The 144179-nt window shown below is 43.0% G+C and overlaps 1 protein-coding gene across 1 annotated transcript; it reads right to left on the bottom strand.

The window, feature by feature from the left end:
- Nucleotides 1-23758: 23758 nt before the first annotated feature.
- On the bottom strand, nucleotides 23759-104966 carry extl3 (exostosin-like glycosyltransferase 3). The gene is made up of 6 exons (XM_080191863.1): nucleotides 104798-104966; nucleotides 37771-40453; nucleotides 32413-32540; nucleotides 32101-32245; nucleotides 30140-30268; nucleotides 23759-25670 (listed from the first exon to the last, which is right to left on the bottom strand). Exons 2-6 carry the CDS (start codon nucleotides 39901-39903, stop codon nucleotides 25461-25463), a joined length of 2745 nt encoding a protein of 914 aa, XP_080047989.1. The 5' UTR covers nucleotides 39904-40453; nucleotides 104798-104966; the 3' UTR covers nucleotides 23759-25460.
- Between the last annotated feature and the right edge of the window lie 39213 nt (nucleotides 104967-144179).

Genomic DNA, 144179 nt, shown 5'->3' with positions numbered 1-144179 from the left:
CATTCTGACAGGTACGATGAAGACAGTGCTTTTCAACAAGTGGAGCCTGTATCTCCTCGTCATTCTTATCAAACCAGTCATGCTGCTTGTGGGTAGAGGGGCCGAGCATCTTCAGTGCAGATGTATGGACAGCATTCCTGAAGCGTTCCCAGTCATCCTCAGCGCTGCCTGCGAGGTGTAGGTCAGCAAGCTTGATTTCTAAGTCTTTGGCCAGTGCTGAAGCTATGCTGGAGTTCTTTAGCTTGACCACATTGATTCTTTTCATAACCTTGCTTCCATGTGGTCACCTCTTGGGTCTGATGTGGAGCCTCATTTTGGAGACAATGAGCCTATGATCTGTCCAGCAGTCAGCACCACACATGACCTTGGTCACTCTGACATCCTGCCTCTCTTTTCTCCTAACAATGACATAGTCGATAAGATGCCAATGCTTAGAGCGGGGATGCATCCAGGAGGTCTTGTTACGGGTCGGCAGACAGAAGGTTGTGTTGGTGAAGTGGAGGTCGTGTGCTGCACAGGTCTTCATTAAGTGTAGGCCGTTACTGTCACATTTGCCCACTCCATGCCTCCTAATGACTCACTGCCAGATTGCAGAGTCACACCCTACTCTTGCATTGAAATCGCCAAGCAAGATCAGCTTGTCGGTACTGCTCACTGCTGATAGTAGGGCATCTAGTTCTTTGTAGAACTTGTCTTTCATCTTGTCTGGGTTGTTCATTTGTTGGGGGGGGTAGTTCATAGATGCTGATCAGGGTGGCTTGACTTCTGTTCTGTAGCGGAAGCTGTAACATCATAAGCCGGTCGTTCACACCCTTGGGTAGACTAGTAAGTTTCCGAAGAAGGTGACTCCTGACGGTGAATCCAACTCCAACATCACGATGTTCATCACTACTGTGACCGCTCCAGAAAAAAGTGTATCCACCTCCAGTTTCAGTCAACTGAAGACGTTGGCAAGATGAGTTTCACTCAGGGTTGCAATGTCAATGTTGTATTTTGCAAGCTCTGTGGCAAATAAGGCTGTTCTTCTCTCTGGTCTGTCTGCTGTAGGGTTATCCAAAATCATGCACACGTTCCAAATGCTGGTGGTGAGCGGTGTCACCTTGTGTTTTATTTTGTTTGTTCGACCGCAAGATGGGATCCCCGCCAGCTGTGGTAAACTGGCCTGGGTGTAGTGAAGCAGGCAATGTTTGGGGCACCTTTTCTAGCCCCTTCCTCATTCTACAGAGGTGAGCAGTGTGTTCCTGAAGAGGACTGCTCAGTCACCCAAGTAGATGCCAAGTTTCACTGCTGCTTCGGTCAGCGGAAAACAAGCATTAGACCTGAGCTGCCTGTATGCAGGCCTGTGACGACAGCTCCCAGTGTATCCGCACCTGCTGCTTCGTTGCTTGCCCATCGCCACAGGACTTCAAAGATTGAACAGGACGATGATGATGATGTCAACATGACCGTTTGATTCGGATTAAAGTGAGGGAGAGTTGCGCAGCGCCAGCCTCACTCTCTCTTCCCAATTCCCATCTGGATCCAGTGGCAAAACAAGAGCCAAGATGGCTGGAGATGGGACTAGGCGCAGTGGATGACTAGGACGTCTTCTGTGTCTTGTCCTGCTCTTCGCATTCCATGACACTTGCAGAGACCGCCTTCTTGACCATTGGACCTTCCATTGTTCTCATCCGCTCAATTCGCTGGAGTCTGTCTTCACATACTGGGGTAGACATCTCCCTATCTCATCGAGTGTTGAGACCCGTCGGCTAACCTCATCTGGTTTAGCTGGCTTGTCGAAGCCGTTGCCCGGGTTGTGGGCACTGTCACATGCAAACAACTACGGGGAGCCATAGGTGAGAGCTAAGTGCCAGGTGGGGACCAAGGGTGAACAAACTGCCCTGAAAAGGATGCGACATATTCCCTCACCAGAGGTACTACCTATACACCCTCAACCCACCCTGACACCCCATACACCCTCAACCCAACCATGTATCTTATATGGTTGTGAGTTAGGGAGATTAGTGGAGTAAATAGGGTCTGCGACAACTCCCACCAACTTCTTCAGATGCGCCATAGAAAACATTCTTTCTGGTTGTATCACAGCTTGGTATGGCTTCTGCTCTGTCCAAGACCATAAGAAACTACAAAGGATCGCAAGTGAAGCCCAGTCCATCACTCAAAATAGCCTCCCATCCATTGACACAGTCTACACTTCCAACTGCCTCAGAAAAGCAGCCAACATAATCAAGGATGCTTCACACATCCTGGACATACTCTCTTCCACCTTTCCCGTCAGGAAGAAGATACAAAAGTTTGGATCACATACTAACTGACTCAAAAACAGCTTCTTCCCTGCTGCTGTCACACTTTTGAATATATTTACCTCACACTAAGTTGATCTTTCTTTACACCCTAGCTATGACTGTGGCACTATATTCTATACTCTCTCCTTTCCTTCCATATGTATGCTTGACTGTATAGTGCAAGAAATGATACTTTTCACTATATACCAATACATGTGACAATAATAAATCAAATCAAAACTTGGGGTTACAGGGATGGGGCCTGGGTAGGACGCTCCGTCAGAGGGTCAGTGCAGACTCAATGGCCTCCTTCTGCACTGTGGGGTCACGTGTAACCCAGTGAGCAGCACTTTTGTCTCTGAGTTAGAAGGTCATGACTTGAAATCCCACTCCAAAGACTTGGGCACAAAAATCTAGTCTGCCACTCCTGAGCAGTACGAAAGGTAATGCTACTCTCTCCAAGGTGCTGTCTTTCAGAAGAGACATTAAACCAAAGCTTCATCTGCTATCCAGGTGGCCATAAAAGATCCCACAGCAATATTTCAAAGAAAAGGTAAGTTCTTCTTTCTACTTCCAACCTCGATGTCCTGCAGAATATTTATCCTTTAATAAACAGCACACACACACATTATCTGGTCATCACATTTCCATTTGTGGGAGTTTGCTGTGCTCGCTTTAGTCATGGCATTTCCTACATTACAATAAGTGATTATACTTCAAAAATAGTTAATTAGCTGCAGACTGCTTTGTGACATCCTGAAGTTGTGAATGGCATTGATATAAATGCTAGACAATGCAAAACTTGCCTTTTCCTGCTTTGTACCAACATCACTTCTCATTGTTAGTTGAAGCAGTTCTCAAATGAACCTTGCCAATTCTGCTCATTATCTGATTGCCTTTATCGATATGCATTTTAGCTAGAGGATTGAACCCTTATTTGCCCTGGCTCCAGAGTTCTAGATGGTCCACCCAGGAAGGACATGGTGACAAATCCCTAAATCTTGATTCTCCTGCTAACTGAGTTTGAATGGCTGCAACAGCCACAAGATATAAGAGCAGAATTAGGCCATTCAGTCCATCGAGTCTTTTCCGCCATTCAATCATGGCTGATAAGTTTCTCAACCCCATTCTCCTGCCTTTTCCCTGTAACCTTTGATCCCCTTACCAATCAAGAACCTATCTATCTCTGTCTTAAATACACTCAATGACCTTGCCTCCATAGCCTTCTGTGACAATGAATTCCATAGATTCACCAACCAAGGTAGGAGATGCAAACCGCATGGGGGTTACCTCAGCACAAGTGCATCCCCCCCCCCAATCTGCCCCCACTGGTTGTTCAAAAGTTACAGACATACATGTAATATCACCGACAGGAAGCAACTGGAGGGGGCAGGTTGGTGGATATACCCCACGGAGAAAAACTGGTATATGTGCGTGCAGTTGCCATGTGTGTGCATGTACATGTTACATGTGTGCCTGTATACAAGTGTTTGATGTGGAGATGCTGGCGTTAGACTGGGGTAAACACAGTAAGAAGTCTCACAATACCAGGTTAAAGTCCAACAGGTTTATTTGATAGGAAACCGAAGAGACCAGAACTCTCCACTCACCTGACGAAGGGGCAAACCCTGAAAGCTTGTGGGTTTACTATCAAATAAACCTGTTGGACTTTAACCTGGTATTGTGAGACTTCTTACTGTACAAGTGTTTGCATATACACAATAGATTTTTACACAAGTGTGTGCTCGTACATGATATAACTGATGCTCACCTACATGATGTGTGTGTGTGTGTGCAAATATAATACATGGGTGTGTGTATTCTGACTGTTTCCAAAAATGACTTGAATAATACCGTTTTTGATCGTGGCCCTGTAACTTATTCTGAACCCAGGTTTTTAGTGATGATGAAGCATTATTCAGAACATGCAATGTAACTATATTTAACTGTTCATTTTCCCCACAAAAGTTGGTACTTTTAAGCTGCCACATTTCCTTGCTCACTTGCATCAACTGCTAGTCCACAATGTCTCCAATTTAAAACTCTGTTGTTCAAATTCCTCAATGAACTCACTCCTCCCCATATCTCCTCCAGCCTTGCAGCCCTCTCTCTCTCTCCAAACTCTTGATTCATCTGACTCTGGCCTCTTGTGTATCCCCAAGCCCCCTCACCTTCACTCCCACCTGAGTCCGAACTTCCCGGAATTTGCTTTTGTCCCTCTACCGTCCCACCACATCCCTCTCTTCCCTAACCTTCTTTAAATTTCTCCCTAAGAACAATTATGCCGTTCCATTCCCAATTTTGCTAAATTGTGCAAAAGATTTGGGAAGGACTCCAGATGTATAAAGGAGAATGTACTGGACTGAGGTGGATGACGGTGGAGCAAAGGGGAGGGTTGGGGGGGGATACACAAAAGGCCAGAGTCAGAGGAATCAAGAATTTGAAGAGGGGTGGGAGGGATGGAAGGGGTTACAGAGTGGCGAAGAAGGGTGAGGTAATGGAGAAATTTGAACACTGCTGATTAAATTAGAGGTGTGTTGGATCAGAAGTTGATGCGAGTGAGTAAAGGAATATCCGTGGCTGGTGTGACTCAGATTTCATGTTATGCAGACACACATTTTTCAGGTTAATTATTGATGTCTACTGTTGAAGATAAACAGAACGAGTCACCATCTCGCATAATATTTGTGGCAATTAGGGAACCAAATTACTGCATTGCAATTAAAGCGGGAATGGTATGAAGGAAGAGGTTGGTTCCTGAAGGATTCTGAGACGCAGGAGGGCAGCAGAATGGATCTGAGGGACCGACTGCTCGAGGAGAAAGAGTCTGGGGTGGAATGAAACTTGCATGTTGAAGCATTCTTGAGGCCCCCTATCCCAACCGGTCTGTTAACTCATCTTTATTGTTTAGTCTGGCTCCTGGGCTTTGAAAACTGTCAATAAAAACTAGATCCCACATCAAAGAAAATCCAGCGTGTGATATGCGTGGAATTCTAATCTTGAAATCTGCTGTTTACTGCTGGTGGAACACTTCCTTTTATTATTTTTGGAACACAGATAGTGCTAGGAGACTCAGATGTTCTGTCTTCATCTTGATCTGTCAGATGGGTGCAAAAGATCGCAGGATTCTATTACAAGGAAAAGCAGGAGTTATCCTTAGTGTCCTGCCCAGTATTTAGCCCTTAACAACATCACTAAAACATGATCAGATATCATAATCACATTCCTGTTTGTGGGAGCTTGCTGTGTGTACAAATTTCCTACATTACCACAGTGACTAGACATCAAAAATATCTAATTGGCCACAAAGTGTTTTCAGATGTCTTGGGAGTCATGTGAAGTACTAAATAAATCACAGAATCCCTGCAGTGCAGAAGGATACCAATTGGCCAATCGAGCCTCCACCCAGATCCTATCCCCATAACCATTCACATTTATCCTGCTAACTTCCCTGATACTAAGGGCAATTGAGGATGGCCAATTAACCTAATCTGCACATGTCTGGAGTGTGGGAAGAAACCAGAGCAGCCAGTAAAAACCCACGCAGACCACGACAGAACGTGCAAACTCCACACTGGCAGTAACCTAAAGCGAGAATTGAACTCAGGTCCCTGGCGCTGTGAGGCAGCAGTGCTAACCACTGTGCCACCATGCCGCTCCTTGTCAGTATAGAGGCTGAAAAGGGGAAGGGTACTGGGGAAACAGCAGGGGCGAGCAGCATTAGTTGGATAGAGCCAAAACAGACATAATGGACCTCTTCCTATTCTATCAACAATCTTTTCATATATTATTGCATGACATTCTATGCTATGAACCTCTATGACTCTATGACATTGTTGAGAGAGAAAGTGAGCAAAAATTGGTGAAAGGAATGTGGGCGGTTTGTTGCTAATAGCCGCCCACCTTGCAGACACCTGACCACTCAGAGATCTTATTTGCATGGCAGTGGGGATTGCCAGCAGACTTTGAACACCCATTGGTTCTGTGCCCTGTGCATTATCTAAAAAGTACAAATTGTTATTTAATCTTAGAAAAACGTGCTAAATGTTTTCTCAGCTGTATTCTGCCATTCCGTCTGCGGTGATTATCCTACCTCAGTCTGAGTGCTGGGAATTTTCAGTTGCTGTGGAGAAATTCCATCTGTGTACATATTAAATTGATAGTCAGGAGAAGAGCCCCAATCCATCAAACTTGCCCCACACTGATGACAGCTGGAGAAGCATAACTAAATACTCCCCACCACCTCAAAACTCTACCCTATCTTTCATGCTCTCCTCTCCCCCGACACCTGCAACCATATCATTCTCTGGGAGAGGCAAAAAAAAATGCAGGACCATTAACAGAGAAAAACAGGGACAATTTCTCACTGTACCTTGCAAACAATGGAAGCCAATCCAGGAGATCCAGTGTTATCTATAAAGACACGTAAGTTCTATGTGCCACAGTCAACTGTAACGTAAAAGTTTATTTATTAGTCACAAGTAGTCTTACATTAACACTGCAATGAAGTTACTGTGAAAATTCCCTAGTCACCACATTCTGATGCCTGTTCAGGTACGCTGAGGGAGAATTTAGCATGGCCAATTCATGTAACCAGCACATCTTTGGACTGAGAGGGGAAACCGGAGCACCTGGAGGAAACCCACGCAGGAGAATGTGCAGACTCCACACAGACAGTGACCCAAGCCGGGAATCAAACCCTGATCCCTGGTGCTATGAGGCAGCAGCGCTAACCACTGTGCCCCTGGTCAGTAGTAAAAGAAATTCTGGAATCTACAATTAGGGACTTTTTGACTGAGTTCATATAAAGTCAGAATTGGACAAAGTTAACACAGAATTATGAAAGGAAAATTATGTTTAATAAATGTTGAGATTGTAACTAGCAAGATGATAAGGAACCAAGCAGATGTTGTATTTTTGGATTTTCAAAAAAACAAATTTGGTAAGATGCCGCACAAGGTGATTACAGTTAAATTGTGGTTCATGGGATTGGAGGTAATAGATTAGCATGGATAGGGGTTTGGATAATGAAGAGAGGAAAAAAGACTAGGTATAAATATTCATTTCCATCCATGGGAAATGAGCATAAGAACATAAGAAATAGGAGCAGGAGTAGGCCATCTAACCCTTTGAGCCTGCCCCGCCATTCAATAAGATCATGGCTGATCTGTCGTGGCTCAGTTCTACATTCCTGCCCTCTCCCCATAACCCTTAATCCCCTCTCTTATCAAAAACCCATCAACCCGTGTCTTAAAAATGTTTAGCGAGGTAGCCTCCACCACTTCAACGGGCAGAGAATTCCAGAGATTCACCACCCTTTGAGTGAAGGAATTCTTCCTCAACTCCGTTCTAAACCACCCCCCCTTTATCTTGAGGCTGTGCCCCCTAGTCCTACTGTCCTTTCTGAGCGGGAAGAGTCTCTCCACCTCTATCCTATCCATCCCATTCATCATCTTATACGTCTTAATGAGATCCCCCCTCATTCTTCTAAACTCTAACGAGCCTAGTTTATTCAGCCTCTCCTCATAGCTCAACCCCCTCAACTCCGGCATCAGCCTAGTAAACCTCCTCTGCACTCCCTCCAAGGCCAAAATATCCTTGCGTAAGTACGGCGCCCAAAACTGCACACAGTACTCCAGCTGCGGCCTCACCAATGCCCTATACAGCCGCAGCAAGACCTCCCTACTTTTATATTCAATCCCCCTCGCTATGAAGGCCAGCATCCCATTCGCCTTCCTGACCACCTGCTGCACCTGCAAGCTGGGTTTTTGCGACTCGTGCACAAGGACCCCGAGGTCCCTCTGCACCGTCGCCTGCTGCAGTTTTTCGCCACGTAAGTAATAATCCTTCCTACCATTATTCCTACCAAAGTGGACCACCTCGTACTTGCCAACATTAAATTCCATTTGCCATTTCCTGGCCTATTCGCCCAGCCTATCTAGATCCTTCTGTAGACTCTCCACACCCTCCGCACAATCTGCCGTTCCACCAATCTTGGTGTCATCAGCAAATTTCAACACCATACACTCGGTTCCCTCCTCCAGATCATCTATATAAATGCTAAATAGCTGAGGCCCCAGCACCGACCCCTGGGGCACTCCATCTTTGACAAAGTCAGCATTTTGTTGCTCATCCCAAATCATCATTTTAGATTGACAATCTGTAATCAGTGAATTATCTCAAGAAACAATCCTTGGCCTCAGCTATTTACAATCTATATTAATGACTTAAGTGAGGGGACTGAGTGTAATTTGTCTAGATTTTCTTGCAATTCAAAGTTAATTTGGAAAGTAAGCTTTGAACAATATGTAAAGTAACTGCAAAAGAATATAAAAAGATTAAAATAATGGTCAAACCGATGACAGCTGAAATATAATGTGGAGAAGTGTGAAGTTATTCAAAATAGAAATTAGAATATTTTCCAAACAGGGAAAGTCTGGGAAATGTTGTTGTTAGGAACATTGAGAAACATGGTTCTGGTTGAATTTAGAATTTTTGTATGCTAGATGCTGTCAAGTCAAACTCCTCAGATCCGAAAGCATTCCAAGTGCATCAAAACCTGGGCAATATCCAGGTTTAGGTTGACAAGTGGTAAACAACATTTGTGCCACAAAAGTGCAAGGCAATGACCATATCCATAAAGAGAGAATCTGACCATCGCCCCTTGACTTTCAACAGCATCACTATGGTGGCACAATGTTAGCACTGCTGCCCCACAACACCAGGGACCCGGGTTCAATTCTGGCCTTGGGTCACTGTCTGTGTGGTATTTGCACATTCTCCCTGTGTCTGCGTGGGTTTCCTCCAGGTGTTCCAGCTTCCTCCCACAGTCCAAAGGTGTGTGGGTTAGGTTGGTCGCTCATGTTAAATTGTCACTTGATGATTCTCATCCCCATTCTCCTGCCTTCTCTCCCTAACCCTTAATCCCTTTATTGATCAAGAACCTATCCATCTCTGTCTTAAAGACACTCAATGGCCTGGCCTCCACACCCACTGTGGCAATGAATTCCACAGATTCACCACCCTGAAGAAATTCCTCACATCTCAGTATTAAAGGAGTGTCCCTTTACCCTGAGGTTGTGCCCTCGAGTCCTAGTCTCTATCTAGACCATCCCATAGACATTCCACAAATTCTTTATCTTAGGCTCCACGCCCATCTTGATTTTCCCAGTCCACCTGCATATTGAAATCCCCCATGATTACTGTAATATTGCCTTTCTTATATGCCTTTTCTACCTCCTAATTAATTTTCTATCCAACATTCTGACTACTGCTAGGGGGCCTGTACATAACTCCCAGCAGGGTCTTTTTTTTCCCTTTGCGATTCCTCAACTCTACCCACAAAGATTCTATGCCATCTGACCCTACATCACTTCTTGCTAATGATTTAATTTCTTACCAATAGGGCAACCTTGCCTCCTCTACCTACCTGCCTGTCCTTTCGATAGGACACATATCCTTGGATATTCAGATCTCACCGCTGATCCTCTTGAAGTCACGTCTCTGTGATGCCCCCATTGTACCCTCCAATTACAATGTGTGTTTCCAGCACATTTACCATGTTCCATATACTGTGTGCATTTAGGTGCAGCATCCTCAGTGCTGTGTTAACTGTCCCCCTTAATAAGAACATAAGAAATAGGAGCAGGAGTAGGCCATCCAGCCCTTCGAGCCTGCCCCGCCATTCAATAAGATCATGGCTGATCTGTCGCTGCTCAGTTCCACTTTCCCGCCCTCTCCCCATAACCCTTAATCCCCGCTCCTATCAAAAACCCATCAACCCGCGTCTTAAAAATATTTAGCGAGGCAGCCTCCACCACCTCAACGGGCAGAGAATTCCAGAGATTCACCACCCTTTGAGTGAAGAAGTTCCTCCTCAACTCCGTTCTAAACCACCCCCCTTTTATCTTGAGGCTGTGCCCCCGAGTCCTACTGTCTTTTTTGAGTGGGAAGAGTCTTTCCACCTCTATCCTATCCATCCCATTCATCATCTTATACGTCTCAATGAGATCTCCCCTCATTCTTCTAAACTCTAACGAGTACAAGCCCAGTTTATTCAGCCTCTCCTCATAGGTCAACCCCCTCAACTCCGGTATCAGCCTAGTAAACCTCCTCTGCACTCCCTCCAAGGCTAAAATATCTTTGCGCAGGTGCGGCGCCCAAAACTGCACACAGTACTCCAGCTGCGGCCTCACCAATGCCCTATACAGCTGCAGCAAGACCTCCCTACTTTTATATTCAATCCCCCTCGCTATGAAGGCCAGCATCCCATTCGCCTTCCTGACCACCTGCTGCACCTGCAGGCTGGGTTTTTGCGACTCATGCACAAGCACCCCGAGGTCCCTCTGCACCGTCACCTGCTGCAGTTTTTCGCCCCGTAAGTAATAGTCCTTCCTATCATTCTTCCTACCAAAGTGGACCACCTCACACTTGCCAACATTAAATTCCATTTGCCATTTCCTGGCCTATTCGCCCAGCCTATCTAGATCCTTCTGTAGACTCTCCACACCCTCCGCACAATTTGCCGTTCCACCAATCTTGGTGTCATCAGCAAATTTCGACACTCTACACTCGGTTCCCTCCTCCAGATCATCTATATAAATGGTAAAAAGCTGAGGCCCCAGCACCGACCCCTGGGGCACTCCACTAGTCACCATCCGCCAATCCGAATAGCACCCGTTGACCCCCACTCTCTGCCTCCTATTTGACAACCAATCCTCTATCCACGCTAACACCCTACCCCCAACTCCATGTCCCTTGACCTTCTGCAATAACCTCTTGTGAGGCACTTTGTCAAACACCTTCTGAAAATCTAGAAAGACCACATCCACCGGCTTTTCTCTATCCACCGCCCTAGACACATCCTCATAGAACTCCAGTAAATTTGTCAGACACGACTTCCCTTTAATGAAACCGTGCTGCGTCTGCTCTATCAAGCAATTCCCTTCAAGATGCCTCGCAATTTCCTCCTTAATGACAGATTCTAACATTTTACCTACCACAGACGTTAAATTAACCGGCCTATAATTCCCCGCCTTTTGCCTGGCACCCTTCTTAAACAACGGCGTAACATTAGCCGTTTTCCAATCATCCGGCACTTCCCCGGAATCCAGCGACGTTTGGAAAATAACCACCAAGGCATCCACTATCACCTCCGCCATTTCTTTCAGAACCCTCGGATGCATTCCATCCGGTCCTGGGGACTTGTCCACAATCAGCCCCTCCAGTCTGTCGAGCACCGCCTCTCTAGTAACAGTAATGTCATTAAGACCCTCCAGTCCTACCACCTTTCCATCGCTAACACCCGGCAAATTATTCACGTCCTCCTCCGTGAAGACAGAAACAAAAAAGTTATTCAATACCTTAGCCATATCCCCATCCCCTACCACTAGGTCCCCTTTCTCATCCCCTAAAGGACCAACATTCACCCTAGCCAGCCTCTTCCTTTTTATATATTTATAAAAATTCTTGCTATCCTTTTTTATATTAAGCGCTAGCCCAGCTTCATAGTTTCTCCTACCCTTCTTTATCAACTTCTTTGTCAATCTTTGTTGATATTTAAACCTCTCCCAATCCTCTTCTCGCCCACTACTCTTAGCTACTCTAAATTCCTCCCCTTTTAGTTTAACACTTTCCTTCACCTCCTTCGTTATCCACGGCTTATTACCTCTCCTCCTACTATCCTTTTTGACCATCGGAATAAATTTACGCTGAGCACCAAGAAAGATCTCCTTAAAGATCCTCCACTGCTCCTCAACAGACCCTCCCTCCAACGCGCTCCCCCAGTCAACATTCGCCAATTCTTCTCTCATCCTACCGTACTCCCCTCTATTCAAACAAAGGACGCGTGTCCGGGAACCCACTTTCTCCTCCTCCATCTGCACCAGAAACTCCACCATACAATGATCACACCCACATGTACCACAACGACTGGATTCTCACCCTCCCACTCCAGGTTCCTCTGCAGCCCAGCTGTGACATCCCGCACCCGAGCACCAGGCAGACAACACACCCTTCTGTGCACTTTGTCATTGTGACAAAGGACAGTGTCAATACCCTTCACCCCACTATCCCCAATCACTACTATGTTCCTTTTCCCCTTCTCTTTGCCTATGTCCTGCTGCAGCACTGTACCGTGTGCAGTTTGCTCACTAACCTCACCTGCCTCGTTCTCGCCCAGCCTGGAAGCAAGAACCTCAAACCTGTTATGCAGGTTAAGAGGCTGAGGCCTCCGCTCCTCACCCCCCCTTCCTCCTTCCAGCAGCCCCCTCTTGTCCCTGACCCTTAGAGTTAGCCAGTCTAGGGGGGGTGGATGTCACTTGCACCCCATTGACAATGGCACCCTCTCTCCCCCTGATGAGCCTCAGTGTCTGTAGCTCAGAGGCCAGCTCATTTACCCTGAGCTGGAGCTCCTCCAGCAACCTGCACTTACTGCAGACATGGTCACTGGGATGGACCCTGGGGTCCACCAGTTCCCACATCATACAGAAACACACATCACATGCCCCTCCATTATTCACTGTAGTAGTTTTGAAAAAAATTTTTTTTGTTTTTCAAACGAACTCACCTGGCCTTTTTTCCTTCCAGCCCTTTTTGATATTAAGCCCTAGTAGCTCACTCTGCTTCCCCCTCACTCCGCTGCCCGCTCAGACGCTGCCCGCTGTCTACACCAGGCCTCCTTTTAAACCTGGCGCTGATTTAAAGCTGATGTCCCACAACTGCCTGCTAACCACTCCCTCAGAATTCTTAAAGCAGTAAATACAATAAATAAATGCTTTAAACAGTTCTACAAAGAACAAAGTGCTTTAAACTTATTTTAAACAGGTTTTTTTTTTCTTCCCATAGTTGTCTCTTTATCTGCTATGCCTGAAGTTTTATTCCTGCCCATTTCCATACTCTCTACTCTCTGACTAGTTCTGGAAACTTTACTAACTTCTACTGAGTCCTGCCCCCCCACTGACTACTTTAAAGTCCTTGTGACTTCCCTATTTAGCCTTTCCTCTAGACTCCTGGTCCCAGATCGGTTCAGGTAGAGCCTGTCCCATCGGTACAGTTCTCTCCTGTTCCAATACAGATGCCAATGGCCCACGAAATGGAACCCCTCTTTCCCACACCACTCCTTTAGCCATGTGTTTACCTCCCTAATCTCCTTCTCTCTTTGCCATTTCGCAAGTAGCTCAGGTAATAACCCAGAAATTCTAACCCTTGAGGACCTGTTCTTTAATTTGGTTCCTAGTTCCTGATATTGCCCAAACAGGTCCTCCTGCCTATGTTGTTTGTCCCAATGTGGATTACAACAACTGGATCTTCCCCCTCCCATTCCAATATCCTGTCAAGCCAGTTAGAGATGTCCCTTAGCCTGGCACCGAGTAGGCAACTTACCATGCGGGACTCTATGCCCTGCTTACAAAGCGTGCTTGCCTAATTATGGTATCCCCTCCCCCACTAACACTCTTCGTTTTGCTCCCCTCTCTTGAATAGCCTCCTGTACCACAGTGCAGTGGTCAGTTAGCTCATCCTCCTTACAGTCCTTTTCCTCATCCACAGAGGAAGCAATACCTTGTACCTGTTAGACAAGGTCAAGAACGGAGTCTCCTCCATTTCTGAATTTCAGACCCCTCTACCTCATTTGCTGTCACACCCTGCTGTCCTTGACCAATGGCCAAATTAGAGACATTTAATTTAAGGACTATGACTGCCTCCTGAAATACAGTGTCCAGGTAACTCTCCCCCTGGATGTGCCACAGTGTCTGAAGCTCAGACTCCTGCTCAACAACTCTGAGCTGGAGTTCTTCGAGCTGCCAATACTTGCTGCAGATGTGGTCACGGCAGCTTGCAATGGGATCTACCAGCTCCCACATCAAACTCATCAAGATGGCCCATCACCATCTTTATTTAGTTAGGTTTTAAATTTAGTGCAGATTCGTGACCAACCAAATCAGATCACAGCTTTTCTGTGATGCTACTAGGGCGGCATAGTGGTTAGCACTGTTGTCTCACAGCACCAGAGACCTGGATTAGATTCCTGGCTTGGGGCACTGTCTGTGCTGAGTGTACACTTTCTCCCTGTGTCTGCACGGGTTTCCTCTAAGTGCTCTGGTTCCCTCCACATTCCGAAAGATGTGCTGGTTGGGTGCTACATTTTCTCTCAGTGTACCCAAACAGGGACCAGAGTGTGGCGACTATGGGATTTTCACAGTAACTTCATTGTAGTGTTAATGTGAGCCTATTTATTTATTCATCACAAACTTTTACACTACTTTATAGCTTTTCTTCAGCCTGATTTTGTTTTATACTCACAATTCAGTGCTCCTCCCTCTGCTCCTGGGCAACTCGCTAAAACATGATTTCAAATTCCACCATCTGCTGCGTGGGATTCAAACCTAAGGCCCCAGGTCATTACCAAAGAACAGCACCAAAGACTGCTATGTAAGATAAAGGTGCACAGTGTTACGGGTAATGTATTAGCATGGATAGAGGATCGGTTAACAGAAAGCAAAGAGTGGGGGTATATGGGTGTTTTTCTGATTGGCAATCAGTGACTAGTGGTGTGCCTCAGTGTTGGAACTGTAATTGTTCATGATTTATATGGGTGATTTGGAATTGGGGACCAAATGTAGTGTGTCAAAATTCGCATATGACACTAAGATAGGTCAGCGTTGCTGAAAGTCTGCAAAGGGATATAGCTAGTCTAAGTGAGTGGGTGAGGGTCTGGCAGATGGAGTGCAATGTTGGTAAATGTGAGGTCATCCATTTTGGTAGGAATAACAGCAAAATGGACTATTATTTAATTGGTTAAAAAATTGGAGCATGCTGCTGTGCACAGGGACCTGGGTGTCCTTGAGCAGGAATCTCAAGTTTACAGGTGCAGTAGGTAATCAAGAAGGCAAATGGAATTTTGTCCTTTATTGCTTGAGGAATGGAGATTAAAAACAGCGAGGTTATGTTGCAGCTGAATAAGGTGCTAATGAGGCCACACCTGAAGTACTGTGTACAGTTTTGGTCTCCTTACTTGAGAAAAGATATACTGGCACTGGAGGGGTGCAGAGGAGATTCACTAGGTTGATTCTGGTGTTGCGAGAATTGGCTTATGAGGAGAGCCTGAATTCCAATATACTCATTGGAATTCAGAAGAATGAGGGGATATCTTATAGAAACATATAAGATTATGAACAGATGAGATAGAAGCAGGGAAGTTGTTTCCATTGGCGGGTGAAACTAGAACTAGGGGGCATAGCCTCAAAATAAGAGGAAGCAGATTTGGGACTGAGTTGAGGAGAAACTTCTTCACACAAAGGATTGTGAATCTGTAGAATTCCCTGCCCAGTAAGCAGTTGAGGCTACCTTATTGAATGTTTTTAATGCAAGGGTAGATAAATTTTTGAACAGTAAAGGAATTAAGGATTATGGTGAGCAGGCGGGTAAGTGGAGCTCAGTCCACAAAAAGATCAGCCATGATCTTATGGAATGGTGGAGCAGGCTTGAGGGGCCATATGATCTAGTCCTGCTCCTTGTTCTTATGTTCTTATTAGCTGAGTTTCTGGATTAATAATCTAGTGATAATGCCACTAGACCGTCATCTCCCATAAAGAACAAAGCAGCCCTGAGTGGCACCCCCTCCACTACTGATGCGTAGTAGCATCCGTGTGTATCACGTGCAAGATGCACTGCAGGAACACATTAAGCCTCTTTTGGCAGCACCTTCCAAACCTGCAACCACTGCCATCTAGAAGGATAAGAATGATAAATGGGAACATCACCACCTAGACATTCCTATCCAGGACACTCTCCATCCTGATTTAGAAATAGATTGCTGTTCCTTCACTCTGGGTGAAATTTCTGGAATACCATCCTTAACAACAGTGTGGGTGTACCTACACCCTAAGGTCTGTAGTGGTTCAAGAAGGTACCTCACTGCCACCTTTTCAAGGGCAATTATGGAGGCAATAAATGCCGGCCAATGACTCCTACATTCCCTGAATTAATTTACAAAAGTGATCCTACCAAAGCATTTAAGATCCTGTGGACCCTTGACAGAATAGATGCAAAGAGGCTGTTTCTTCCTTGTGAGAAAAACCAGAACTAGGGTATACAATTTAAAAGATCTTAAAATAGCGATGAGGACTGTTTTTTTCCCTCGAGTTGTGAACTGTGGAACTCTTTTCCCCAGACACATTGAAAGCACTGTCATTGAATATTTTTCAGAGATAATAGATTCTTGAATAACAAAGGAGTCAAAGGGTACCAGGGTTAGGCAGGAAAGTGTTATTAAGGCCACAATCAAATGAGCAATGATCTTATTGAAAGGCAGAGAAGGGTCAAGGGGACAAAAGGCCTATTCTCATTTGTTTGCACAGAGAACAAAAGGAAGCTATTCAGCCCATCTCTGTTCTTACCCAGGCCTTTGAAAGTTATTCAGTTAGACTGGCTCCTTTGCTGTTCCTGCATAATTTTTTTCACTTTCAAGTAATTATCCAGTTCCTTTTTGAAAGTTACAATTGAATCTGCTATTGTATTGAAAGAAAAGCTATACAAATCTGCAAAGATTAGTGGTAGGTTAGAGCCAGCAAAGAATTACTAAAAAGATAGAAGCATATAAAAGAAAACTATAATATAAAAGCAAATAGTAAGAGTTTCTACATGTTTAAAGAGTAACTGAAGCTAGTGTTTGTCTCTACAGAGTCTAGGGAATTAATAGAAAACAAGGAAATGGCAGAGGCATTGAATAGGTATTTGTGTCAATCTTCACTGCAGAAGTCTTAGAAAACATTCAGAGATACTTGAAAATCAAGGTGTGAATGGGAGAGAGCTTAAAAAAAAAATCACCATCACTGGGGAAAAGATGTTAGGAAAACTATTAGACCTAAAGGCTGACAAGTCCCCAGGACCAAATGGCCTGCCTCCTAGAATCTACAGAAATCTTCAGATCTCCTAGGATCTGCAGGAATAATAAATACATTGATTATCAGCTTACATCATTTCTTGGATTCTGGAAGGTTCCTAGTGGATTGGAAAAATAGCAAATGTAACACCTTTGTTCAAAAAAGGAAAGACAGAAAGCAGGAAACACAACAATTGTCATTGAGATATTGCTTGAATGTATTATCAAGGAGGTTACACCAGGATACTTAGAAAATCATAATTAGATCAGGTAGAGTCAACATGACTCTTGAGAAAAGAAAATTGTGTTTAATGAATTTATTAGACTTTTGAAGGAATAACAAGCAAGATGGATAACAGGGAACCTTTAGATGTGGTGTACTTGGATTTCCAGAAGGCTTTTGATAAGGTGCCACATCAAACTGGAATTGAGACACAACCAGATCAGCTATGATCTTACTGAATGGTGGAGCAGGATCAGAAGGGCTGAATGAACTAATCCTGCTATGTCCCTAGCCCCCACCATCCTGTTAGGCAGTGCACTCCAGATTGTAACAAACGTGATCTTATTTCTGGTTCTTTTACTGTCATAAATCTGTGTCCTCTGCTAACTGACCCACTTGTCACTGGAAACAGTTTCTCCCCATCAATGCTTGATTAAAAAATCTCAACTTTTGAATACCTCCATAAAATTCCCCTGAACCTATCTTCTCTGCTGAATCTCCCGAGTAATCCAGCCCTTCTGCATAATGAAGGTTCCTCATCCCTGCTACCATTCTAGTGAATTGCTTCTGTAAAGTTTTTATATCCTTTCTCAATTATGAAGCCCAGAATTGGACACTACACATCAAATGGGGCTTAATATAACTTTCTTGCTTTTGTAATCAACTAATAAAGTGAAGGATCCTATATTTTTTAAAAACATTTTTCTCAGCTTCAAAGATTTGTGTACATATACCGGGTCTCTGTTCCTGCACCTCCTTTAAAATTGTATCGCTTTGTTTATATTGCAACTCCTTATTCTTCCTATTAAATGCAAAACTTCAAAAATACCAAATGTGTAAAACTTCATCACTATGTATCCACATATTTCACCGGTCAACGTCCTCTTCAAATCTTCTACCATCCTTAATGCTTTCAGTGTCATGTCATCAGAAAACCTTGAAATCTTACCCTGTATACTAAACCCACATTATTAACAAAAATCAAAAAAGGTGCAGTGGTCCCAATAACAGCTTAATCTTTTCACTATTTTGTACAGATTACTCAATCGATTATAAACTGTAAGCTAATTTTTTTTGGCAAGAGTTTTTTTTTTGGGGTCTTTCTAAACACAAGTTGGTGTTTGGAGGCAGTGGGGTTTGGATGTCGATCTCTTCAACCAGGCTCAGATCATATCAGCTCAGTGGCAAATCCATCTTCATACTATGAACATGGTTCAGCAGGAACAGACTTGCTGTGAGAAATAAGGGATTGAAAAGGAACATTCTTTAGAATCAAGCTTGCCTGATTTGGCAGCAACCCTCTTTTGACTCAGAACCATGTGAGTTTCATAGACCTCTTACAGTTCAGAAGCAGGCCAGCTGGTCCATTGAATCTACACTGACTTGCTCCAACAGCTTCTTACCCAGACCCTATCCATGTAATCCCACATATTTATTCCACTAATTCCCCTAACCCACACACCTTGAGACACTAAGGGGGCAATTTAGCATGGCCAATGAACCTACCTAGCACATCTTTGGACTGTGGCAGGAACCAAAGGAAACCCATGCAGACAGGGGAGAATGCGCAAATTCCACAATCATCCAAAGTTGGAAATAATCCCAACCACTGTGCCCCCTGTAAAGCTATTTAAGCCTCGTACTGTAAAGATTGATTCTGATTTCATAGAATCCCCACAGTTCAGAAAAAGCCATTCAGTCCATTGAGTATGTATCGACCACAGTCCCACCCAGGCCCTATTCCCATAACCTCATGTATTTTGCTAATATCACTAACACTAGGGTCAATTTAGCATGGTCAGTCAACCTAACCCACACATCTTTGAACTGTGAGAGGAAATCAGAACACCCAAAGGAAACCCATGCAGGCATGGAGAGAATGTGCAAACTCCACCCAATGACCTGAGGGTGAAATTGAACCCAGATCCCTGCCACTGTAAGGCAGCAGTGCTAACCAATTTGATCAATCTTTGTAAATAAAGATGATACTGGATGGTGTTTGTGTGGACTAGTTTTTTTTAAACTACGTTAGAAAGGACCAAGGGTGATACGAGTTATGTAAAGGCAGACCTAAGTTGAATATTTGGCAGTTTTTCTTTTCTCTCTGAAATTGACTGCTATAAACATCGACTCACTGAATTTCAAGAGAGAGCTGGATCTGTTCTGGCTGGAATGGGGATCACCTTGTACAAGAGGTTAGTACTTGTTCATGAAAATCAGAGTCACTGTGCTCCCTGAGACTAGTTTCTGTTGCCCAAAGGGGCTAGAGAGGAATTTTATGGTTTTTTTTTCCCTAACTGGCCACAGATTAAACTTTATTTTTTGCTTTGCCCAGGAGATGTCTCAGTTCCACAACCCTGTAGGACAGGCTGGATGGACAAGTAGGTATTTTCCTGTGTTGTTTGTATGAATCAAATTTTGGATTGTGTCGTAAATCAGATGAGCCAAATACTCAAATGACTGATTCGCTACTTCACACTGGTTCTTATATGTGGCTTAATACCCAAAAACCAAGTACTTTTTTGAAATGTACATGGCCTATCTGTAGTACAATCAACTGAAGAAATCTGGGTTTGCTTAGAATGCAGCATGCAGTCAAAAACATTCTTGGCAGTACACTTGTGTTAACATGTTCAAAACTCTGGTAAGAAAACTAAACAACTTGGAATCATCCTTTTAATCCCTTTTCACCAATGACATCAGAAGAAGCAGCTTTTTTTAAAATCTTCATTTTCAGCCTCTGCTTCTGTTTCAGAGACACGGCTTTGGGTTTCACTGCAGACGACTGATTGCGAGAGACCAGCTTGCTATTCACCCAAGTGTAAGTACAAAGTGGAATAAATACCCAGCAGAGTGGCATCAGGTTAGAATACAGTTTGATATAATTTTTTCTCTAAGGTTTTACAAGTCTATAACTTAAATCTTTTGACAGAGTGGGCAAGTGGCATTAGTTGTCAGTGCTGAATCTTGAGGTTCTGAAATCAAGATTTTAATTGAAGACAGCTATAATTAAGGGATTTCCCTTTAATTAATGGAATGTTCAGTGGCTCAACCTCAACATGACATGTCTGAAGTCATGGCTGCTTTATACTCTTGCATTCCATCCCAGATGCAAATAATTAACCCCAAAGGCTGACCCGGTGAAAAAAGTGCAACCAGAATCAATTCCAAGAGACATAGGAGGTCAGAAATCAAGGTGTGTGGAGATTTGGAAGGATTTAAAATCCTAAATATGGTCAAAACAATTTAAGAAAAAGAGGTAATTTGTTGTGCTAAAACAAATTTTCAGTCAGTAAGGATAGGCAAGAATACCTCTTCCACGATCATCTTCAACACTGGTGCCCCACAAGGCTGTGTCCTCAGCCCCCTACTATACTCCCTATACACCTATGATTGTATGGCCAAATTCCCCACCAACCTGATTTTTAAGTTTGTTAATGACACCACCATAGTGGGTTGGATTGCATACAATGATGAGATGGAGAAATGATGTGATGACAATCTCCCTCAATCTCAATAAAACAAATGGTGATCGTCATCTACTTCAGGGGTGTAGTGGAGGACAGGCTGTCTACATCAGAGGGGACGAAGTGTAAATGGTCACGAGCTTCAAGTTTCTAGGTATCCAGATCACCAACAACTTGTCCTGGTCCCTTCATGCTGACGCTACAGTTAAGAAGTCTCCACTTTCTAAGGAGGCTAAGGAATTTCAGCATGTCCGCTACTCTCTAATTTTTTACAGATGCACTTAGAAAGCATCCTTTCTGGGTGTCTCACAGCATGGAATGGCTCCTGCTCTGACCAAGGACACAAGAAACTACAAAGGGTTGTGAATGTAGCCCACTCCATCATGCAAACGAGCCTCCCATTCATTGACTCTGCCTTCCTGCTGCTCCTGAAAAAAGCAGCCAACATAATCAAGAATACCACACACCCCAGACATTCTTCTTCCATCTTCTTTCGTTGGAAAAAAGACAAAGTCGTAGGTCACATACCAACTGACTCAAGAACAGCTTCTTCCCTGCTGCCATCAGACTTTTGAATGGACCTACCTTAAATTAAGTTGATCTTCCTCTACACCCTAGCTATGACAGTAACAGGACATTTTGCACCCTCTCCTTCTCTCCCATGTACTCCTTGAATGGTATGCTTTATCTATATAGCACATAAGAAACAATATTCATAAAATAGTACAGCACAGTACAGGCCCTTCGGCCCTCGATGTTGTGCCAAGCTATGTCTGAACCCAAGATCAAGCTATCCCACTCCCCATCATTCCAGTGTGTTCCAATAACTGCTCAAAAGTTCCTAAAGTGTCTGACTCCACCAACACAGCAGGCAGTGCATTCCACACCCTAACCACACTCTGACTGAAGAATCTACCTCTTCTTCGCAGCTCTATCCACTTGAGTGGCAACCTTCAGAGATCTGTGGATGTGAGCCCCAAGATCTCTCTGTTCCTCCATTCCTCAGAACCTTGCCGTTGACCCTGTAATCGGCATTCAAGTTTGTCCTATCAAAATGAATCACCTTGCACTTATCAGCATTAAACTCCATCTGACATTCCTCCTATATCTCCCACCATGAACCTTATGGTTATGCTCCCTCATAACAGCTACATCCACCTGAGGAAACAGTCTCTGCACATCCACTCTATCAATCCCCCTCATCATCTTATAAACCTCTATTAAGTCGCCTCTCATCCCCCTCCGTTCTAAAGAGAAAAACCCCAGTTCCCTCACCCTTTCCTCATAAGACCTGCCCTCCAGACTAGGCAGCATCCTGGTAAATCTCCTCCGCACTTTCTCCAATGTTTCCACATCCTTCTTATAGTGAGGTGACCAGAACTGAACACAATATTCCAGAAGTGGTCTCACCAAGGTCCTGTACAGTTGCAGCATAACCCCACGGCTCTTAAACTCAAATAAACGCCAACACACTATAAGCCTTCTTCACAGCTCTATCCACTCGAATGGCAACTTTCAGAGATCTGGGGATATGAACCCCAAGATCTCTGTTCCTCCACATTCCTCAGAACCTTGCCGTTGACCCTGTAATCCGCATTCAAGCTCGTCCTACCGAAATGAATCACCTCGCATTTATCAGTGTTAAACTCCATCTGCCATTTTTCTGCCCAGCTCTGCATCCTATCAATGTCTCTTTGCAGCCTACAAGAGCCCTCCACCTCATCCACTACTCCGCCAATCTTGGTGTCATCAGCAAATTTACTAACCTACCCTTCAGCTCCCTCTTCCAAGTCATTGATAAAAATCACAAATAGCAGAGGATCCAGCACTGATCCCTGTGGTACACCTTTGGTAACTGGCCTCCAATCTGAAAACTTTCCTTCCACCACCACCCTCTGTCTTCTATGAGACAGCCTGTTACTTATCCAGTCGACCAAATTTCCTTCTATCCCACACCTCCTTACCTTCTTCATGAGCCTATCATGGGGAACCTTATCAAACGCCTTTCAAAATTCATATATACATCAACTGCTTTACCTTCGTCCACAGACTTAGTTACCACCTCAAAGAATTCAATCAAATTTGTGAGACAGGACTTACCCCTCACAAAACTGTTCTGACTATCCCGGATTAAGCTGCATCTTTCCAAATAGTCATAAATCCTATCTCTCAGGACCCTTTCCATTAACTTACCAACCATCGAAGAAAGATTAACTGGCCTATAATTACCAGGGTCATTCCTATTTCCTTTCTTGAAGAGACGAACAACATTCACCACTCTCCAGTCCTCTGGCACAATCCCCATGGACAGCGAGGACCCAAATATCAAAGCTAAAGGCTCCCATCTGGCCCAGGGGACTTATCCATCTTCAGGTCTTTCAGAATTGCTAATATATCTTCCCTCAAAACATCTGCCTCCTCCATCCTATCAGCTGGTATCTCACACTCATCCTCAAAAACATGGCCCCTCTCCTTAGTGAACACTGACGAAAAGTATTCATTCAGCGCCTCACCTACCTCTTCACTGTACACCAATATATGTGACAATAATAAATCAAATCAAAGTCTAAGGAGTTGAGAAGCAATCATACTGCGCAATAGATGTCTGTTTGTACAAATATTGAATCGTTGTGCTTCTATATGTAGTTTGCACCCCTACAAAAAGTTACACATGCAGGATGTCTATATTGTGATGCTCTTCATGACGATCTCCTGTTTTATAAAGGAGGTCACTAAACACAAACACCTTCCAGCATCCTGTGAGCCTCTAGCGTTCATGTTTCTATGAAACAAAGACCCTTGCTGTATAGTGCCCCAATGGAACTCCCTGGTGATATAGTGCAGTATAACTTGGGTAGGGGTTAATATACACAGAATCAAAGTAATTCAGATGTCATCCGACTAGAATTACATGATAGATACAAGGACTTTTATTATAAAGATATATACACAGGATGTTGGATATCCTGGAGTGTTTGCAATATTATAAATCCACCACAGAATTCCAATATCACGAGCTGAGCTCCATATTCTTGCAGCAGCTAAACTTGGGAAAAACGCTCTGACTGTATTTCAGGCAGCAAGATTACAAGACTGTCCATACTTCTCACCCTCTCCACAGCAAGGACCAAGAAGTAGCCAGAGCAGGAGTCCCCACTGATCAGATGTGCAGTGCATTTCATGGAATGTCAATCATCACATTTGCTGGAGGAGCCAATTTTTGTCAATCTCCCATTTGATTGTTTCTTCTCCCCATTTCGTTTCCACTCTGCAAGATGCCAACTGATGCTTTCAGAGGTTAAGGGCACCCGTAGCATCCTGTTGCTTTAATGACCAATGAGGCAGCAACAGCCCTTTCCAATCCTCCCAAATGAGATGGTCTATGTGGCACATCCCAGCCAGTCTCTGCCTTTTTGTGTACACTAAAACCCCCAAATGTTTTGTGCCATTTGTTGCAACTTAAAGCATTAGCTGATCATTTGTGAAAGTCCAATTACACAATACAAAGCAAGCAATTCCAAAAAAAACCCTGAGACAGCAAAAAAAACCAAAAAGAAAACAACTTTGTAAATAAAACCCAAAGTTTAATACTTTTAGGAGCAACAGTGTAATGCCTGTGTGGCAGTGAACTGACACAACTATCATACCACCAGTGAGCAGTACGGTGGCACAATGGTCAACACTGTCTCACAGCATCAAGGACCCGGGTTCGATTCCCAGTTTGGGTCACTGTCTGTGTAGAGTTTGCACGTTATCCCAAGTCTGTGTGGGTTTCCTCCGGGTGCTCCAGTTTCCTACCACAGTCCAAAGAAGTGCAGGTTAGGTGGATTGGCCATGCTCAACTGCCCCTTACAGTCCCAAAATGTGTAGGTTAAAGAGATTAGTGGGGTAAATACATGGATAATGGGGATAGGGCCTGGGTTAGATGCTCTGTCAGTGCAGACCTGATGGGCCAACTAACCTCTCTCTGCACTGTAGTGATTCTATATGGGCTAAACTTGTGATTGTTTGATGTCCAAGGAGCTGGATGGGATATGAGGGAGAACTGATGGACACAACAGTACAATTTACACATTTCCTTCTCACTCATGGTGCCTCAGTCTGTTCCTGATGAAGACTGTCCCAAATAACAAAGAATCCAAAGGAGAAAAATTGCATGATCACACTGAAATCTGACCAGTTTTGAGTTGAAGTTGGCAAATTTGACACATTGCTGTCCACCAAGCAATCTCCTCCAACTCAGTCCGTGATCCAATCTCACTCAGATTATAAATTAGTTCCCCCCCGCCCCGCCCCGTAATATTAGCAAACCAGATACAATGTCTTTCTGCAATTTGGAATAGTATCATTTATCACATTTTCCATGTGGCAAATCTTTGCTTGTTCTCATTCTCTCTTCAGCCTTTCATGAAATAGGTTATTTAAATACAAACCAGCCTTATGATTACTAGTTAATGAAAAAGTGGGGCAAGAATTTCATGATTGTTTTTGAAATAACTCTTCCACTTCTTCCCTGTGCATGTTGCTGATGAAATGCAGACTTAATGGGGTGGAATGACTGTCGGTGTCCCTTCCCACATAAGCGGGATGGGGTGGTGGAGTCCTCAGATAAATTTGAAACACTTGGTCTTGTCGTGTGGCAGCCGTGTTTTGAAGAGGACAGAGTCCACGCGGAACTGGGTGTAGAGCAATGGCATGTACCCGTAGACTTTCACAAAGAAGTTGATGCACTTGTGCCTCTCGTGGAAATGGGAATCATCGTGCGACAGTGCCTGGGGACATCCTGGGCAACGAAAGGTCCAGCGTGATGTGACCTGTTGGATGGAGAATGTGAAGAGGTTAAAGCAGTGCTTCCAAACTTGGTGTTTCTGGGGATGGTTGAAAGTGGAGGGGGGGGTGGAAGGGTGGTGGTGATGGTGGTTGTGGGTGAGAGGGACCAAGAAGTTCTAAGGCAAGAAGAAAATTATGCGCTTACATGGCAAGAGGCCTCAGAGCCGATCCCCAGAATTACTCCTTTTAAGTCCACTCCACAGTCACGAAAGTTGTTTTTCGAAACCCAAATATAATTTCCTCCTTTACACACTCAAATGGGGAGTGGGGTGGTGAAGGGGAAGTCAGCAGTGCTGCCACAATTGAAAGGAAGCTTGAGATCCCAAATACGTTTTCTGTAGCCCACAGTTTGGGAACCCCTGAGTTGCAGGCTGTGGCTCTCAGTGAGGCAGGGGAAAAATGGATTGGAATCCCTGGTTTCACTTGCAAAGAAAATAAACTTCAATCATGCAATTAATTTCATGATTCTCCCCCCCTCCACACCCCGTATTTATGCATTAGAGTTGGTAAAGGAGGAAATTGTATTTATGCTTCTAAGAGCAACTTTTACAACCTCAACAACTGCATTTATATTGTACACTTAAACAGAACACCCTAAGGCGTTTCAGAAATATGATGCAATACCAAGCCGCGCATGGTAGTATGAGGCTAGGTAATTGAAAGTTTAAAGAGGTAGATTTTAGGCAGTATCTTACTAGAAACTGAGCAGTTTAGGCAGGGAATTTCAGAGTTTATTACCTCGGCAGCTGAAGTCACAGCTATCAATGTAGAGTGACTAAAATCATGGATGCACTTGAGGCCAAAATTGAGATACCTCAGAGGGTGTAGGAGCAAACAGAGACTGCATGGGGTTAGGCCATGGATGAATTGAACACAAGGATGGAAACTTTTAAATTAAGATGCTGTCAGTCCAGGAATCTATGTAGGTCAGCACATATTGGGGATGAAGGAGACTCAGTACAAGTTAGGATATAGACAGCAACATTTTGGATGAACTCAAAGCTTACTGAGGATGTGAGACAGGTGGCTGATTTGAAGAAAACTGAAATATTCAGATCATAGTAGACAAGCTGAGGCAGGGATGGAAATAACATCAAGGTATCCCAAAGTACTTTACAGCCAATGAAAGACCTTTGAAGTGTCGTCATTGTTTTCACCTTAGTGATGGAAAGGGATAGGCATGAACCTCGGGCCAGTGGTTTTAGCTGGGGGAAGGGTAATTATGAGGCTATTAGGGGAGAATTAGGAAACATAGGTTGGACTAGGAGATTACAGGGATTGGGAACGTCCAAAATGTGGAGTTTTTTCAAGGAGCAGCTACTGCAAGTCTGTGATAGGTATGTCCCTGTCAGGCAAGGTGGAATTGGTAAGGCTAGGGAACCGTGGTGCACCAAAAAAGTTGATTCGTTGGTTAAAAAGAAAAAGGAGGCTTATGTTCGGATGAGACGTGAGCACTCGGATAGTGCACTAGAGAGCTTTAGATTGGCTAGGAGGGAGTTGAAGAGTGAGCTAAGGAGGGCTAAAAGAGGACACGAGAAGACTTTGGCTGATAGGGTTAAGGAGAATCCTAAGGCGTTCTATAGGTATGTCAAGAACAGAAGGTTGGTTAGGGCAAGGTTAGGGCCAGTTATAGACGGCAGAGGGAAGTTATGTGTGGAACCGGAGGAGATTGGTGAAGCATTGAACCAATATTTCTCTTCGGTGTTCACGCAGGGGGACATGGATATAGCTGAGGAGGACACTGGGTTGCAGGGGAGTAGAACTGACAGTGTTACAGTTGATAAGGAGGATGTGCTGGATATTCTGGAGGGTCTGAAAATAGATAAGTCCCCTGGTCCGGATGGGATTTACCCCAGGATTCTCTGGGAGGCAAGAGAAGTGACTGCAGAGCCTCTGGCTCTGATCTTCAGGTCGTCGTTGGCCTCTGGTATAGTACCAGATGATTGGAGGTTAGCGAATGTTGTCCCATTGTTTAAGAAGGGGAACAGAGACTTCCCCGGGAATTATAGACCGGTGAGTCTCACTTCTGTTGTGGGCAAGGTTTTGGAAAAAATTATTAGGGATAGGATTTATAGTTATTTGGAGAGTAATGAGTTGATTGGAGATAGTCAGCATGGTTTTGTGGCGGGTAGGTCGTGCCTTACTAACCTTATTGAGTTTTTTGAGAAAGTGACCAAAGAGGTGGATGGGGGTAAGGCAGTGGACGTGGTGTATATGGATTTTAGTAAGGCGTTTGATAAGGTTCACCATGGTAGGCTTCTGCACAAAATGCAGATGTATGGGATTGGGGGTGATCTAGGGAACTGGATTAGGAATTGGCTAGTGGATAGGAGACAGAGGGTAGTGGTTGACGGTAAATATTCATCATGGAGTTCGGTTACAAGTGGTGTGCCTCAGGGATCTGTGTTGGGGCCACTGCTGTTTGTGATTTTTATTAATGATCTGGATGAGGGTATAGTTGGGTGGATAAGTAAATTTGCTGATGACACCAAAGTCGGAGGTGTGGTAGATAGTGAGGAAGGGTGTCATAGTTTGCAGGAAGACTTAGACAGGTTGCAGAGCTGGGCCGAGAGGTGGCGGATGGAGTTTAATGCAGAGAAATGTGAGGTAATTCACTTTGGTAGGAATAACAGATGTGTTGAGTATAGGGCTAACGGGAAGACTTTGAATAGTGTGGAGGAGCAGAGGGATCTAGGTGTATGTGTACATAGATCCCTGAAAGTTGGGAATCAAGTAGATAAGGTTGTTAAGAAGGCATACAGTGTCTTGGCGTTTATTGGTAGGGGGACTGAATTTAGGAGTCGTAGCGTTATGTTGCAACTGTACACAACTCTGGTGCGGCCGCACTTGGAGTATTGTGTGCAGTTCTGGTCCCCACATTACAGGAAGGATGTGGAGGCTTTGGAGAGGGTGCAGAGGAGGTTTACCAGGATGTTGCCTGGTATGGAGGGGAGATCCTATGAGGAGAGGCTGAGGGATTTGGGGTTGTTTTCGCTGGAAAGGCGGCGGCTAAAAGGGGATCTTATTGAAACATATAAGATGATTAGAGGTTTAGATAGGGTGGATAGTGATAGCCTTTTTCCTCTGATGGAAAAATCTAGCACGAGGGGGCATGGCTTTAAACTAAGGGGGGGTAGTTATAGGACAGATGTCAGGGGTAGGTTCTTTACCCAGAGGGTGGTGAGGGATTGGAATGCCCTGCCTGCTGCAGTTGTAAATGCGCCTAGTTTGGGGGCGTTTAAGAGGTCTGTGGACAGGTTTATGGACGAAAAGGGATTGGTTTAGGTTAGTGGGTCATTGTTGTTTTTTTTTTAACTGGTCGGCGCAACATCGTGGGCCGAAGGGCCTGTTCTGCGCTGTAATGTTCTATGTTCTATGTAAATGCAACAGCCGATTTAACGTCAGCGATCTGATAATGATCCAATCATATTTTTGTCAAGTTGATTTTAGGATAAATACTGGCTCCAGGACACTGGGGATTGCTCCACTTTGCACTTCTTTGAATAATGCCAAGGGACTTTACATCCACCTGAGAGGGGCGTTTAGACTCATTTTAATACCTCGCCCAAAAGATGACAACTCAAACTACATCTCTTGTTAAGGAGCGGCAGTGCAGGGTATCAACATGGACTATGTTCTCTGGAATGGAATTTGAAGGCATATTATGAGAAAATAGGGTTAAACCTCGGGAGACACCGGAAGGGCAGGCTGTATGATTAATATTTTTTGTCTTTATTCCACAGGTGGAGGTCCACCTCTTGTCAAGCGAGGGGCATGCACACGGCGGGTCGTGCGTGGGCTGCTCTTGGAAGTCCAGGAGTGGCCTAGTACTTCATGTCGGTGTGTGTGCTTGATCCTGGACCGGTAGACGGGCGCCGCAACAGCTCAGTGACTAGCACTGCTGGCTGTGCAGACACATGGATTTGGGCCTGTGTCTGTGGGAGTTTGCGCATTCTCCCTGTGGTTGCGTGGGTTTCCTCCGGGCGCTCCGGTTTCCTCCCACACCCCAAAAGATGTGCTCTTAGGCTAATCGGTTTTTACCAAATTGACACTATTTCTTCCCTGAATCTGACTGAGTAGGGTCCCATTCGTAGACATGCAGGGTAGAATAGGTGTAGGGTGATGCGGCGGCGCGGGCTCGTTGGGCCGAAGGGCCTGTTTCCCATGCTGGGTTGTTCTTTGTTCTTTAAAATATACATTATGTTATTACTGTCAACCAATCCTTCCTGAGTCCAGACTTCATAATAGAGCACCTGACCACATTCTCATTACATGCACACAGCACCTCCACTCTAAACCTTTCCTTCCATACCAAATGCATTTGTAGGAAGGTGCCTTGTTCCACCATGAAACAGATTGGAATATTTCAACATTGAGTAAAGTGCTTTATTAATGCAGAATCTTACTGACAGTCATGCTGTGTTAAAGTCATATCGGTCTCAGCAGCACTAACCTTTATTGGTGGTTTCCTGGTGATGTGGGATACAAGGAAGTTCATGGCAATATCTTCACAATTAATGTACTCATCCACCATGTCCCGAATGGCCTGGGGCATTATATAGGAGTACAAGTATGCATAGTACTGGAAGAGAAGAGCAAAACCTTCAGGAGGCAGCCTGACAATATAATTGAAAAAGAGAAAAGGGTAGAGATGTGGCCTCAGAGCTAAACATGAGTTGAAGCTTCCTCTAATTCTCTCTGCTTCTCTCCTTAAGATCCAAGTCCTTCATCAAACATTTGGTCACCTGTCCTAATGCCTCCTTATATGGCTTGGTGTAAAATTTTGTGTTGTAATGCTTCTGTGAAGTGACTTGGAATATTTTAATACATTAAAGGCTGTACATAAATTCAAACTGATGTTGAAGTTAGAACATAGATTTTCAGGATGCAAACCAGTTAATTTGCTAGCTTCACTAAAACTCAGTACACAGGAATATGTAACTAAAGACCCTAAATGTTTCTACTGCAACTCAACAGTATTAACTGTGCTGATAGAACGATTGATACTTTCAACAACATTCCTTCCCCTTACAGGAACTCCCTGACCAAACCAACTTTGACCCCAAATGATCACAACACTGAATCAACCTGACCCCATCTAACTTTGGCCAACCACAAGTGAATCTGATTCGGATCCCCCTGAGCAGCTGAAATCTGTTGATGTTCTATAAATAGGGGTTTCCCCAAGGCAAAGGCCAGTTTCTTCTGATGGATGTTGGATTGCAAATTGCACAAGTGCCTAGCTTGCCTGCTTGAGTTGCTGGGAGAGTGAAGAGGGAGATTAAAATGAATTTGCAAGATCTTTGATTTCTCAGATGGCAAATGTATTGCCTAGTGTGGAGCTGAGCATGCACATAAGAAAATATCCCTATTCAACACCTTGGCCAGCAGCAACAATAGTAACAATTTTCATTGATATGGCACCTTTAATGCAGTAAAATATCCCAAGGCAGCTCAGATGACCTTTATCAAACAATACACTCAGCCATAGAAGTAGACATTCAAACAAGTGATTAAACACATGGTCAAAGAGGCAAGTTTTAAAGAACATTCTAATGGAGGATTTAGAGAGGAAATCTTACAGTTCAAGGCCCAGGTAAGTGAAGGTACGATTGCCAATGGGGAGCAATTAGACTGGGAGGAGGGAATTGGGAATCGTTCAAGAGTCCAGATTTGGAGAAGTAAACATATCTTGAGGGTTGTGGGGCTTAAGTAGATTACAGAGATAGAGGTGTGAGGCCACAGAGGGATCTGAAGGATGATTTTTATTTAAAATCAAGGTTTTGGCATACTAGGAGCCAATCTAGTTCACCAAGCACAGGGATTTAAAGCAGCTCATATGGATTGCGACAGCTAGCATGGATTTCTATTGCTGACTGCATAATGCAATTTATCCCAAGTCACTTTGCTGATTATTGATCAAAGAGGTAAATGGAATTCAGCCATAGTCTGATTTATGGTGGACAGGCTCACTGGGCTGAATGGTCTCCCCCCCTTCCTTTGAGCTGCATTGCCCTCCTTCAATTGAACAGCCTGTGAACACAGCCTTTGGCTTGCACATTTACAGTTAGGAAAGGTCCTTGGAGGGCAAGAAATGATTGTAAACAGATCCTATCACAAGTCATTTTTAGCAGGGTATGGGAGAAAATTGGATATCTATTCGGCTTTGTATAATCTTTCTCCACCCACCCAACTCCATTCTTCCTATAATTGGCCAGTAGAAGATCAGACCTTCATCCCTCCACATGCTAACTATTAGATTTAGACTTACACATGCCAAACATGCACCCAACAATCACAGTTTCAGTCTGTTCCTTTTTATACGGGAACAAGCGAATCCACAGTTAATGGCCACAACCGGTATACAATTAAGAACAATGTACAATTAACAATCTTGACACAGCATGGACAAACCTTGTGAAAGAAGGCTGCACCAGTCAGCACCATGGAGAGTTCACAGGAGTAATTGGAGTTGTAGAGCCAGGACTGGTGAGCCATGTCCCAGGCATGGTATCTGCCAGGAAAACCCACAATCCGATCTCTTGCCTCTCGCCAAACCCTGGAAGAGGAAGTATACAAGTCTTAGGGCCAATGAGAGGATGAGAAAGGCCTGTGCAATGGCACAGTCCCCAGGACAAGACAGCGAACAAACATATGCAGACTCAACTAATTGCTCTGTTCTGTATGGTCACTAAGCAGCAGATTATAAAATTGGACTGTACTCACCTAAAGCCAAACATGATCTCATCATGACGAAGGTGGGCGTCATCATCAATAGAAAGAATAGCCTCTGTTTCAATAGTGTCCCAGGGTAAAAAACGATTATTTAAACTATTCTTCTCTGTATGAACAACCTAAAGGGAAAATAAATGATCTCAATGGAATGTTCCTCACCCGAAAATCACATCCAAATGATTAGCCCGAGAAGCACGTCACCAAGTGAATGATTAGCGCCAGAGCATTTCTGCCAATCAAATAATTTGAACGACAAAGATCTCAACCAATAAGACTAATGAACCACAAACTGACACAAAGCAGGAAGTCTCATTGCACACTGCATGAACCTGTCTTTAATATCGACTTTCCCCTTCTTTGACACCCAGATGACGTTTCCCTGCAATTGAGAGAAAAGGGGTAATGTTTCCAATCCTCCTCTCTAATTCATTTAGGGATAGCCAGATAAAGGTACAAGAATGAGTCTTGCTCCAATTTCCCCCTCCCCACAATTTCAGTCTCTGCTCCTCACTTCCTGCAGTGGCACAAAATCTGAATCTAATCGGGACCTGTGAGTGCTCTGCATCACCGATGATCACTTTTACACCACAGCAGTCTGGAAATGTTTAAAATCAACCTCTCTGCTCAATCAGTCTGTTCAAGGGGCCTGTGACTAGCCAGGATTGAACTCCACTAGTGAATGGGGGCTGGTCTCCCCTTTCACATGGTGGTGCAGTGGTTAGCATTGCTGCCTCACTGTGCCAGGGAGCCAGGTTTGATTCCTGGCTTGGGTGGAGTTTGCACATTCTCCCTATGCCTGTGCGGGTTTCCTCCCACAGTCTGAAAGACATGCTGGCTCGGTGCTGAATTTGGCCATGCTAAATTCTCCCTGTGTACCCGAACAGGAGCTGGAATGTGGCTTGGGGATTTTCACAGTAACTTCATTGCAGTTTTAATGTAAGCCTACTTGTGACACTAATAAATAAACTGTAAACATTCTCATGGACATCTACAAACAATACAGGATAGAAAATTTTGATGTGACCCCCATGGCTCAATGGATAACATTCTCCACTCTGTCTCAGAAAATCACTTGAATATTGAAGCTTAAAAGGTTGATATGAAAGAGGCATTTAAGGTGATTAAGTAGTAGGTATGGAAAAGAGGAATCCAGAAGAGGGCATTATCTTAAAATTAGAGGAACCATGGATGCTGGCAGGAAGCACTTCTTCATACAAAGGATATTGGTGGCTTTCTCCCCCAAAGGGCTGTTGACGCTGCAGACCAGCTGAAAACTTCCAAAAGAGGAGATTGATAGATTTTTGTTGTAAAAGGGGTGATGGAACCAAGGCAGGTGAAAGGAGTTAAGCTACAGGTTAATTGTGAGAGGCAGTGCAAAGGCATACTGTGCTGCTGGTACAGTCAAGGTGTGCTTAACAGAGGATTAAAAATACATTATGCAATGAAGGGTAGGGACATGACAGGGAGCATATGTTGCCTCACCCAAAATCTGCAAACACTGGGCTTGTATATTACTCACAAGCACATCAGGCATGAAGGAAAGAATAAGAGAGAGAGAGAGAGAGAGAGAGATGCAAGGCGGGGGTGGGGGCGGCAGCAAATCACAGGGCCAAAAGAGGGGGTGGAGGAGAGGAGGACTTGGGGGGGGAGGGGGGGTGGGAAAGAGGTGTGCAGGCCAGAGTGGGTGGAGCGGAGGGCCAGTGGGCTGGGTGGGGGGGACAGTGAGAGAGAGGGGGGAACAGAGGGTAGAGAGAGCGGGAGAGGGGGGAACAGAGGGTGAGGAGAGCAAGAGTTGAGGGTGGCATGACAGACAGACATACAAACAGGCTTGGTGAAGTCCAAGCTGAGACACAAGAGCTTGATCATTGTATGTCACTGATTCCCTTCTCTGAAAATCGAAGCATAATGGAAACTGGAGTTTCTGTCCCAATATAAACAGGCCTCTTGACAATTACCGACCTCTCTCTAAATAGCTCCTTCCAGTGTGCAGAATGATATCATGAGGATCCCAGTTTCCCTGCTTTCTCTGTACTATCTTAGCTGCCACATGCGAAGGACAACACTTGCTCTCGGTTGGAGAGGAAATCAGTCAGGATTCCAGCTCCTAATTGCTTTCTGACTGACACAGGCTAGCAGTACTCAGACACTGGGAAATCAAGTTCTGTCATGATGCCAGTCCACTCTATTCAAATAAAATGTCAACAGCATCATTAAATCTCACATGTTTGAGGGTCAGTCTGGTGAGATTCTGAAGGGCAACAGGCACCTGAGGGACCAAAAATAAGTATTGCAACTGTGAAAAGCAAAATTAGCTAAGAAAGTGGGAAAGCACCTTACAGCACAATAGCAGCACATTTAGCTCAGCTCAGATAGTGGTGCCTATGTTCCACATTAACTTCCTTCTGTCTTTCTTTTTCATTTGCCATCCTTCTATCCCTTTCTCCTTTATGTGCTCATCTACCTTTCCTTTAAATGCATACAAGCCTTAATGTTTGTTTTATTCAATTGTGGGATGTAAGTGTAGCTGGCCATACAAGTATTCATTGCCCAGCCTGAATTTCCTCAAGGTGGTGGGGGTGAGTTGCCTCCCAGAACTGTTCCAGGTCCATGTGTTATAGATATATCCCTGGTGCAGGTAGGAAGGGAATTCCAGGATTTTTGACGCAAGATTTTTGAAAAAACGGCAACATATTTCCAAGTCAGGATCGTATGTCTTGGAGGCAGATGATGGTGTTCCCATATGTCTGCTGCCCTTGTCTTTCCAGATGGTAATCATACAGCTTTAGAGCACAAAAAGAGATCCTTTGGCCCTTCGTGTGTCACCAGCCAGCAGACACCTATCTATCCCCATTCCATTTAGCACATGGTCTGTAGCCTTGTATGCTATGATGTTTCAAGTGTTCATCTAAATGCTTCTTAAATGTTGTGAGAGTTCCTACCTCTACCGCCCTGTGAGACAGTGACTTCCAGATTCTCATCATTCCTTCGGTGAAAAAGTTCCTCCTCAAATGCCCTCAAAATCTCCTACCTCGTCTTAAATCTACGTACCCTGGTTATTGCCTCCCTTCCTAAGGGGAAAAATTTCTTCCTACGTCCTTCATAATTTTGTACACTTCGACGAGATCCCCCCCCGCTCAAAGGAAAGCAACCCCAGCCTATCTTCATAGCTGAAACGCTCCAACCCAGGCAACATGTTGGTGAGTCTTCTCTACACCCTCGCTAGTGCAATCACATTCTTCCTATGGTGTGGTGCCCTGAACTGCTCACAATACTCTAGTTATGACCTCTAGAGCCATCTACAAAACTCCATCATAACCTCCCTATATTCTATGCCTTGGTTAATAAAGGCAAGTATCTGATATGTCTTCTTAATTACATTGTCTACCTTCAGGGATCTGTGGACATTCTCCCTATGGTCCCTCTGGTCCACTGTACTTCCCAGTGTCCTACCATTCATTTGTATTCCCTTACTTGTATGTCCTCCCAAAATGCATTTACTCCCAAGTTTTAGGATTAAATTCCATTTGCCATTTTTCTGCTCATCTCACCAGTCCTCTATACAATCCTGTAATCTAAAGGCTTTCCTTCTTGTTATTTACCACCAATTTTCATGTAATGTGAATTTATTGATCATACCTTGCACCTTCATGTCTAGATTATTAATGTACTCTACTAACAGCAAAGGACCCAGTGCTGATCCCTGTAGTACACCAGTGGACACAGACTTCCAGTCACAAAAACCCTTCAACCATAATTCTCTGCCTCCTGCAATTAAGCAGTTGAGAGTTTGGAAGATGATACACGTGATTGTGAGTTGCACATTCTAATAACTCTGTAGTTAGAAAAGTTTCTCCTGAATTTCTTATTGGATTTATTGCCGCTAGCTTATGGTTCTTAGTTTTGGTCTCCCTCTACAGTGGAAATGTTTTCTAACTGATGAAACTCCTTCATAATTTTAAAGTAACTTGAGAGAACACCCCTCCACCTGATAATTACAACAAGACAGTTCTGGCATCATCCTAGTAAATCTTTTCACCTTCTCTACCATATTTATTTAGTACCTTTTATGACCACAGCACTTCATAACCAATTAAGTACTTCTGATGCTTCTGCAATTGGGGAAAAACAAATATATAAACACAGCAGATATATTTTTGTGCTGAGAAAGAATTGAGGCATTGTGGTACAAATGTGATCACGCTACCAATGGGGTGATACCTTGGAATTAGTAACAGTTTTTCCTCTAAAAAAAATTCCATTCCTCTCCTGTAGTCTGTGCAGTTCTCCAGGAGCGTGTTCAGACCAAACAGATGCTGTAACAGCACAAAACCTTTATAATAATTTGCATTAGTCTCGCTACTCTCCACTCCAGCAACTATCCGTTTCAGTGCAGGATGCAGCGTGATATATAGAATGGCCCCATCGCAACCAACTCCCAGGACACCCTTGGAATTGAAGCATTTTTAGGTAAGAATTAAGCCACAAAAAAAGCTATTACTAATAAGGCTCCTAGAAACAAGTGGAACCCATTTGCTTCTCCCATGTCTTTGTCACAACAGACACACAGGTGAAGGGGTATGCTTTGCACGGAGTATGTTGCACCTCTCAAATGCACCTGTTTGGGTACACCGAGGGAGAATTTAGTGTGGCCAATCAACTTAACCAGCACGTCTTTCAGACTGTGAGAGGAAACCTGAGCACCAGAGGAAACCCATGCAGACATAGAGAGAATGTGCAGACTCCACACAGACAGTGACCCAAGCCAGGAATCGAGCCTGGGTCCCTGGTACTGTGAGGCAGTAGTCCTAACCACTGTGCCACCTTGCATCATATTAAATGGATATTTCAATCAATACAAAAAAAACCAAATTTGTTGGTATAGAATTTCAATATTGCTAAAAACATGTCTGTCTTTTTAGCAATGAACAAACTTGTGCTTATTTAGCACTTTTCATGTCCGCAGGACCTCCCAAAGTACTTCACATTGAATTTCTGAAGTGTTATCAATCTTGTAACTTAGGAAGTGCAGCAGCCATGTTCCCACAAACAGCAATTTGATAATCAACAAATAACCTGTTTAGTGAATTTGAGGGATAAATATTGATCTTGAAAACGGGGAATGCCCTTGCTCTTCATGGAAGCAGTACTTTTGGATCTTTTAGGTCTGCTTGAGAAAGGACAGGAGCGCTCTCCTCCAGCCCTACTCTCCAATATATCTGCATTCCTCCCACTCTTGTCTATCCCTTCTCCCCTGGGCTTGAGGGATCTGGTCTTTTGTCATGTTTTAATGTGCTACACAGAACATCACTGAACTGAAATACAAGGAAACCAGAAAGAAAACATCCTTACCACAATGGGTACACCAATATCAGGCCACACAAGATCTTCGGATGGTGGCTTGGGAGAATTCCACACGACAACAACTTTATTCAAATAAGGTAGGCCATTCAGTCTCTCCAAGGAGTTCATCAGGACTTCCTCACGTTCGTAGGTTAACATGACAACTGTAAACTGTTCCCTGGGAACGTTCCCGCCCAGTGCAGCTTGGAACTCCTTCCCAGAACCCCCAGCTCCTGCACCTATTGGCCGGAACCCTGTCCCAGATCCAAGGAACTTGGCTTCTGAGGGTAATGTGGGGTCAAGTGGGGTGTGTGGAAAGAGGTGAAAAGGCCCCGGGGCAGCATTCCAGGCTCTATAAATGTCTCTGACAGTGACCGTGAAGTTCCGTAGGTATTTAGGGGAAGCATATGGTGGTTCAGTCTCAACAGGTCCCAAGTCCAAGTCTCCAGTGTCTGCAATGTTGGGATCGGTACCAGCAGCTTTTCCTGTCTTGTGAGGGATCTCCTTGGAGGGCTCTTCCGCAATAGGAGCTGCAGGAATTTGTATTCGAGTTCGCACGGTAGACAGGATGGTGCTCAGCACATTATCTGAGGTGGAAAAGTAGGTCTCCCATAGGAAACGGCCCTGATGTCTCATGGTGAGAAGGTCGCTGTCTGATATGCTTCTCAGGAGGAAGTGGACTTCTGTTATGCGAGGCTTTGGCACTATTAGAGCTGCCTCACTCCAGTGTATCGTGTCATGATAGGGCAACTGTACGTGTTCCCCAAGGATTACTGGAATCGCTCCAACTTCCAAGGCTTCAAAAAGCCTCATGGAACAGCCAGTGGAAGCAATGAGATGGCTGTTCCCCGGTGTTATGATTAATACAAAAGTGGACAATTTCAGCAACTCCAGCCTGTCATCCCTATCTCCACAAAGTGCCCACTCAGTAGGCAGGGCAGGTCGAGGCTGGTTTTTACAGGTGAACTCCACAAGAACCAAGTCTAACTTGCTGTCCTGGACAGCCTTCAAGGTGGTAATGATCCTGTCGTCATAATCAGCTGGAGCATTGCCCTCAATCTCTTCCTCGAAGGAACGGGCCTCTTGTAAGCTGGACATGAGCGACTCAATCTTCTCTCCCTGAAAGCTGAAGAGATACTTCCTTTTGACAGGAACCTGGGGAGGTATCTCCAGGAAGTTGGGTTCAGACATGGCGTGGATGAGTGGCGAGGGGATGAGATCAAACCCGGGACGATACTGCACATCATAGAAGGTGGACTGGACAACCATGGCCCTGCCTATGCTGACATTATAGAGCAGATTCTGTGTCTGGGACCTCCTGGACAGATTGATGAGGAGATGATTGTGTCCATCTGACCTCCAATAAGGGAGGGAATGCAATTGCTTTTCAAGGTCAATGGATTTCAGTACCGTTGCATCTTGTAGCTCCCCAACCAAGACCATGTAGACACAGGCAACGTGAGGATTGTCTGTAATGTAGATGTTAGTCCGTGCAGTCGCCTGGAATGCCTGTTTGATTAATGGGTCAATTAAAGCACTGAATTGGTACTGCTCCAGTGGATAGATGTAAACAGGAAAACCAGATGTAAGTGGACAGCGGGAGTAATCAAAGCAAGAATGTAAACGGCAGCTGTTGGGGGATTTTGGCAATGGGAAGTTGGTCTCATCTTTCTCTGGCAACAGACGGATTGGCAGCGACAGCTTTGGCTGGTTCTGTGCCACCAGCTCCTTGTAAGAGTGCTCGGTTTGGCTGATGACATTTTTGAGCTGCAGTAGGTCCTGTTTGGCATTCTCGATGCTCTTCTTGCAGGACTCGATCTTAAGGTTGAGTTTGGCAATTTCGCTGTTTAGCTCCTGCCGTTTGGCCTCGAGCTGGAGCAGCTCCTCGCTGACCGACTCCCGGATGCGGCACAGATCTTGCACGTGCTTTACCTCACACAGGGCATTACCCGAACGTGGCTCGAAAATACGTGGGCCTGAGTCGTCGAGGTTGTCAATGGTGGTCAGGTAGTAATGGGCGATCAGTGGGAAAAACACCAGTATGATAAACAAGGTAAAGCTGAGCCAGGTCAACCGTATGCGATTGGACCATCTTAACATGCATGGCTGCCCTACATTCCCAACAACTCCGTTACGGAGCATGATATAAACTGGCAAGAGTTAGGGGCAAACAAAAGTTTTTAAATTAAAAAAAAGAGAGGGGGATAAAACCCTCTCACAATCACAATCACGTTTGATCAGAAGCCATGATGGGAAAATCTAATCTCACTCACTACCCAAAGGGTTACTGTGTATATTCCTTTAGATATTTCCCATAAGCCGTTTACAACTCAACACCAGTAGAATGGAAATTTCATTTTCTCGCTCCTTCTTCCCAGTAATATCTCTCTCTTCTCCAAGGGTTGCCAAGCAAATTGGAATCAGTCAGCATATGCTTTCAGCTCACTGTAACCACCGGAGGTGCCATTGCCATGATGACGACAGGTCTCCAAGGACCACTGCAGATGCCTGTTAAGTTGGCCTTCTCCTTGAGTGGCCCTCAGCATCCTGAACTGGCAATCAAGAAGATATTCACTGTCCTAAGATATTCACGAACCACAGCCAAGTCAACAAGCTGGAGCTGACAGGTAACCTTGTCTTTGCCCCCTCTCTTGTCTCACATCATTTCACCTCCTGGTAGCGACATCATCAGCTGCAACAGAAGATGTTTCAAGTTAGTGTTTTCATATAGATAAAACTTTTAAAATAGCACCGAGAATGGGAAACATTTGCCAATGCTGCTTATTTGATTAAATCACTGTGGTGCTCATCAGCCGTTTAAATCCCTCAATGACCTTGCCACTCTATCTCTATATCTCCTCCAGCCACATAACCATCAGCACTCCTCTTCAGCGACTCCGATTTTCATGACCTCGCCACTCCAGCTTGCCTTCACTTGCCTCAGCCCTGAAAGTCAGGAGTTGCCTTTCTAAAGCACCCCAACCTTCTCTGCCTTTCCATTAAGTGATTCCGCAAACCTATCATAACATCAAACTTTTGGACATCTGTCCTAATATCACCTTATGTGGCTGAATGCCAAATTTTGCTCACCATGGGTCATTATACTCTGTTTAAACACGTAATACAAATCTACTTCGTTGTTATTGTGCACAGGGTTTTGGAATAAAATTAAAACAATAACAGAATTAATTAAATTAAGGCTTAGCTGGTGACAAGGATCGGGATGTCAGGGAAGAATTAAAATGATATTGTCTTTCCTAAGAGTGTGCAGTGTACTTGAGTATGGAGGCTTTAAACAAACCACTGACATGAATGCCAAAGAAGTTTCTAGGCCATTGCGTTTGTGCTGGAGAATCAGCAATCTAAAACTAATGTCACGGATCTGCATTTCCTCTGCTTCATACCTTTACCCAATCCTCCTTTAAAACAGGTCATTCTTTTGAAGCAATGACCCGTTTCCAAACTGCTTCAAACACATCATTTATTTGCAATGAAATAAACATGTCTAAACACTTCCTTTAGAAGACTGTATTTAGAAGCTTATATTTAGAAAGCAGCTTTCACAGAGTTACATGATCCAAAACATCTCTCAGGAGCATTTTCAAACAAAATTTCACACTGACCAAGTTTCTGGTGATTTGCCTTCATGTTTCGTTATGTGATTCAAAGTTTCTAAGGAGTTTCTTAAATGAGGAAACAGAGTTAGAGAGATGGACAGAGGGAGGGAATTGCAAAGCCTAGGGTCTCAGGAGCTGAAAGCACAGTGAACACAATTAGGAAAATAATTAGAAAGAATACAACTACAAGGGGCCAAAATTGGCAGAGCACAGATACTGTATTTTGGAAGGTTATAGGGTTGGATTTTGTTCAGAGACATGGAAGGATGAGACAATGAAGAGATTTAGAAAAAGGATGATCATTTTCAAATTGCTTAATTGGGAGCCAACATAGCTCAGTGAGCACAGTGGGTGATAGGCGAATATGACTTGGTATGAGTGATAGAAATATGGAAACCAGAAGGAGTGGGCCATTCGGCCCTTTGAAGCTGTTCTGCCATTCATTTTAATCATGGCTGATCATCGAATTCGGGGGGGGGGGGGGGGGGGGGGGGGTGCGCATGTGCGGTTTGATGGGAGTAGGGTTGAAGAAACCTCTGAGGGGATCGTAAGGTAAGAAAGGAGAGAAACTGGAGAAAGATGTGAGTTCAGGGTTAGGATGGGGTGGGAACCTTAGAAAAAGTTTGGCCCAGTGGGTGAGAGGGAGAGAAGCGGTAGAGACAACTGATCAGACAGTGTCAATCTTAGTGACAAGAAAGTGTAGAAGCTCCTTGCACATGTAGGAAGTGAGGATGGAGAGAACAGCAGCTTAAGTTGATGGTTTGCAGTACAGAAAATAAACTAGGGCTATCTTTGCATTCCAGTATAATTCTGGAATAGTGAACAAGACAAGTGCCAGTGTGATTTATGTGGCCCAGCCAGATCTGGTGTGGAATGTCTGAACTAATCTGCTATCTGTTCAAGCTTGTGTTCCCTGGACTTAAAGGAGTGAAGATGAGGGCAGTACTTGGGGAACTGCCAGATTAGATTGAGTAATCTTTTAATGAGGACTTGGACATTAATAGTATTAGTGCAGGTGTGGTTCAGCAAATTGGCAGCTACAGACAATGTTGTGGTGAGTAAAGAGCAAAGACTGGAAAGTCTGGAATTTTATAAATCATTCAGGAGTTTGTTTTAAAAGGGGATGGGGGGAGGGGGGCTCGGAAGGGGAATGAGAATGGAGAATGATACAAGGATCTTGGACTCATGGGTACACAAATAGTTGTATTTCTCTGACTTGTCTAATTCCTGCTCATGTTGGATTCCATGAATAATTCTAAGAGTCCCTTTCACAAGGGAATATTCTTCACACAGCAGCCTAAATGTATTGTAATTACACAGTAACAAAGCACAGCATTGGACAACTATGATGAGAACTGATACCTCATGGCTGCTTTCCATGTTTGTGATGGAATGATTTTCAATTTTTGCTCCCAGTCCAAATGGCACAGAGAGAACAAAAGAGGAAAGAGAGAGAGAGAAAAATCAACTGTTATGGAGGAAGAAGATTGGAACAGAAAGATAGAGAGAGCTGATGGAGAGACAGAGAGCAGTTAATCAAATATATGAGTGTGAGACTGAAGTCACAGGTGACCAAGTTTGCTGCCCTATAGGGGCATTAGTGAATCTGTAAGACTTTTAGCACAATCTGACAGCTTTATGATCATTTTTTCTTGTTTCATTTCCAGGATTTAAAAAAAAAACAATTCTCATTGTCAATCTGGTAGGATTTGAACCTGTGTTCTCTAATTTAGGAATATAACTACTGCACAAAACCAAGATTGACTTCAAGAAAATACACAGGCCCAATAGGACTTGAAATAAATTTAGCCACTGAATTGGGTAATCCCACATTTCAGTCATGGACTCCAATGAGAGGAGAGAGAGAGAGCGATTACTCACTTTCCTCCTCTGACCTATAACTTTATAACAAAGTTATCTAAAGCAAAAGCGCCCGACAGTCAGTGTCCCATTTTAAGGCAGAGAGAAGGCATTTTTCTATCATCTACCATCACTTGCTATCCTTCACCCAAATTTCCAAAACACAGAATTTCCACTCCAACAAGAACCCTGAGGACTTCATTGCTCTTTTCTGGCTAGGTAAATGGAATTTGGTATTTCATCCTGTTGATGCTTGTCAGCTGCAACATACACTACAGTCTGTCACCAGTGAAAACTTGTACGGCACAGATGACAGCAGTCATATGGTAAAGTGAGATAGTAAACTGAAGAGCCGGCTACCCTCTCAGGTGGATCAAAAGGAACTCATAACACTGTTTTGAACAAGAGCAGGGGACTTCTCCCAGGTATTTTAGCCAATATTTATCTCTCAACCAACTTATTTTTAAAAAATCAAATTATTTATCATCACATTGTAGGAGTGTACTGTGTATTGGTGAATACACTTCAGAAGTACATACTTAGCTGTAAAGTGCTTCAGGACATCCTGACATTTGCAAAATAAGTTCTACAAATCCAAGTTCTTTCTTCAGCTGGAGAATTAGTGAGTGCATATTCTGTACAGCGAACATGCTTAGTGTCCCTTCTCGTCCTGTGAGTAAATATAGTTGAAGCACCTGGTGGACATTGTTAATTTTGTCGCAGCCTTTATTTTGATATGTTATGATTGGCCATAGATGTATTTCTGACTTAAAAAACAGGTTAAAGGAATATGGGGAACAGGCAGGGAGGTAGATTTCAGACCATGATCTGATTGAAAGTCAGAGCAGGCTCATGGGGCTAAAGAGCCTATCTCTGCTCCTAATTCCTATGATGTGATAGCCAAAGAGAGTGCCAATGGATACTCTAAAGAACTGGAAAATTTCATTTACTTTGTTTCCAATTTTTACTCAATCCATCTCTGACTCTTCCCTTCCTTGACTTTTGTCTCTATTCTGGAGATAGGCTGTAAATGTTCACTACAAAGTCATGAACTTCCTCAACTACACACCTTCACACCCTGCTTCTTGTAAGGACTCCATTCCATTTTCCTGGTTTTTGTCGCATCTGATGATGCATCTTCCACCTCAGTGTTTCTGACATATCTTCCTTTTTCTTTAGCTGAGGATTCCCACTCAGTGTGGTTTTCAAGGTCCTCCTCCGTGTCCAATCCATTTCATGTACTTCTGCCCTCATCCAGTCTTCTCCCTCTCCCAAGATTATGATAGGTTCCGCACGTCCTCACCTTTGACCCTACCAGCCTCCATAATCAACAGATGATCCTGTACAATTTCAGCCAGCTCCAGCATGATGCAGCCATCAAACACAACTCCCCCTGCCTTCTCCTTTCAGCATTCTGTAGGCACCATTCTCTCCACAACACCTAGTCCCCTCCTGAATCATCCCTAACACCCATCTACCTTCCCTATACCAACTTATTACACATAGGAGATGCAGCAACTGAACTTTCATTTCCTCCTTTCTCACTGTCCAAGGCACCAAGCTCTCCTTCCAAATGAAACAAAAATTCCTTGCACTTCGTTCAATTTAGCCTACTGTCTACACTGTTCACAATGTGGTCTCCTCTACATTGGGAGATGAAATGTAGATGGGTTGACCATTTTGTGGAAGATCTCCACTCAGTCCCCAGGTGCTAACTTGAGCTTCCTTTAGAACTGAGATCAAGTGGATTTTCTTCAGCCAAAGGATGGAGAATCTTCAGAGTTCATTGCTACAGAAGGCTGGAGGCCAGGTCATTAAGGCAGAGATAGATAGGTTCTTGATTGGTAAGGGGATCAAAGGGTTATGGAGAGAAGGCGGGAGAATGGAGTTGACAAACGTATCAACCATGATTGAATGATGGAGCAGACTTGATGGGACAAATGGCCTAATTCTGTTCCTATATTTTATGATGTTATGGTCTTCCTGTTGTAAGTCACTAATTTTTTTTTACCTTGCTCCCCACTGACCTTTCCGTTCATGGCCTGCTACAGGGTTAAACTAAAGTGCAGGTCAATGCAAGCTCAGGGAACGGCACATTATCTTTCAGCCTTCTGGACTCAACTTCAACAACTTTAGATTATAACATCTGGTTCTCTTTTTAGTGCTTTGTTGGGTCAGTCTTCAACTTTTTCTTTCCTCATCCCTTCATCTTCCATTCATATTGTTTCTAAACTGCAATTCATGCCACATTTGGACACAACCTTTGTTTCCTTACTATGTTCATTATTTCTTTCTTTGGCTGTTGCATCATGAAATCTTTTGTTACTAAATCTCTCCTGTTCTCCATCCTATCATAGACCTTTTCTTATTGTGCCCTGCCACTGGCTTAAAACTCTATCTTTCTTCAGTTCTGATGAAAGGTCATCAACCTGAAATGTTAATTTTGTTTCTCTCCACAAACGCTGCCTGATGTACAGAGTTTTTCCAGTTCTTTTTCAAATTCCTCAATGGTTTTGTCCCTTCCTATTTTGATAATCTTTTCTGGCTCTACAACGCTTGTAGAATGCTATGCACCCCAAATTCAGGCCTCAAGTGCATCTCCAATTTTAATTTCTCCACTGTTGATAGCCATACTTTCAGCTATTGAGATCTAAAGCTCTGAAATTCCTTCCCTCTCCCTTAAAAGCTAACTCTTTGACCAAGCTTTTGTTCACCTGTTCCAATGCCTCCACATAAGGCTTATACAAGTGTCAAAGTTAGCTTGATAATGCTCCTATGAAATGCCTCAAGTCGTTAAACTACTTTTTTATACTTCACACCTGTTTTTTCCCCTCTGTGGAATAGTGGAATTGTGGAAGGATTGCTGGACTATTGAACTGTATCACAAACACTCCTTCTATGGCCAACATGTCATGGTGTAGGATATGAAACAGGAGCTTCTGGTCCAGAAGAAGAGACTGCGCCACAAAACCTGTTCTACTACATTAAAAGTTGCAATATAAATTGTTATTGATAGCAGTCCCAAGTTTGCATTTTACTAGTTCAAAAGTGTGATACTTGGTCTTTCTTACACAATTTAAAATACTTTACCTTTCCCATATAAGTTACTATTTTATATGCTTCTTATAAAGTCACACATCAGGTGTGGGGGTGGGGTGTGTGCCACCAAAGGCTTGGGCTCAAGCTCCAGTTTGTTGGCCAGGATTGCCAGCTGAAGACCAGAATTAATGATCAGCACAGAAGGGCCTCTATCTGCCAGCCAATATTTTCAAAATGCCCTTGATATCCATATGTAGCTGCTACACCACAACTGGGGGAATCAGAAAGTTTTTTGCATTTACTAGTAGAACTTTCCAGCAAAAATGAAGAGAGCTGGTCCAATTCTCGTGTCTCCCTTCTGGAATGCAATCCAACAGCAAAGCATCTAGAGTAGTCTCAAGTCCAAGTGATGACATCTTGCCCACTCAACACCTTTAGAAAATCTGTACCAGATTGAACTATAAAACAAATCCAATCTGGTGATTAAAAGGGACAGTCTCATTTGTTTCCTTTTTTGAGTTTTCACATAATCAGTACACAATCAAAGAAAGGTAGCGGTGAGAAGGCGAACTCACCCTGACACTCTGCAACATTTAAAAGAAAATTGGGTCATGTTTGCTAATTTTGATATATAAACATGATTTATTTTGCACTGTTACACCAAATCAGTGAAGCTGGACAATTTAAAAGACTTATATTTATAAAATATAACATTTTTCACAACAGCAGAAAAGTTCCAGAGAACGATACAGTTAACAAAGTGTTCTTTTTGAAGTATAGCTGTTGTTGCAATATAGGAAATGCAACAGCCGATTTATGTGCAGCAAGGTCCCAGAAATAACACTATGATAATGACCAGATTATTGTTTTGTAAGTCAAAGATAAATATTGGCCAAAATCCCAAGGAGAGATTCCCTACTGTTCTTTGAATAGTAACATGGTATTCTTCGCATCCACCTGAGACAGCAGATGCGAACTGGGTTTAAAGAGTCATCTGAAAGACTACATCTGCCACAGGGCAGCACTCCCTTCATACTGCACGAAGTGCAGTGATCTGAACATTTATGCTCAAGTCTCTAGAGTGGAATTGAACCAATGACATTCTGATTCAGAAGCAAGAGCGTGTCCTAATGGCTGACATCAGCCATCTACAAAAAGGGAATACAACTTAGGCATCTTTAATAATAATGATTAATGAAAAACACACAGTGACATGAACGGCATCTGTACACACATTTTATGAATGCCGCACAATAGTATCCTGACCCAGGCCAATTGGCCACTCTGCAAGATTCTCTCACAAACACATATAGGGCCCCTGAACTCTCCTTTGGGCACTGACAATGGGCTTTGTTACCTTAATTAGATCTGGCAATGTTGATTTAAATGTTTCTGAAAGGTTCTGTTCCCCGCTGAATTCACTTATTGCTGCACCAATTATACAATGGCCACCTGCCAGCTTCCTGACATTTCATTTTTTCAAAATTCCTGAGAACCAAAATACAACATTTGGGAAAAGTGTTGCAACATTGGTAACAGAAGGAGGCCATTCAGTCCCTTGAGTCTCTGCTGCTATTCAATGACATCAAGGCTGATGTGTGTCACAACTCTATTTATCCACTTTTTCTCCATATCACTTGGTATTCTTACCTAATAAATACCTATCAGAGTCTTAAAAGCTCCAGCTGACTGGCAGCATTCACAGCTTTTTGTGGTAGAGAACTCCAGATTCACCCCTTGTGTGAAGAAGTGTTTTCTGAAATCCACCCTGGATGACTTAGCTTTAATTTTAAGATTAATCTAGATTTCCCCTTTCAGAAGGAGTAACTTCCCTTTACCCACACTGTCCAATCACTTAATATTTCAGATATCCTGTTTCCTCCACCCCTCAGCCTTCTCAACTCAAGGAAATACAAACCAAGTATTTGCAAACTGTCTTTGCAAGTTTTTGGAGGCTTTAACTGATGGGATGGCAGAACAGATTAGAGGGGCTCAACGGCCTCTTCCACCTGTTATGTTTTGGTCTTATATCACAAACAAATTCAAATAAGTTTTGCTAATGTCTGGACTGACTAATATGTTTTGTGTTAAGGTACAATTTGATTGCCAATTAGCAGTGTGTTCATTGGCAATCATGCCTCCAGGTGTCAAGGTCCTAAATTCTCTGCCTCTCTCTTTTCCTTTAATATCCTTCAAGTTTTTGATGATCTGTCCCAACATCATCTTGTGGTTCAGTGTCAAATTTTTGTTTGATAACGTTCCTATGAATTGCATGATGCCATTTTACTAAGTTAAAGGTGCCTTATAAATATAAAGGTGCATGTGTTGACTGGCAGATCTGTAACCATTAACTGCAATTCCATGAATTGTCATCCTCTGTCCCAGGCTTGCCTGCTGCCATTTGCCCTTAACTTCTGATTCCAATTCCCTTCCCTAGCCAGTGACCCAGGTCCCACTTGTGGGTAATCTTTGTACCTACTTGAGCCCAAAATGAGTTCCTGACCTGGTTCACTACCATGGCTACTTCTCCTACCATCCAATCCTACTGCCATCAAAACCCTCAATATAGGGACTAGAGAACCTGGGGTTGCTCTCCTTAAAGTACAAAAGGACAAGGAGAAACTTAATAGAGCAGTCAAAATTACAAAGGGTTTAAAAGAGTAAATATGGAGAAATGGTTTTCAAGGCTCAATAACCAGAATAGAGATTTAGGGTAGTTAACAAAACGATCCAGATGTAAGAAGTGTTTTTTTTTAAAATGTGAATTACGTTGATCGGCAGGAAAAGGTTGTGGAAGCAAATGCAATAATAGCTTTCAAAAGGGAAAAGGAATAATTTGCAAGACCATAACAAAACAGCTAATTGAACAGCATTTTTAAAGGGCCAGCAGATACAATTAGCCAAATAGTCTTAGTCTGTGCTGCATCATTCTGTGATTCTATTGAAGCTTCATCATCTCCTGGCTGAACATCATGGATTCTCCACTTGCCTTCCAATCACATCTCATCTCCAAGTAAGTCCCTCTCACCCATTTCCTCATCAACTCCACTGGCTTTCCATTCCCCAGCACACTGATTTCATTGCATTGTACTTGCCTTTAGTGCCCTTGCTATGGCCTTCCCCACATTATCTCTATATCACCCCATATCCTAGCTCACACCTCCACTTACCCATTTTCAACCGCATTACTATCCCCACCATGGCTTTTGCTCTCTCACCTGTTAGTCTCTGTACAACAGCGTTGGGTGCTTTACTATGTCAAAGGTGCTACTGAAATTGAAATTGTTGCAGCAACTATAACATTTATTCAGAAGCTGGAAAAAGTGTCCAAGATAAACCTATATAACATTTAGATGACAAGACACAAGCTTGTAAAGCCAGAGACGAACATTTGCAGTAATTGAGATCAGTGATTCAACATACAAGTAGCAAATTCCTCTTGGATGTTCAAACAAGTGGCAGTGATCAGCTGAGAGCAAAGACTGACAGGCAAACTTTTCTCTGCAGTCAGTTGTGCCAAAGAGAGGAAAACCCAGCCCAGGAGCTTAGTTCCTTTAAATAGTCCAAGGTCTCATCATTGACTATTTTGATCACTTCTTCACATACAAAGTACAACCAAACATCACACAGGACTTTACTATGCTGTCAAGGTGAACAACGATAGTGTATCTCTCACAACCTCAAGACGTTCCAAAGTGTTTTACAGCCAATGAAGTATAGTTAAAATGCAGTCAGTTGGAGAACACTTGGATTTTCCAGCTGCGCTCGCACCAAGGTCGGAAAATCCTGCCCGAGGTCAATGGACCTTTGCATGGTCTGTGTTTCGCTTGCTACAATTCCTGTGGCAGGCGGGGACAGGAAAATTCCATCCACAGTGTCCAATTTGAGCACAGCAAGATTTCATAAACAGCAATGTAAGAATGCTCAGATAATCTGATTTCAGCAAAGTTAATTGATGTTACACTTCCCATATCCCATCTTAAATCTCTCCCCTACTCTAACTATATATAAAACTCATCTCTTCAACCCTGTTTTTGGTCAAACCCTCCTATCATCCATTCCTGTCCCATTTTCTCAGGCAGCTTTTTTTATGCAAAGGTGTTTCATGAATTTTTGTTGTTTGCACACTCTTCTGCACTGTCTTATCTAGCTATGATTGTGACGAATGGGACATTTGTCACAACTATCTACTGCAACTTAATAAGGAAGCACTTTTATTTTTCAGTTCTAGTCTGGTCTTGCGTAGTACAGTTGGATCTTTTACATCTACCCAAGGTGGCAAGATGGGGTTTTACATCAAAACCGAAAGATGTTTTTAAATTGTAGAAGTGCTTAATAGGTTAATTATTGAGAGGATGCATCCACTTGTGGGAGAGACATTAATGTGTGAATATAAATTAAATACAAAATAAATATATAAATACATATACATGGGGCCAAAAAATCAAGGCAATCAGTCACAAATAAATTTAGACAGCAATGATGATGTGAAACATATTACCACAGAAGTGGTTGAGGCCAATAGCATGGATGCATTTAAGGGGAAGGTGAATAAATACAACAAAAAGGATATGCAGATGGAAAGATTTGCTGGTGGAGAGATGAAGAGGGATGGGACAAAGTTTCTATGGAGTACAATTGCTGATATAAACCTGTAGGGCTAAACAGTCTATGTTTATGGTGTAGGTTCTGCTGGATTCACAGGAAGCCGCAAACATCAAGATCAGATTCAGAGTCTCGTCTCCATACTAGCTCAATATGAATAAGATGCTTTTATTGACCCATTGTCTCCTTCGTATCGTCATGACAGGAATTCTTAAAGTTAGTAATCTGAGGGACGTACTGTTCCATGTCAAGGTCAGCAGCACACATCCCATTTTATATTTCTTATCACCAAAGTATAATACGATATGTGAAATTGTTGTCTTTTGTAGATGTGCTGCCTGATTTTTATTACAAAACACACGTTATACGAGCAGAAAACACACTATCCGTTCTGAATTATAATCAGTAGAAAACCCAAATAAGATCTCAGCTAACAAAGAAACGGATTTCTTTTGCCTGTAGATAATAGATTTGTGGAGCTTCTAACCACACGTCCATGATATCTTCAAGGCTGCCTATTTTCACCTCTGTCATATTGCCTCAACCCGCCTGTTGCTGAAAGAGTCATCTAAGCATTTGTTACCTCCAACATTAATTATTCCAACAAAATCCTGGCATGCCTCCCAGTCTCCAAGCTCCATAAACATCACTCAAAAACACTGCTCCTTCTGTCCTAACTTGCATCAAGTTGTATTTACCCATCAACTCCTGCGCTCACTGATGTATACTGGCTCCTGGCCCACCAACACCTCAATTTTAAAATTCTTGTGTTTTTAAATTCTGCCATGGCCTTGTTCCTCCCTATGTCTGCAGTCTCTTCAAGCCCAACAATTCTCCAAAATCTCTGCACTCCTCTGATTCTGGTCTCTTCAGCATCAGTGCATTGATGGCAATTGTGCCTGCAACTTAAATTCCACCCCTAGAAGAAAAGAAAGTTATGCTGGTAGAGAAATGTAGCGTGAGAGATACTTGTGTATAACATAAATACCAACAGAGATTTGTTGAGCAAAATAGCCTGTTTTGGAGTTACAGTTACAAATGTAATGTCTGAAGTTCCCCATATATTGTACTCCAAAGTGTTATTTGTTGAAATAAATCTAATTTGCATTGGAATGAATCAATAGCATCTGTTTCCAGTTTCATAGATTGACCATTTGCATGGTGAAATATTATTTCCACAGATCAGTTTTTAATTTTCTCCATCAACCACTGGTCATGTTCTGTGCTTCTGCTGTTCTGGATAAACTAGCACAGTGATATTATCTAATCCCGCAGCCTTTACAACCCAGAAGAACAAGGGCAACAGATGCTTGGCACATTGCCATCTACCAGCTTCCCTCCAAGTCACCTATCAGTCTTGACTTGGAAATACATCGCCGTTCCTTCACTGTCACTGGATCAAGATCCTGGAAATCCCGAACAGCACAGTGGGTGTACCTACACTACATGGACTGCGATGGTTCAAGAAGACGGTTCACTTCTGCCTTATCAAATGGAATTACGGTTGACCATAAATGCTGCTTTTGTCAGTGACATCGATGTTCCAAGACTAACATTTTTAAGGGGCAGCCTGTTGTTAGTTGGTGCTTACTGGTAAACCTGCCCACTTTATTCTGATTGTGTCAGAGGTTCCAAAGTGGTAACGTGAGGGAACAAGGCGGGAGTGAGAGGGGAGTGGAAATGGAAAAAAACCTGCAGTATTTTACACACATATTTGCATTAAATAAATTAGGTAGCAGCATGTAACCAAGGAGAAAGTGTATATGAAGATCATTATTTAATCTCATTAACAAGCAAATCCAGGAACTTGAGACCAACCAATGGGCCAGATTTTACCAATTGGAGGCTAAATGCCAGATCTGGATGTAAAACAGGTCCAAGCCCGGAATCCTCATTCCAGCGCACCCATATGTTTTTTGCTGGCTCCGATCCAGTCTGTGCTGTGGGCAGGGCTTAGCGCTGCTGGAACGATCAGAGTTCTGAACTGTGCATGCACAGTTTGGAGAAAATCTGAAACAGTGCGCCTGGGCGTGAAGGACAAGACAAAACGGTGGGGGGGTGGGGGTGGGGGGGGGGGGGGGGGGGGGGTGGGGGGTGGGGGGTGGGGGTGGGGTGAAGGGAGAAGAAATAAGCCGCAATCGGACCCCCCCGGGAGGCAGCGCCCCCCCCAGCAGACCACCCTGCACACAGTCAGACAGCTCCCCCCCAACCACGGCAGAGCACACCCCCAACCTACCTGGACTGCTGCTCTCCCTCCACCATCCTTCTGACCTGCACTCATTGATGTGGAGATGCTGGCATTGGACTGAGGTATACACAGAAAGAAGTCTCACAACACCAGATTAAAGTCCTGTTGGACTGGTGTTGTGAGACTTCTTACTGCACTTGTTGGATATCCTGCAGCACCTTCCTGGCCTTCTGCAGGCTCAAATGGATCTCTGGTTGGGGGTGGAGATTCTCCCAAGTCCATCCTCCACCTCCCTCCCAAACAGAGATCCACCTGAGTCCATCCCCTCCTTCGGCAGACGCCAGCGGAAGGCCAGGAAGGTGCTGCAGGATGTCTGAGTGCAGTAAGAAGTCTCACAACACCAGTCCAACACGACTTTAATCTGGTGTTGTGAAATTTCTTACTGTGTTTACTCCAGTCCTATGCCAGCATCTCCACATCAACGAATGCAGGTCAGAAGGATGGTGGAGGGAGAGCAGCAATCTGGGTAGGTTGGAGGTGTGCTCTGCCGAGGCTGGGGGGCCTGATCGCAGGGGGAGGTTCATTAAGTCGATTTAAGTGCATGCGAATGCATTTAAATCATTGAGCTGCCCAACTGGGACACGGACCGGATCCGCGCCCAAATCGGGTGTCGGTAAAGGCGCGATCTGCTCGGATTCAGGTGCAGATCGTGTTACAGGCCCGATGCCCGAATTTACCGTGGTTTTGCGCTCAAAAACATGCATGAAGTTTTGGTAAAGTCTGGCCCAATATCTCTTAAGGATACAAATCCGGAGTGAGTTTCGCTTTTTGAAAGCATGTTGAGCCATTAAGAAGATTGGTGTTCTTTTAAGATGCTGTGAATTCAGAAAATAAGCTGCATGTGGCCCAACAGCTGCTGCGAAGGCGGAGAGCAGTTGTTTGGTTCTCACGCTCTCTCCCTGAAAGGAAATCTAGCCTTCTGTGTCTTGTTGCAAAGACTGACACAGCAATCATACAAGGCCAGCTTTTCTGAAAAGTAGCAGTCGTGAAACCAGACCTACCACAGCAAAATGCCACGATTGTAACCAAGCTTTTCAGATACTGTTTTATCTCTGTTCATTATTTCCTTAAACTTGGTCTCACTGAGGTAAAACCTGTGTCAGAACATTGTGGGTCCCACAATTCAGGCCAATATCATTACAGAGAAAGGGCTAATCTGAGGGAGGTGCTGTCTTTCAGGTACATGCAATATAATTACAGATGTAGGAGGTCATTCAGCCCATCCCAACTCATCCATTCATCAAGATCATAAACTTCCTGCTCTTTGTCACTGCCTCACCCTGGTGATTCTTAAATGATTGCAGTTGTGTCCATTCCTCTGCCTGGGTATCTACCCCACATGCTGATCACTGTCTGCGCATGAAGACTTATCAGTCCTAAAACTGCCTTTTACTAGTTTGGACATATGGCTACCTTTCCTACAAAATTAGTGCTCATGAGATTTTGGAGCAAGATATTAACATTAACTGAGAATTAATTAATGGACAGAAAACAGACAGCAGGAATAAATGGGACAAAAAAAACAAATCAGAAAGGAAACTTAAAACATTATATCAAAATGTGGTTAAAAGGGACAATAATATGCTCCAGTCCCTGCGATGCCCAACTAGCACAGAGGGTCTCGATGGTGCCCTCGGACCCCGGATGCTCCAGGGACACCCGGCCGTGAATGCAGTCGCAGTAGAGATGCAGACAGTCGGATCGGGTGACCCCCTTGGTTGCCTGCTGCCTGGGCCTGTTAATAGCACATTTGGCTAAGCCCAGCAACACGTTCACAAGGAGAAATTCACCCGAAGATTCTCAGACAGCACCTTCCAAACCCACAGCCACTTCCACCTAGAAGGACAAAGGCAGCAGATAGGCCACCCTGACTTATACAAGAAATACAGATATGACCTATGGAGATCCATCAAAGGTGCCAAAAGACAGCAAGCTCAAGTCCCAAGCGAGCCACATAAATTCCCACCAATTGTGGCAAGGTCTGCAAGACATAACAGGTTACAAAATGAAGGCATGTAGAATCACCGGCACCAATGCACTTTTCCCCATTGAGCTCAATGCATTCTATGCCTGTTTTGAGCAAGAGGTCTGCGAGAGCACGCCTTCTATCCCAGAAACCTTGGCCAAATCAGTATCCAAATCACCACTGCAAACATCAGATTAGCCTTGTCGAAAGTCAACTCACGGAGAGCAACTTGCCCAGATAGGGCATCCTAATGAGCGCTCAGATCCTGCGTGGACCAGGTGCCGGGATATTCACAGACATCTTTAATCTCTCTTTACATCAATCTGAGGCCCCTGCCTGCTTCAAGAAGATGATCATCATCCCTGAATCAAAGAAAAGCTAGGCAGCATGCCTTAAATGACTATCATTCGGTGGCTCTGACATCCACCATTATAAGAACATAAGAAATAGGAGTAGGAGTAGGCCATCTAGCCCTTCGAGCCTGCCCTGCCATTCAATAAGATCATGGCTGATCTGCCGTGGCTCAGTTCCACTTTCCCGCCCTCTCCCCATAACCCTTAATACCCTCACTTATCAAAAACCCATCAACCCGCGTCTTAAAAATATTTAGCGAGGCAGCCTCCACCACTTCAACGGGCAGAGAATTCCAGAGATTCACCACCCTTTGAGTGAAGTTCCTCCTCAACTCCGTTCTAAACCACCCCCCCTTTATCTTGAGGCTGTGCCCCCTAGTCCTACTGTCCTTTCTGAGCGGGAAGAGTCTCTCCACCTCTATCCTGTCCATCCCATTCATCATCTTATATGTCTCAATGAGATCTCCCCTCATTCTTCTAAACTCTAACGAGTACAAGCCTAGTTTATTCAGCCTCTCCTCATAGCTCAACCCCTTCAACTCCGGTATCAGCCTAGTAAACCTCCTCTGCACTCCCTCCAAGGCCAAAATATCCTTGCGTAAGTGCGGTGACCAAAACTGCACACAGTACTCCAGCTGCGGCCTCACCAGTGCCCTATACAGCTGCAGCAAGACCTCCCTACTTTTATATTCAATCCGCCTCGCTATGAAGGCCAGCATCCCATTCGCCTTCCTGACCACCTGCTGCACCTGCAGGCTGGGTTTTTGCGACTCATGCACAAGGACCCCGAGGCCCCTCTGCACCGTCGCCTGCTGCAGTTTTTCGCCACGTAAGTAATAGCTTCAAAAGGTGAATCATGGCAAGAATCAATTCCAGCCTGCCAGATTGCCTAGGTCCACTATAGTTTGCAACAGGTCCACAGCACATGCCATCTCCCTGTCCTTACACTCAACTTGGAACATCTAGATGACAAAGACACCTATGTTAAACTCCGATTTATTGACTGCAGCTCAGCCTTCAATGCCATTATTCCTACAAAACTCGTCTCCAAACTCCATGGCCTGGGGCTCGGCTCCTCCCTCTGCGACAATAATCTCCCTCTCAATGTCAGCAAAACGAAAGAAATAGCTATCAACTTCAGGAAGCATAGTGGAGGACATGCCGCTGTCTGCATCAATGGGGATGAAGTGGAAATGGCCGTGAACTTCAAGTTTCTAGGTGTCCAGATCATCAACCTGTCCTGGTCCGTCCACACTGATGCTACAGTTAAGAATGCCCACCAACACCTCTACTTTCCCAGGAGGCTGAGGAAATTTGGCATTTCCCACACACCCCGGACATACTCTTCTTCACCTTTTTCTGGTTGGGAAGCCTGAAGTCACGTAACAACCAAATCAAGAACAGCTTCTTCCCTGCTGCCATCAGACTTTTGAATGGACTTCTCCCACACTGAGTTGATCTTTCTCTCCACCCTAGCTATGACTGTAACACTACATTGTACACCCTCTCCTTTCCTTTTCTTTGTACAGTATGCTTTGTATGGTATGCAAGAAACAATCCTTTTCATAGTATACAAATACATGTGACAATAATAAATCAAATCAATGTGAGTACCACAACCTGCAAGTTTCCCTCCAAGCCACTCACCATCCTGACTCAGAAATACATCACTGTTCCTTTGCAGGCACTGGAATTCCCTCTCTAATGGCACTGTGGGTCAACCCACATCATATGGACTGCAGCAATTCAAAAAGGCAACTCACCACCACCTTATCAAGAACAATAAATGCTGGACAGCCAGTGATGCCCATGTCCCACAAATGAATAATTTTTTAAAAAAAAAAATCTTCCCTCCCCCTCTGCACTAGATGTCTGTAAAACAGAAGTGTGGGAACGAAGTGCAAACAGAACATTGAAAGAAGTTTTTGTTTTGGAAATTAAAAAGGAAGGCTGAAGAAAAAGGGAGGCATTCTTAACTGTAGCATCAGTGTGGACGGACCAGGACAGGTTGATGATCTGGACACCTAGAAACTTGAAGTTCACGGCCATTTCCACTTCATCCCCATTGATGCAGACAGCGGCATGTCCTCCACTATGCTTCCTGAAGTTGATAACTATTTCTTTCGTTTTGCTGACATTGAGAGAGAGATTATTGTCGCAGAGGAAGGAGCCGAGCTCCAGGCCATGGAGTCTGGAGACGAGTTTTGTAGGAATAACGGCATTGAAGAACATGTCAAATCTCACAATAAGCGGTTGGTTATTTAGAACTGAACAAAGGGTAAATGTCTTCGCTAAAAGTTTATGAATCTTTTCAATTCAGTACCCAAAGAGCTATGGCTACTCAGTCATTTAGTTTATTAAGACACAGCTCAACACATTTCTGGGTCCTAAGGAAATGAAGGGATATGAGATTAGCATGGAAAGGTGGAATTTAAACAATTGGCCATGACCTTTTGAATAGCTCAGCAAGCTCCCAAGGGGAAAAAGTCGTCCTATTCCTGCTCCTATTTCTTACGTTTTTCACTTGCAATTTGAAGATGGCGCAGAGGAGATTTATCAGAATGGTCCAGTAACTCAGGATTTCAGTTACACAGAGAGACTGGAAACAGTGTGATTATTCTCTTTAACTAAGAGAAGGAAAAATTCAATAGAGGTGCTCAAACCATAAGGGGCTTTCACAGAATAAATAAGGAGAAGAGAATTGATAAACAGAGAACACAGATTTGACACAATGAATTGGCTAAACAGAGAGGAGAAAAGATGTATTTTCATCCATGAGTTATGATGATCTAGAAGGACAACAGATACAGATTCAACGCTAATGTTTAAAAGAGTAAGGGAATGGAATGAATACAACAGCTCTTCCAAAGAGCCAGCACAAGAATGATGGGCCAAACAGCCTCCTTTTACATGATTTGATTTAATAATAATTTAGTTTAAGGCTTGTTTCCAGATTTATATACAATATGTATCCTTCAACAAGATCACCTTGTCAAGCATCTCCTCCCCAAGCTGGGGAGCTCACCATTTTTCTAGACTTCCCACATAACTCGAACTCGAGGTTAGCTTGCAACCTTTCTCAGCTGACAAGGTGGCTCCTTTATTAAAGGAGGTACTATATAATGTTGTCAATGACTTTTACTGGTTGATCATGCACATCTTTATGAGTAAGACAGTATTATGCTGCAATGAATAATTTAATTTGAGGGGCAAGGGGCAGCTATTATATAGGAAATGGGAACACGTCTGTTCTTAGCAAGTGTGAGCATGCACATCTTACAGGCAGCGTACCATTCAATGTTACTAAATGTTGAGGGAAGAACCAGAAGAAGAAGAGGAAATCTGATAAAGATATTTAAAACTATGTATGTGTCTGGTATGGTGAATGTGGAGAAAGTAATTCCACCTCTGAGTGCATTCAGAACAAGGGGACATCAATGAGCATCAGCTATGAATCAGCTGGTCGTGCTTTCACCTCAGAGTCTAAGGGTGTTTTTATGTATGCTTCTATGGACTAAGGGTGTATAAAAAAATCACGAGGTAGGCTTGGCAACTGGAACAGTGGAGCTTTTTATGTGAGGTGTGGGCTTATTCAATGAGGTCTAAGACTGCCATAAAAGTCCCATACCGGGAGGAGCTAATTTCCCTGGATCACCTGACCCGCACCTTAAAGCTGCAGTCCACACCCCAAACCCCAACATACAAGAGACATATATTACAGCTGTGGTTTTGAATGCCACTTCAGAGCTTAAGCAGAAGACTAACAATCCAATGCACTACTGAGGAAATATGCACTGTCAGAGTTACCATTTTTTGAGTGAAACATTAAACCGAGGCCCCATCTGCTCTCTCAAGTGAACATGGAAGATCCCATGGCAATATTTCAAAGACTACCAAAGATGTCACCTCGTTGTCCTAGTCAATATGTATTAAAAATTAGCTGATCGTCATCACAATATGTTTGTGTGAGCTTATTGTTTGCAAATTGGCTGCCACATTTCCTACATTATGACATTTCAAAAATACTCTTTTAGCTGTAAAGTGCTTTGAATGGCCAGTGGTTAATAATAAATGCAAGTCTTTTTCAATATAAAATGGTCACTAACAGATCAAATGAGGAGGAATTCCTTTAAAAGTAGTGTGAAAATGAAACTTGCTGCCACATGAATCAGAAATCCTTAATGTATTTCAAGGGAGGAATGATGTAAATGTGAGAAAGAAGGGAATAGAAGGATATAGTGGCAAAATGGATGGAAGTTTATGTGGGCTAAAACACCAGCTTAGGCCAGTTGGGCCAAATGGCAGTAAATGTATCACTTTTCCACATTGTGGGTTTTTGGCTGCCTTGACTTAAAACAGCATTGCAGCAGGGCTCATTAAGGCTGGAACAGAATAGACAGAGTTCTGGTTCCACGGGGAATCAAGGGATATGAAGAAATGGCAGTAAAGTCGAGTTTAAGCTCAAGATCAGCCACGATCTCACTGAGCAGCAGTGCAGATTAGAGGGGCTGAATGGCCTCCTGTGGGGGTAGGTGAGATTGGGAGACTTTTTTTGCACTAAACTAACAAAGCAATTCAGACCTGGTCATTTAAAAACAAACAACTTTGATAGAAAAAAAAGAGAAAAAACACAAATACCGAACATGCGGTGAACATTTGTACCACAGAAATCAGCCGATTTTCTCATTTGAACACATTGTAAATTTTCAGCTGTTTCTAGAAAACCATAGATTAAGTGTGCGAAGGATTCTGGTAGACATGAAGCACAGATCACTGGCTAGCAGTTCAGCTATTTGTAACACTTCACTTCTGTCTCCCATCTATTATGCATGAACAGAAAATTATGAGCGTGTAACCTATCTGCTGAAGAATGCATGGAACATTAAAGAACCACAAATCATCAATGCACAAGGATTGGAATTCAAAAGCTGCAACCAAAAAAAGGATATTTAAGAATTCAGGCTATTTTTGGTGATTTTTTTTATCCATCAAGGTCAACGCAGGCTAATTTAACGGTAAACCTGATATTTGTAAAAACAACAATTGCTGCAGTTTCATCCTCAAACTCGCCTTCTCTTCCACCTTCTTCCGTCAGGAAAAAGATACAAAAGTCTGAGACATGTATTAACCAACTCAAGAACAGCTTCTTCCCTGCTGCCATCAGACTTTTGAATTGACCAACCTTATATTAAGCTGATCTTTCTTTGTACCCTAGCTATGGCTGTAACACTGTGCCCTCTCCTTTCCTTCTCACGTATGTACTCTATGAATGGTTTGATTTGTATAGTGCAAGAAACAATACTTTTCACTGTACACCAATACATATGACAACAATAAATCAAATCAACTACAACTGTCTGTACTCTGCTGTGCTAAGTAGAATGACTGTAACTTCTGGCCATTATCTCACAACACCTGGTTAAAGTCCAATAGGTTTACTTGGTAGCACGAGCTTTCAGAGCACTTACCTGATGAAGCAACAGTGCTCCGAAGGCTCGTGCTACCAAATAAACCTGTTGGACTTTATCCTGGTGTTGGGACTTCTTATTGTGCCCACCCCAGTCCGATGCTGGCATCTCCACATCCTGGCCATTATCAATAGCAGAAGAAGGTGGAAGAGAGGGCGAGTTTGAGGACAAAACTTGCATTTATATTGTATAGTAAAACATTCCAAGGTGCTTTAAAACAAAATTTGACACTGAGCCACATAGGAAGATATCAGGATAAGTGGTTAAGAGGAGCAACTTAAAAGAAGAGGCAGAGATGGAAAAACAGAGAGGGAATTGCAGAGTTTAGGATCTTGGCAACTGGCACAGCCACCGAAGTTGCAGCAAATAAAATTTTTCCAGAGTTAGAGAGATTATAGAGATAGGGAAGCGGCAAGGCCATGGAGGGATACAAATATTAAATTCTGTGATTGGACTATTAGCCGAGGCAGGTCAATGGGCTAGGAATGATGGGTGAACAGGATTTAGTGCCAATTAGAATATGAGCAGAGTTTTGGAGGACCTCAACTTTAAAGAGGTTAGCAGAAGGAAGGTCAATTCCCATTGGAACATTTGTTGGTTGTGCCTGAAGAGAACAAAGGCATCAGTGATGGTTTCAGCATCAGATTAGCTGAGGCTAGGTCAAATTCTACCTGTTCTGCTTGTTCAATTCCCAGTACAGTTCAGGAAGAATCTATTATTATTTCACTCTCTGTTTCAGACACATATTTTTCTGCATTCTTTGCAATTTTCATCACCTCCCCCCTCCTCAGATTCAAACTCTAGAGGGATGGTAACTTCACTAAAGTCAACTTTCAATTTGTTACTTTCAAAATACATTAAAAATTCAAAGCAAGATAAGCTTTCTAGTTAGTGTCAAATTAATTTCAGCAAAATAATTTCAGGACTAAATCCTACTTCACAGAGAGAGAGATCCACCAAGGTGAAGATAGAATGAATTCCCAGACTTGGGAGTAAAAACCATGTAATCATTAATTGGTTAAGTTTATGTTTTGAAGAACTCCTAGTTCTAAGAGTCTGTACTCATTGCATAAAATTGTCCATTGTCTCTATACACAGTGAGTGACTAAGTGTGTGTTTCCAGCACTTTTGGGTTTTTTCTGGCTGGATATATCCTTGGCTGAAGGACAAGTAGCAAAAGGAAAAATACTTTGCAAAAAAAAAGCTTGTAGAACACAACTAGTCTCCCAGGGTAGAGATTTCAACATCTGTGGATAGCCAGAGAAACAATCCAAATATGCTGGTGAAAAAATGTCTTTTGCATTTTCAAATAAAAAAACATTATCCTGACCTCAAGGTGAGTCTGTAGTCAGCCAATTTAATTTTGCTCACTGACACTTGAGATTTTACTCTGAGGGTTTAACCCAAGTTTCACTCTTTGCAAGAAATCAGCAACAAACTGCGATCAAAAATTCACTGAATGTATAGTTTTCATTTAAATGATAGTGATTTCACTGAGTGAATTGGGTTCAGATGAACCTGGTTAATAGAAAGATAGAAACTAGAAACAGGAGTAGGCCATTCGGGCCTTTGAGTCTGCTCCATCATTTATTATGAACATGGCTGATCATCGAATTCAATATCCGGATCCGTTCTCTCCCCCCATATTCCTTGATCCCTTTAGTCCCAAGAGCTATATCTAATTTTTTCTTGAAATCAGACAACGTTTTGGCTTCAACTACTTTCTGTGGTAGTGAATTCCACACATTCACCATTCTCTGGGTGAAGAAATTTCTTCCCACCTCAAATCTAAGATGTTTACTCCTTATCCTCAATCTACGATTTCATACAGTGAGTTAGGTTTAGTGTGACAGCTGTGGCATCACTGGCGTCAGCATGAGAAGCAACACATTGTGTGAAGGAAGGTAGAGAGTTTTACCTCCTGAGATCATTCACATCTACCTTCCTCTGGAGCAGGCAGACAGGCCCTAGCTTTAACATCTTCTCCAAATGATTGCACCTCCCATGGTACAGTGCTTGTGGCATTTGCTACAAATAAACCTGTTGGAATTTAAGCTGGTGTTGTGAGACTTCTTTCTGTTACTGCACTGAAGTGTCAGCCTAGATTCCATGCTCAAGCACCTGAACCAAAGTTTATTCAGTGGTAGCTCCTCCGGCAATACCACCATCCAGAAACATTTGCTGCCAAAGTTTCTATGGCAGAATGACAGCTATATTTCCCCGTAGAATGACCATTGCCTTTCAGTCTTTGTGTCGGGTATTAAGTAGACCTACTGCAGTGCTGACAGTGAGAGTTACAGGCAAGGTCAGGATCTCGCACTGAACATAACCCACTCAGAAATCAATAACCAGCTCTCATACCAAACCTAATCCTTAGCAAGCATTCTTCTGACTGCTGACACAACAAAAGCCACCCAAGAATAGGCTTAAATAACCAACTGTGGATTACCCTTTGATTTCCAAGCTGCTTAGTTTCAAATAACTGGAGAATGAAAACTTTGAGGGTAGAATTATCAAAGACTTATTAGATTTATCTAATGCCATTCATGACCTCAGGATATTTGTGGTAGTTTTCAGCTAATGAAGAATATTTGAAATATAATCACTGTGTAACGCGGAACCTAACATGCACAAAGCAACGCCCACAAACAACACAAATAACAGCCAATTTGTTTGATGGCATTGGTTAAGGGATAAATATTGGCTTGGACACCGGCGATAACGCCCTTGCTGTTCCTGAAATAGTATCATGGGATCTTTTACATCCACCTAACAGAACATATGGAGCTTCTGTTTTATGTCTCATTAAAGAGAAGGCGCTTCTGACTGTGTAGTGCACTACTACTGCACTGTATCAATGTAGACTTCATGCTCATGCTCTGGGTTGTGATGTATAATCATAAAGATAGAACAGTTTGGTAGATAAGTATACTGCCTAGTATGGAAATGAGCTGGGAGACCCCAAGTTCGATAGCTCATTGGAGCTAGCTGATAGCAATTGATGCAGCAATAATGTGCTACATTGCAATTTGGCCCATTGAGCCTGACAGAGCATCCCCCTTGCCATATGCCCATAATTCTACGCATTTACCATGGCTAATCCACCTAATCTATACATCTTCGGACATTAAGGGGCAATTTAGGACGCTAATCCAACTAACATTGATTTCAGCATCCTTTGGTTTGAATGGGGTTGGGGAGGCTGGGGAAGATGGGAAGGTGGCTAATTGTTGGAGAAGGGGACTTATGTACCTGAACTGAGGGCCTAGGTCAAATCAGCCTAACCTTTCTGATAAGCTGCCAGCATTGCACACACCACCGGTCACACACCCAAGCATGGAATGCTCAATTGGGCCAGGTGGTGACTTGGCTTCAGGGAATGGTTCATAGCATGTGGCTACTTTAAAAGGGGAGTTGATAGAATTTGGGAAGGTGGCAGGGGAGAGATGGAGAAATAGTGAACACCAATTATGTACTGTCTAATTGCATTCACTTCCTTCTTCTATAATTCCAATCTCTGGCAAAAAAACAATAACTTTTTCACTAATATTCACACAGCTGTTAATTATCACACAGAATTGATGGCATTTGATTTATTGATGCTTTACTGTTCTGTTGTATGTACAACATCTACATTGTATTATACTTGTTTGCAAACCAAGGATACATCAGTGTTGTATTACTGGACTTGTATCAGAAACCTGGATTAATAAGACAGAACACACAATTTCACTACTATGTTGATATTTGATTCTATATCCTTGCAGGAACTCCAGGCTAACAACAATGTGGTTGATGCCAAAATATATTCTGAAATAACCTAGCAAATCATGCAGCTGGATTAACCAGGAGGTGGTACACCACGACTTCCACAGAGGGTGAGCAATAAACCGTAGCCTTGACGGTGACATCCATGACACAAAAATTAAACAAAAGCTACAGGCAGCAGTCTGGTTTAAACATTCTGACTATTTCTCTTGTGGTTTAGGATATCAACAGAAAACGGTCACAGAATTTCTGCCTGCCATTTGATTAGTTTTGGTGGGAGAAAATCTTTTACCTTGAATATTAGTTTTATATTAAAATAATGCAAATTCAGATATGGTTACTGAAGGAGTAAGTTATCAAGGTTATAAAAATGCAAGCTGGATAGATAGAGTGAGGAAGTGAATCTGGAAACTAAATAAAATGCTAACACTCATATTACAGAAAGCAAACCATATATAGCATCCTGAGCTTTAAAATCAGAACAAGGATCACTCATCACTTTAATGAAAAGTGCTCCATATGTGTTGTATGTCACTGCCTCCTTTTTATATAGGATTTCAAAGGTTTAGATTGGCAATGAAAAAGAACGAAGAACAATCCAGAGGAAAAATAATTAACTGGGGGAGGGGTTTGGAGAGAGCCAACTTCAATGGGGTAAGATGATATCTGGGCCAATAAACTGGAGTCAACGATCGACAGAAGCTGTTTGATGGGTGACCTCCAAAGAGCATAGATAGGTACAGTCAAGATATATTCCATCAACTGAAATGAGGAGAAATCTCTTCACTCAGAGGGTGGTGAACTTGTGAATTCTCTACCAGAGATGGAAGTTAAGGAGGAAATGCATAGATTTCTAGACTCTAAAAGGGGTGTGGGGAGAGTGCAGGATTATAATTTTGAGGTAATGGATCAGCCATGATCATAATGAATGGTGGAGCAAGGGCCAAATGGTTCACTCCTGCTCCTATTTTCTATGAAATAAAAAGTTGGACAAACAAATCCAGAACACTCTGAATGACAAAAGAGATAGAAATGAAGATAAAGAAGAAAAAATATGCCACTGATAGATAATGGGTAAAACATATAACCGAAAACCAGGTTGAAAACAGAAGTGAACCTTCTATATTCAGTCTGGGAAGGAAAAAAGCAACTAAGAGAAAAGAGGAAGTACAAAGATAATAGCAGCTAGCATAAAAGGGAACTAAAGTTTTATTTTGGCATGTAACTAGCAAAAGGGTGGTAGAGGAAGGAGTAGGGCTAATTAAGGACCCAAAAAATCATTTATATGAGGAAGTAGACAGCACAGCTGAGGCTCTTCCACGATTATCCTCAACACCGGTGCTCCACATGGCTGTGTTCTCAGCCCTCTATTATACTCCTTATACACCCATGACAGCATGACCAAATTCCCCTCCAATTCGATTTTCAAATTTGCTGATAACACTACTGTAGTGGGTTGGATCTCAAACAATGACGAGACAGAGTACAGGAATGAGATAGAGAATCTAGTGAACCGGTGCGATAACAATAATCTCTCCCTCAAGATCAATGGAACAAAAGAAACTGTCATCAACTTCAGGAAGCGCAGAAAAGAACATGCCCCCATCTACATCAATGGGGACAAAGTAGAAAGGGTCGAGAGCTTCAAGTGTTTAGGTGTCCAGATTACCAACGTATCCTGGTCCCCTCGTGCCATCATTATAGTTAAGAAAGCCCACCAACGCTTCTACTTTCTCAGAAGACTAAGGAAATTTGTATGTCAGCTACTACTCTCACTTATCTTTAAAGATGCACCATAGAAAGCATTCTTTCTGCTCTGCCCAAGACCGCAAGAAACTACAAAAGGTCGTGAACGTAGCCCAATCCATCATGCAAACCAGCCTCCCATCCACTGACTCTGTCTACACTTCTCGCTACCTCGGCAAAGCAGCCAGCCTATTTAAAAATCCCACACATCCCGGACATACTCTCTTCCACCTTCTTCCATTGGGAAAAAGATACAAAAGTCTGAGGTCACGTACCAACCAACTCAATAACAGCTTCTTCCCTGCTGCTGTCAGACTTTTGAGCGGACTTACCTTGCATTAAGTTGATCTTTCTCTACACCCTAGGTATGACTATAACACACTCGTTTTTCTTTCTCTATGCACGGTATGCTCTGTCTGTATAGTGCACAAGAAATAATACTTTTCACTGTGTGCTAATACATGTGACAATAATAAATCAAATCAAATATTAAATTAATACTTTACATTTGTCACCAGGCCATGGTGAAAGAAGAGGTAATTCACACACTGGAATGATTTGAAATCGATGAGAAGTAATTGGATAGATTATCTGCACTTAAAGTTGATGAAGCATCTAAAGGTAGATAGAAGTGGGAATGGAAATATTCTGCCGATAATTCTTCTGTCTGTCTGTCTTAAGTCTGGACCAGAGAACTGGGAATTGCACATAATAATCTTTGTTCAGAAAAGGATGTAAAGGTGCATGCAGTAACCAGTTTAACCTCTTTGTAGTGGGGAAATTTCTAGGAAGAATCCTGGACAAAACTGTCACATGGACAAATGTAAGTTAATTTAGGTAATCCAGCATGGATTGTCTTTAACTAACTTGCTCAAGTTTTTTTTTAAAAAGAGATGACACAAGGATTGATGAGGATGATGCTGTTTAAGTGATATACATGGACCCCCAAAAAACATTTGATATAGTGTTGCGCAACTAACTTCTGAGCAAGGTCATAGCTCATGGAATAAAAAGTAGAAAGATGGATACAATATTGGGCAGGAAACAGAGTAATGGTTAATTGATGTTTTTCAGGCAGGAGGAAGGTTTGTCATGAAATTCCTCAAGGGTCAGTGTTTGGACCATTTCTTTGACATACAACATACACCTTGACATACCTGACTCAGTTTCAAAATTGAAAGCATTGTGAACCGTGTTGAGGATAAAAATATACAAGTTGGTGGAGATGAAATTCAATGTGGAGAAATTTGAAGCAATTTTGGTAGGAAGAATATGGAAAGCAGATACAAAATAGAGGATACAATTCTAAAAGTTGCAACAGAGGGGACTGGGTGTATATGTGCATTGGCCATTGAAGGTGACAGGACAGATCAAGAGAGTGGCTTAAAAAAAAAACATACAGTATCCTCCACTTTATTACAAGACAAAGAGTACAAGAGCCAGAAGGTTATGTTGAACTTGTATAAGACATTAGTTAAGTATCAGCTGGAATATTACATCACGTTTTGGATGTCACACTTTAGGAAGGATGTAGAGATTACAGAGAAGATTCACGAGAATGAAGTTCCTCATTCTTGGAACCAGTTATGAAGATAGCTTGGAGAAGTTACGACAGTTTACCCTGGATAAAAGGAAGGTGAGAGAATATTTGATAGAAATATTCAGAATCATAGACAGAGAGACAGGGCAAAACTATTCCCACTCATGAAAGGTTTGAGAACAAGGCGGCACAGATTTAAAGTAAAGAAGCTAAAGTGATAGAAGAAAAAGATTTTTCATGCAGAGAGCGGTTACAGTTTGGAATGCTCTGCCTGAGTGTGATGGAGACAGGTTCAGTTGAGGCATTGATTGAAAAGGAAGAATGTGCAGAGTTATGGGTAAAGGCAGGAGAATGCCACTAAGTAAATTTCTCATTCAGAGAGCCAGAGCAGACACGATGGGCTGAATGGCCTCCTTCAGTGCTATAAAAATTCTATGGTTCTGTGGAGCAGAGAGTCAGGTCATATAGGCAACTAGGCACATGTTAGTGTTTATGATTAACATAAGCTTTCTTCAATCCACCTTCAACTCATCTCATTAGCATACAGTATCCCTTTATTCCTTGTATGCCAATCTAGCTTTCCCTGAAATAATTTTTGCTATTTATCTTAAGAACTTGCAATAGTGAGTTCTACATTCTAACTACTCTGCAGATAACAAAATTTCTCATGAATTCTTTATTGGCTTTATTAGCGATTATTCCATATTTATGGTGCTGAGTTTTGAACTCCCCTGCAAGTGAAAATATCCTCTCTATGTCTATCCCATCAAATCTCTTCAGAATTTGAAAGACCTTTATCAGGACACCCCTAGAGAAAAGAGATTCAATGTGTTCAGCTCTCACTAATGATTATAACTTCTTAGTTCTGGTATCAGCCACATAAATTTTATTCGCATCTTCTCCAATGCCTCCATACCTTTAAAATATGGAGACCAAAACTGTTCACAATGCTCCAAGTGTGGTCTGATCATGATTCTATGAGAATTTAATGTAATCTCCTGCTTTATAATTCTATCTCTCCAGAAGTGAACCACAGTAATCATAAATACATGAAATCAACAGGGAGGAAAAGACCAGCTGTTCCACCAAGTCCCACATTACATGATGGCTGGACCATGGTAACTCGACACTGTGATCTCTTGGAGAGGTAATTAAAAAAAGAGAAAATAAGAAAGGAAGAGGCAATAAGGGAAGTGCTGCACAAAATATCTCTCCTCGTCCTTCAGTTGATAAAGATGGGTAGGATAAACTACGAAGCTGGGCTAGCGCTTAATATAAAAAAGGATAGCAAGAGTTTTTATAAATATATAAAAAGGAAGAGGCTGGCTAGGGTGAACGTTGGACCCTTAGAGGATGAGAGGGGGGACTTAGTGGTAGGGGATGGGGAGATGGCTGAGGCCTTAAATAACTTTTTTGTTTCGGTCTTCACGGAGGAGGACGTGAATAATTTGCCAGGTGTTTGCGATGGAAAGATGGTAGGAGTGGAGGGCCTGAATGACATTATTGTTACTAGAGAGGCAGTGCTCGACAGACTGGAGGGACTGATTGTGGACAAGTCCCCAGGACCGAATGGAATGCATCCAAGGGTTCTGAAAGAAATGGCGGAGGTGATAGTAGACGCCTTGGTGATTATTTTCCAAACGTCGCTGGATTCCGGGGAAGTGCCGGACGATTGGAAAACGGCTAATGTTACGCCGTTGTTTAAGAAGGGTGGCAGGCAAAAGGCGGGGAATTATAGGCCAGTTAGTTTAACGTTTGTTGTAGGTAAAATGTTAGAATCCGTGATCAAGGAGAAAATAGCGAGGCATCTTGAGGAGAATTGTTTGACAGAGCAGACGCAGCACGGTTTCGTTAAGGGGAAATCGTGTCTGACGAATTTATTGGAGTTCTATGAGGATGTGTCTAGGGCAGTGGATAGAGGAGAGCCGGTGGATGTGGTGTTTCTTGATTTTCAGAAGGCATTTGATAAGGTGCCTCACAAGAAGTTATTACAGAAGGTCAGGGGGCATGGAGTTGGGGGTAGGGTGTTAGTGTGGATAGAGGATTGGCTGTCAAATAGGAAGCAGAGAGTGGGGGTCAATGGGTGCTATTCGGATTGGCGGTTGGTGATTAGTGGAGTGCCCCAGGGGTCGGTGCTGGGGCCTCAGCTACTTACCATTTATATAGATGATCTGGAGGAGGGAACCGAGTGTATGGTGTCGAAATTTGCTGATGACGCCAAGATTGGTGGAACGGCAAATTGTGCGGAGGGTGTGGAGAGTCTGCAGAAGGATCTAGATAGGCTGGGCGAATGGGCCAGGAACTGGCAAATGGAATTTAATGTTGGCAAATGCGAGGTTGTCCACTTTGGTAGGAATAATGGCAGGAAGGACTATTACTTACGTGGCGAAAAACCACAGCATGCGATGGTGCAGAAGGGCCTCGGGGTCCTTGTGCATGAGTCGCAAAAACCCAGCCTGCAGGTGCAGCAGGTGGTCAGGAAGGCAAATGGGATGCTGGCCTTCATAGCGAGGGGGATTGAATATAAAAGTAGGGAGGTCTTGCTGCAGCTGTATAGGGCACTGGTGAGGCCGCAGCTGGAGTACTGTGTGCAGTTTTGGGTCGCCGCACTTACGCAAGGATATTTTGGCCTTGGAGGGAGTGCAGGGGAGGTTTACTAGGCTGATACCGGAGTTGAAGGGGTTGAGCTATGAGGAGAGGCTGAATAAACTAGGCTTGTACTCGTTAGAGTTTAGAAGAATGAGGGGAGATCTCATTGAGACATATAAGATGATGAATGGGATGGATAGGATAGAGGTGGAGAGGCTCTTCCCGCTCAGAAAGGGCAGTAGGACTAGGGGGCACAGCCTCAAGATAAAGGGGGGGGCGGTTTAGAACAGAGTTGAGGAGGAACTTCTTCACTCAAAGGGTGGTGAATCTCTGGAATTCTCTGCCCGTTGAAGTACATAAGAACATAAGAAATAGGAGCAGGAGTAGGCCATCTAGCCCTTCAAGCCTGCCCCGCCATTCAATAAGATCATGACTGATCTGTCATGTCTCAGTTCCACATTCCCGCCCTCTTCCCATAACCCTTAATCCCCTCGCTTATCAAAAACCCATCAACCCGCGTCTTAAAAATATTTAGCGAGGCAGCCTCCACCACCTCAACGGGCAGAGAATTCCAGAGATTCACCACCCTTTGAGTGAAGAAGTTCCTCCTCAACTCCGTTCTAAACCGCTCCCCCCCCCCTTATCTTGAGGCTGTGCCCTCTAGTCCTACTGTCCCCTCTGAGCGGGAAGAGTCTCTCCACCTCTATCCCATCCATCCCATTCATCATCTTATACGTCTCAATGAGATCTCCCCTCATTCTTCTAAACTCTAACGAGTACAAGCCTAGTTTATTCAGCCTCTCCTCATAGCTCAACCCCCTCAACTCCGGTATCAGCCTAGTAAACCTCCCCTGCACTCCCTCCAAGGCCAAAATATCCTTGCGTAAGTACGGCGCCCAAAACTGCACACAGTACTCCAGCTGCGGCCTCACCAATGCCCTATACAGCCGCAGCAAGACCTCCCTACTTTTATATTCAATCCCCCTCGCTATGAAGGCCAGCATCCCATTTGCCTTCCTGACCACCTGCTGCACCTGCAGGCTGGGTTTTTGCGACTCATGCACAAGGACCCCGAGGTCCCTCTGCACCGTCGCCTGCTGCAGTTTTTCGCCCCGTAAGTAATAGTCCTTCCTACCATTATTCCTACCAAAGTGGACCACCTCGCACTTGCCAACATTAAATTCTATCTGCCATTTCCTGGCCCATTCGCCCAGCCTATCTGGATCCTTCTGCAGACTCTCCACACCCTCTGCACAATTTGCCATTCCACCAATCTTGGTGTCATCAGCAAATTTCGACACCATACACTTGGTTCCCTCCTCCAGATCATCTATATAAATGGTAAGTAGCTGAGGCCCCAGCACTGACCCCTGGGGCACTCCACTAGTCACCAACCGCCAATCCGAATAGCACCCATTAACCCCCACTCTCTGCCTCCTATTTGACAACCAATCCTCTATCCACGCTAACACCCTACCCCCAACTCCATGCCCCCTTACCTTCGGCAATAACCTCTTGTGTGGTACCTTGTCAAACGCCTTCTGAAAATCAAGAAAGACCACATCCACCGGCTCTCCTCTATCCACCGCCCTAGACACATCCTCATAGAACTTCAATAAATTTGTCAGACACGACTTCCCCTTAACGAAACCGTGCTGCGTCTGCTCTATCAAGCAATTCCCCTCAAGATGCCTTGCTATTTCCTCCTTGATGACGGATTCTAACATTTTACCTACAACAGACGTTAAACTAACCGGCCTATAATTCCCTGCCTTTTGCCTGGCACCCTTCTTAAACAACGGCGTAACATTAGCCGTTTTCCAATCTTCCGGCAAGTGGTGGAGGCTACCTTGCTAAATATTTTTAAGACGTGGGTTGATAGGTTTTTGATAGGCAAGGGGATTAAGGGTTATGGGGAGAGGGCGGGAATGTGGAACTGAGACACGACAGATCAGCCATGATCTTATTGAATGGCGGGGCAGGCTCGAGCGGCTAGATGTCCTACTCCTGCTCCTATTTCTTATGTTCTTCTGGCAATTGAAACCAATCTAGGAGATCACACAGACCAAATTTTAAGCTATAGAGGCTCTTAGCGTTCAGCACTTGCACATATTCCTAAAGTTATGGTTGGCATTTCAAGGATGCTGAGAACAAGCAATCGCTGCCCAAAATCAATTCTTGCGTATCTCTCCACTTCTGTTTCCCAAATTTAAAAAAATCTGAAAGATTATAGAAAACTTGAAATTGTATCATGCTTTTAACATGGTAAATATCCCAAGGTGCTTCACAGGAGCACTATTACACAAAACTGAACACTGAATTGCAAAAGGAAATATTAGAACACATGAACAAAGTTTAGGCTTTAAGAAGCATTTTCAAGGAAAGATATGGAAAAAGAGTGAGTTGACAGAGATGTCAAAGGAGGGAATTTCACAGCTTAGGGCCTCACTAGCTGAAGATGCATTTGCAAAAAGGTGGGGCAAATAAAAAGATCAAAAGGACAGAATCAGATGAGAGCAGATATCTTGGATGGCTGTAGGGCAGGTAGAGAGGGGCGAAGCCATGGGGAGATTTCAAGACAAGAGCAAGAAGTTTTAAATTATAAAAAGCATGGGAACCAAGTAGGCCAGCAAACACAGGGGTGGATGATGAAAAAGCACTTGGTGTGAATTAAATATCAGCGTGTTATGTCACAACAGGCCATGAGACCAGAGATCCCACATCGCTCCTGGGAAGAATGATTTATCCCTGCACTTGTCACACATTGTTAGGATTTTTTTTGTGCTTCAGTAAAGCTGTACAAGTGGGTTGAGAGATCAGTCACAGTTCCTCATCTGCATTGTCATGTTTTTGCTCACAAGCAGATATTATACTGGGTAGCATCAGATATGGTTTGCATGTTAAGATGTTGCCCGAAGCCATTTATAAGCAAGAAATTGGCCCCAATCAGAGAGAAAGCTAAAAGCGAAACAACATGCACATTTCCATACCAGCATTCAGCTCTCTCAGGCTGGGGACAGCACAAATGTGTGTGGGGTGTGATTGTGGGGTTGTGTTTATGTGGAGGTGTGTCTGTGTGTGTGTGGGTGTTTGTGTGCACGCGCAAGACTTTTACTCCACCTGACAACGTGTCGGCACAGTTATATCGATCAGCTTTATTCATTTATTTAAATGCAAATATCAACTCTGGTTCAATGGGAATATGCTCACCTTGAGTCAGAAGGTCATGGGTTAAGTCCCACTCCAGGGACTTGAGGAGGAAAACTAAGCTGAAATTCTCAGCACAGTACCACTGCACTTTAGGATGTGATATTAATCACTGTTTTTCCTCTCAGATGGACATACAAATATCTCAAACACACTGAGAAAGAGCAACAAATTTCACCCAGTGCCTTGGCCAACCTTTACCCTTAGTCAATGCCTTTCAAACAGATGATCTGTTCATTAATTTCATTGCTATTTGTGGGATCCTGCTGTGTGCAAATCAGCTGCCATGTCCCCTCTGCAATGGTGACAGAATTTCGAAGTACTTCACTGGCCGTAGAGCACTTTGGGATAACCTAACATTGTGAAAGGTACTTTTATATTGTTAAGAAATTATAGAAAATCAGTTTTATGTATAGTTCTCCAATTTTTGTCAGCTGACTAACAGTTTGGATGGACACTGGCTGAATGAGCCAGTGAAAGTGCTGATAATAGCTCTTGATGAGTGCCAACATTCCTTCTCAAACATTCAAACACATCTGTTCCTCCAATATCATTCATGCTCCATTAAAATCTAATGGCTGTCATCAGCAGATAAAGGATGCATTTTACATATTTGGATTGGCCATGTGCCTCTCGTCCATGGTCGGCTCCCACGCTTTAATAACAGCGTTCCAATTATCAGAGCTATCGATCCACTAATGGCTATGTCAGTGATCACAAGATAGTTATAAAAAAAATCTGCACAAGTATAAGTGCTTTATGATTGTTGGTTTTCATTATCATCAATTCCCAAATATGCATGCATACTTGGGAACTAACGTAAAAAGAAAAGTTGGTTGTAATTGGTGTAGGGAAAGCAAAAAAAACCCACCCACAATTATGGTTCATGCTCTCAAATGCAAACTCTTGCTGGAAAGGAAATGTGTGAAAATGAGGATCAGATCTGGTTGAGACTCCCCTCCCTCTATAGCAAAATGCTTTGCCAAATTACATTATCTCAGCACAAACTGGGAGATCATGGCAGGTACCAAAAGAATTATTAATAGATCAGCCATGATCGAATTCAAGGATGGGACAGACTTAAGGGGACTGAACGCCCTCTTCCTTCTCCACTGATCAAATCCCATAAAGTGTATAGAAGCAAGAAAAAAAGGTGCACACTGAATGTTCACTTACACATTTCAAGTTAATTTCTTCTGATAGACTAGAGTGCAAATAGACTTCAAGCAGGTTGTTTTCCAGTTAGAGGATAATTCAACATTATATTACTACCTAGTGTTAGGATGCATCAGTATTGTAGTTACGTTGCTAAACTTGTAATCCAGAATTTAAATCAAATGCCGATATCAATTCAAGTAACCACAGAGCAATAAGAAAGTTGGAAAAAAGTAATAAGCTCACTAATGTATCTTAAGGGAAGGAAACCTGCCATTTATATGGAGTTTGGGTTATGTGACTCTAGCCTGACACTGATGTGGATCATCCTTCGCTGCCCTCTGATGCAGCCTAGCTACGAACATCAAATGCTCACCTTGCCAGCAATGCCCACAACCATGGAATTAAAAATAACTCAAAACCTAAAAAAACGTATAAACTTAAAAAGCAAACTGGTTTAAAATATGCAATGACTTTTTAGGGTAGTAGGGCCATTTTATAATTTAAAAATTCACTTTCAAGTCTTTTCTTTCTTTAGCCTTATGAATCACTGGAGAGATTGATTTCCCTAGCCTAGAGCTAGGTACAGGAACATTGGCAGACATTTCATCTGAGCGGATGCTGTAATGTCAGCTGCCATATTGATCAGGACAAAAAATTACATTTCTTATTGCTATTCAGGACTACCACAACTCTGAGGAACTTGTGGACCAATGCAAACTAGTTTTCTTTCCAAAATCATATGGAAAAATTGAAAGAAGGCTCAATAAAAGAGGGTTTTGAAACTAAAGCGTATCCATATTTCTATAAAAAAAATCCTGCATACAGGTTGCATGGTTTTTCTCACAATGTTTTGTATGGATTTCTAATTTTTGCAAACCAATGCACTTGGAAACACGTAGCCATATACGAATGGTCTCACAGTCATGCAAGGTAAATTAAATTTAAAGCTCCAGATGGATATTTGCTAGCATACGAATTTGACATACAGATCACAAAGATACAATGCTGTCCACACCCAGCAATCTTCAAACAAATGTTGCTTCATACTAACCAAGAAACCTTTGTCCAATTTGATAGGAGGAGCAGAGTGGTCATAAATGGGATAATGACTTGAAGTAGCAAGTTACCTTCACTTTGTGGCTAGTCCAATTCAGTTTCTGGTCAATGGCAACAACCAGGAATTTGATAGTGGGGGATTTGGTTAGTGCCATCGAATATTGAGGGCATCAATGGTTAGAATGTCTGTTGTCAGAGACGGTCATTATCTGGCACTTGTGTGGCGTGACTGTTACTTGGTCAGCCCAAGCTTAGATATTGTCCAGGTCTTGCCGCATTTGGACATGGACTGCTTCACATGATGAACATGAAATGAAGGCCTCAATAACTAATGGTTCTACATCAAAAGAAGCAGAACCAACAGGAATAATGGACTTTGCATTATAAGATGTGGGCTTTTGGGGAATATCTGAGCGCACATTTCAGTCATTTATGAATGGTTACTCAAAAAAAAAATCAGGTGGGCGGTATTTCTACAGCTGAGAAGGTCATTGATGAGAAGTCAGATAACATCACATTTACATAAGATCATTCAGACAGCTCCACAAGAACAGCAAACAACTTAAGATCGCTCTCAACTCCTTCCAACTGGCAATTCAGGCGTGGAAGCAGTTAAATTCACATCCTATAATAATATTTAAAATACTAGGGAGGTGATGACCAAGAGGTATTATCACTAGACTATTAATCCAGAAACTCAGCTAATGTTCTGGGGACCCAGGTTCAAATTCCACCATGGAATTTGAATTCAATAGCAAAAATCTGGAATTAAGAATCTAACGTTAGCCATGAAACCATCGTCGATTGTTGGAAAACCCATCTGGTCCACTAATGTCCTTTAGGGAAGGAAATCTGCCATCCTTATCTGGTCTGGCTTACATGTGACTCCACAGCCACAGCAATGTGGTTGGCTCTCAATTGTCCTCTGAAATTGCCTAGCAAGCCACTCAGTTCAAGGGTGACCAAGGATGGGCAATAAATGCTGGTCAGCCTGCGACATCCATGTCCCTTGAAAGATTAAAAAAAGTTGTAATAGTTAGCTGTCAGCAAATTTATTTTTCCCCATGAACCCAATTTCCTCAAGCAAACTTTGCTGCCTAATATCTTGTCCAAGTGACCACACTTCATCTGAGTGCCAGGTGGTTGCCTGGTCATAGAAAAAGGCAAGACAAATTCCATCCTTACCAACAAACAGAATGAGTACACACAAAAAATTTTGAATGCTTTGCGAGATGAGGGCCAAGATTTGGAACTATGTCTGTCAGAATTTCCTCAGCCATTTCACTGGCTATCCATTATTGTTAGAAGTTACAGCAATCCTTTCACTTCTAGGGCTTGTATCTGAATCTAGACAATAGAAAGGCTTATATTTCGATTGCACCTTTCGCAACATCAGATTGTCCCAAAGCACTTGATAGCTGAAGCATTTGAAGCACTCCTGCATATTGCTACCTCTCTCAAACAATAACCTGATAATGACTAGATAATCCTGCTTTTTTGAAATAGATTGCAACAAAAATGAACATTCAGTATGTAAGTTAAGTGCTTAAGGGATAACTCCTCTGTTCCTCTTCATAAAATGCCCTAGATTGTTTTCTTTAGAAGTCAGATAGGGCCTCAATTTAACATCTGCTCTGAAGGACAGCATCTGCAAAAGTGCAGCACTCCCTCACTACTGCAATGGAGTGTCAAAATGAGATCTTAGTGCTCACACAGGCCAGACTAGCAAGTCCCTTATGTCGCTCTAATGGGCAACACCATGGTACAGTGGTTAGTATTGTTATCTCACAGCACCAGGGATCTGGGTTTGATTCCCAGCTTGGGTCATTGTCTGTGCAGAATCTGCACGTTCTCCCCACATCTGCATGGATTTACTCCTGGTACTCAGGTTTCCTCCCACAGTCCCAAAGATGTGCTGGTTAGGTGCAACGACCATGCTAAATTCTCCCTTAGTGTACTCGAACAGGCATTGGAGTGTAGCAACTAGGAGATTTTCACAGTAACTTCATTGCAGTGTTAATGTAAGCCTATTTGTGACACAAATAATAAACTAAAAAATGAACTAAATGGTCATTCAGACTCGAAACATTGGCTCCAGTCTCTCGATGCAGTCAGACCCGCTGACATTTTCCAGCGTTTTCTGTTTTTGTGTAAATTGCAGTTTGTTCCCTTTGGAGTTAGTTTCAGCTGGGGAGCTACAATAAGGATCAGCATGCTGAACTGTGTGTGTAGGATTGGGGAAGGGGCAAGTAGATAGGGGAAGAAAGGCTCAACTGCTGTCTTCTGGAACTGTAAGTGCTGAACTTAAAGGGTGGAATCCGCCTCAGATCATGTGTACTCATGACAGCAGGAACTGCTAGCACAGGCTGTCTCGGCTCACACACTGGCCAGAAGTTATGTTCAAGGGCTCCTCTGAACTTTGGTATGCTCAGGGTCTTTGGATGTTGCCCTATTATTACCTATTATTCACACTATGCAGGACTTTATGAATTCTATTCTTCATCACAAGGTGTCAGCTGAGGCTCAGTGGATAACACTCTAACCTCTAATCTGAAGGATGTGGGTTGAAGTCCCACCCCAGAGACTTGAACATAAAGGTCTAGGCTAACACTTCAATGCGTTACTAAGGAAGTGCTACACGCTATTGGAGGTGTTGTCTTCCAAATCAGTGAATACACTTTGTAAAGTATTCATTGTCTATGAAGTGCTTGTTCTGAGGGGGGGAATCATATCTGACTCAAGGTGTTCACTCTGTTTCTTTCTCCACAGATGCTGTCAGACCAGCATTTTCTGTTTTCGTTCCATAGGTTTGCTAATGTGCCTCTGAATGGGGATAGGGTTGAGTTATGAGTGAATGGGAAGCTTAGAGAGAGAATGAGAGCCAGAGAGAACATGAATCAGGGTGAGCAAATAAGACAGAAAAGGGAGAAAAAAAACACACACAATAAATCATGACTTGTCGAACTGTGGAGAGGGTGCCAAACAAAAAGGTAGTGAGATGAATACAAGGGATTGTAGAAACAGATTTAAAGGAAAGAAATTTTTAAAGATTTTTTTTCAATGTCTTAAATCTGTTTTCAAGATTTTAAATTCTATTCTTAGTTACAAAACAAATGCTCAGAGTGGTCTGGGCAAGCCTAAATCCAACTCCTTGCTTGCTCCAAAATCCAAATTTAAATTGAATCCAATTCATGGTTGCCACAAACAAGATCAAAGCTGATAAGATAAAGCATTGCACCTCATCTTAGGCTTGATCTTAGCCAGACCGTTAAAGAATCTGTCTGCAATACTGTGATGGATCAGTTAGTATAAACTGTTTTGTTTTATTCAGTTAATAGAATGTTTAGTATCTAGCTACTCTTTGAGCTTGTCGTGATCAAATTAAAACCCATGTCAAGATAGCTAGCTGTCATTTCATTGAACACTTCTGATATATGCAGAAGTGGGAGTGTAAAAGCAAAGCTGAAATTATGATAGGATCAGATATCATAAACCACAAAACCAAAGTTTCCGTTGTTTGTAACATTCATCTGAAGCTTAAGGCTTCTAAACTGCCTGGAGACCACTTCATGCCCATTTGTTTTGCTATTACAGTCTGCATGAAAACATTATTTTTTCCTCTAACAGAAGTTGTCATGTCAGAGATGAATTGGAAGGGCTCCACTGGGGATTATAACGAAGCAACCCTCAGTAAATCAATATCCAGTGACTTTGCTTACAGGCAGTCCCCAATGTGGAAGATTGATTCTGCTGGTTAATGTAATCTTACTGTCATGTAAAGATTGGGCAATCACCATATTTGGCCTAATTTACTAATACCACATAAGGAACAAGGTTAAAAATATTAAAACTTACAATACCGAACAGTATTAATCACACACAATACCTTTAATACTGTTGCAGAGTTGGATAGAGTAATTGTAGATTGGGAGGTGGGAATGTTAAAATTTGGTGTTTGTAATATTGCAAATCACTAGGGAGAAAGCATTGCGTGATCCTGTTAAAAGGTGATGCTTTTTCTGTGCATAGAGATTTAAAAATGCAAGTATATACAGAGCCCAAAAGGAAACATTTGTATTAAAAGGCCAAGCAGCAGTTTTACAAAGACAACAGGCTTTTGATTTTTTTTTTAAATTTAGCCAATCAATTTGAATCAGGCACTTAGATATCAAAAAGCTATTAAATTTAAATCCGATGGTTCTGACAATTTAGGACCAATCCTATTGAGGGAAATATTGATATGTCATCATGAGTATAAAAGGCGGCATTGGGACAAAGAGTAAACCAACTGCCACCTGCCAGAGCTAACAGTTCATAGCTCTCAACTTTCAAGAGAAAAAGACAGAATCACTGGCTCTCACAGCTTTATCTATGTCTTAGAGAATGTACCATCTAGACAGCAAAGGTACCAAAGAAGAAAGAAATTCCAGGCAGAAGAATCAACAGAGAAAGTCCAGAATATTCTGGAAGACACAAAACCTGGTTGTAACTTAGTGACTAAATTCTATTTGTTAATGAGTGGGAATTGTATTTATTTGTACAGCATACCATTAGAATCTTATTTTATTTGGGAGTAGTTAATTTGGTTTGTTAATAGTTTTGCTAATTTGTTCACATTAGTTAGATAAATAAATTGTTGTATGTTGATTTTAGAGTATCAGGGATTTATTTTTTTATTTAATTGCCAGAAATTGCTGAAGAGTAGGTCACACCACTTCACACTTTTTACAGATTACAGCATGAGGTACTTCTCTTTGGGTGTTTCAGTGTTAGTTCTCAGAGGGGGAAATCAACCTCTGCTTTATAACAATACTTGCTACTTCACAAAGTGTGCTCCAAGATTCAACTAACTAAATTGTGTTCCCTCCAAAATCTTTTGCATTTAGCTTGCACCACAAAATGTGATGCCCAACTTCCACTAAAATTTCCTCACACTCTTTGGTTTATTCTTCAGTTTTCTCCAAAACCTTCTCTCTCTCTGTTGTAAGTTCAAGCCTTGTCTTTTGCGTCCTCCAGGCACCTGAGCACAAAATCCTGACTGACATGGAGAGGCAGAGCTGGATTTACAATGAACCAATCAGAGCCTGATAACTCTGCAGTTGCTGATAGTTGAGTTTGTCAGCAGGCAATGCAGAGCTACCAGACTCTGGTTGAGTCTGAAAGAGTGGGAAAACAAACTGGTCCCAATGTTAAGGCACCAGAGGAACAAGAAAAGAGGTAGAATAGGCTGTGGTTTTCATGCACCCCCCCTCCCAGTTCTTTCTCAGGCCACCTGGATAGACAACCAGATCTTCCATTAGGATCTGTCAGCCGGTGCCCATCACTTGTCCAGCCACAGCATGGAAACAATGTGGTTTAACCACCTCAAGCAGCGTGCTCTCAAGTCCTACCTTCACAGAAAGCTGCTGACGGATGAGTTCAGGTCAGTCCATTCCTCTATGTGGAAGGGAGGCAGGAGATGTCTGGTGGATAAAACTCACAAGTGGTCGACGCCCTATATGGAATGTGAATATGGGCAGTACAAGCCACCATGGCCACTGACTCTCCTAATCTCCTTTACAGCTTGAAGCTGGACTTGCATGTCTGGGTGAGCAACTCAAACAGAATTTGCGAACATTTCAGACCAAGATTGTATCACAGTTCTTTATAAATCCTGAAACCCTCCTACTGATGTAACAAGTCAGGATAAATAAGCTGCATCATATCAAATACACATGTTCATTGTATTATCCCTTTTCTCTTATTTAACCAGACATTTGATCTGGTTGGGTCTTTATTTCGGCAGCAGTGGAAATAACATTCTGTTGCTGAGAGGTTTTTTAGAAAATGAAAAGAAAATGTTTGAGAAGTGTTCTTGAAGTGAATTTGCATCTCACAGAATATTAGAGCTTGTGTGAGAAAGATGTTCTGATAGTGGGACAGTCACATCCATTGGAGAATTCAAGACATATTTGCTGAATAGAAATGCACTCATGCCCACGTGGGATAGGTTTGGGGGAAAAGTCTGGGAGTTTATTTTAGGGATCGTGATTTTCCACCTCTAAATTTTTCAAATAAAATCTCTTTAAATGTGTCTCCTGGAAAGAGAGAAATGGCTAATTCAAGATATAAAAAAAAGAACAGTACAGCACAGGAACAGGCCCTTTGGCCCTCCAAGTCTGTGCTGACACAGATACCTCTCAAATCTAATATTTTCTTGCCTCTGTGTGGTCCATATCCCTCTATTCCCTGCCTATCCATGTATCTATCCAGATGCTTCTTGAATGTTGTTATAGAATCTGCTTCCACTACCTTCTTTGGCAGCACACTTCAGGCATTCACCATCCTCTGTGAAAAACTTGCTCCTTACATCTCTCTTAAATTTCTCCCTTCTCACACTCAACCTATGCCCCCGAATAATTGACCCTTCAACCCTGGGAAAAAGACTGACTATCCATTCTATCCAAGCCTGAATTAATCTTTTAACCTCTTTCAGCTACCCCCTCATCCTCTGATGCTCTAAGTCTGTTCAACCTTTCTTCATTGTCCATTTCCTCCAGATCAGGCAACATCCTGGTAAATCTCTTTTGCACTCTTTCCAATGTATCAACATCCTTCCAATACTGTGGAGACCAGAATTGTAGACAATACTACAAATGCAGCCTAACCAAAGTCTTATACAGCTGCAACATGATTTTCTAATTCCTATATTCAACACCTCACCGATGAAGGTCATACACCTTGACCACCTTAGTTGTCACCTTCAGGGAACTGTGGATCTGCACACCTAGATCCCTCTAGATGTTAATATTTCTAAAGGTACTGCCATTTACTGTACACTTTCCTTCTGCATCACCTCACATTTGTCCAGGTTAAATTCCATCTGCCACCTTTCGGCTCACGTCTGCAGCTTATTTATATCCTGTTGTATCCTCTGACAATTCTCCTCACTATCCGCTACTCCCCCAATTTTTGTATCATCTGCAAATTTAATTATCAGAACATTTTCCTCCAAATTATTTATATATCTGTTACAAACAACAGAAGCCCCAACACTGATCCTTGTCACAGACCTCCAGTTAGAAAAGTATCCTTCCACTGCTACTCTCTGCTTTCTATGCCCAAGCCAGTTTTGTATCCATCTTACCAGCTTATCTTGGATCCCACATGACCTCACCTTCTGTATCAGCCTGTCATGAGGAACCTTATCGAAGGTTTTACTCACATCCACTGTCCTGTCCTGGTTAATTTTTCTTGTCACTTCCTCAAAGAACTCAATCAAGTTTGTGAGACACAACCTCCCCTTCATAAAACCATGCTGCCTATCACTTATAAGCCTATTTTCTTCCGGATGTGAGTATGTCCTGTCCCTAAGAATCTTCTCCAACAATTTCCCCATCACTATGTTAGGCTCACAGGCCTGTAATTTGCCAGATTGTCTCTTCTGCCCTTCTTAAAGAGTAACGATGTTAGCTTCTCTCCAATCCTCTGGTACCTGCCCAGGGCTAAAGAGGATACAATAATTTCTTCCTTTGCCTCTATGTTCTCTGTGAAAGACTCTATCTGGCCCTGGGGAGTTGTCCATCTTAATATTTTTCAAAACCTCCAATACCTCCTCTCTTTTTAGCTCAACATATCCTACAATGTCAACATCCTCCTTTCTACATTCACCATCCACCACACTTTTCTCCTTTGTGAATACTGGTGCAAAGTACTCATTAAGGACCTCACCCATCTCGTGTGGCTCCACACAAATTTCCTCCACCTTCCTTGAATGGATCCACCCTTTCCCTCCTTCTATACACACAAAAAGCCTTGGGATTCTCCTTAATCTTGCCTGCCAAGGACATTTCATGGTCCCTTTTTGCCCCCCGAAGTGCCTATTTAAGTTCTTTCATGCTATCTTTGTATTATTCCTCAAGAGCCTTATCTGTTTTCAATTTCCTGAAACTTATGTATGCCTCCATCTTCTTTTTCACTAAGCTCACAACCTCTCTTGTCATCCAGGGTTCCTGAATCTTGCCAGCTTTATCCTTCATTTTTACAGAGGCAAACCTGTCCTGAATTCTTAATAACTAACTTTTTTTAATTTCAAAAATATACTTATTTATAAAAAAAATCCATTAAACAACTGCAAACCACAGAAAAAAATTACAGTGCAAAAAAAGAATCATTTTTACAGTACAATACTATGCTTATTTACACATTACATTCATTACATTTCATTACTTAAAACTACATACATACATACATACATCAGATTTTACTGTGTGCTGTTATTTTTCAGATTGGCACACAGTTACAGAGGCCAAGGATATTCTACAGTTACCAGGCCCTCAGTCTGCCTTGGTTGAAAGGCTTTACATGGTGGCCTTTCCCCATTTCGCCTTTGCGGCAGTTGTCCCAAGCTTGAGCGCGTCCCTCAGCACGTAGTCCTGGACCTTGGAATGTGCCACTCTGCAACACTCAGTCGAGGACAAATCTTTCAACTGGAAGATCAGCAAGTATAAGACTCCCACATATCGAATGTGGATTTACCCTCAAACAGCTGTCCCCAGTTTACATTCCCTACCTCCTGCTTAATACAGTCATAGTTAGCCTCTCCCAGATTTATTACTTTCATTCTGGGGCTACTTCTATCCTTTACTACAAGTATGTTGTCGTCTGTGGAAAGTGTAATAGCAAAATGGCTTGGATTTATTCCATCTTAACAACATGCCGGATATTGAACGCTATGGTAGACTGTTAAATACTTCTACGTTTTACAGAAAAAAAGGGCTCTATGAGTTGATATAAACACAGCTGAATCCAGTAGCAGCCAATTTCCATTCTAAATGTGAATTGTATTGGAGGGTGTCAATCTCATTCTTAAATACAACCCAGGAGCAAAGCGTAAAATCAGCCAACATAAAAGGGTCAATATCTTATTAAATGTTTATTTCCAGATGCCGCTGAGTTATTTTCATTCCAAAGTTTGCGTGTTTCCCTTTACACTGCCGTTTTTACATCTGTGAGATTGAGTTGTGTCTCCCCTTGATGCGTCCTGATCCCAATCACAATACAACTGATTATCTTCTCGTTGATGCATTGACAGATCGCAAAGATTGTGAAAAAGGGAGAATGTGAGGAGGATAGAGTATTAGAAAATGGGGGCTAGAGTGGATGGAAGGAAAGAGAGGTTGGGGGAGAAAAAAAAAAATCAGGGGAGGACTATGAGTGAGTGGGTTAGCCAGGGTTGTAGACATGCAGGGAGGGAGAGTGTATGAGGGCCAGATTGCATTTTCAAGGGAGTGAGAATGTGTGAGGGATGGAAACGGGCAGGTGAAGATTAGTATTGTTTAAAATCCAGAATCACAGCTTCATAGTTAAAAAGTGAATCCAATTATTTGCAGAACTTGAACTGAATCTGATAAAATGCAGGATTAACTGCAAACGCCTACTCTTTCAGACATTTCATTAAAATCTTTAACAATATGAAGCGACACTATCAATCTGGCAGTCAAAAATACAGAAAATTGAAGATGATACAAGAATATGAAGCTGGGGGGAAAAAATTGTCATTTTCCTTTAAAAAGTTTGAAGTATTGAACAGTGCACAGAAGCGTTCTTACAAGTTTAAAAGCAGCAATCAATTTATGTATTTTTGTGTCTTCTGCTTTTGAATTCGGTGGGGCAAGAGTGGTTGGGGTCAGGAGGTGTGAGGGCCAGGAATGATAGTGAGCACAGGGCCCCATGAACTGTAAATCCATTTCTAGATGGAAGTGCTGTCTTCCATTTAGACCCAGGCCCTTTCAATTGGGCACAAACGATTCCTTAGCACTACTCAAAAAGAGCAGGGGAATTTCTTCCTGGCATCATGGCCAACATTTATCTCTCAATATCACATAAGAAAGCAATGGCTAAACGTCAAAAAGTACAAGTGGTTTCAAATGTACAAGTGGTTGTGAATTCCTTGCGGCATCCTTAGCTCGTGAAAATCATTCTTTAAATGCAAGTTCTTTCAGCCTTCCTTGAATGTTGATTATTTTCACAAGACACTTGTAATGAAATCCTTTTTTGTTGGACATTTTCCTGATTGTATAGAGAATACCCCTCCTACTCAATCACGACATCCAGTTAAAACCGAGAATCATACGACCCTATAACAAGCAAAAGGCACAGACCTACCATTTAGCAAAATGACACCGCCCACACAAAACCATGGCTACTGTTGCCAGATAACATAGTAATTGAAGTTAACATTATATGCACACACAAAGGCTGCACAAGAAGCCTATTCCATGTGTCACTCGGTGCTGCAGACAGACTTGTGGGCAAATGCACCGGTCACATTCTTACCTTTACTGCCTTTTGGTGAATACACTGTACATATAGAATAGGATGGGCAGAGAAAGTGAATGAGATAAGACCATTTGTGATAACAGCGACCAGCATGTTCCTAGCATCTTTGCAGTATAATCTCCCAAGGTTCTCCACAGGAACGCTGCCAGATAAAAGGATACTGAAGCACACAAGGGGACATCAGGGCAGATCCCCAGAAACTTGATCAAAGAGTAGGTTTTAAAGGCAGAGAGGTTTACTAAAGAAATTCCAGATTTTAGGGCTAGGAGTATCCCTGGAGAGGGAGTATGCAAAGTCTATGGGTACTGTTGAGATCTTTTGTGCTAATTGGACTTCACAGGGGCTGGGCTGTATTACTGACCCCTTGAAACACATCTTGGTTTAAATGTTTTAAGTTTTCTTTACACTTCATTTTTGTTTTGTGCAGTACCCCCTCCCCCCCTCACCACTTTGAAGGGGTTGCTTCTTTTACTTTGTCCCTCAGTTTATTTCATTTGCAAAAAGAATGGCAGCTAAAGCCAGAGCTAAAGGAGTGAAATTTAAAGATGCAGAATAGGCCAGAATTTGGAGCAGTGAGATATCTTAGAAGCTGCATGGCTGAGTAAAGTTACCACGATAATGAGAGGTAGTCATATCCTGCACGGATGTTCACCTCATCCATATCATTTTCAAGCTAAGTTAGCATTACATTGCCTTTTGTTGTACTATCATCAGAAACACTGTGAATCTTCCTGAATAACAGGAAATAACAGAATAACTCTAGATGGTAAACTGCTGACAACTGAGAAAGAACCGTCTTATCATAAGCAATATATATATAGATGGTAGTCATGAAGTGGGTAGGTTACTGGATTAACAATCCAGAATACAAGACTTCCACATCTTATCAGGGCTGTCTGAGAATTTGATTTCAGTTTCAAACATATCTGTAAATAAACAAAGTATGGTATCAATTAACATGAAGTAGTCAAATTATTCTAAAAACTGACCAGACCACTAATGTCCTTTAGCGGAAGGAAATCGGCCACCCTTACCTGGTCTGGGCCTATACATAACTCTAGTGCCATATCAATATAGCTCAATCTTAACTGTCCTTTAAAGGCCAAGGAAGCGCCTCAGTTTTATCAAACCATTATTCAGTTCAAGGCAGTCCACCTTCGACATCTAAGGATGAGCAATGAATGCCAACTTTATCAGTGACATCCTGAGAGTTTCTTTTTAGATTACCATATAATGAATAGTGTAGACCTGGAATTCAGTTAATCTCATCCACACAAGCCCTTCACATATACTTGGAGGTCAGCCTGTGTAAATTATTCTTCTACGAACTCTCAGATTGAGGCTGTTCACCTCAGCCTCAATCTCATTTTAAGTTTGTTGCAATAAAGGAGAACATTATCTTGACCTGTGGGTAATTCCCCATTATCAGAAGGACATTTGTTCTAAGATGTTGGGCGTAGTTCAGTATGTCTTGTTAAGGTATTCGTAACCTTAATTAGTTCAACTGTAAGCATTTAACAATTAGAATCTACGTACATGGGTAAAGGGAGAATCATAGAGTCATAAAATGACAGAAGTAGGCCATTTGGCTCATCGAGTCTGTACCAACCACAATCTGATCCAGGCCACATTCCCGTAACCCACACATTTACCCTGATAATCCCCCTGAAACTAGGGTCAATTTAGCACGGCCAACCAACCCATTTTGGTTGGTTGAAATACTGAAGCTAGGAGCTATCTCCATGCATACTCCTACACATCTCCAGCCAACATTGCAGTGACTCCTTAGATGTGGGTCATGTGTTCTCTTACATCACTGTGGAAAGAACTATACTCACGTTAATCCTTTACACGCTAGACTTTTCTACTACACACTTCCCTACTAGTCTATATTCAACATATTTACAAGTTATCCCAGATAACTCCAGGTATTTGCATCATTACTTTCACCCCAACAGGAGATGATCATGCCAGTGCTGTGGAGTTAGGGTATTGCTTCCCTTGGTCTTGAGTATCTATGTTTATATGGTGTTTCAGTATTGGACAGTAGGGTATACTTTGTACCACAATTTATTTTCTCCCCTTAATATGGATCCATGCTGCAAACGGATTTTAGATAACTGTTTAGATTGTTAGGCATTTTCAAGGGTTAGCTTATCCTTCACTTGAAGCACATCCGAGTGCGTCATCTGCAACTAGTACAACTATTCTGTCCCCAGTTTACTTTAATTTCTGGTCATCGCAATCACAGCCTTCAGCCATTCTGTACAATTCATTAAAAGAGGAGTTGACAAGTTCTCCTCACTGCTGGACATGTTTATTAAATTTAGTCCTTTCAAGGATTTTGTTACTTTTAAGGTTAAAATAAACAACAATTCCTTTTCAAATTTTGGAGATGTTTTTGATCCAGTTTAGCTATTGCCTCAACAGCTATCAGGTCAACTGAATAAAGCTGTGTGTTAACCTTTTCAGCTTCTGTCTTATCCAGATATGCGGCAATCATATATCTAAGGAATATCTTGATCAGGTATCGACTCAGGAATCAAGTTTCTCAACCTGTGATTTGGACAGCAATTTCTGACCATTGGAGTAACTTTTCCACGACTTATGTTGTCCAAGTTTGTTTTTAAGCTCATCCTTGCTAATTCACGACCCTGCACAGTCTGGGTATTGAAGTTCGACTTCCCTAAGATTCAATGGAGTTTTCTATTACAGTGAGGAATTCAATTTCCAAGCCTTTGGAGATTGGAGCCTTTGCTCCTTGAGTTTTTCTTCAGATCAGAATGCTTCTTTGATTTTTCTTTCAGTTTTCCAGGATTTTATTTTTTGCACCCTCTGTGGGGTTAGGAATTGTTCCATTCACTGCTACCATGTTGTAAGGTGTTGGAGTAGACAGACAGGTCTTAAGGTACTTGTAAATATTTATTTACTAGAAATGATACACATAGGTACTGTAAAGCTAGGGGCTGCCTCTATGATTGCTTCTACATACAGCTCTATCTAACACTACACTGACACCAAGATGCAAGGTCCCCAAGGTGTTCTCTAACATCACTGTGTGAGTGATACTGTACTCAGTCCTACATTAGCTCTTAAACTAAATTTAAAGGAAAAAAAATAGATAATTCCAGCTGGTCCCTTAAGGAGATGGGACTGAAGGTGGTTGAACCCTTTGCTGCCCAACTTCATGGAGTCAGAGGCTGTTTCCCCCAACTGGAAGGAGACTAATGTGGTTCCAATTTTTAAAAATATGAACAAAGCAGATCCAGATTACTATCGGTCCATTAACTTGTCAACAATAGGGAAGATACCCAAAAATGTCATTAGGAATGTCCTATGTGACCACAGATTTAAAAAATCTCTCTTCAGGGATACCTAACAGTTTCTGGTAAAAGGTTAGTTCTTACCAATTTGGAATGTTTGAAGAAGAAGCACCAAACTAGGGGATGAGGGTAATTTGGTTAAACATTGTCTACCAGAATTTACAAAAAGCTATGTCACAAGAGGGACTAGTGGCAATTTGCTGAAGTGGATTAGGAATTGGCTGAATTACCCCAGGAAGAAAACTGTAGCCAAGAAGTTTGTTTTTGTTTGGTGACCCACAGGGATCAACATTGGACCCATTGCTACTTACTAAATGCAATGGGAAATGATCCACAAATTTGTTGACAATACCAAGACATGTGCAAGTCAGAGCTTCAGAGGATGCGTGACTACTACAGGCAGCTCGGAGGAATCCGACCCATTTATAATTTAGGAAAATGTAGCGTGATGCACATGGGCAGGTCAACCCCCACAGGAGGTTGGTTAGCAAAATGAGCGCCCATGGGATATGAGGTAATATACCAGAATGGATTAAGGGCTGGTTAACAGGCAGAAAGCAGATTAGGAATAAATGGGTAATTCTTGCAGTGGCAGGCTATAACTAGTTGGATCAGTACTTGTGCTCCAGCTGTTCACAATTTATATCAATAATTTGGATATGGGGACCAAATGTAATATTTCCAAGTTCGCAGATGACAAAGCTAGGTGGGAATGTGTATTGTGAGGAAGATGCAAAGCGGATTCAAGGGGATTTGGACAGACTTAATGAGTGGGTAAGGACATGGAACTTGGAATATGAAATGGAACAATATGAGGTTATCCACTTTGATAGAAGAAACAGATGTAGACAGTATTTCTCAAATTGAGAGAGATTACGAAGTTTTGATGTACAAAGCGATCAGGGAGTCCTCATCAGTAAGTCACTGAAAGTTAGCATGTGAGTACAGCAAACAGACTAATGACATGTTAGCCTTTATTGCAAGTAGATTTGAGTACACGAGTAGTGAAAACTTCACTTGTACAGAACGTTGATAAGGCCCACACTTGGAATACTGTGAAGTTTTGGTCCTCTTACCTAAAGAAGGATATTGAAAAAGTGCAGCAAAGGTTCACCAGACTTGTTCTGGGGTGTGCTGGGACTGTCTTATGAAGCGAAATTGGAGAATCTGGGCCTGCATTCTCCAGAGTTTCAAAGAATGAGAGATGATCTCAAAAAAACTTACAAACTACTTAAAAGAATAGACAGTGTAAATGCAATAAGATGTTCCCCCTGATGGAACATGCAAGAACTAGGGTACACACTCTCAGGCTAAGGAGTGAGCCATTTATGGCCGGAATGAGGACTTTTATTTTTTACTCAAAGGGTTCTAAAATCTTTGGAAATCTCTCTTTCCGAGAACTGTAGAAGCTTAGTCGTTGGGTATGTTTAAAGCAGAGATTGAAAGATTTCTAAATACCAATTACAAGAAGGGAATTGGGAATAGCGTTGGAAAAAGGCATTGGGGCTGCATGGTGGCCCAGTGGTTAGCACTGCTGCCTCTCAGTGCCAGGGACCCGGGTTCAATTCGCAGCTTGGGTCTCTGTCTGGAGTCTCCATGTCTTCCCTGTGTCTGCGTGGGTTTCCTCCAGATATTCTGGTTTCCTCCCACAGTCTGAAAGATGTGGATTGGATGTGTTGAATTCTCCCTCAGCGAACCCGAACAGGTACTGGAGTGTGGTGACTAGGGATTTTTACTTCATTGCAATGTTAATGTAAGCCAACTTGACTAATAAATAAGCTTTTATTTTTGAAGTGTATGATCAGTCATGATCATACAGAATCATGGAGCAGGATTGATGGGCTGAACAGCCCACTCATATATTCCTAAATGCTAAATACGTACCTGCAAGAAAAGTAATAAAAGCTAGTGGTGGGAGAGATCAGGATGTTTTAACGATAAGTCGCTGAAGATCCATGGCCAAACCATTGATTGATAGCTAAAATAAAGTGTGTTCTGGAACCTATTTCCCAGACAATTCATGGTCACGTTCACAAGGAAATTTTACTATAAACTTTGAAAAAGGACAAAGCAACAAAAAAAAGATGGCTAGTTAGTAACTTTAGAAACTTGTTCTAAAACTTTGTGTACAAATATTGATTAATCTAAGAAGCTCATAGCAATATCTAAAAGGCAAACATCAGTTGCTCAAAGTAACACAGTAATGCCATTACGCAAAATGTTTCAATCAACTGAATACTTACAAATTAATAATACAAAATATATGATGACGGTCAGAGAGAAACTTGATGGCCTTACCAACTTTGGGATTCATAGGAAAACAAATGGTCAGTTGCCTCAAGCATTTCTACCAATCAAATCCATTTATGTGCACTGTTTTTGCGTATCCTTTGGTATTCTTACCCAATGAAATTCTATTGCTGTCAGCCTTGAGAATTTCAATTGACACAGCCCAGCCTCCACCGCCATTTGTCTCAGAGGGAGGGGAACAGGAGGAAATTCCTGATCCCCTTGAGTGAAAAACAGCTTCCTGACATCATTGAACAGCCTTGATTTAATTTTAAGATTTATTCCCACACCAAAGGAAGTAGTATCACTTTATCTGTCCGCTTTATTGACTTCAACAATGATTTTAAATATCATTCAACTCTCGAAGTTCAAGGACTATGAGCAAGTTTAGGTTAATTGCCCTCTCAGTTAACTCTGCTATCACTCTGGTGAATCCGAAGCCACTTCAAGACAAATATGTCCTTTCTGAGGCACAGTACTCAGATGGATAGCGCCCAGGTGAGGACTGTACTTCTGCTACACCAATTCCTTATTTCTGCATTTCAACTTCATCGATATAAAGGCCAATGTTCTGTGGGAAATTTGATTATTTTTCCTCCAAGCTTTAAAGCGTTTTACCATTAAGAAAACAACCCAAGTTATTTTAAATCTTGGAACCACAGAATCCAGACAGTGCAGAATAAGGCCATTTTGCCCATCAAGCCTGTGCTGACAACAATCCCACCCAGACTCTATTTACCCTGCCAATCCTTCTGACACCAAGGGACAATTTAACATTGCCATCAACCTAACTCGAGTGTTTGGAGGAAACCCATGCAGACATGGGGAGCATGTGCAAACTCCACAGTGTCACCCAGGGTGGGAATTGAACCCCAGGTCACTGGCGCTGTGAGGTAACAGTGCTAACCACTGGTCAAATCAAGGTACCTTGTGCAAAAGCAATGGTAGGAATACAATTTTCTTCAAATGATTTTCAGTAATAAGACCAATGCTGACCTGAACACTGAGTTAGAAAAATTCTGTTACATGAAACACAGAAATGATTTATATGAAATAAAACAGAGGCTGTCACAGAGGGTGAAGGACATTTGGGACACGGCGATACACTTAAGGGTTTATGACTATTAAACAGACATTGAAGCTGCATTAAGTGAATCAAGAATCATCAGATAACTCTGGCTGTGTCCTTCAACAAACTAAACCTTCTGGGATTCCTAGAACAGTGTAAGCAGAATTCATCATCATAAATTAGTCACATTTCAGCCTCTTGTTTTGAGCCACCTGCCATTTTATTACAAGGTTTTCACTGCTATGAAATATCAACTAAGTGGAGTCAAACAGAAGCAGGATATTTTCCTTTGCAGCTATCCTAATCACCAATTGAACCACTCAGTGGCTTCAGTGCTGTCATGACATGATCCATAATCCATTAAAGCTCTTATATTTGCATGCACTTCCTGTTGACCTTTCTGATCATGCAATTATGAAAACTACTCATGAAAACCTGTCAGCCTGTGATTCATCGAATCACACAATCCCTACAGAGTAGGAGGCTGCCATTTGGCCCACTGAGTCTGCATCAACTGTCTGACAGACTATCTTATCTAGGCTCTCTCCCCACCTATCCCCGTAACCTCATACATTTAGCATGGCCAATCCACCTAACATGCACATCTTTGGATCATGGAAAGAAACCCATGCAGACACAGGAAAAATGTGCAAACTCCACAGTTATCCAAGGCCAGAATTGAACATGGGTCCTTGGGGCTGTGAGGCAACAGTGCTAATCACTGTACTGCCATCCTATTGCTGGTACATCTGTAGCAACTAAGTTTCTCACTCCCAGATTATCAGTTTTCTCACTCAAACAACAGTTTCTCTGCTTTCAAATTTACAATACATTTTGTTAAATAACCGATAGCCCTCGAGTTCTCTGCATTCCTCCAATTCTGGCCTCTTTAAAATCCCTACTTTTAAATGCCCCATTGATTGCTGGCTGTTTAATTTCTCCATCAATTCCTTAGTGGAGAACAAGAAAATGGTGGAGAAACTAAACAGTTACTTTCCGTCCATCTTCATTGAAGCAGATACAGAAAATTTCTCAGAAATGCAAGGTAACCAAGAGACATGTGAAATTGAGGGACTAAAAGAAATTAGTATTAGTAAAGAGGTAGCACCTGAAAGTCAATTAGTCAAAGGTGGGCATCATCCCAGAGTGTTGAAGGAGGTGGCTAGAATAGATCATTCTCAGGGTCTCAAACTGTTATTAGTGGCGTATCGCAAGAATCAATGCTAGGGTCACAGCTGTTCACAATCTACGTAAATAATTCAGACATGGGGACGAATTGTAATATTTCCGGATTCCAAGATTCAGCATCCTCTGAGTGAAGAAATTCCTCCTCATCTTGGTCGTTAAGTGGCCAACCTCTTATCCTGAGTTTATACTCCCTGGTATTAGACTCACCAACTAAAGGAAACATTTTATCTACACCACATCCTACACTCTAAGAAATTTGTCAGTTTCAATGAGATCACCCCTCATTCTTCAAAACTCTAGGGAGTACAGACCCAGTCTCCTTAATCTCTCATCATAACACATTTCAGAAGTTATTCTGGTGAACCTCCATTGCACCCCCCTCCATGGCAAGTATATCCTTTAGGTAAGGAGGTCTCACTCAGGTTCTATGCAACTGCATCAAGACATCTTTACTTCTGTACTTAAATCACCTTGCAATGAAGGTCAATGTACAATTTGCCTTCCTAATTGTTTGCTGTACCTGTATACCAACTTTTAGTCACTAATGAACAAGCACACCCCGGTCCCTTTAATCACCCACACTTCCCAACCTCTCTCCATTTAAAAAAATCCCACCTGTTTCTTCTCCTAAAGTGAATAACTTCGCCCTTATTCACATTATGTTCCATCTGCCATGTTCCTACCTATTCACTTAGCCTGCCCAAATCCTCTTAAAATGTTTCTTCACTCAGAGGTGCTGAATCGTTGGAATCCTCTATTCCAAAGAGCTGTGGCACTTTAATCATTGAGCATGTTCAAGACAGAAATCAATAGATTGCTGGAGATTATTGACATCAAGGGATATGGAGATAGTACAAAAACAGAGTGTTAAACAGAATGTCTCAATTTGAGTCTTATGCAGAGCAAATGTTAAGCAGGATAATTTATACAATTACAGTGTAAACTGCACTGGTTAGCTCCAGTACTATAAACAGGTAGCTGAAATACAAAATTAGCAGATTCTAGCCTCAAAATTGATCAAGCAATCTCTTTAGCAATGTATAATATGGGTGAGTGAAGGGTTTGGAGTAATTTTTGATCCTGCACTGTTGTGCAAGTTGCTGTTGATATAAATCTAAAGTACAACATAAATTAAGAACAAAACCTATGACCTCAAGCACCTAAGCTGTCTGATCAATTAGCCACTTCCCGCTAACCTCATTTCACTTGAAATTATAATTGATGTTAACTCCCTGTGCAAAATGACATGGAAGATTTACTGGAATCAACTAATCAGAAACAATAAATCATCTGGAGATACTTAGTGCAATACTAATACTAACTTGCACTTATCTATCCCCTTTCATGTGTTGAAAGTGGTGGCGCAGTGGTATTGTCAGACCAAGTAATCCAGAGATTTGTAATGCTCTGGGGAACTGGGTTCGAATCCCATGATGGCAAGTGGTGAAATTAAAATTCAATAAAAATTCGGAATTAACAGTCTAATGATGACCATAAAACCAATTGTCATAAACATCCATGCTTTGTTCCCTAAAGGTGATTCCCTTCAGGGAAGGAAATTTACCACCCTTACCTGATCTGGCCTTCATGTGACTTCAGACCTACAGGAATGTATCTGTCTCTTAAATATCCTTGAACTGGTCCAGCAAAGCACTCAGTTAGTCATAGAGGAGACAGGCTCTTCAGCCCAATGTGTCCAGGCCACCCAGTTTTCAACCACTAAAGTAGTCCTAATTGCCCACATTTGGTTCATATCTCTCTGTACTCATCTTACCCATGCAACTGTCTAAATGCTTTTTAAAAGGCAAAATTGTACCCATCTCTACTTCTGCTTTTGGCAGCTTGTTCCAGACACTTACCGTTGTCTATGTGAAAAAATTGCCCTTTTATATCTCTCTCCTCGCACCTTAAATCTATGCTAATTTTAGACTCCCCAACTTTGGGAAAAGATGTTGACTATTTACTTACCTATGCCCCTCAATTATATAAACCTTTATAAGACCACCCCTAAGCATCTACGCTCTAGGGAAAAAAGTCCCAGTCTCTCCTTATAATTCAAACCATCAAGTTCCAATAGTATTCTAGTAAATCTTTTCTGCACCCTTTCTAGTTTAATAATATCCTTTCTATAATAGGGTGATCAAAACTGTACACAGGTTCCAAGTGCGGCCTTACTAATGTCTTGTAGAACTTCAATAAGACATCCTAACTCCTGTATTCAATGTTCTGATCAATGAGACCAAGCATACCAAATGCCTTCTTCAACACACTGTCCACCTGTGACTCCACTTTTAAAGGAGCTATGAACCTGTACTCCTTTGTCACTTTGTTCTATAACTCTCCCCAGTGTCCCACCATTAACTGAGTAGCTCCTGCCCCGATTCGTTAGACCAAAATACATCACTTCTCATTCGTCTAAATTAAACTCCATCTGTCCACTGGCCCAATTGATCAAGATTCCATTGCAATCCGAAATAACCTTCTTCACTATCCACTATGCCACCAATCTTGGTATCATCTGCAACCTTACTAACCATACCTCCTAAATTTTCATTCAAATCATTAATACAAATAATAAATAACAGTGGATCCAGCACCGATCCCTGAAGCACGCCACTGGTCACAGGCCTTCAATCTGAAAACCATTCTTTGTCTTCTGTCACCAAACAAATTTTGTATCCAATTGGCTAGCTTACCCTGGATCCTGTGAGATGAACCTTATGCAACAACCTATCATGAAATACCTTGTCAAAGTCCATGTAGACAACGTCAACTGCCTTGCCCTCATCTATCTTCTTGGTTACCGTTTCAAAAAATTCAGTCAAATTTGTGAAACATGATTTTCCACTCAAAGCCATGCTGACTGTCCCTAATCAGTCCTTGCCTCTCTAAATGTCTGTAGATCTTGTCTCTCAGGATACCTTTTAACAACTTATGCACTACAAATGTTAGGCTCACCAGCCTGTGGTTCTCAGGCTTTTTCCTGCAGCCCTTCTTAAACAAAGGCACAACATTTACCACCCTTCAATCTTCAGGCACCTCACCTGCGGCTGTCAATGATTCAAATATCTCTACTAGGGGACCCGCAATTTCCTCCCTTGCCTCCCACAACGTCCTGGGATACATTTCATCAGGTCTCAGGAACTTATCCATCTTGATGAGCTTTAAGACTTCCAGCACTTCCTTCTCTGTAAAACATACACTCCTCAAGATATCACTATTTATTTCCCCAAGTTCCCTGACATCCATGTCTTTCTCAACAGTAAATACTGATGATAAATATTCATTTAGGGTCTCACCCATCTCTTGTGAATCTGCACATAGGTAACCTTGTTGGTCCTTAAGAGGCCCTATTCTCTCCCTAGTTAGCCTTTTGCCCTTCACGTATTTGTAGAAACTCTTTCGATTCTCCTTTGTCTTATCTGCCAAAACAATCTCATGTCCCCTTTTTGCCCTCCTGATTTCTCTCTTAACTCTACTCCTACACCCTCTATACTCTTCATGGGATACACTTGATCCCAGCTGCCTGTGTCAAATTCATCTTCTTTTTGACCAAGGCCTCAATATCCTAGTTCATCCAGGGTTCCCTACTTCAACTAGCCTTGCCCTTCAGTCTAAAAGGAATGTGCTTACCCTGAATGCTGGTTAACACACATCTGAAAGCTCCCCACTAACCAGCCATCCCTTTGCCTGCCAACAGACTCCCCCAATCAACTTTTGAAAGTTCCTGTCAAATATCACCAAAATTGGCCTTGCCCCAATTTAAAATTTTAACTTTTGGGCCAGAACTATCATTCTCCACAGCTATCTTAAAACTAATAGAATTACGGTCACTGGTCCTAAAGTGATCCCTCACTAAATTGTGTCACCTGCCCCTCCACATTTCCCAAGAAGAGGTCAAGTTTTGTCTAGTTGGGTCATCCACATACTGAATGAGAAGTCCTTCCTGAACACACAACAATTTTCTCTCCGTTCAAGCCCCTAATACTATGGCTGTCCCAGTCAACGTTGGGAAAGTTAAAGTCCCCTATCATTGCCACCCTATTTTTCTGGCAGCTTTCTGTAATCTCCTTACATATTTGTTCCTCAATTTCCCACTATCTGGGGCCTGTAGTACAATCCTAACAAAGTGATCTCCCCCTTCTTATTTCTTACTTCTACCTGTAAAGACTCAGCGGGTGAACGCTTTGATATATCCCCTCTCAGTAGTACCGTGATGTTTTCCCAATCAAGAATGCAACTCTCCCTCCTCGCTTACCTCCTGTTCTTTCTTTCCTTTGTCTGTACCCTGGAACATTGATCTGCCAGTCCTGCTCCTCCCTTAGCCATGTTTCAGCAGTAGCTATAATATCCCAGTCCCATCCACGTGCTGAGTTCATCTGCCTTGCCCATGAAGCCTCTTGCATTGAAATAAAAACAGTTTAATTTAGATTTCCCCTGCTCTCTGCCCTACTTTCTTAGGCCGTCTGTCTAGTCATATTCTAGTTACAAAGAATGGAGGATGGTGGTGAGGCCATGGAGGGATTTGATAAGAAGAAGAAGAATCTTAAAATCAAGGCATTATCTCCGGAACCAATGAAGGGAAATTAGCACAGTGGATGGTGGGTGAATGGGACAGGATTTGCAAATTATTTTCTTCTGATTCAGTTTGATCATTGTTGTCACAAGTGGTAGCAAAGAAATTCAACTTAGATAGCACAAAGATTGACATAAGAAGGTAACAGCCTGTAACTGATTCCATTCCCCAGTCTGGATCAATGAAAAGGGTTAGCAGTATGTTGTAAAAACATACTTTATATCAGAAAAATTATTTTTGAATTTACTACCTGCAAACTCCTCATTATTTAAGACTAAAGCCACACTCCAGTGACTTAGGATCATTGTCAAAGATGGCTGCATATTTGCATCACTGTACCTCTACAGTCCAAAACCACTGAAATTGAGACAAACTGTCTGAAAAACTACTCCAGGGACAATAATCTCAAAAGAGGATGAACAGGGGGCCATTTCCTATCCCATTAGCAAAGCGTCCAAACAATCACCTTCGTACTCAACCGAGTGAAGCCAAACCGTTAGACATAAGCATTTGGACAATGGGACCCTGGCTAAACAGGAATTGCCAGTCACAAGTTACAATTTGAATACTCTAGTCATGACCTTACTTGGATCATTGGGCAGTAGAAGAGAGATGGTCTGTGACAAACCAACCCTTCGGGTATTTTGAACACCTGCTTACTTTGCAGAGCTCAACAAACAACTGAGATGCTGAAGGAACAAAATCTTGAATGGATTCTTTTCTACTCTCTCCTTCTCTACTTCTATCTTGCAAGTTCTTGAACTTTCAGTTGATTTTTACTATCCAGGTGCTACAGACTGCTTTTAAAGAGAACCCAAACCAGTGTTATCTCCAGAAGAACAAATGAAACATCTGTCTATAACTCTAAACAGCCTCGATACTTAAAGCAGCTGCACTGCTAAATTCAGTCTAAGGCCAGGAGAGTCACCAACTTTCAATAAGCATTTTTCTCTTTAATTTTGTTGGGCTCTAAATTACTTAATCTATCCTCCCCACTCTCTAATCTATTTGTTTGTATATATGTGTGATCTATTTGTGTGTGTATGTGTGAGAGAGAGGGAAACTTGGGGCTTTTTATTATTTTTCTTTGACTGGTTTAATTACAATAAAAACTATACTTTTCTTTTTAAAATTCTGTCTTCATGGTCACACTATGTAAACAATTCAACACTCATGAATTGGCTAGAAGATATTTTTTAAACAAAAGAAAACCCATTGTTATCAAACAAGGAAAAAGAAATTTCAAGTTAAAGTTTATTTATTAATGTCACAAGTAGGTATGTTAATACTGCAATGAAGTTACTGTGAAGATCCCCTAGTCGCCACATTCCAGTGCCTTTTTGGGTGCACAGAGGAAGAATTTAGCATGGCCGATGGACTTAACCAGTAGGCCTTTCAGACTGTGGGAGGGAACCACAGCACCCAGAGGAAACACGCACACACGAGCAGAACATGCAGATTCTGCACAGGTAGTGACATAAGCCAAATCCTTGGGACTGTGAAGTAGCAGTGCTAACCACTATTCCAACGTGCTGCTTGTTCTACCTCTCCTCATTTGATCATGATAGGCAGAGAGACATCCAGCTGTAAGACAATCTACCAAATCCAAAAGTGATGACTGATATTAAAGATGATCAACCAGCATAATGGCAAGCACATGTGGTACGAGAAAAGTTGATAGGCAAACTAACCAAAGATTGACATAAGGTATTTGCCCGCAGAATGCTGAAAGAACATTGTCCATAGCAGTGAACACAAATGGCTGATACTCTACCTGGCTATGGATGTGTGTCAACTCCACCTGATTAACTATTGATAAAGTCACATAGTCCCATTGTTTATGTTGCCGGCCTGAAAGGGCTTGCCCCCAACAACTGCCATCCTCCATAGCCAGAAAAGTACTAACTGAATGCATGCAAAAGGGGGTTATCTTTAAAAAGAAAATTTCATGGACATGACAGCTGAAGGAGGGGGAAGTGGAAGGGGGGGGTGCGGCGTTGAAGGGGAATTGAAGAACCAACACAATGCATTGGACTCAACAACCAGCAATGTTATGATGCAGACATGAATATTTTGGAAGTTAATCATCACAACTGCATGACCAAAGTAGTAATTTACCTTAACCTCAGTATGATGCATCACATTTTACAGCCACTGAAATATTATTGAAGTATAGTCACAATTGGAATGTAGGAAACATGGCAGCCAATTTACAAACATCAAGCTCCCGCAAACAGCAATGTAATAATTATTAGATAAACTGAATGTGTGACATTGGTTTAGGGATAATATTGGCAAGATTTGAATAGATAACTCTCTGCTCTTCTTTGAAATAGTGAAAGGCGCCACCTTCAGCAGCTCAGCACTCCCTCAATCTAGAAATATGCTTAATTCCCTGGAGTTTGATTTGAACGCACAACCATCTGAAAGACTGAGAATATGATGTAATGCGAAATTTCCTGGCTCAAGAGCGAAGTGAAACTTTGGTATTAGAATATTTGTGAAGAATGTAGTTAGCCATGCAAAGCCAAAATTGCAAAGCTTATGCAAATTGGGTTATACATGCTAGTATAGCAGACAGTGTATTCAGGAAGGAAATTTCATGTGCCAAATCAGTCTCAAGCCACAATGCTTTTCTGTTTAAATATTACACCAACAAATAGCTGATTAAGTGCATGTAACAACAGATCAGAGGGGATGGAGGTGGTATGTGACATCCACAAAATCACTCAATGAGGAGGAAAGTGCATGGAAGAGTTTGTGCCATCATGAACAGGAGGAGAGTGCTGATACTATTCAGTCATTTGATGATCTGTGCGATGTTGCATTATAATGGGAACTCTTGGGGCATAATGGGCAGCATTCTTGCCTCTGAGCTTGAAGCTCCAGATTTGAATTCCACCCCAGGACCTAATGGCCAAGCAAGGTGGATTTGTAACAAGCATATCCTTCTAAAACACAGGTAGGCAGTAAAAGTTGCAGAGATTCCTGGTCAGCCTTGTGATAGACAGAAAGTTGGAGCCGCTGCCATCACTATCCATGGGCCGACACAACATACATGTATAAGTGAACATTGCCACAGCATCACAGACAACCCAAGTATACTGTAACACGTCACCACCACATCATAATGAATAGAGAATAGATGGCATCTAACAAATAGATTGCCTATTCTTGGTCAGTGATCTGTCCAAACACACAATCTCTGTCACCTAGAAGAATCAGAGCAGCAAGAGGATGGAGTGTGGTGTTTTCCAAATTCCCTTTCAAATCACACACCATCCTTTGTTGCTACTGGGTAAAAATCCTGGAAATGCCTACCTGACAGCACTGTGGGAGTACCTTCAACACATGATCAATGGGGATCCTCAGGATAGGATAGGATAGGAATGGGCAATAATTGTCAAAACCTTGCTCACAACATCCATATCCCCAAAATTAATCTTTTAAGATCTGTCCTGTATCCATTGAGCAAGGAAATTCCAAATTGGATTTAAGCTGAAACACAACAGCACAATCCATGTCAAAAAATTCTAAGAATGGTTCCAGGGATGAGGAACTTCAGTTACATGGATAGATTGGAGAAGTTGGGATTGTTCTCCTTAAAATAGAGAATGTTAAGAGAAGATTTGATAGATGTTTCCAAAATCATGGGATAGAGTAAAATGAGGGAAACTGTTTCCTCTGGAGGAAGGATAAAGAACCAGAGGGCATCCATTCAGAGGCAGGTTTCATTGTAGCTTTCAAAGAAGAATTGAATAAGCTCATGAATAAAAGAAATTGCAGGGTTACAGGAAAAGAACGGAGAGTTGGGACCAGCTCATCAGAACATTGAATACAGAAACTGGGATATCTTGAAGTTGTACGAGACATTGATAACGCCACACTTGGAATATTGTGTCACTCTATTATAGAAAGGATATTATTAAACTGGAAAGGGTGCAGAAAATATTTACTAGGATGCTACCAGGACTTGATGGTTTGACTTATGAGGAGAGACTGGATAGACAGGGACTTTTTCTTCTTAGGGTTGGTCTTAGAGGTCTATAAAATAATGAGGGGCAAAGATCAGCTAAATAAGTCAATATATTTTCCCAAAGGTAGAGGAGTCTAAAACTAAAGGGCATAGGTTTAAGGTGAGAGGGAAGAGATACAAAAGGGTTCAGAGGGGCATTTCTTTCACAGAGAGGGTGGTGAGTGTCTGGAATAAGCTGCCAGTGGTAGTAGTAGTTGTCTTTTAAAAAAGCATTTAGATAATTACATAAGTAAAATGACTATAGAGGGATATGGGCCCAGAACAGGCAACTGGGACTAGCTTAGTGGTTAAAAAAAAGATGGCATGGACAAATTGGGCCAAAGGGTCTGTTTCTATACTGTAAACCCCTATGGCTCTATGAGATGAGTTTCACTTGTTGAGAGCTGGCACGGACAGGATAGATCGTACTCTGCAAATATTACTACTTGGGGGATAAAAGCAAAATAGTGTGGATGCTGAAAAATCAGAAATAAACATCATCATAAACAGCATCAGTGGAGACGGAAATAGTTAACGGTTCAAGTCCATATGACACTTTTTCCAGACCTGTTTATGGGAGCTTGCTCTGCGCAGCATGAGAACATGACAATGCTACATTAGGTACTTAATCAGCTCTTAAAGTACTTTGAAACATTCTGGAAATGCATTGTATAAATGTGTCTTCATAATTGACCTAACCACTGTTACAGGAGATTTTAAGAATTCTGAACTCCCAGGGAGCAATGGCAGTCAGGTTACCAGTCACAGAGAATGGTTGTGGCCAACCATGTGGGAGGGATTTTGAGACCACCAACCTTGGAGCACACAAACAGGCGATTTTTCACTCAACTGATCTATAGCAATGTTTGTACTCCATAGAAGCCACCTCTCACCTCACTACCAGAATCTTTCGACTCTTCTTTCTTGTTTATTCTCTTAAAGACATTCTTACTATGTACCCCAATCATTCCTTGAGATAGTGAGCTTCACATTCTCACCACTCTTGGGGTAATAAGTTTTCCTTGAATCCTTTACTGGTATTATTGTTGACTATCTTACACTTATGCACCACCCCCCCCCCCCCCCCCCCAGTTTAAGTCTCCCCACAAACAGAAACATCTCCACATCTATAGTACTTAGATCATTTTAAAGATCTTTATTAGGTCATACCTCTGTTCTCTAGAGAAAGCCTGTTCAGTCGTTTGATTATTACCAAAGTGGAGAGGTTAAAATGTTGTAGTATCCTTTCCAGTGCCTCTCAATCCTTTTGTGTAAATATGGAGATCAGAACAGCTCACTGTACAGTAATCCAAGTGTGGCGTGTTCTGACAAAAATAAACCGCATTATCCACTGTGTTATGCCTGAAATTGTACAAGTGATTCGTCCAAAGGATTGTCATTAAGCAATATGTATTTTTCTGCACCAGTTGATCAGCAATGACCTTCCAGACAGCAAAACAACAACTGCTAGATCCCACTAACTTTTGGCTCAGGCTAGTTGGCAGGTATTTGGAGGGTGGTGGGGAGTTTAAGGCACAGGGTTGGCTGCATTGCCTGTAGGATCACATAAAGTCAATGAAGAGAAACATCGAACACTGCTGGCCTCTGGTCGACTAGGGTCTAAACTTCAAACTTACATTTTTAAAAACATATGAATGCAAAGCGATTCTGGAAAACCATCCAAGAAATAAATACCCCACAATTGATACTGCACAAAACACATGCACACACAAAGCACTGATTGCAAGCTTACTAGAAACTGAAAATGCCCAGGCCCCTAGCCGGTAGGATAACAGGACCAGAGAAACAGGGTGCATTTTCTTAGCAATGGAGGAGCTCCCGGCCTCGGTGCAACATTGTATCGAACATGTAGCCGCAAAAGGGACCCGATGTAACCACTTCCAGCCGCTTGCTAGCAGCTCCCGTACAGGCCTCTGGGCAGCCAAACACCAGTACACGGCTGTGCCTCTCACTTAAATCCACAGCCTGGCTTCAACAACAGACAAAAACTGCCTTGCATACAGAAAATGACTTACATGATCCGAGGTGTGCTGCTTTATGGAGGCGCCTGCTCCCTTGTTTTCAGATCTATTTTTTCCTAACGCGAAGCCGAAGCTGCTTTTTTTAAACAAAAAATAAAAGCACTGCATCCACACACGGAGGACTGAATGGAGGAATCACTATCAGCCCCGCCGCATTGTACAAGCCGTTCTCCAAGCAGGGCGCAGCAGCATTGTGGGAACCACGGCTCCTCCGACCACACCAGATGCCCGCCTCCTGCTGGCTGCGCTGGCAACAGCAATGCTGCCGTAATTAAAGCACGCAGGTCGCCCACCATTCGGCTGGATTCCGACCAGAGCTACCTGCATAGCGGGAAATTACATCCCATAGAGAAGCAGGCTATCGGCTCCATTGGTCCATCCAAGATGTCTCGCAATTTACTTCATCTAAGCCAAAGAGCATATCCTTCTGTTCTTACAATGAAAAGTATTGTTTCTTGCGCACCGTACAAAGCATACCGTTCATAGATCACATAGGTGCATCACATAAGTGCAGAATGTAGTGTAATAGAAAATAGTTAAGGCATAAAGGAAGATTAACTTAATAAGGTAGGTCCATTCAAATATCTGATGGCAGCAAGGAAGAAGCTGTTCTTGAGTCACCGGATATATGACCTCAGACCTTTGTATCTTTTCCCTGACAGAAGGTGGAAGAGAGTTTGTCTGCAGTGTGTGGAGTCCTTGATTATACTGGCCACTTTTCCCAGTTTGTAGGAAATGTAGACAGAACTTCATAAAAATCATAAGACAAGTAGAAGGTAGCCATTAACCCATCTTGTTTATGCTAGCTCTTAGCAAGGGCGACACAGCTAGGCTTATGCCGAAACCCTTTTCCAATGGCCTTATAAATCATTTGTGTTCAGATAACTATCCAATTCTCTTCTGAAAGCCACAAATGAATAGATCTCCAGCCATCGTGTCAGGCAGTGATTTCCGGATCCTAACATAAGCTGCATAAAATCCTTTCCTCTTGTTGCCACGTTTGCATTTTTTACCATTCAATTTAAATTAGTTTCTGATACTTGACCTTTCCACCATTGGGAATAATTTCTCTGTCCAGACCTCTGGTCATTTTGAACACTGAACTGTGTCTGATTACACTGCTGGAAACTGCTCTGGGATACTTTATTGCATTAAAGGCACTAAAGAAATACACATTGTTATTACATGCATATCCAGTCTTAAATATCTCTGCAATATTCACCTCGACCACTGCCTGTGGTAGTCAGTTCCATGCTTGCACCACTTTCTAGATAAAGAAGTTTCTCTTGAATTCTCCATTGATTTATTAATGATGATTTTATACTTAGTTTGGATTTCCACATTTGCTCAACCAAAGCAGTGACAATTTTAAAGATCTCCACATCCAAGCTGATCTTGGAAGTTTAATTCCTGATGTGTGCTGAGCGATGGGACTGATACAGGAACTCATAGACTAGCTTAATGGTCAGAGTGTCAGAAGAACAAAAGACTTGCATTTATACAACACCTTTCACAACCTCATCCTGTCTCCAAGTGCTTTATCGCTTTTTGAAGTAACTAATATTCCCCAAAATGCTGGGAGCAGGGTGGGAATGAGTTTGAAGGAATTGGTAGGATGCTGGAAATCCAGATGTTTTGGTTTTCCCTGTTTGCTGTAGAGTTCTAACTCCAAAGCAGTGATTGCAGATCTGCGACAGCTTTTCCATTCGGAAGATAGCCTGACTGACAAATTTCACTTCTAGACAGGTGAGGAACATTTCAAAGAAGGCTGCAGGATCAAGCTAGGCCTGATTCCTGATCTGGAGGGGAGTTCAATCCAGGGGAATCAGTCACCAAACCCTAGTAGGAGGAGATAGTCTGACATCTGATTCTAGGGATGGTAAGGAGACATGGTAGGATTTATGGGTTTGATGGTGGGGGAACCTAGAAGGATTGGAAGTAAGTCCATTTCTCATAAGCCAGGTGGAATGCTGTGAAGATATTTATCTTCTCCCCAGGCTAAACACAGAGGCCTGGGCAAACCAGCCAGACACAGTTAAGTCATGTGTCCAGTCCAGTCCAGGAACCTCCCGAGGTGCTCAGAACTTTTTCCCTATTTAACCGGCAACCCGCACCTAATCCCACACATTCACCCTTGTTAAAAATTCCTCCTAATGTATTTAATACATTGAGTCGTCAAATGGAGTTCAATGAGTTTAATACCATACAAAATTATTGCTTTTTATAATAAAAGCTTCATTTTTGTCACATTCTCTTTCCTGGCTGAAGGTAGCTTTTTTGGAATTAGCTCATAGATCAGCCATGTTTTGAATAGTAGTGGCAGAACAGTTTTGAGGGAATAAATTGTCCACACTCCTGTTCCTAAGAAGTTTTACATATTCAGGCATTCAGTCATTACATTCTGAAAAATCATTTTGAAAATTTTTTTTATTCTTTCATGGAATGTGGGCGTCACTGGCAAGGTCAGCATTTGTTGCCCATCCCTAATCGCCCTTAAATTGAATGGCTGCCATCCCATTTCAGAGGGCAGTTAAGCATCAAAAACATTGCTGTAGGTCTGGAATGACATGTAGGTCAGAACCAGGTAAATATGACAGATTTCCTTCCTTAAAATACATTAATAAACCATATGGATTTTTATGACAATTGATGATAGTTTCAGGAAATGTAACCACAAAACTGACTGGTTCATAGTATTCACAACTTCTGCAAGGAATCATGTTTTAAATAATACTAACTTGATTTTCTATGGTACTACTATTGGAGAGACAAAATCGGTGCCCTTTTGCTTGTCTCACATTATTTTTCTTATTCATTTCTGGGATGTGGCTGTCACTGGGAAAAATTAACATTTATTGCCCATTCCTAATGACCCTTCAGAAAATTGTGGTGAACTACCTTCTTGACCCACTGGAGCCCACGTGCTGTAAGATCTCCAGCATTTTAACCCAGTGGGAATGAAGGAATGGTGATATATTTACAAGACAAGGTGGTGTGTGACTTGGACTGGAACTCCTAGATGGTGATGTTGTGATGTGCCTGCTTCCCTTGACCATCTAGGTGATAGAGGTTTCAGGTTTGGTCATCATTGTTGAAGAAGCCTTACCTATTGCTGCAGTGCATCTTGTTGATGGTTCAAACTGAAACCAGAGTGAAACAGAGCAGTGGTGGGGGTAACTTTGTCTTTCAATATTGTCAAGAGGTATTTCAGAGTTACTGGAGTGTACTCATCCAGGCAGGTAGACAGTATTCATAGAATCCTAGCATCCCTGAAATGTAGAAGACATCATTCAGCCCACTGAATTTGCACTGACCCTCTGAAAGAAGTAAGTTCACCGCTTCAAAACCTTTCCACACTCGAGAAGACACAAGTTAGAAGAGTAATAGTGGTAGTTCAAAAATGTGCAGGTTAGGTGGATTAACCATGGTAAAATGCACGGGTTATGGGAATAGGGTGGGTGATTGGGCCTAGGTTGGGTGTTCTTTCAGAGGATCAGTGCAAACTCAATGGGCTGAATGACGTCTTCTATGTTGCAGGGATGCTAGGGTTCTATGAATACTGTCACTGCAGAAGATCCACTTTGACCTGTTGTTGTAATCTCAATATTGATGTTACTGGTCCAGTTCCATTTCTGCTCAATGATGATCCCTCAGGTTACTGAAGGTGGAAGATTCAGCAATGGTAAAATTGTTGGTTGTCAAGAGGAGTTGAGAAAAATTCTTTTGATTGAGATGGTCACTGCCTGACACTTGTGGCACAAATGTTACTCACCACTTATCAATCCAAGTCAGAATGTTGTCCAGGTCTTGCTGCATTGCATGCAGTCATTGACTGCTTCAGTATCTGAGGAGTTGCGAATGATACTGAACATTGTGCAACTGTCAGTGAACAGCTCCACTTCTGACCTTAGATGGAAGAAAGGTCATTGATGAAGCAGCTGAAGATGGTTGGGTCTACTCTGAGGGACACTTGGCAAAATCTTGTTTTTGGCTGATCACAAATCTGATATCAGGAAAACAGAAAGCAAAATATGCTCTTACTATTGGGATACTATTCATCTGGATTTTAAGCACCAATTTCCATTGGACAATCTAAATTACATATTCTTGTGGAGACACTAAGAATATGGTAGATTAAAAGAAGAGACAGACTTGCATTTATATAACATCTTTGATGACTACAGGATGATACAGAACACTTTACAGATAAGTAAATACCAAAGTGTGTGACAGCTAATTTACACACAGCAAATTCCTACAAACAGTAGTGTGATAATGACGAGACAATCTGTTTTTTTTAGTGTAGTTGAGGAATAAATGTTGGTCTGGACACTGGGGAGATAGTGCTGAGGGACGTGAGGGGGCAGCCAGAACCTTAGTTCAACATAAAATAAATAAATAAAAGCAAAATACTGCCCTGTTTGTGATCAGAACTTCCACTCACCTGACAAAGGAGCAGCACTCTGAAAGCCAGTGGCGTTTGCTCCCAAATAAACCTGTTGGACTTTAACCTAGTGTTGTGAAAATTTTTACTATGTTTACCCCAGTCCAACGCCAGCATCTTCACATCATGATGAGCATTAAAAAATACACTGAAGTGTCTGGATAAATAAAGACACCCAAAGATACAAATATATCAACTGCCTGCTAGCGTGAGTGCAGATAAAAAAAGCCATAATAAAGGACAATGGCATTTTGGATTTGATAAATAATTTTCCAGAGTAAAGGAATGATGTTGCTGGTGAAGTGACAACTATAACAGCATTTTGGAATATTGAAGTAAGGTTCATGAAAGAATGGCACAGGCAGTATGAAGGGATGAGGTAGTCAGCACAACTCATATCACTCCAAGAATTGCCACACATACAACTTGGTTGAAGTCATTAGGTTACATTTCAGCTTCATTTGAAGCAATTTTTTGAAGTGGCATCTTGGCCTCTTGGCTAAGATGCAAATTAGATCAAGCCTTGGAGGCAGAGCTACACCTAATTCCAATCATCTTGGATCATGTAGATCAAGCCCAAGACAGGAGGTGAGAGCCTTGTCAGCTTGGATCGGGAATGTCCCAACTTGTTGGGACTCTGAATTGGCTTTAATTTGACATGATTGGATTGATATAAAGTAATAAACAAAAAATCAACAGGCTCACAAGGATGGCAAAGTTAAGTCAAGGCAAAGCATATTCTCTAGCATTGATGAAACCTCCATTCTACTCCTCTTAACTGGTTTTGGGGCAGTTAAGAGGTTCTACCTGTCCCCAGTGTTGCGAAGGATGGGTCTGGCCACACTGCTGCGGAACGCTCCGAGTAGTTGGACCATACCGCAGCACCTGTCCTTTGTGGAGGAATTTTTCCGGGAACACTCCTTTGACCACACGGCGATTAAGCAGTGGTCAGCACGTAACGTCCTTGGGGCCCTGAGAGAAAAGGAGATGGCGGATCCTGTCGGAAGGTTCCCTGAGCAGACTGTCAGTGTCATCTGGCAGAACACCTCATCACCAGAACTGACAAACAAGCACCAAGATCTGGCTTGGCTGGTGGTGAGAAGGGCACTCCCCGTCAGATCCTTTATGCACGCTCGAGGTCTCAACATCACCGCACGCTGCCCTCGAAGTGGCTGTGGGGTGGATGAGACAGTCACACACCTCCTTATGGAATGTGCCTTTGCAAAGAAGGTCTGGAGTGAGATGCAGTGGTATTTGTCGAGGTTCGTCCCCAACAGCTCGGTGACGCAGGACTCTGTGCTCTATGGGCTGTTTCCGGGGACGCATACCGAGACAAATATCAACTGCTGCTGGAAGGTCATCAACTTGGTGAAGGACGCACTTTGGTCCGCCAGAATCTTGCTGACCTTCCAGCAGAAAGAACTGTCCTCGACTGAGTGTTGCACACTGGCACATTCCAAGGTCCAGGACTACGTGCTGAGGGACGCGCTGAAGCTTGGGGCAGCCGCCGCAAAGGCACAGTGGGGAAAGGCCACACTGTAAGGCCTTTTAATGGAGGCAGACCGAGGGCCCGGGAACTGCAGAACACCCTCGACCTGCAGAGCTGTGTGCCAATCTGAGCACTAACGGCACACGGTAATTGAGGCATGTAGAAAGGTTTAGGTATTGAAATGTAATCATTGTAATCAGAATAAATCTGTAAATATTGAGGCATGGATATAGTTTTTTAAGTTTTGAAATGTAGTCATTGTAGTTTGTACGGATCTGTAAAAGTGTTTTGATTCCACGTTGTGTTTGCTGCTCAAAGCCCTGTATATTTGAAATAGATTAATCGAGTTTTTTTTATGAATAAAGTATATTTTTGGTTAATAAAAAAAAAGTTAAGAGACCTAATTTCTGTAAACGTGGACCAAAGTGCGTCCTTCACTGAGTTGATGACCTTCCAGCAGCAGTTGATATTTATTTCGGTGTGCGTCCCTGGAAACAGCCTGTAGAGTACAGAGTCCTGCGTCACCGAGCTGCTTGGGATAAACTTTGACAAATACCACTGTATCTCACTCCATTCTTTGCAAAGGCACATTCCACAAGGAGGTGTGCGACCGTCTCATCAGCCCTGCAGCCACTTCAAGGGCAGCGTGCAGTGCTGTTGAGACCGAGCGTGCATAAAGGATCTGATGGGGAGTGCCCTTCTCACCACCAGCCAAGCCAGATCTTGGTGCTTGTTTGTCAGTTCTGGTGATGAGGCGTTCTGCCAGATGACACTGACAGTCTGCTCAGGGAACCATCCGACAGGATCCACCGTCTCTTTTTCTCTCAGGGCCCCAAGGATGTTAGGCACTGACCACTGCTTAATCACCATGTGGTCAAAAGGTGTGTTTGCGGAAAAATTTCTCCACGAAGGACAGGTGCTGCGGTACGGTCCAACTACTCGGAGCGTTCCGTGGCAGTGGATGGCCAGACCCATCCTTCGCAACACTTGGGACAGGTAGAACCTCAAAAAGTAGTGGCACTTGCTGTTAGTGTACCGAGGATCTACGCACAGCTTGATGCAGCCGCACACAAAAGGTAGCCATCAGGATGAGGGCGGCATTGGGAACGTTTTTCCCTCCGTTCTCTGGAGATTTGTGCATCGCCTCCCTGTGGACGCGATCCATCTTTGATCTCCAGATAAACTAAAAGATGGCCTGCGTCACTGCTGCAGCGCAGGATTTGGGGATAGGCCACACTTGCGCCACATACAACAACACGGATAGCACCTTGCACCAGATCACCAGGTTTTTTCTTGTCATGGAGAGGGAGCGTTGCTCCCACCAGCCCAGTTTCTGCCTGGCTTTGGCAATGCGCTCATCCCAGTTTTTGGCGCATGCCCCTGCCGCTCCAAACCATATCCCCAGCACCTTCAGGTAATCTGCCCTGACGGTGAAGGGGACAAAGGATTTGTCGGCCCAGTTCTCAAAGAACATGGCCTCGCTCTTACCCTGGTTGACTTTGGCTCCAGAGGCCAGCTTGAACTGCTCACAGACTTGGAGGAGTCTGCAAACAGACGAGGGGTCCGAGCAGAAGACAGCCACGTCATCCACGTACAGGGAGGCTTTGACCTGCGAGCCTCCGCTGCCTGGGATTGTCACCCCTTTGATGCCTGGGTCGCTTCTGAGGGCCTCGGCAAAGGGTTCAATGCAACACACAAAAAGGACAGAGGAGAGAGGGCAGCCCTGTCTGACTCCAGACCTGATTTGGAAGCTGTTTCCCACCTATTGACTGAAACTGCGCTACTGATGTCTGTGTAGAGCAGCCAGATCCAATTGCAGATTCCCTCCCCAAAGCTCATTTTGGAGAGCACATCCATCATGTAGCTGTGCGATATTCTGTCAAACGCCTTCTCCTGGTCTAGGCTGATGAGGCACGTATCCACCTGCCTGTCCGGCACGTAGGCAATTGTATCCCTGAGTAGCACAAGGCTGTCAGAGATCTTCCTGCTGGGTACAGCACAGGTTTGATCAGGATGGATCACTGACCCCAAAGCAGACTTGACCCAGTTGGTGATGACTTTGGCCAGAATTTTATAATCCACGTTCAATAGTGAAATTGGTCGCCAATTTCAAATTTCTTCCCTTTCCCTCTTCTGCTTGTAGATGAGGGTAAGGATGCCTTTCGTCATGGATTCTGACATCCTGCCTTCCAGAAGCATACTCTCGTACACTTTCAGGAGGTCCGGGCCTGTCAAGTCCCACATCACCGAGTAAAACTCAGTCGGTAAGCCGTCACTTCCGGGGTATTTACCCTTTTGAAATGACTCGACGGTCTTTGTCAGCTCGTCCAGAGATACTGGTCTGTCCAGGTTGTCCCGCTCGCCGTTGTCTAAGACCTTCATGATAGACGACAGGAAAGACTGGGAGGCCGTGCTGTCTGTTGGCTTCAGGTCATACAGTCTGGCATAGAAAGATTTGCAGATCCTCAGAATGTCCGACTGCGATGACCTTACTGAGCAGTCTTCTTCCTTCAGGCTGCTGATCACAGAGGTTTCTGTGTACCTTCTGGAAGAAGAAACGCGAGCACTTTTCATCCTGCTCCACGGAGCGGACCCTGGACCAGAAGATGACCTTGGCGGCCTCCAAGGCAAACAGTGAGGCTTGCTGACTCTTCACCTCCTGGAGATCCTCCCTGACATCAATTGGAGCAGCTCCTGCATGCTTTGCTGGAGTCAGGACATTTCCCCCTGTCTCTCCCTGGCCTTCTGAACCCCTTTGCGAATGAAGAACCTTTTGATGTTGTCTTTGATGGTTTCCCACCAGAGTGATAGAGACTCAAAGAAGGGTTTGATGGTCCTCCAACCATGGTGAACCCTCCTGAGTTCCTTGAGGTTCTCTGGGGTCAACAGTTCTACATTCAGCTTCCAGGACCCCCTGCCCACTTTCTGGTTTCCCTCCAGCTGACAGTTGGCCAGCAAGAGGCAGTGGTCAGAAAAGAACACCGGCTTGATGTCGGTGGGCCTGACCGTGGCGGTGCGGGCTCGTTGGGCCGAAGGGCCTGTTTCCCGTGCTGGGTTGTTCTTTGTTCTTTTCTTTATTGGAGTTCTATGAGGATGTGTCTCGGGCGGTGGATAGAGGAGAGCCGGTGGATGTGGTCTTTCTTGATTTTCAGAAGGCGTTTGACAAGGTACCTCAAGAGGTTATTGCAGAAGGTAAGGGGACATGGAGTTGGGGGTAGGGTGTTAGCGTGGATAGAGGCTTGGTTGTCAAATAGGAGGCAGAGAGTGGGGGTTAATGGGTGCTATTCGGATTGGCGGTTGGTGACTAGTGGAGTGCCCCAGGGGTCGGTGCTGGGGCCTCAGCTATTTACCATTTATATAGATGATCTGGAGGAGGGAACCGAGTGTATGGTGTCGAAATTTGCTGATGACACCAAGATTGGGGGGAATGGCAAATTGCGCGGAGAGGGTGGAGAGTCTGCAGAAGGACCTAGATAGGCTGGGCGAATGGGCCAGGAACTGGCAAATGGAATTTAATGTTGGCAAGTGCGAGGTGGTCCACTTTGGTAGGAATAATGGTAGGAAGGACTATTACTTACATGGCAAAAAACTGCAGCAGGTGACGGTGCAGAGGGACCTCGGGGTCCTTGTGCATGAGTCGCAAAAACCCAGCTTGCAGGTGCAGCAGGTGGTCAGGAAGGCGAGTGGGATGCTGGCCTTCATAGCGAGGGGGATTGAATATAAAAGTAGGGAGGTCTTGCTGCAGCTGTATAGGGCATTGGTGAGGCCGCAGCTGGAGTACTGTGTGCAGTTTTGGTCACCGCACTTACGCAAGGATATTTTGGCCTTGGAGGGAGTGCAGAGGAGGTTTACTAGGCTGATGCCGGAGTTGAGGGGGTTGAGCTGTGAGGAGAGGCTGAATAAACTAGGCTTGTACTCGTTAGAATTTAGAAGAATGAGGGGAGATCTCATTGAGACGTATAAGATGATGAATGGGATGGATAGGATAGAGGTGGAGAGACTCTTCCCGCTCAGAAAGGACAGTAGGACTAGGGGGCACAGCCTCAAGATAAAGAGGAGGCGGTTTAGAACGGAGTTGAGGAGGAACTTCTTCACTCAAAGGGTGGTGAATCTCTGGAATTCTCTGCCCGTTGAAGTGGTGGAGGCTGCCTCGCTAAATATTTTTAAGATGCGGGTTGATGGGTTTTTGATAAGCAAGGGGATTAAGGGTTATGGGGAGAGGGCGGGAATGTGGAACTGAGCCACGACAGATCAGCCATGATCTTATTGAATGGCGGGGCAGGCTCGAAGGGCTAGATAGCGTACTCCTGCTCCTATTTCTTATGTTAAACATAAAGTCGATCCTGGAGCGGACAGACCTGTCAGGCCGCGACCATGTGTACCTGCGCTGCCCTCCGTCTGCTGGGTTGCTAAAGACGTCGAGCAGCTTGGCATCTTTGACCGTCTCCAGCAGGGCTCTGGACGTAGCGTCCAATTTGTTTTCAGCCCTGCTGTATTGGTCGGCCTTGTTGATGATGCAACTGAAATCCCCACCCAGAATGACCGGCCTGGAGGTGGTGAGCAGCAATGGCAGCTGCTCAAAAACCGTCAGCTGCTCGGTTTTGACAGCAGGGGCATACACATTAATCAACCTGAGAGTGCAGTTTTTGTACGTGACGTCTGCTACGAGGAGGCGACCCCCCCACCACCTCCCTATCTTCGGACATGGTAAAGCCACCACCCTGCAGCAGGATGTCTAGGTCCGAGGAACAGCAGTCGTTCCCACCTGACCAGATGGACGGTCCGTGGGACCACACACTCGACCAATGCCTGTAGCTGCTGGAGGTGAGGTATCCCACACTCCTGCCGGAACAGCAGGTTGGCCTTGACACTGGCCAGGTAGGATAATGTGGCTGCACATCTCAACCCGTCTTTAACACCGCATACGTTAACAGAGGCAAACTTTAAAGACATTTTTAAAGTAGAAAAGATTTGTCAGTTCTTACATCTCCTTCAGTTAGCATGCACCAGATGCCGCATTCCTGTGGTGCCGGCGAAATTCTGCAGGGCTGATGTAGCAGTCTGACCCTTCAGTTCCCTGCCGGCGAGCGGGTGACATCGATGTCATGTGGCTGTCGGCTGGTGCCGGGGTTGCTGGCCGATCTTCGTACTGGATGGTGTCAGTGTCCTTGTTCGTGCTCTGCAGGGTCAGGATCGCCACGGCCGCACTCTTGACGCACTTTGGTCTGCCCGAAACTTGCTGATCTTCCAGCTGAAAGAACTGTCCTTGACCGAGTATTGCAGACTGGCGCATTCCAAGGTCCAGGACTATGTACTGAGGGACGCGCTGAAGCTTGGGGCAGCCGCCGCAAAGGCACAATGGGGAAAGGCCACACTATAAGGCCTTTTAACGGAGGCAGACCAAGGGCCCGGGAACTGCAGAATACCCCCGACCTGCGTAACTGTGTGCCAATCTGAGCAATAACGGCACACAGTAATTTATTGAGGCATGTATATGGCTTTAAGTATTGAAATGTAATGACTGTAATTTGTATAAATCTAAAAATGTTTTGATTCTGCACTGTTTGCAACTGAAAACCATGTAGATTTGCAATAGTTAATTTGGGATTTTTATGAATGAAGTATATTTTTGGAACAATTTCTATAAAGGCACGATGATCACTAGTTAGGCACTTCCACTATAGATTTAGCTTCCCAAGTCATAAAGCCACATCCTCACCAACTGCATCTTGCTTACATATGCATTACCCAAGAGACAACCTTTAAGAACTAGTAACTAGTGAGGCAAAAAGCTACCCCTGCTAAGAGAACTGAAATTAATGAGCAAGAGACCCAGGAATGGGGGAACAGAGTGACAAACATCTGCTGACTGAGGAGCCGAGAAATTGACTCCAGATCTCCAGGCTTCAAAATCAGCCATTATTGAGAAGCATTGATAGTGTGATGGTTTCCATGTACAAGTTTGAGTGATAGACAAAGGAGAGGAGTCTAATAGCCACATCTGCACATAACAAAGCAATGTCTTCTTTAATTCCATTCTAATCTAGCCTCTTCCATATCATTCTTTTCCTCACTGCATAGAATTCTCAGTGGGATATACATGGCCACATGCAAAGCAGGACTTTGAGCAAGGCTGGATGTTAAATATAATTTGGTCACCTTTAGTGATGGATGTTATAGCCAAAAAGCTAAACAACCAATTTAAACAAAAGAATTTGCCACTGCTAACAAACTGCATTTAGACAGACATTGGGTGAACTGGGATAAAGGCATTAGCAACAGCCCCCTCGATTCCATTCACATGAGATGAGTCTGGCTTGAGCTGGGGGATAATTGAAGCAAAGTTTTATAACAGCACATTTGATGAGGTTGCCTCCAAGAATTCACACTTTACTGCATTCACCACTACGCCACTTCTTGGGATACAGTTTAATGAATCTTGGAAATATTCCACTACTTCACACATGACCATTTCTTATATCTGAACCTACAAGAATAACAGTATGAATTGGATAGTGGCTTTAAAGTAGTATTAACATCTGAAGATGCTTTGCAGGATCATTTTCAAATAAAATAATTCATTAAAGGTGATCAAAAACCTGGGTTAAGAGGTAGGTTTAAGGAATCGTCTTCAAGGAGGGAGAGGTAGAAGTTTGAGAGGGCTGGGGACACAATTCCACCAATGATGGGGCAATTAAAATTGGGAATATCTGAGAGTCCTAGAGAGTGCAGAGATTGGAGAGTTGGAGAAAGTTGCAGACAGGGAAGGCGGAGGCCATGGTAAGATTTTGATACAAGAATGAGACTTTTAGAGCCAGTGATTGAATGTAGGCTAATTTTGTCATAGTAGCTTGATTGACTTCCACACAAAATTGAGTGCCTTATGGAATAGGAATGAGAAGGGCAAAATCTAATTAGGTTTTCCCCTTCCAAATTCTGTACTGCTGAAAGTAATTGTAGCTCCCAACAGCTGCCCCATCACAAAAAAAGTTAATCCAGCACACAAAAGGCTTCATAAAAGCTTAATTTAATTATTGTGTTTTGACTAATTGCTTTCATCTTTTACTATACTGCAGGAGTAATGGAAGCTCTTGAAATAATTGAAAGGAAGCACAATTGTCCTTTTTGAGAGCCACCCACGTTTAATTGAGCATGGCAAGCACACTCATTACTCAATATTCAAAACTAATTTTAGCAAGTGCATGGCAATAAATAGTTTGAAACAAGTGATCTCTGCTGTATGGATTCCAACTTGCACCAAATCTTGTTACTCATCATCTCACAGCAGGTTTCATCTTTTAAATTCTCATCTTCCTGTTCAAATCCCTTCAGAGCCTTTCCATAAAATCATAAGAAATAGGATCAGGAGTAGGCCTTGTTTCCCTTGAACCTGTTCTGCAATTCAATATGATTGTGGCTGATCCAACACACTCATGTTCCTGCTCTTTCTCCGTAATCCTCGACTCCCTTACTGATCAAAACTTATCTATCTCAGCCTTAAATAATACTAATTGCCCTTGAAAAGGTAGAGATGAACTTTTTTGAATTGAAGTGGTCCATCTGATGTAGGTACATCCACAATGCTGTTGGGGAAGGTGTTTGAGAATTTTGATCCAGCAACAATGAAGGAATGGTGATCCGATTTCAAGTCAGAATGGTCTTGGAGCAGAACCTGGATGCGATGGTCTTCCATGTATCTGCTGCCCTTGCTTTTCTAGGTGGAAAGATTGCAGGTTTGGAAGATGCTGTCGAAGGAGACTTAGCAAGCTGCTACAGTGCATCTTGTATACAGCTTCCACTGTATACCAATGGTGGAGTGAATGTTTATTATAGTGGAAAGGTGTCAATCAAGTGGGATGCTTTATCCTAAATGTTGTTAAACTGTTGATACTCATCTAGGCAAGGAGGAATATTCCATTACATTCTTAATTTGTAGGTGATGAACAGGCTGTGGGGAGTCAGGAGGTGAGTTACTTGCCACAGAATTCTCAGCCTCTGATCTGCTCTTGCAGCAATAGTATTTATATGCCTGGTGCAGTAAAGTTTCAGGTCAATGGTAGGTCCACTGTATGATGATCACAAGGCATTCAGCAGTGGTAATGCTGTTGAATGTCAAGGAGAGATTTACCTTTGCTGGAGATGGTCATTGCCTCGCACCTGTGTGCCTTCCACCAATCTGCCCACGCCTGAGTATTATCCAAGTCTTACTGCATGCAGCTACAGACCACATCATTATCGGAAGGGCTGCAAAAGGGACTGAAAATAGTGCAATCATCAGTGAACATCATTTCTGGTCTTATGTGGAAGGAAAATTATTAGTGAAGCAGTGGAAGGTGGTTGGGCCTAGGAGGATGCTCTGCAGAATTGTCCTGGGGTAGGATGATTGACTTACATGTGCTAGATATGATTTCAGTCAATGGATGGTTTCCTGACTCCCACTGAGACAGATCATCTGTAAGGCTCTTCTGGCTGAAGATGGTTGCAAACTCATCAGCCTTGTATTTTGCATCGAGGTGGTGGACTCTGCCAGTCAGAATGGACCATTCTCCTCCCACTAGTTATTTAATTTTCCAACATTTACAACAGAATGTAGCAGACCGTAGAGGTTTGATGTGATCCATTGGTTGTGGTTCACTTAGCTCTGTCCTTAGCCTAAGTTGGTACCTCATTTTGGGTAAGTTTGGTGCTGCATACTTTCTTACACACCTCAGTGAACTGGGGTTGGCCACTTGCCTGGACAGTAATAGTAGAGTGAAAGATATGACAAGTCATGAGGTTACAGATTGGTGATGGAGTACTCTGCTGCTGCCTCACTGATGCCCAATTTTAAGCTGTTGGATCTGTTCTGAATCTATCACTTTTAGCATGGTGGCATTGCCACACACGATGGAGGGTTTCTTTAGTGTGAAGATGGCTCTTTGCCTCCACAATGACTACGCAGTGGTGACCCCTATCAGTACTGTAATGGACAGATGCATCACTGACAGGGAGATTTATGAGGACAAAGTCAAGTGCGTTGGTTCACTGATCACCTATCACAGGCTCAGTCTCACAGATGTGTCCATCAGAACTCAGTCTGCTCAGTCAGTAGTGGTGCTTTTAGTGATAGATTGAGAAGTATCACCCTTTCTGCACGGATGTCCATGTTGCATTCCCTGACTTGCTAATTGTCAGCTACAATTCAGGATGGTCAGACTGAGTGTTAATTATTCAGGGGCATCAGACTGTTCAGAAGGACAGAGAGGAAAGTAAGGGAGGTGGTGAAGCTCTGATATTAGGGTAGTAGTGAGAGATGATATAGGTTTTATGGAAAAAAAAGGTTAAATCCATTTGAATGGAAATTAGAAATAACAAGGAGAAAAAGCCACTGATAGGTGTAGTCTATAGGACACCAAATAATAACATCACAATGGGGCAGGTAATAAACAAAGAAATAACTGATGCATGTAAAAATAGTAAAGTAATTATTATGGGGGATTTTAGTCTACATGCTGATTGTAGAAACCAGGTTGGTCTAGACAGCCTTGAGGAGTTCATAGAATATACCCGCGATAGTTTCCTTGAACAGTATGTAACGGAACAAAAGAGGGAGGAAGCTATCCTAGATCTGGTCTTGTGTAATTAGACAAGACTAATTAATGATCTTACAGTTAGGGATCCTCTTGGAATGATCAATTACAGTTGAATTTAAAATACAGATGGAGTGTGAGAAGGCAAAGGAGCTTCAACAAAGGAGACTATAAAGGGATGAGAGAGGAGTTGGCTAAGGTAGACTGGGAGCAAAAACTTTATGGTGGGACAATTGAAGAACAGTGGCAGACTTTCAAAATGATTTTTCACAGTGCTCAGTAAATGTATGTACCAATGATAAGGAAGAACTGTAGGAAAGGAGATAATCTAAGAAAATAAAGGGGAAGGTATCAAATTGAAAGAAAGTGCATACAAAGTGGCAAAGATTGAATGGAAACTAGAAGATTGGGAAATCTTTAAAGGTAACAGAAAGCCATGAAAAAAGTTGAAGAAAAGTAAGATGGATTATGAGAGTAAACTAGCTCAGAATATAAAAACAGATAGCAAAAGTTTCTAAAATATATAAAACAAGAAACAGTGGCTAAAATAAGCATTGGTACTGTAGAGGATGAGATGGGGAATGCAGTAGCTGGAAAAGAGGGAATGACCGAGGGATTGAACAGGTATTTTGTATCGGTCTTGACGTGGAAGACACAAATAACATGCCAAAAATTGATGACAAGGCAGCTATGGCAGGTGAGGACCTAGAAACTATTATCACTAAAGAGATAGTGTTGGGCAAGCTAATGGGACTAAAGGTAGACAAGTCTCCTGGCCCTGATGGAATGCATCCCAGGATACTAAAAGAGATGGTGGGGAAATAGCAAATGCACTACTGGTAATTTACCAAAATTCGCTGGATTCTGGAGTGGTTCCCGCAGTTTGGAAAACAGCAAATATGATGCCACTGTTTAAAAGAGGAGGTAGACAAAAGGCGGGTAACTATAGGCCAGTTAGCTTAACTTCTGTTGTAGGGAAAATGCTTGCATCTATCAAGGAAGAAATAGTGAGACATCTGAAGATGCAGCATGGCATCATGAAGGACAGGTCATATTTGACTAATTTGGTAGAATCCTTTGAGGTCATTACATGCGCAGTGGACAACCAGCAACCAATGGATGCAATGTATCTGGGTTTGACAAGGTGCCGTACCAAAGGCTGCTGTATAAGATAAAGGTGTAATGTGTTATGGGTAATGTATTAGCATGGACAGAGGATTGGTTAACTAACAAAGCAAAGAGTGGGGATAAATAGGTGGCAGTCAGTGACTAGTGGTGTGCCTCAGGGATCAGTGTTGGGGCTGCAAACATTTATAATATCTATAGATGATTTGGAGTTGGGGACCAAGTGTAGTGTGTCAAAATTCGCAATGACACTAAGATGAGTGGTAGAGTAAAGTGTGCAGAGAATGTTGAAATTCTGCAAAGGGATACAGATAGTTTAAGTGAGTGGGCAAGGGTCTGGCACATGAAGTACAATGTTGGTAAATGTGAGGTCATCCACTTTGGTAGGAATAACAGCAAAATGGACTATTATTTAAATGGTAAAAAATAGTAGCATGCTGCTGTGCAGAGGGGCCTGGGTGTCCTTGTGCAGGAATTGCAAAAAGTTGGTTTGCAGGTGCAGCAGGCAATTAAGAAGGCAAATGGAATTTTGTCTTTCGTTGCTAGAGGGATGGAATTTAAAAACAGGGAAGTTACGTTGCAGATGTATAAGGTGGTGGTGAGGCTGCGTCTGAAGTGCTGTGTACAGTTTTGGTCTCCTTACTTGAAGAATATACTGGCACTGGAGGGAGTGCAAAGGAGATTCACTAGGTTGATTCCAGAGTTGAGGGTTGGCTTATGAGGAGAGGCTGAGTAGACTAGGACAATACTCATTGTAATTCAGAAGAATGAGGGGAGATCTTATCGAAACATATAAGATAAGGGGATAGATAAGATAGAAGCAGAGAGATTGTTTCTACTGGCAGGTAAAGACAGAACTAGAGGGCATGGCCTCAAAATAAGGGGGAGCAGATTTAGGACTGAGTTGAAGAAGAACTTCTTCACCCAAAGGGTTGTAAGTCTGGAATTTCCTGCCCAGTGAACAGTTAAGGCTATCTCATTGAATATTTTTAGGACAAGGATAGATAAATTTTTGAACAGAAAAGGATTTAAGGCTTATGGTGAGAGGGTGGGTAAATGGAGCTGAGTACACGAAAAGATCAACCACGATCTTATTGAATGGCGGAATCCTGACCATTGAGCCTGAGATTTTGGATCTGAAAACGAACCCGCATAACACAATTGATTAGTTCAGGCTGTAAAAGCTGAAGGTACGCAGCATGGGTTGTGGGAGCACGAGGTTAAAGAGCAGTAGTTGCTTGATGAAACTGGGAGTTGGGCCTGAGAGAAACCAAGTGTTGCTGGTGGGACCTGGGGTTCAGAGAAACCCGAGGGTAGCAGCAGTTTTTAACTCAGTGTAGCCAGGGGACAATGTCAGTAAAGGAGAAGAGATGTCTGCTCAGTGCCTGTAGGGAATGGTAGTTGTCTGCTTTGTGAAACTGGCAGCAATTTTCTGCTCAGAGCAGCTAGAGAGCCAGGATCGTGCCTGTGATTAGTTGCTGGCATGCAGCCTTGTTAATCCAGTGGGTCACAGCCCCAGATTAAGACATTGAGTGGCTGGGCAGTGAAAAATCATTGGGACAGCCAGAGTTGGAGCTGCTGTTAAGTGAAGTCAGTGTTTATATCCTCAATGAAGATGATCTGAAATCCCTCATGAGAAAAGTCAAAGACAGAGCTGAAAGAATTTTTGTGATTCGCAGTGACATCTGGGTGGGTTGTTGAGAAATTGATGGGATCCATCTTTGTTGTGACTGCCATTTGCAGTTTGTGTTTGACCAGTTTACCTGATAATTTATTTTTACCTCATCTTAATTCTTGATGTTAATAATAAGATAAATTAGATTTTAAGGTAAGTATATTGACTTTGCTTGTTGATTGTTGTGTGGTAAAATTTCTTCTGTTTACATAAGAACATAAGAAATAGGAGCAGGAGTAGGCCATCTAGCCCTTCGAGCCTGCCCCGCCATTCAATAAGATCATGGCTGATCTGTCGCTGCTCAGTTCCACTTTCCCGCTTTCTTCCCATAACCCTTAATCCCCTCTCTTATCAAAAACCCATCAACCCGCGTCTTAAAAATATTTAGCGAGGCAGCCTCCACCACTTCAACGGGCAGAGAATTCCAGAGATTCACCACCCTTTGAGTGAAGAAGTTCCTCCTCAACTCCGTTCTAAACCGCCCCCCTTTTATCTTGAGGCTGTGCCCCCTAGTCCTACTGTCTTTTTTGAGCGGGAAGAGTCTCTCCACCTCTATCCTATCCATCCCATTCATCATCTTATACGTCTCAATGAGATCTCCCCTCATTCTTCTAAACTCTAACGAGTACAGGCCCAGTTTATTCAGCCTCTCCTCATAGCTCAACCCCCTCAACTCCGGTATCAGCCTAGTAAACCTCCTCTGCACTCCCTCCAAGGCCAAAATATCTTTGTGCAGGTGCAGTGCCCAAAACTGCACACAGTACTCCAGCTGCAGCCTCGCCAATGCCCTATACAGCTGCAGCAAGATCTCCCTACTTTTATATTCAATCCCCCTCGCTATGAAGGCCAGCATCCCATTCGCCTTCCTGACCACCTGCTGCACCTGCAAGCTGGGTTTTTGCAACTCATGCACAAGGACCCCGAGGTCCCTCTGCACCGTTGCCTGCTGCAGTTTTTCACCCCGTAAGTTTAAAAACTGTGGACTCTTGTAACTATATTCACTTGGTAAGTAACTGGGATTTCAAGTGTCACCTACAACAAGTTACAATATCCTAATTCGATCATAATACCTGGTAATGTGTGATGAGATAGGATTAATGACTTTATAGCAAAGGATACTCCACGTAAAAGTGATCATAACAACATGACAGAATTTCACATTTAGTTTGAAGGTGAGAAACGTGGGTGTGAAACAAGTATCTTAAACTTTAATAAAGGTAACTATGGGAATGAAGACAGATTTGGCAAAGTGGAACAGGAAAACAATTTAAAGGTAGAGAAACATTTGCAGACATTTAAGGCAATATTTCATAATTCTCAACAAAAATTTGTTCCACTGGGGGATTCCAGAAAGATCCTGACAAATAGGAAATAAAAGTCATCCACTTTTGGCCAAGAACCAAAGGAGATTCCCTTGTACTTTCGAATGAACCTTTTTGTAGTAGTACACCACACCTGGAGGTATGAATTAATGCTGATTTGGCAACAGAAGAACTGATTATGGCAGGAAAAAGAGACAGCTTAAACAATTTATATTTGTGTTATGGATATTAGAAACAAAGGTGATCTTACCAAAAAATTCTAAGTGCCGAATGAGCACGAAAACGGGAAAGAATCACGCCCATTTTTGGGCACACTGTCAGACATTATCTAATGTCACTTTGAGAAAAAAGTGATGCAAAGTGTAATTCTCATCAGGAGGAGGAGTGGACGAAGTTGATTCAGGTTGGGAAGCTGGCTGCTAAAGGATGACATTGTGCATGCACCTGATCTCTTAATGCACTATGGGCTGTATTTTACCATGTTGCCCATCATGGAAATCATAGTCGGTGGGACATGGACCATGAAAAGGTCTGTTGACCTAGGGCAGGGCTTTTGGACTTGAGGCACTGCCACCAAGCCCCTCCTCCCAGCCCAACCCTGGCTCCTGACCAGGGATCATCAATCTGGTCCCCGTTGCTAGGGACCATACATGATCCTTGCTAGTTAGGAGCTACACCGGTGAGGCCATTAAGGCATATGATTATGCCCCTGGCTCACTAATAATATGCAAATTTAGATTTAAATATTAAAAGCAGCTTTGCACTGTTCCCAGATGCAAGGCTGACTACACTGACAATTCAGGGCTGGTATGATCGTGAGGCAAGAAACAAGTTAGTAAGATTGCTACCAAGGTTCAAATTTATGTCTGTGTTAAGGAAGGGATAAACAAAGGAGACTGCATTTCTATAGTTCAGTTTAATTTTAAACTTCTGCCTGCATTGTAAAGAAGGGTTTGCAATGTAGAAGCAAACACAAGCTTTAAAAAGCTGTTGTCCAACAACCAGAGGCTCATACTGAAAAACAGAAGCAATTTGAGCTCAGTTGAACCAGGTAATTGAGAAGAAAGCAGCTTTCATAGGCAGGTCAATAAAGGGCCTAAAAATACAAAGTTCCAGAAAGAGGAATCCCAGGCAGACTGAAGTTAAAAGGACCACGGAAAGGAATTTGTGCAAGGTATGTTCACTGAAGTCAAAGAATGAGGCTGAGAGAGGATCCTAGTTAAAGACAGACCTGCATGGTGCAGACATTTCTGAAGTAATCCTAAGGTAGGTGACACTTTCATACAACGTGTGAAGCAATGGTGTTCCATTGGTGTGGCTGGGTACGAGAAATTGTCTGGAAGCTTGAATGCACGTGTTGATCCATAAGATATAGCAGCAGAATTAGGCCAATCTGCCAAGAGTATACTCAAAGAGGAGGGTGAAATCCTGGATGTGGATTCTTGATGAAGGCACCTGAGAGAAAGCCTTTAGTGGGAGAAGATTCCAAAGTGTGTCCTTTGAGAGTGATGATTGGAATCCCTTGTGGAAGTCGGAGTTCCAATGAGACCAGTTAGCTCAGTGTAATAAGCGTCTGGGAGTGGGATTCGATGATAAATGCAGTTGTTGTTTTGGGTAGCATCTTGATCTTAGAGTGTGGTGTATTTGACCACATGTCATCTGTTGGTTTACTTGATGTATTTACTGAGAAAGTTAGAGTATAAGATATATTTTGTAACTTGTAACACTTGCAGATGATAACGTTCCCTTGTGCTTGCTGCCCTTGACCCTCAAGGCAGTTGTTTTGAAGCAGTTATTGATAGAGCCTCAGCAATTTGCTGTGGTGCATTTCATAGATGGTACACTTGCAGCCATTGTTGGAGGACATAAATGATTACTGTTGCAAATGGTATGCCAATCAAACACTGTGCTCTGTTCCAGTTGGTGTCAAGCTTCTTGATTGTTTTCATTGTTGTTCTCGTCAAGTGGCAAAAGTATTCCATCATACCTCTGACTTGTGCCTTGTAGATGAAAGGCTTTGGGAAGTCAAGGGCTGCTGAGTTACTGACCACCAAATACCCAGCCTCTGAACTGTTCTTATAGCACTAATATTTAGGTGGTTGGTCCAGTTAAGCTTTTGGTCAATGGAGCACTCTGTGGTAATGCCACTGAATGTCAAGGTGAGGTGGTTAGATCCTCTCTTCTTGGAGATGGTTGTTCCCTGGCATTGGTATGATGTGGATGTTGTGTGCCACTTACCAGCTCAAGCCAGAATGCTGTTAGGGTCTGCAGGCACACACTGTTTCAGTAACTGAGGAGTTACAAATCAAACTGAATATTGCTTTATCAATGAACATCCCCTCTTCTGATCATGTGACGCAAGGAAGATTATTGATGGAATAGCTGAAGGTTGTTGAGCCCAGGACACTACCATGAGGAACTCCTGAACTAAGATGATTGGCCTGCAACACCCAAACCGTCTTCCTTTGTTATAGGTATTACTCTAGCCAGTGGAGAGCTTCCTGCAATTTCTACTGATTTCAATTTTACTCGAGCTCTTTCATTCCAAATGGTGAAATAGTGCCTTGAAGCCAAGAGCAGTCACTCTGGTGTCACTTCTGGAATTCAGTTGTAATGCAATCAGGAGTCGTGTGATCCTGGCAAAACCCAAATAGCTTGGTTAGGTGTTCAGTGTACTGCTAGAACAATTCTTCTAAGGTTGCCAACTGTGATGTAAAAGTATTCTAAAAGCAAAATGCTGTGTGTGGATGCTGGAAATCTGAAATAAATCAGAAACTGCCCGATAAACTCAGCACCTCTGGATAGAAACAGAGTTCTGAACAAAATGACCCTCCTACATCACATCACAACACTTGTCCCACGCGGTGGCCAACACATACTTATGACTTATTTACTGCCTTCCTATCACCGGAAAGCAAAAAGATTCATCACCCAATTGGAATGCACTGCACTGTCAGAAAACATCCTTTCCCCTTTCTTTTCAGTTTTTTTTATGTCTGTTAAATGTCCCTATATTTCCAGGGTTGCTCACGACAGTTTGCTGGAGATTGATCTTAAATTCCTGGAGGCTCGAGGACAATCCTGGAAAGCTCCGAGCGCTATGCTTCTCGGCATTTTGGCTAAGATCAAGGGTTCGATCAAGTCCAAGGCGGGGTGTGGTGTTTTGGAACTTGTTCACCTCTTGTGAATTGAATTGGACTTTGAATTTGGTTTTGGGAGCAAGCAAGGAATGGATTCGAGTCGTTAAGAGCCACTCTGAGCATTTCCTTTGTAACTTTAAAATTGCATGACATGCAGAGTACAGAACCTTTTGAGGACTTAAGCCCGATCGGGAGCGACCAACTACTAAAAAGGAAATCTAGGTGAAAGTAAGTATGCCATTCAACCGCGCGATTTTTTTCCCCGCCAAAAAAATCCTGGCGGCGTCGCATAGCCAACTTGGTGGCCATTTTTCTAATGTCGCGGAGTTCGTAATCTAATTTTACTCTGAAGAGTCAAAAGGCGCGGACACTAATATCGGGTTTCACTTGAACTATTTGCAAGCTATGCGAAACTTTCTAAATGTGGAGGAGGAAGGTCATTACTCTAAAAACTGCCCAAACTGCGCGCGACTAGATCGAATAAAATAGAGCACTTCGACGATGTTTCACCCATTCAGATCAAATATTCGTCTAATGTATGACATTTTTGAAAGAAAAAGATATATATCTTTTTTAATTATCGAATCTATTTTACCCGAGACGAAGCCTGCCGGTTTGGAGGAAGGTCCCTCGCACCTAACGGTCGCCGCCCCGGCTCGCGCGCTCTCTCTCTCGCGCCCGCTCCCTCCAACGACAGTTGGCGGATTCAAATTGCAGCGGATTTTACAATAAACAACTCCTTATATATCGGGCAAAAGAAGGAGGACAAACTGAGTGATAATTGACAGCTTATCCCACCCGCCGTCAACCATTGACACCGCGGCGCTTGGCCTTTTTTTGTGTGGCCAAGGAAAGACTGAGGATTATAAATTGGGGTCAGTGTTTTCAGGCGAAGCCCATAGAAGGCAGGGTTAAGAATTAGCGGTCGGTGTCAAGAGTTGGGGGTTCTTGTGTTTTTTAAAGTTTGTTTTATTAGTGTAGGCTTATGTTAATGAAGTTACTGTGAAAACCCCCTAGTCGCCACACTCCGGTGCCTGTACGGGTACATTGAGGGAGAATTTAGCATAGCCAACGCAACTAACCAGCGTGTCTTTCAGACTGTGGGAGGAAACTGGAGCACCTGGAAGAAACCCACGCAGACACAGGGAGAATGCGCAAAGTCTGCACCAACAGCGACCGAAGCTGGGAATCGAATCCCACTGCTAACCACTGTGCTACTGTGCTGCCCTGTGTAGGGGTTAGGGGAAACTTTTGGGGTTGAGAAACCCATGGGGATAAGTGATGATGTTTTGGTTGATGTGGCTGGCTTAGGGGTTGGAATATTAGCCATGGGGAAAGGATGTAAGCTACACTAGAATTGGGGAATCGAGCATTACGGTTGAGCTGAGTATTGTGCCTTAGCCCATTGTGATTGAGACTTAGGTTTGGTTAAGGATTAGGGGCTTTGAGTTGAGTTAAGCATGCAGGGGAGGGTAACTTATTTACAGCATTTGGTTTGCGATAAGAGCTAAATTGCCTAAAGATTTGGTTTTAGGATGTTGAAGCTGGGGTAATCATTGAAAGTTGCAATTGGGAATAACAGAGTTAAGGCAACAATTCAGCATGGTTCAAGCTGGGGACCACTGTTAATGTTGTCATTGCGCTCCTGCTTTCTGGGTCCAGGAAGGGTTGCTCAGCTCCTTTGCTACATCAGAGGATTTGATTCTGGGGTAAATATTATAACATGGTTTTCTGAAGTAATGTGGCCACTAAACTCTTTAAATATTTATTATTGATAGTTTTGCAGGTGTCTATGAATTTTGGAGACAGTGTGAAGTTTTAGGAAGATGTTCAGTTGGGTGTCAAAACTATTGTTCCATCAAAATGTAAGTACAAATAACACTGGCCATGTAAAAGACATTTGATCCAAAAAGTCATCAGCTAAGAATTTGTATGTAGTCCCATTTTTAATTTGAGTTGTTCAATTTAAAAGTAATCCAGCAGTCGAGCTTTAGACTTAAACAGGATAACTGCAAAACAACTGTTGGAAGTTACTTAAATGAAAATGATAAAGTTATTATCTAAAAAACAGAATTTTATGATTATTTTGAAAGGACAGACAAAAAAGAAAAGATTGCAGTGTTGCATTGCTGGTTAGAGAGGAAATTCACACAATAATGAGCAAGGATATTAGCTCTGATGATGCTAATATTTATACCTCTTATCATCTTATGTACCTAAATGAGATATCCTTATTCTTCTAAACTTTGAAGAGTATCAATCTAAACTGCTCAATCTCTCTTCATAAGATAAACCCCTCATCTCTGAATCAATTAGTGAACTTCCTATGAATGACAACCTTCCTCAAATAAGGGAACCAAAACTGTACACAGTACACTAGATGTAATCTCACCAATGTCTTGTATAGTTGCAGCAACATTTAAGAACATAAGAAATAGGAGCAGGAGTAGGCCATCTATCCCTTCAAGCCTGCCCCGCCATTCAATAAGATCATGACTGATCTGTCATGTCTCAGTTCCACATTCCTGCCCTCTCCCCATAACCCTTAATCCCCTTGCCTATCAAAAACCTATCAACCCGCATCTTAAATATATTTAGCGAGGCAGCCTCCACCACTTCAACGGGCAGAGAATTCCAGAGATTCACCACCCTTTGAGTGAAGAAGTTCCTCCTCAACTCCGTTCTAAACCGCCCCCCCTTTATCTTGAGGCTGTGCCCTCTAGTCCTACTGTCCCCTCTGAGCGGGAAGAGCCTCTCCACCTCTATCCTATCCATCCCATTCATCATCTTATACGTCTCAATGAGATCTCCCCTCATTCTTCTAAACTCTAACGAGTACAAGCCTAGTTTATTCAGCCTCTCCTCATAGTTCAACCCCCCCAACTCCGGTATCAGCCTAGTAAACCTCCTCTGCACTCCCTCCAAGGCCAAAATATCCTTGTGTAAGTGCGGCGACCAAAACTGCACACAGTACTCCAGCTGCGGCCTTACCAGTGCCCTATACAGCTGCAGCAAGACCTCCCTACTTTTATATTCAATCCCCCTCGCTATGAAGGCCAGCATCCCATTCGCCTTCCTGAACACCTGCTGCACCTGCAGGCTGGGTTTTTGCGACTCATGCACAAGGACCCTGAGGTCCCTCTGCACCGTCGCATGCTGCAGTTTTTCACCATGTAAGTAATAATCCTTCCTACCATTATTCCTACCAAAGTGGACAACCTCACATTTGCCAACATTAAATTCCATTTGTCAGTTCCTGGCCCATTCGCCCAGCCTATCTAGATCCTCCTGCAGACTTTCCACACCTTCCGCACAATTTGCCGTTCCACCAATCTTGGTGTCATCAGCAAATTTCGACACCATACACTCGGTTCCCTCCTCCAGATCATCTATATAAATGGTAAATAGCTGAGGCCCCAGCACCGACCCCGGGGCACTCCACTAGTCACCAACCGCCAATCCGAATAGCACCCATTGACCCCCACTCTCTGCCTCCTATTTGACAGCCAATCCTCTATCCACGCTAACACCCTACCCCCAACTCCATGCCCCTGACCTTCTGTAATAACCTCTTGTGAGGCACCTTATCAAACGCCTTCTGAAAATCAAGAAACACCACATCCGCCGGCTCTCCTCTATCCACCGCCCTAGACACATCCTCATAGAACTCCAATAAATTCGTCAGACACGACTTCCCCTTAACGAAACCATGCTGCGTCTGCTCTATTTCCTTACTGCTATACTCTATTCCTTTGGCTGTAAATGCCAAATTCCCATTTACTTTCTTATTACCTCAATACCAACCATATGCAACTCATTCACAAGAACACCTAGTTCCTTCTGCACCAAGGCACCCCAAAGTCTCTCTCCATTTATGTAAGTTGCCTTTCCATTTTTCTGACCAAAATGCATGACCTCACACTTAACCATCTGTCACATTTTGGTTCACTAACCTGACCTATCTATATCCATTTCTCAATTTCTGATTTCCTCATTACAACTTACTATCCCGCTTATTATTTTAGTGTCATCTGCAAACTTGGCTTTTGTACCTTCTATCCCTGTATGCAAGTCATTAATATAGTTTGTAAATAGTTTGGGCCCAAGAATTGAACCCTGTATCATACCACTCGTTACATCTTGCCAATCAGAAAAATACCCATTTAGCCTGATTCTCTGCCTTCTGCCAGGTAGCCAGTCTTCTATTCAAGCTAATAAATTTCCATTAACCCCATGTAATCTTACCGTGTGGGCGGCACCTTATTGAAGGCCTTTGTGAAATCCAGATGTAATCCATCTATAGAATCCCCATGATCTACTTGGCTTATTATATCTCCAAAAAATTCTAAATAATTAGTCAAGAGCTGAGTTACTCGCCACACGATTCCAAGTCTTTGACCTGCTCTGGTAGTCACAGTATATGGCTAGTCCAGTTCAGTTTCTGGTCAATGTTAATCTCTAGGATGTTGATAGTGGGGAATTCAGCGATGGTAATATTGGATGTCAAGATCCTCTCTTTTTGGAGATAGTCATTGCTTGGGACTTGTGGGGTGGGGAAGTTTCTTGCCACTTGTTAGCCCAAGCCTGGATATTCCAGAACTTTTTGTATTTGGACATGGGCAGCATCAGTATCTGATGAGTTGTGAATGACACTGAACTTTGCGCAATGACCAATGAACATCCTCACTTCTGACCTTATGATGGTAATTGACGAAGCAGCTGAAGATGGTTTGGCCTGAGACACTAGCCTGAGGAACTCCTGCAGTGATGTCCTGGAGCTGAGATGTTTGACCTCCAATCACTGTAGCCATCTTCATTAGTGCCAGGTATGATTCCAACCAACAGAAGGTTTTCCCCTATTCCCGTTTACTCCAGTTTTGCTCGGACTTCTTGATGCCATGCTCAGTCAAATGCTTGATGTCAAGGGCAGCCACTCTTACCACACTTCTGGCCTTCAATGGGAAGAATGTTTGAACCAAGGATGCCATGAGATAAGGAGTTGAGTGACCCTGGCAGAACCAAACCGAGTGTCCACGAGCAGATGATTCCTGAGTGGGTGCCACTTGAAAGCTTTTGATGACCCCTTCCAGAGGATGATTCAGAGTAGACTGATGGGACATTAATTTGACAGGTTCGATTTGTCCTGTTTCTTGTGCACAGGACATACCTGGGCAATTTTCTCCCAACAATGTAGAAAATTGCCCAGGTATGTCCTGTGCACAAGAAACAGGACAAATCGAACCTGTCAAATTACTGTCCCATCAGTCTACTCTGAATCATTCTCTGGATGGGGTCATCAAAAGCTTTCAAGTGGCACCAGTTTTGGCATCTGGAACAGCTTAGCTAGGGGTACAGTTGAAGACTGATATCTGTGATGCTGGGGATCTCCAGAGGTGGCCGAAATGGATCATCTGTTCAGCACTTCTGGCTGAAGATTGCTTTAGCCTTATCTTTTGCACTGATTTGCTGGGCTTCTCCATCATTGAGGATGGGGATATTTGTGGAGCCTCCTCCTCCAGTGAGTTGTTTAATTGCCCACAACCATTTGCGGCTAGATGTAGCAGAATTGCAGAGCTTAGGACTGATTTGTTGGTTGTGGGATTGCTTAGCTCTCTCTATTACTATGCCACTTATGCTGTTTGGCACGCAAGTGATCCTGTTTTGTAGCGCCACCAGATTGATACCTCATTTTTAGGTGAGTCCTGGTGTTGCTCCTGGCATGCCTACCTGCAGCCTTTATTGAACTGGCTTGGTGGTATGATAGAATGGGGTACATGCTGGGCCATGGGGTTGGAGATTGTGGTTAAGTACAATTCTGTTGTTGCTGGTGGTCCACAGTGCCTCATTGGTGCCGAGTTTTGAACTGCTAGATCTGTTCAAAGTCTGTCCTATTTAGCCCAATAGTAATGCCATAACATGATGGAGGGCATCTTCAATGTCAAGACATAACATTGTCTCCACAACGACTGTAGTAATCACTCTCACCGATGCTGTCATCAACAGATCCGTCTGTGGTAGGCAGACTGGTGAGGATGAGGACTTGTTGTTTGCTTCACCAACTGCCACAGTCCCAGTCTAACAGTTTATGTCCTTTAGGATCTGACCAGCTCAGTCTGTGGGTACTACTGACCCACACTTGGGATGTAGAAGTCCCTCATTGAGATTACCACCCTACAGTACTGCTTGCCACCCTCAATGCTTCCTCCAAGTGGAGTCCAACATGGAAGAGTACCGATCCATCAGTTGAGAGGGGAATGGTACGTGATAATATGCAGGAGGTTTCCTTGCCCATGTTTGACCTGGTGCCATGAGATTTCACAGGGTCCAGGGTGGTTGCAGGAATGATGTTCCCAATGATGGAGGAGTTCCACAACTAGAGATCGTAGTCTGAGGATACATTTAGGACTGAGTTAAGTTTAGAGAGTGGTGAGCTATGGATTTCTGTACCACAGAAAGCAGTTGAGGCCAAAATATTGTATGTTTTCAAAGAGTTAGATATAGCTGTTGGGGCTAAAGGGATCAGAGGATATGGTGGAAAATAGGAGGAATGAGTTACTAAGTTTTGATGATCAGCCATGATCCTAACGAATGGTGGAGCAGGCTCAAAGGGCCGAATTGCCAACTCCTGCATCTGCTTTACATGTTTTTACAGATACAATGATGAAAATACAGTCTAAGGAAAAAAGTCTTTAAAAATGAGATTTCAAATCATTTTTTGTCAGGTATTATTGTGGGCCTGTTACTTGAGTTCCAGTTTTTTGGAGTGAAGAAGTTTAGCAACCATGATGGCTATCACAGTCAACTAGTCAATGTTTGTCATTTTCAGATGGACTCGGCAGGTTTTTCGGGAAAGAGAAGTTTTCCTATTCCTTATGAATTCTGTGGTTACAGATTCTCTGGACTCTTGGTAGAACGGCAGCTGATTTTTTAATAGCTTCCTCTTTGTCCTTCCTTGGCCAACAACCCTCTGATGTTTGGAGTCCCTTCCTGTCCCTTGTTCCCTCAGGCATAAAAGGATTTTTCACACATTTTAGAAGATTTAATGGATGTCAGTGGATGAATCTTTGCATTTTTAATGACCATTCATAGCCTGCTCTGGAGTCTGATAAGATTTGAATAAAGGTGCCATATCATCTTCCATTTTGAAAAGTGCTTCTGATCTCAATGTAAAAGGTTGAATACAGAAATGTACCTTTATAATAGTTGTCCTTAAAGTCTGTAATATTATTACATGTTTGTAACAGGCATTGTCAACAGAGGTTCCCAAGAATAACCATTAACCCCTAGCCCAAACAGAGCAGTATTTATCCAACTCTAACATCATTACTTTAACCATCTGCAGAATAGACCCAAAAGAGATGCTGGGACTGTGGTCTGTCAGGAAGGATTGTCTGTGGGAATCCTCAACATTGACTCCAAACCTCGTGAAGTGTCATGTCATTCAGTCAAACATGGACAAGCAACCTTCTGCTTATTGCCAACTACTGCCTTTCCAGAACTGATGAAACAGTAATACTCCATTTTGAATGTGCCTTTTAAGAAGCACTTAGGATTGCTGCAAGAATGTGGTAGAGCAGGAAGGCTCGCGTCCATCAAGATTGACTCAATAGCACCATTAGCTGAACGACATGGCTGCCAGACTATGCTTGTGACAGTTAGTGAGAAAATCAGAACAGGGTAAAAACCTAGATCACTTTGTCTGTCTAAATTACTTAGTAGAAGTGGGCAACATGTAGTCCTTGTGAAGAAGGGACCTTGTTGCCAAGCTTGATGTTGGCCTCTGTTGTGTTGTGTACCATATCACTGTGTTAAATGAAATAGATTATGAAGAAACCTAGCAGCTCAAAAGTTGGATTTCATGAGACCACCAATAACTTCAGTTTGTCATATCCTTTACTCTATTATCATCTTCAAGCCATTATGCCTGTTTCAATAAAGAGTATACACGAGTAAGCCAACAACGTAAGATGTACCTAAAAAATAAGGTGCCAACATGGTGGTGCAGGATTGCATCTGCTAAAAACTTAAAGCAGCCTGTGACAGAGCGAGTGAAGTGACCCCCTCAACCAACAAATTAGATTAAAGTTTTGCTATCCTGCTAAATTAGTTGTGAATGGTGCCAAACAATTTAACACAAAGTGGTGGTGCCAAGAATGCCCCATCCTCAGTCATGGAATAGCCCAGTCATCAGTGCAAAAGATTCGGCTGAAACGCTTCCAACGACTTTTGGTCAGAAGTGTTCAGCCGGTGGATGTGGTCTTTCTTGATTTTCAGAAGGCGTTTGACAAGGTGCCTCACAAGAGGTTATTGCAGAAGGTAAGGGGGCATGGAGTTGGGGGTGGGGTGTTAGCGTGGATAGAGGATTGGTTGTCAAATAGGAGGCAGAGAGTGGGGGTTAATGGGTGCTATTCGGATTGGCGGTTGGTGACTAGTGGAGTGCCCCAGGGGTCGGTGCTGGGGCCTCAGCTATTTACCATTTATATAGATGATCTGGAGGAGGGAACCGAGTGTATGGTGTCGAAATTTGCTGATGACACCAAGGTTGGTGGAACGGCAAATTGCGCGGAGGGTGTGGAGAGTCTGCAGAAGGACCTAGATAGGCTGGGCGAATGGGCCAGGAACTGGCAAATGGAATTTAATGTTGGCAAGTGCAAGGTGGTCCACTTTGGCAGGAATAATGGTAGGAAGGACTATTACTTACGTGGCGAAAAACTGCAGCATGCGACGGTGCAGAGGGACCTCGGGGTCCTTGTGCATGCATCGCAAAAACCCAGCCTGCAGGTGCAGCAGGTGGTCAGGAAGGCGAGTGGGATGCTGGCCTTCATAGCGAGGGGGATTGAATATAAAAGTAGGGAGGTCTTGCTGCAGCTGTATAGGGCATTGGTGAGGCCACAGCTGGAGTACTGTGTGCAGTTTTGGTTGCCGCACTTATGCAAGGATATTTTGGCCTTGGAGGGAGTGCAGAGGAGGTTTACTAGGCTGATGCCGGAGTTGAGGGGGTTGAGCTATGAGGAGAGGCTGAATAAACTAGGCTTGTACCCGTTAGAGTTTAGAAGAATGAGGGGAGATCTCGTTGAGACATAAAAGATGATGAATGGGATGGATGGGATAGAGGTGGAGAGACTCTTCCTGCTCAGAAAGGACAGTAGGACTAGGGGGCACAGCCTCAAGATAAAGGGGGGGTGGTTTAGAACGGAGTTGAGGAGGAACTTCTTCACTCAAAGGGTGGTGAATCTCTGGAATTCTCTGCCTGTTGAAGTGGTGGAGGCTACCTCGCTAAATATTTTTAAGACGCGGGTTGATGGGTTTTTGATAAGCAAGGGGATTAAGGGTTATGGGGAGAGGGCGGGAATGTGGAACTGAGCCATGACAGATCAGCCATGATCTTATTGAATGGCGGGGCAGGCTCGAAGGGCTAGATGGCCTACTCCTGCTCCTATTTCTTATGTTCTTATTATGATCCACCTTGATCTATTCCTGAGGTCCCCAGCATCATAGATGCCAGTGTTCAGGCAATACCGTTCATTTCACCTAGATGTCAAGAAACAGCTAAGCACAATGGACACAGCAAATGATGCAGATCCTGATGCTGAAAGTTTGTAATGATGAACACTATGCTCAGGACCTAGCCACAGCTCTAGCAAGCCTTACTATGATCGCTACAATGTTCACATCTTCCCAACAAGTTGGAAAATTTTCTGTTTATCACATGTCCCCAAATATCAGGAAAAATCCAATTCAGCCAGTTACAAACCATTAGCCTACTCATTGGCAAAGTGATGGAATGTGTTATCAGTGTAATTAGGAACATTTACTCACCTTTTTTTTCATAAAAGGGAGGAGTGCTGGAAGAATAAGGGAGGGGAGAATGAGGTTGGGTTGAAAAGAGAAAGTGGGAATGATGAGTAGAGAAGGATGAGGGAAACCTAAGAAGAGTAGATATTCTGAAAATTAGGCGGATGGGAGAAGGAGGAGTCTGAGGAAGGGACAATGATAGAAGAATAGTGAACAGCAGAGGAGGAGAATGAGATGGGGAAAGGGGACGAATAAAACAAGGAGGAGAAGGGGAAGAAAGGGAGAGGAAGAGGAAAAATTAGAAGAGAGGAGACAGAATGGGCAGAGGAGGGTATAGAATGAGGGGACTAAGTGAAAGGAACATAAGGGGGCAAGAAGTTAAAAAGTGGTTTTCAAATTTTCTCATTTTATGTTGTGCTTATGGTGCCATCTACAAGTGCAATACCCTATGGAATGTACCATCAATCTAGGTTTTCAAATGCATCACTGATTACAACCAAATATATTTTAACAATTTTGTATGTTATTATAGATAAATATCCTTCATTTTTCTGCCTTCTAGCTTTGATATTTTTACTCAATTTATAGGAGGATGTCAGTGACAGCAGCCCACCTATCATTGATGAGCATGGACAAAATGAACTTCATAGGGTAAGATTTGCAGTACCTTATTTTGTTGTAGTTAACTGAATTGTTGATGTGATTTTAATTCCTGTGTGTTATTAGTAAATGGTTTCTATCTTAAGAATTTCAAGTAACAGAATAAGTACTTACTGTGCCTTAAGGATACCACTGTACTGTTTGAATTTCAAATTTTGAGTATTTATACAAACCTAGAATTATGCTACAAGAACTTACAAACATACAAAGAAGGAGCAGGAGTCGGCTACTTGGCCTTGAGCTTGCTCTGCCATTCATAAGACCGAGGCTGATCTGATTGTAACTTCAACTCCACATTGCTGCCTACCCCTTAATCACTCTCTGCCTTAAAAATATTCAGACTTTTTAAAGAAGGGAATTCCAAAAACTCTCAATCTTCTGAGGAAGAATAGTTCTCCTCATCTCTATCTTAAATGGGCAACCAGTTATCTTTGAACAGTAATTCCTAATACTGGATTGTTCCACAAGAGGAAACATCCCCTCCACATCAATCCTGGGATGACCCCTCTGGATGTTAAATGTTTCAATCAAGTCACCTCTTGTTCTTCCAAACTCCAGCAGATATAAGCTTAACTTGTGCAACATTTCTCCCTAAGCCAACCCTTCCATTCCAGATATTAGTCTAGTATGCGTTCTCTGAACTGCTTCCATTGCATTTTGTTACGATCTCAGCTGATGTTACTACTGGATAAATCATAACCCAGGATCGAAGTGAGCTTGATAGATCCTAACTTTGTTAATGTTTTATTGAAAAACATGTCATCGAAAATACCAATGTACTTTTTAACAAAAGAATAAAACATTTATTAAACAAGACAAGATAAAGTATACTACTTCGCCTCAACTATTCCGTTACAGTTCTTAGAAACGTGGGAAGTTGGCCATTCGGCTCATTGTGCCTGCTCCATCATTCAGTGTGATGCTGGCTGATCTTCTATCTCAATGCCATACACTTGCTCCCTCTCCATATCCCTTGATGCCTTACCAGTTTCTTTCTTAAACACATTCAGTGACTTGGCTCCACAACCTCATGGTAGAAAATTCTTCAGGCATACAGATTTGTAAGGATAACACAAGTGTCAAAATTTGTTCTACTTGAAATATTTTCAGTATGTACACAATCCATGGAACACCATAGAACATAGAACATCACAACGCAGTACAGGCCCTTTGGCCCTTGGTGTTGTGCCGACCTGTGAAACCAATCTAAAGCCTATCTAACCTACACTATTCCAATATCATTATCCAAGACCATTTAAATGCCCTTAATGTTGGTGAGTCCATTCCTGTTGCAGGCAGGGCATTCCATGCCCTTACTATTGTTGTTGTTGTTGTTCGTCCATCGTCGTTGATGAGGACCTTGTCACCATTAGTCATTTTGAGACTGGATGCGGTGTGTCCAAAGATGACTGATCAGGCCACTTCAGGCACAGAATGTCGTAGAAACATAGCAAAACTACAGCACAAACAGGCCTTCAGCCCACAAGTTGCACCGAACATGTCCCTACCTACAAGGCATACCTATAATCCAATGTGTCCTGGCACAAATAGGACAGACTTGTGTAGGCACTGTAGTTGTTGCGCTGGTGGCTTTGGACTTGCGCAGCTCGCACTTAAGTTGTGCTTCAGCAATGCGCTTTGCTTCATAAGCTTGACAGCCCTTGTGGATGAGACAGCGCCAGGTAGGGCAGTTTTATGCTAGCGTTTCCCAGGTCAAGCGACTTCAGGGAGATCTTGAGTGTGTCTTTGTAATGTTTCTTCTGCCCTCCATGTGAGCGTCTTCCAGCAGAGAGTTCCCTAAAAAGGAACTGTTTAGGTATTTGCTCGTCTGGCATGCAGATGACATGACCTACCACCGGGTCTGCGCTCTCATTAGCAGTGTGTGGACTGATGGTAGACTTGCTCTAGAGAGAACTTTCAGTGTCCCGTACTTTGTCTTGCCATCTGATGCGTAATATTCTTCAAAGACAAGTCATGTGGAAATGATTGAGCTGTCTTGCATGTCTTTGACACACAGTCCACGTTTCACAGGCTTATAGGAGGGTAGTGAGTACCGCGGCGCCATAGACCTTCAGTTTTGTTGCTGGGCTGATTCCTCGACGTTCCCATACAGTGCAGCGCAATCTACTGAAAGCAGAACTTGCCTTTGCTATCCTGCAGTTAACTTCTGTATCAAAAGTCACTGCTTGGGAGAAGGTGCTGCCAAGATAAGTGAACTGGTCCATTGCCTGTAGTTTCTGCCCTTTGATTGTGATTATGGGTTCTGTGTACAGTGCACGAGGAGCAGGCTGGTGCATGACTTTGGTCTTTTTAATGTCGATGGTGAGTCCAAAGTTGTCACAAGCCATGGAAAATTTGTCCATACTGGCTTGCATCTCTGGCTCTGAGCCAGCATACAGGGCGCAATCATCGGAAAAGAGGAGGTCTCTCAGAACAGTCTCTTTCATTTTGGTAATAGCTTGAAGTCTCCTCAGGTTGAAGAACTTCCCGTCCAGTCTGTACTTGAGGCTGATTCCAGCAATACTGTCCTGGAAGGCGTCATTCAGCATGGCAGTAAACATCATGCTGAACAGTGTGGGTGTGAGCACACAGCCCTGTTTGACACCATTGGTGATTGGGAATGCCTCAGAGGATTGTCTGCCATTCAGTACTCTGGCGATCATGCCATCATGGAACTGGTGTACCATATGAATGTGGGGTGGGGGGAGGCTGGGGGGGGAGAGGGGAGGGGGGCAGGAGGGGGAAGGGGAGGGGGGAGTAAGGGGAGGGGGAGGAGGGGGAGGGGAAGAGTTGGAGATGGGACGAGGCGCAGTGGCTAACTTGTAACTCTGAAGCGCCTAACTGAGCCTTCACGCCTCATCTTGATGTAAGTCTTCTTCCCCTTCACAAGAGATTCAATTTCTTTAGTAAACCACTGTTCCTCGCTTGACCACTTCCTCCCTGCCTGACAGGTACATGCTTATAAAGCATACGCAGTAGCTGTTCCTTGAACAAGCTCCATATTTCAATTGTGCCCATCCCCTGCAGTTTCCTTCCACATCCTATGCATTCTAAATCTCGCCTAATTACATCATAATTTCCTTTCCCCCAGCTATGTCTTGCCCTGCGATGTATACCTATTCCTTTCCATCGCTAATGTAAGTGTTACTGAATTGTGGTCACTATCACCAAAGTGTTCACCTACCTTCAAATCTAATACCTGGCCTGGTTCATTACCCTGTACCAAATTCAATATGGCCTTGCCTCTTGTTGGCCTATCTACTTACTGTGTCAGGAAACCCTCCTGCACACATTGGATAAAAACTGACCCAAGTGGCAGAGGCCACCCATAACAACTTCTATGGATTTCCACCAATGCTTGTCAAACTGTGAGCCAACTAGTCTCATTGGAACTCTGTCTTTCACACGAGTTTCCAATCTCCACTCTTGAAGAACGCACCTTGGAATCTTCAATCAAAGACATTTTCTCTTGGATGTCTTTCCGAAGGATCCACCTTCAGGGTTTCTCTTGGAATATAAACTGCCTGATTTAGATTATAATTGCCTGTTCAGTCAGGGAGCCTCACCTGTATATAAATATTCCAGTCCTTTTGGAAGCAAGGATCCATTCGTCAGGAACTTAAAGATGCTCCCATCATACACCTCTACAAGAAGAAGGGCAATTGGCAAGTATACGACAACCACCGAGGAATCCCGCTGCTCTCCATCGCAGGAAAAACCCACGCAAGAGTCCTGCCAAATCGTCTGGTCACTCATCTGGAGCTGGGCTTGCTTCCAGAGTCACAGTGTGGCTTCTGCAAAGGTCGTGGAACTACTGACATAATTTTTGGTGCACGCCAACTTCAGGAGAAGTGTCAGGAGCAGAATCATGAGCTCTGCATAACCTTTGTTGACCTCGCAAAAGCCTTCGACACCATCAGCCGACAAGGCCTGTGGAGGATCTTGTCAAAGTTTGGCTGCCCCCCCCAAATTCATTCAGATGGTACTCCAGTTCCATGATGGCATGGTGGCCAGAGTACTAGAAGGTGGAGAATCCTCTGAGGCATTCCCAATCACCAATGGTGTCAAGCAGGGCTGAGTGCTTGCACACGCACTGTTCAGCATGATGTTTACTGCCATGCTGAATGACACCTTCCAGGATAGTACAGATTCCAGCTGTACTGGAATCAGCCTCAAGTACAGAGTGGATGGGAAGCTCTTCAACCTGAGGAGACTTCAAGCTATTACCAAAGTGAAGGAGACTGTTCTGAGAGATTTCCTTTTTGCCGATGACTGCGCCCTGTATGCTGGCTCAGAGCCAGAGATGCAAGTCAGTATGGACAAATCTTCCACAGCTTGTGACAACTTTGGACTCACCATCCACATTAAAAAGACTGATGTCATGCACCTGCTCCTCTTGCACCATACACAGAACCCATAATCACAATCAAAGGGCATAAACTACAGGCAGTGGACCAGTTCACTTATCTTGGCAGCACCCTCTCCCAAGCAGTGACTATTGATACAGAAGTTAACTGCAGAATAGCAAAGGCAAGTTCTGCTTTCGGTAGATTGCGCTGCACTGTATGGGAACACCGAGGAATCAGCCCAGCAACAAAACTGAAGGCCTATGGCGCCATGGTACTCACTACCCTCCTATAAGCCTGTGAAACATGGACTGTGTGTCAAAGGCATGCAAGACAGCTCAATCATTTCCACATGACTTGTCTTCGCAGAATATTACGCATCAGATGGCAAGACAAAGTACGGGACAGTGAAAGTTCTCTCTAGAGCAAGTCTACCATCAGTCCACACACTGCTGATGAGAGCGCAGACACGGTGGGCAGGTCATGTCATCCGTATGTCAGACGAGCGCATACCCAAGCCACTCCTTTTTTGGGGAACTCTCTGCTGGAAAACTCTCGCATGGAGGGCAGAAGAAACATTACAAAGACACACTCAAGGCTTCCCTGAAGTTGCTTGACATAGACATGACCACCTGGGAAACACTAGCACAAAACCGCCCTACCTGGTGCTGCCTCATCCACAAAGGCTGTCAAGCTCAAGAAGTAAGATGTATTGCTGAAGCACAACTTAGCGCAAGCTGCGCAAGTCCAGAGTCACCACCGCAACAACTACATTGTCTATACAAGTCTGTCCAGTATGTGCCAGGACATTCTGTGCCTGAATTGGCCTGATCAGCCATCTTTGGACACACCACAACCAGCCTCAAAATGACTAGTGGTGTTGAGGTCCTCATGGATGGTGATGGACGAACAACAACAAGACATATCATTTCTATATGTGACTCATTACCACTTGCAACACAAGAATTCTTGTGTCTTGCAACACAAGAATCTTTGTCATTTAATCTCTACTGCCTTCTTAGATGGATCTTCTCTTTTTTCCCTTCCCACCCCCTCCTATTCATTTGCTTACACTTGTAACTTTTCCCTGTCTTGAACCATTTGCTCTATTTCTCTCCCCACAGAGGCTGGCAGACCTGCTGATTATTTCCAACAAATTTTGTTTTTTTAAGTTTTTTTTATAAAATTCCTTGTCTGGGGGGATATTATCTGCCAAGATCCAAGTTGGAAATTGGGGCAGAGAAATCAGTTTGTTCAGCAAGCTATCTATCATGTTTAATTTTGGAAAGAATGTCCTTGCTGGTTTTCCTATCTGAATTTCCAATTTATGGCAACAGTGGAGAAAGCTCCTTTCTGGGAGTGCAAATTTGTATGTGAATTATGATTCTGGTCAGAAAAGTTGTCACTTAATTAAATATCATCTGTATATGACTGGGATGGAATTATTTTGTATTCTAGCAGTGTGTTCACACCAATTAGATATGTGTGTAAATTTATACAGTACAAGATATTAACGAAAACAACTGTAGAAACATTTTTCATTCTCATTATTGATCAGAATGGCATGAACAATGACAGAATGTAGCCCTTTATAATATGCAGTTCGCAAACAGAATTTCAATGTTAAGCATGCTGCTCCAGAGAAGTTAATTTACATATGTATGTGTCATTATAGAATACTGGTAAATATTGCTGATTGTTTTTGGATGTTGCATGCACAACAGAAGTTTAGAATTTACAGTTGAGTCTAAATTACTGATGTGGGCGAACATTTCTTGTCCATCCTTAATTGCCATCGAACTGAGTAGCTT

The sequence above is a fragment of the Carcharhinus amblyrhynchos genome, chromosome 7 (genome assembly GCF_965287045.1).
Source record: "Carcharhinus amblyrhynchos chromosome 7, sCarAmb.v2.hapA, whole genome shotgun sequence".
In the NCBI taxonomy this organism is placed as follows: Eukaryota; Metazoa; Chordata; class Chondrichthyes; order Carcharhiniformes; family Carcharhinidae; genus Carcharhinus; species Carcharhinus amblyrhynchos.
Note: the sequence above shows the minus strand (reverse complement) of the source record. Positions and strands in the feature narration are given on the sequence as shown.

Excerpts from the sequence above, each read along its gene's own strand:
- extl3 (XM_080191863.1), bottom strand. The coding sequence starts at position 39,903 with ATGCTCCGTAACGGAGTTGTTGGGAATGTAGGGCAGCCATGCATGTTA. Across the intron at positions 32,541-37,770 it reads ATATTGGTGTACCCATTGTG|GTTGTTCATACAGAGAAGAA; the intron begins GTAAGGATGTTT and ends TTTTCCCTTTAG. Across the intron at positions 25,671-30,139 it reads CCAGGAAACCACCAATAAAG|GTCACATCACGCTGGACCTT; the intron begins GTTAGTGCTGCT and ends TCCATCCAACAG.